The sequence below is a fragment of the Ranitomeya imitator genome, chromosome 4 (assembly GCF_032444005.1).
Source record: "Ranitomeya imitator isolate aRanImi1 chromosome 4, aRanImi1.pri, whole genome shotgun sequence".
Lineage (NCBI taxonomy): Eukaryota > Metazoa > Chordata > Amphibia > Anura > Dendrobatidae > Ranitomeya > Ranitomeya imitator.
In genome coordinates this window covers 12,851,017-12,995,195 of record NC_091285.1, presented here as the reverse complement: position 1 = coordinate 12,995,195, position 144,179 = coordinate 12,851,017, and the positions used below count along the sequence as shown (strand labels likewise).

Sequence of the window (144,179 nt, the reverse complement as noted above, 5' to 3'; positions counted from 1 at the left end):
GGTCACATCGGCAGGCTGAGTGTTTGACGTCGCTTCTCTGTGCACTATGTGTCAGTATTATCTGCTAGCTATTGAAGCCATTCTACGCTTGGGTTGCGAGCATTTTTATTGGTATATTTACAGTGTCTTCAATACAATGTCGCCGGAGATTGCGGCATGCGCACGTGCTGACTCCGGTGCCATTTTTTGAAGTAATGAACTACAACGTCAACATAACAGTGTGCATGTGCCAGTCATAGGGATTATGGCGATGGCCGATACATGCTCATTACTATGTTGACGTTGTGGCACCACTTTTTATTAAAATGGTGCCGGAGTCAATATGTGTTTATCCCGCGATATCCGCCACCATTTCACCGACAGAAGAACATGAATAAAATGGCGCTGAAGTGCGGTATGGCACATTCTGACTCTGGCACCACACTGCATAGGCAGCTTCAGACATAAGGACGCATCCACCATTATATATAAGATTATTTCACTTGTCACCTGGAAATGATTTCAGGATTTTGATAGCTATTAAGATTGTTTGAAGGGACGCTGCACCTGCTATGTATTGTTCTCTGTTATCAGCCCTGGCAGATTGGGGATAGACTGAATGTAGTGCTCAATGGGATGAGTGACGGGAAGTGAAGAGACCTCCCTGACCCATTTGATCAGAGTTCTCCAGTTCTGGAACCATATGTGACTAATATCTTCTGCTCCTCTTATAAAGCTGTTAGAGGACCCTCCATTTACCATAGATAGTATGTCTTGCTGTGTTAGAAGGTGCCGTTCAGCACCAGGGCCCATGTTCAGCCTCGTCCATCTTCTTTTGCTTCCTCATATCTCTTATAATTGAAGATACAGTCTCAAGTATATAACAGGCGATCAGGCGTGTTGAGATATGGAATTACAGGAAAATAAAGCATTAAATTATAAAATAAAAATGAAACTCATTTGCAAATTTGTATGACTAGAAATATAATGGATCTACTTAATAGACTGCCACTTAGCGATTCTTTATTTCCCTTACACATAAGGAACAATACGGACGGTATCAGTGACGCAGGAAGGAATGAAGAATCGGAAAATTTATACATTTTCTGTGATTGTCTCCTCAATATCCTCTGGTGACTCTGCGGCATCAGATGCTGTCCTCTAACTTTCTAGCCTGGATCTCTAGATACAGCTGTACTTCATTGTTTCTTCACCTAGTGGCAGACATGTGGAATGCAGACACGTTGTTTTTATATGTACAGTGGCGTTAAGATGATAATAATAAACTAAATGGAGGCCGGGTGCTATCGCATCAGGAGGGCGGTAATGTCACGATGGGGGCTGGCTTTGCAGCATTGAGAATCTCTCTCCTCCATGTCCTCACCCACCTATCCACTCTCTTTCCCCATGTGCTGACTTCTCCCGTCTGTGCTCTCTGCTTTGACCTGTCTACCCCATGTGCTATCCCCCGTGTCTGCTGTCTCTCTCCTTCCCGTGCTGTGTTCTCCCCTCATGTGCTGTCTCGTTTCAGCTGTCTCCCCTTGTGCGCTTTCTCTCTCCCCCATCTGCTGTCTTCTCCTCTCATGTCATCTCTTCTTTGACCTGTGTACCCCATGTGCTCTTGTACACGGTCAGACACAGACAATTTTTAAAATGAACTTTTGTTCGTGGGAAAACCCCTTTAATGTGATCGGCTTCCTCTGCCTGTAGACACGTCGTGCATCTGCCGCCGGGATCAGCTGAATTATTCACTGCACCTGTGCGGAATTCATGCAGGCGCAGCAAATCAGACCGCCGCCATCTTTGTGCAGACAGATAGTGGCGGTCACATTAAGGCCATGTTCACACAGTGCGTTTTTTTCTGCGGAACCACAGCGTTTTTGCCGCTGCGGTTCCGCAGCTGTTTTCCATGCAGGGTACAGTACAATGTACCCTATGGAAAACAGGAACCACTGTGCACACGATCCTGAAATTCAGAAAAAAAGCCGCGCTGAATAGCTGCGGGAAAAAAGAAGTACCATGTCACTTCTTTTTACGGAGCCGCAGCGGTTCTGCACCCATTGACCTCCATTGTGAGGTCAAACCCGCAGTAAAACCCGCAGATCAAAAATATATCTGCGGGTTTTATTGCGGTTTGTGGTGCCGAACCGCTGCAGCAGGAAGTGCGGGGAAGCGGGCGGAAGTGCGTGGGTGGAGTGTGGCTGCCCCGATCCCACCCCCCCCATGCTCCGATGCCCCACCCCCCGTGCTCCGATGCCCCCCGTGCCCTAATCTCCCCCCCTTATACTTACCGGGACTCCCGGTGTCCGTCCGGCCGTCTTCTCCCTGGGCGCCGCCATCTTCCAAAATGGCGGGCGCATGCGCAGTGCGCCCGCCGAATCTGCCGGCCGGCAGATTCGTTCCAGGCACATTTTGATCACTGTGATAACCTCACAGTGATCAAAATAAAAAAAAGGTAAATGCCCCCCCCTTTATCACCCCCATAGGTTTTCACAATAATAAAATAAAGAATTTTTTTTTTTTTCCCCACTACAGTTAGAACTAGGGTTAGGGGGTAGGGTTAGGGTATTTTCAGCCATTTTAACCCTAAAAAAACCTCCTAGAAAACACACTGAAACTGCACTAAAAACCGCATCAAAAAGCACCAAAAAACACACCTGCGTTTTCTGCCAAGAGCTGCGGTTTTTAGTGCAGAAAAACAGCAGGGAAAAAAGGATGGTGTGAACATGGCCTAAAACTGAGCATGCGCTCCTCCTGTACAAAGATGGCGGCAGTCTGTGAATCATTCAGCTGATCCTGGCGGCGGAGTGTTCACGACGGTGTTCTGCTGGTGGTACCACGCAAGAGGTTGCATACAGCGTATACAGTGTGTGTGTGTGGTGCGTACGGCGTATACAGTGTGTGTGTGGTGCATACGACGTATACAGTGTGTGTGTGGTGCGTACGGCATATACATTGTGTGTGTGGTGCATACGACGTATACAGTGTGTGGTGCATACGTCGTATACAGTGTGTGTGTGTGGTGCATACGGCGTATACAGTGTGTGTGTGGTGCATACGGCGTATACAGTGTGTGTGTGGTGCGTACAGCATATACATTGTGTGTGTGGTGCGTACGGCGTATACAGTGTGTGGTGCGTACAGCATATACATTGTGTGTGTGGTGCGTACGGCGTATACAGTGTGTGGTGCGTAAGGCATATACATTGTGTGTGTGGTGTGTACGGCATATACAATGTGTGTGTGTGTGTGGTGCATACGGCATATACATTATGTGTGTGGTGCGTACAGCATATACATTGTGTGTGTGGTGTGTGCAGCATATACATTGTGTGTGTGGTGTGTGCAGCATATACATTGTGTGTGTGGTGTGTGCAGCATATACATTGTGTGTGTGGTGTGTGCAGCATATACATTGTGTGTGTGGTGTGTGCAGCATATACATTGTGTGTGTGGTGTGTGCAGCATATACATTGTGTGTGTGGTGCATACGGCATATACAGTGTGTGTGTGTGTGGTGCTTACAGCATATACATTGTGTGTGTGGTGCTTACGGCGTATACAGTGTGTGTGTGTGTGGTGCGTATGGCATATACACTGTGTGGTGCGTACGGCATATATATTGTGTGTGGTACATACGGCATATACAGTGTGTGTGTGGTGCGTACAGCATATACAGTGTGTGTGTGTGGTGCGTACAGCATATACAGTGTGTGTGTGTGGTGCGACAGTGTTGCGCTGGTGGTACCGCACAAGAGGCTGGTACTACCAGCAGTTTCCATATTGAGACACCCATCACTTGGGTGTCCCAATATGGAGGTCGGTGAACTTCCGCAGCTTGGAATGCTGGGATCCGGACACATCTGGACAGAACAGGATGTGAAGACATTACAAGGTAAGCATGAAAAGATTTTTGGCCACGTTCACACATTCAGTATTTGGTCGCAGCAGAGGAACAATCGGAGGAAAAGTATAATAGAAACACGTCACCACATTTGCATTTCTCACCTATTCCTGGTTTTGTCTTACAAATACTGATGTAAAATCTTACCAAATCCTGAATGTGTGAATGTGACCTTATTGTAATTCATGATTTCGGTTTGATTGTGCCTATGTAAGGCTTCTTTCCCACTTCCTGGTGATTTCTGTACTTGGAAAACCAGTACTGGTGAGATCCGTGATCCACGTCCCATCCATACGCATGTGTGTGCCATCCAGTATCAGTTTGCTGTCCGTGTGACACGTACCGGCACCTGGGAAAAGCAGTAGAGTTCTCGCTGTTCCCAGGTGCCGGGTGCTGAAGGCAGCTCTCATCATTGTCTCCTGGTCTCTGAGATCAGCGCTATCAGGTGACAATGATGGGAGTTGTATTCAGCACCCAACCCATTGCTTACATTGTGTGTAAAATTAAGCATTAAATAAAAAAAAATGTTGTGGGCTCCTGTGTAATTTTCACAACTAACAGAGAGAAGGCATATGGAGAAATATACGACACTCCTGTGTAGTGGTTCCAACCCGGAAATAGTCTAGTTAAATACTTGCCAATTCTTGGGTTGCAGTGAACGAAAAGGTTTGTTTGTTTATTTGGTAGCTTTAGAATTAACGTTTCAGTCCTATACTTGGACCTTCATCAGAACTGTACAAGACATATGAAAATATGATATGTTGGAACGCCCGATATAGTAAACAATCATCAATAGAAAATAACATCCGTAAAGAGCGATTACCGTAGTACATTGTGAAACCGATATTTACAAATAAAGACCAAAAAGTCAATCATACACATAGCGTTAGATTAGTGTGATACCAGAAGGATACGGGAAGATCGAGTTTGTGATCTGTGCCGAGTTTCCAGTCTCTGCCACTACGTGGTGATCTGTCCCATGAAACAGATAGTAGCACAAGATCATGGAAGGGATTCTCAATCTGGACTGTGAACGCTAATATCCACACTATGTATCTGGGGTGGGTGAGAGCCAGAATAAGGCTCCTGGGAAAAGTGAGTATATTAGTGAGAATGAGGTAATAGTTGATCTAAATGAGAGGAAACAAAAGGGTTAAAGAGACTTGGTCAACCACGATGTAACTAGTGTTTCAGTAGGAAAACAGGCACTGAGTCAAAGATAAGCCAGGAGGTAAAAAGAGGTTAATAAAGGCGACCTGATTACCACTGAAGAACTTTAATTATAAAGTTACCAAAGAAATAAACCTTTTCGTTCACTGCACCCTTTTGAGTGCCAAACATTTAGCAGAGAGAAAGCCCACGGCTTGGGGATGTTGTTAATAATCTGGGAAAGGGAACAATATCCCAAAAAGTTTCCACGAGGCTATTAATAACAGCTCACAGCTGTTTGCTTAGCAATTACTGTTTAGTGTACAGAAGACCCCAGATTTTAAAAAATGACATACGGTCCTCCTATAGATTCAAACCAGCAAAGGCTAAACAGACAGCTGTTGGTTGACATTAATAGCCTGGGAAGAGGCAAGAGATATTGTTTCACCCCACAGGCTACCAACATCAGAGCTCAGCCAACCTAGAAATGGTGCATCAATAAGATGCACCAAATCTGGCTCTTAGCCTTTCTCTTCCCACCCTCATGCAGTGGCAAGTGGGGTAATAGGGTTGGGGTTGATGTCAGCTTTGTATTGTCAGCTGACATTAAGCCCAGGGGTTAGTAATGGAGAGCCATCTAGAAGACGTCCCCATTACTAACCCCATAGTAAGTTTTGAAATAAACACACAGCAAGAATAAAATTATTTGATAGATATACTCCCCAACCCACTTTTTCCCATTTATTACTATGTAAATGAAAATAATAAAAAAAACAAAAAACACATTCCTCATCTGTCCGACGAGAAGATAATCAATTTGCCTCACCTATGCTACATCTGGAGGTCTTGATGAAAGGTGGCATAATGCGAACGTTCACCCTGACATCCAGGAAATGCTGAGCTTGGGACGCAGCTTCAGTGACAAGCGGTAACGTCATAGAGTTTACCGCCGATCACTGCCAGCTGTTCCAACGCTCAGTTCACTGTGAGCCAGCTGATGAACTGCGGTGACCTCAATGAGATCTCTGCTAGCATTGTGAGAAAAATCTCACTAATCAATTACTAATTTGCCAGATGACACCAGTAACAATAATCTCTGTGCACTTGGTATAATCCTACTCTCTCATCCGTCCTCTAGTGCAAAATGAGTCAAGAGAAAATGTACACTTGTGTTGGCTACAAGATCTATGGACTATACAGCTTCTACGTAATCCCAAATTAGAGGCAAACAAAGAATAAAATTATCATGTAATGTTTTATTTGGTAGCAGAAGTAACCTTCATTATTAGCATCTTTGTTCATCTTTTTTGGGCAATTTTTTTTTACTTTTTTTTAATATCTATTAAGAAAGTAAAAAAACATTAGTGAAAATGCTAAGATAACGCTAAAAAAGACAATCGTGTATCTTCTGTGCATTATTTCAGCATTCCAGTTGACTTTTATTGTAAAGAATGGAACACCTTCCTAGCTGAAAACACCTTAAGAATGGACTCGTCACTTCTTTTATATGCTTGACATTTTTTAAAACCTTAGGTCTCTGTGCCCACAATGAGCTTTTGATGAGTTTTTGAAGTTGCTCTTCATCTATTAGATATATTAAGTTACTTATGTTTTTTCATTGGGTTTTTTAGTGCACTTTTTTACATTTGTTTTTAGCACATTTTTGATTATGCGTATTTTATGTGTTTTTGGTATATGTCATGTTCTAAATAAAACAGTGCGCCGCCCGTGTGCCCACTGGGTACCACACGCACCGTGCCGGAGACAGCGCTAAAGTTTAGCGCTGTCCCCGGCATCGTGCTGAAGCCCCATTCATATGTTCCCTGCAGCAGTGTTTGCTGTAGAGAAGATAAGAATATTAGTGTGTAAAATGCAGATCCAGGTCCCTTTGGGAGGTGGAGCCGCATATTCATGATTGTAATCGGCGGCCCCACGTGACCGTATACAGGAGAAGCTGCGGCCAGGAGAGGACGCTGCGGCGAGGGATCCGGAAGCTAGGTGAGTATTTTAATTACAGTGGGGAGGGGGCAAACAGGGGGTGGGAGGTTGTTTGGGACCTGGATCTGCATTTTACACACTAATATTCTTATCTTCTCTACAGCAAACGCTGCTGGAGAGAAGATATGAATCGCGGCTTCAGCACTAGTGGGGGGGACAGCGCTTAATGTAGCGCTGTCTCCTGCACGGCACACGGACTGCACACGGACCACATCCGTGTGCAGTACGTGTTTTACACGGACCCATTGACTTTAATGGGTCCGTGTAATCCGTGCGCTCCCACGAACACTGACATGTCTCCGTGTTTGGCACACGGAGACACGGTCCGCAAAAAATCAATGACATCTGAACAGATGCATTGATTTTTATGTGTCTACGTGTGTCAGTGGCTCCGGTACGTGAGGAAACTGTCACCTCACGTACCGGAGCCACTGACGTGTGAAACCAGCCTTAGCAAGCCTTTCACGTCGCTTTGCTGTATCATGTGAGGCATTACAAGTTCATGACAAAGGTCTTTTAAAAATAGGCGTCTCCTGTCCTTCCTCCACGCATGGAATTCTGGATGAGTTTCTGTATAAATGCTGAATGAATTTAGGGCTGCTACATCAAGCATATTTGAAAAAAGTACTACAGGCCATCGTTTTGTTTGCCTCTTGCATGAATATTCTCCCACCATCTCATCCATTTTGTCTACACCTCCTTTTGTTTTATTGTAATGCAGGATGATTTCTGGTTTTAATTTTCTGTCATTGCTGTCAATACTGCAATTGTGATGCATGGTACTGAGTAAAATCACTGATTTCTCTTTCTTCGCTTTGTAAGATACTAAAGTCGCTTTGTTATTGAATCCAAAGACACTCTCATAAAGTGCTCGCTGACGATTGTGATTCAGTTCTTCTGGAATTTCTCGTCAGCTCGGCTTGATAGTACCAACAAGTGTAATAGCTTTTTGAAGCAGAAAATTGCCTAGTTCAACATTGGTGAAATAATTGTCCATGGTAATGTTTCTACCTGAATTGAATATTGGAACAGCAAGAGTTTTGACAATTTCAGACCCCAGATCCTTCTGTACTCGTGCACCAACCTCTTTGCCACAGTAGATTACACCATTTATGCCATAATAATTTGCAGAATCACACATCCAGAAGATTTTGATTCCATATTTGGCAGACTTGCTGGGCATGTATTGTATGAACTTGCAGCGTCATTACTGTGTTCAGAAGGACTTGAGATGATGTCATGGCCTTATCTCTCCCTCCAAAAATCACATAACCTCCTCATATGGCATTATCCACACCCTGGCCCCTCCACCAGCATTACTGAGTACAAATAAAGTAACTTGAGACACAAACACTACTGAGAACATGATAAAAAATACATGGGGGCCTAAAAGGCCCCCAATCCGTACAGATGTGGTTTTCACCATTAAAGCATTGTTACACCGAAATGCCTATGAAAAAAATTATATGAACAACTGGATATTACCAACAACGACATACTTGAGGATTAAATGGAGTTTCAAAATTCTAACTTAAGTAATTTTGCAGAAATTAGCAAAAAAGTAAGCATGGGGGCCTAAAAGGCCCCCAATACGCATGCTAGGGTTAAACCAGTTTTTGTTCACGGTGTTTGTGAGGTTGTGTGGTGTTAGCCACAGGTTGGTGGCATTTTAAGAAAGAATTCCTACATGGTCAGAAATCTTGAAAGTTTCTAAGGAGCCTTAGGCCTCATTCACACATCCGTGATTTTTCATGGTACGCAAAAGCAGATTCATTTTCTATCTGATAAATCACGGATAGAACACTTACATGAACATCTGAATAAGGCCAAATAATCTATGGATGTTGTTTTGTAAATGTTTTGGAAAAAAAAAATAGTTATCTCTTATCTGCATTTGTGAAATTATTGTCAAAATGCACCACAAAGAAAGAAATCCTTCATAAAGGTCCACCCAGTATCTGTATGAGCCACCAGTCATATATTCTGCTCCCTGGGTAGATTTCTTCTATGAAAATAGTTTCTCAGCTGTTTCCCAATATCCTTATAGAACCCTTAGATACAGCTAATAGAGCATGAAGGGGCTCGGAGAAGGTGGCAGTGAAGGTGTGTAAGTGTCTGATGGGGTCACACAGCTCATAAAAGGACAACTGCCCGGCCTCATAATCCAGACATATCCTGAACCGATCACTGGAGATCTGGTGAGGTAACCGGATCACTTTACTGTCATGTCTCACTGAATACTGATTATTATTCCCCTGCCCTCCATATAAACCCCAGGACTTTTTATTATACCCAATATATGACTGATCTCCTCTCCTGTCCATTGTGGGATAACATATCGCCACCCTCCAACTAGGTGATCCCCTGGTCTCCACATCCCAGTAATGTCGTCCTGAGGTAAATCTCCTCCCGCTCATCACCTTATTAATCTGGAATCTCTCTGCTGTTTCTGGACGATTCTGCGTTATTTCTGTCCAGGTCGCAGTTTTCAGGTCGTCTGATATAAGGAGATTATTAGCGGCCGTGTTTACATCCAGTAATATGTCTGCAGAATCCTCCACATGAAAGATCACATTTGTATCAGTTATCATAGCAGATAATGTCTGTGATATGTGTGAAATGAGCTCCGCACCCCAATCACCTCCATCATGTCCTCCTGTGGCCTCATCACCTCCATCATGTCCCTCTGTTTCCTCATTACCTCCATTATGTCCACGTGTGTCCTCATCACCTCCTTCCTCCCCCTCAGGATCACACAAGTCACCGGTGTCTGGTTCCTGTAAGACAGTCAGTGGATCCGTCATGTTACACAGCTCCTCAATGTGCCTCATCTTCCTGGACAGCTCGTCCTTTTTTATTTCCAGTTTCTGGATCACATCAGACAGTGATAGTAACATCTTCTCTTCCGACCTGAAGATGTCACTCAGGACCTTCTTCTCCATCTCATCCAGTTGTCTCCTGATATCTGTACACAGGGCAGTGACTCTCTCGGCTTCTCCAGCTGCTTTTTCTTGAGCTTTTCTCTTGCTCTCCTCCAGACTCCGGACTCTTTCCTCAGTTTTCTTTCTCTTTGTGAGCAGTTGTTGCAGAACATTTCTCAGTTTCTCCTTTTTCTTTCCAAAGGCCTCCTCCAGCATCTCCACCCGGTGTCCCCGATGTTCTCCGGCCAAACTGCAGGACACACAGATACAAGCAGCGTCCTCAGTGCAGTAATATTCCAGGATCTTCTTATGGACAGAACATTTCCTTATCTCCAGAGAAGTGCTGGGATCAGATAAGACATGTTCTGATGATTTGCTGTGAATTTTCAGGTGATTATCACACAGAGAAGCTTCACACATCAGACAGGACCTAACAGCAGGTACCGGAGAGTGAATGCAGTAAGTGCAGCAGATCCCGGTGATCTCCCCCTGATGTCTCTGAGTAGACAGGAAATTCTCCACTACATTACACAGAGTTATGTTCTTCTGTAGTGGAGGCCGCTTGTGAAATGTTGCTCTACATTCAGGACAGGAATATTCTCCATACCCGCCATCTGTATCCGGCAAACGATCAATACAGACCCGGCAGAAGTTGTGTCCACATCTCAGGGTTACAGGATCTGTATAAATGTCCTTACAGATGGAGCAGGTTAGCTCGTCTCGGAGATCAGCAGACGCCATGGCTTCCGGATTTACAACAAATTAATCTTCAAATGTATGTTATAGGCCACCTTGTTCCAGCAAATATGACATTGCACATCCTGTGGGAAGAGCTATTATTAACCTTATAATCTGATTGATGGGAACAGATGTCTTATCTACAGTTACAGGAAACAAAGTTGATTTCTTCATGTTTAAAAAAACACTATAGTGCTATGTTCACATGTATATGTTTTTGCTGTGTATTTTTTAATGCAAATTTTCAGCTGCGTATCACAGTACCAGCAAAGTCTATGAGATTTCAGAAATCTCATGCACACTGTTTGTTTTTGTTTGTTTTTTTTCCTCAACATTTTGTGCTTTGCTTGGTTTTTGCAAAAAGCAGCATGTCTTTTTTTCAGCATTTTTTCAGCATTTTTCACCCATTGAAAGTAATGGGTGGTGAAAGAACGCTAAAAAAAACCTCTGAAAATATGCAGTTATCAGGTTGTGGAATAGACTATGATTTTTTGGGGGGCGGGGCACAAAACTTTATCAGCATGCACAAGAGATAAAAGTAGCATAATAAAAAACAACAAAAATGCACAACAAAAAACAAGGAAAACCTGCTTTTTTCCGCAGCTTCTTTACTGCCAAGAAAGCAGATTTTGCTGCAGTAAAAAAAAAACGCCACGTTTGAATGTAGCCTTAGCCTGCAGACATGAGGTTAATCTGCAGTCAATAGCATTCTGAAACTATACTACATGTTCTGTCTTCATACACATTGATACGGTGTGTGATCCAACATACAGCATAAACCACTTCTGTCTCCCAAATAAGCAGACTGTTCTCTGTAGTCTAACTTGTTTATTGGTAACAGGTATTGAAATGCAGTAAAACTATAAGGATACAAATGACATATATAAGTATTGGGCAAATAATAACACGACTGCAACTAACAGGGAAAGCATACAGGATGATGCAACTTCTACATATAACTACATACAGCAGGTAACTGATAATCACATTTCCTGTGTACTAGCTGCTATACAGTTAATCACACTCTGTACAACACTACATTGCAAGAACAGGGATAATGAGCTTACCGGATAAACTTAACCAGAATGGCAAGTAAGTGAGGTAGTTCCAACACAACAGAAGAACACGTGTGTCCAGGGAGATACACAGAGAGAAAATGGTAGAGGCTAAATCCAAGTCGGCTAAGGTACCTCTGCTGACGTCGTGCTCATGTGACCGGAAGGGGCGGCGCTTCTTCCTCCATAGAGCAGACATGAGGAAGCTGTGGATGTCATGGCGGATTTCGTGCAGGATTTAGATTTTGAGTGTTTTGTGCAGGATTTGCCTCTTCCTCCATAGAGCAAAGCAGACAGGAGGAAGCTGTGGAAGTCATGGCGGGATTTCAAGGATTTTGTGCAAGATTTGGAGTGTTTTGGGTCGTTCTCCATAGTCACAGATCAGATAAGTGGGAGTCTGCCTGGGGAGAAAGGAGTGATGTTGCATGGGGCCGCATGTGCATGCTGGATGGGGGTCTGCCTAGGGAGAAAGGGGTGATGTTGCTTGCATGGGGCTGCATGTGCATGGGGCTGCATGTGCATGCTGGACGGGGGTCTGCCTGGAGAGAACGGGGTGATGCTTGCATGGGGCTGCATGTGCATGCTGGACGGGGGTCTGCCGGGGGAGAAAGCGGTGATGCTTGCATGGGGCTGCATGTGCATGGGGCTGCATGTGCATGCTGGACGGGGGTCTGCCTGGAGAGAAGGGGGTGATGCTTGCATGGGGCTGCATGTGCATGCTGGAGGGGGCTTGCATGGGGCTGCACGTGCATGCTGGAGGGGGCTTGCATGGGGCTGCATGTGCATGCTGGAGGGGGTCTGCCTGGGGAGAAGGGGTGATGTTTGCATGGGGCTGCATGTGCATGCAGGACGGGGGGTCTGCCTGGGGAGAAAGGGGTGATGCTTGCATGGGACTGCATGTGCATGCTGGACGGGGGGTCTGCCTGGGGAGAAGGGAGTAATGTTGCTTGCATGGGGCTGCATGTGTATAGTGGAGGGGGGTCTGCCTGGAGAGAAGGGGGTGATGCTTTCATGGGGCTGCATGTGCATGCTGGAGGGGGGTCTGCCTGGGGAGAAGGGGTGGTGATGTTTGCATGGGGCTGCATGTGCATGCTGGAGGGGGGCTGCATGTGCATGCTGGAGGGGGTCTACCTGGGGAGAAGGGGGTGATGTTTGCATGGGGCTGCATGTGCATGCTGGAAGGGGGGGTCTGCCGGGGGAGATGGTGTTTGCATGGGACTGTGTGCTGGTGGTCTGCCTGGGGAAGCTGGTGATGCTTGCATGGCACTGCGTGCTGGTGGTCTGCCTGGAGAAGGGGGTACGTTGCTTGCGTGGGACTGCGTGCTGGGGGTCTGCCTGGGGAAAGGGGTGATGCTTGTGTGGGACTGCACGCTGGAGGGGCCTGCCTGGGGACGGGGGTGATGCTTGCATGGGACTGCACGCTGGAGGGGCCTGCCTGGGGAAGGGGGTGACGTTGCTTGCCTGGGACTGCATGCTGGAGGGGCCTGCCTGGGGAAGGGAGACTGCATGCTGGGGGTCTCTGTTGGAAGGGGGTCATGTTCCTTGTGAGTGGGGCTGGGTGTCTGTTGGGAAGGGGGGCAGCGTGCTGGGGGTCTCTGGGGAAGAGAGGCTGTGTGCTGGAGTCTCTGTTGGGAAGGGGGTCATGTTGCATGCGTGGGGGATCTGTGTGCAGGGGGGTCTACCTGCTGAGTAGGGCTGATGTTATTTGCATGGGTCTGCATGGTGTGGGGGGCTGTTGTCACGTACTGTGCAGGTCAGTGTGTGATGTCACTTGCGGTGGGGGGGGTGAGTAGGGAAGTATAGTGCTACGTGTGAGGGGGCGAACAGGGGAGGGGATGAATGATGATGGAGATCTGAGGGATTGATATTACTTAACATGAGAATCTCTGCCTGATGGTGAGTCGGTCCTGTTGTGTTTTTTTTTTTAACATAAAACTTTCTCATTAATATTATTGGGCGCACATGATGTCAGGTTGATGACTGACCTATGACCTCTGGGAGCAAAACTGCGTGATAATGTCTCCAGATCCCGGGCTTTATTCTCTCCTCGCACGCTATTCTGTTCAGTATTAGCCTGGTGGCCACTGGTGTCAGCCACTACTTGAGTTTTCTGCATGATTTTTTCTGTTTTATTCTAGGTATTGTGGCTTTTCCCCATCCTGTGTCCCCCAGAGCAGTGACCTCCCTGCAGATGTCATTTCATCACTGGACTTCTCTTCACCAAGTGGAATGCTTGTGCCCCCACAATCCATGCGAGGACCCAAAGTAATGGCACTGTGGGTGTCTGATAATGTCAGATAGATGAGTATATTTCCTAAAAAAAAAAAAACAAGAAAGCAAAGGGTCCCTCTGCCTCCCCGGCCCCGTCGGGTCCCTCTGCCTCCCCAAAATTCAAGTTGAGCTGCGCCCACCAGCATCAGGGGCTTATCTACAGCATTCTGTAATGCATTCTGTAATGCTGTTGCTGTAGATAAGCCCCCGATGTATCCTAAAAGATGAGAAAAAGAGGTTATAATATACTCACGCAGGCAGTGCGATCTGATGGGCGTCGCGGTCCGGGGCCTCACATCTTGTTAGGACGACGTTCTCTTCTTGTCTTCACGCTGCGGTGCGCAGGTGCCGGGAAAGGTCAGAGAGGCCTGGGGCCTGCGCACTGCAGTACTTTGTGCTGGAGCCGCAGTGAGAAGACAAGAAGAGGACGTCATCTGATGAAGATGGGAGGTGCTGGACCGGACCGCGATGCCCATTGGACAGGACCGGGACTGTCCCTGGGTGAGTATAATCTAACCTCTTTTTCTCATTTGTTTAGGATACATCGGGGGCTTATCTACAGCATTACAGAATGCTGTAGATAAGCCCCTGATGCTGGTGGGCTTAGCTCGCCCTTGACTTTGGGGGTGACAGGTTCCCTTTAAGCACCACAATACAATTTTGCAGCTAAAGCACCGGGGACTTTGGTACAAAATGTGTTTTGCTTTTTTATCATTAATCTGTCATGTTTAATTTATTGTTTTGATTTCTAAAACACAACTTATTCATTTGTATTTATGCATATATTTATATATCTCTTTTATTTCTAACTATTTGACTTGTAATAAAATTGTTTGACAGCTATGAGTTGAATTTTCATTTCTATAATTCTTAAGCGCGGGGTGACATTAGTGGAGAGTAAGGAGTTGGATCTGTATCAGGCTGAGTTTACACATTGTAGGTTATTGGGGAAACTATCTGTAGGGACGTCCTCACCAGTAGACCGGACCCGCACTTGGGTGTTTTTTTTTAAATCCATAATTGTTTTTTCTGTAAAAGACATAAGCTGCTTTTCTCTGAGGGTGCTGCTGCCACCACTGATGGGACAGGCTGTGACATATTTTCCAGAGGAATAATGTATCTCTGGAGTGTTAGGCAATATTTACATACATTTTTATTTTTTTTTGTACTAATGGTTTACAAAACTCTGACGACCTGTGACACAGCTGGAATGAATGTGTCGCATTTATTTGTCTTGCTCCATCAATTAAGGAATGTTTCCCTCAGACCTCCTGGAGACTTCACAACCCTGGATCAGACCTAAATCACAGGACAATAAAACCTCACCCTCCTCATCTATGATGGCTGAGAGCGCCTCTAGTTCCTTCCACTGGGTCCACTGCTGAAAGCAGAGTTTTCACCTGAGAACCGTGGGCATCTTTCTACCACCTCACCCCTTTGCAAATCGGCCAAGCAGTATGAGCCCAAAGTCATGAAGCAGTCTCTTCTGATTTTTTTTATTTTTTTTTTTAACATTTTCTTAACCTGAGCACCACCTGCATCTGAGTTCTAAGTACGAGCAGCAGTAGAGTAGACACCTTAAAAAAAAACATGACAGATGTGAGCTTTCCTCCTGCTTCCTCTTCTGCTGCGGTCTTGACCTCTTCATCCAGCTCACGAACAACAGCCTACCCGCAAAGACAGGATGTGACCACACCACCACCAGCAGCAGTGTCACCAAGCATCTCCACCCTGTCCCATGGAAGTGTTCATCTCTCCATCACCCAAACCCCATAGAGAAAGAGGAAATACCCCACTACCCGCCCACAGGCCCTGGTCCTGAATAACAGCAGTTACCAATTCCTGGCCTTTGAAACACTGCCATTCCAGCTGATGGAGAAAAACCATTTTAAATAAATGATGGTGGTGGCTGTTGCTAAGTACGTGGTTCCCATCCACCACTAATGTTTCAAGTTGACCATCCCTGCCCAGCACACACATGTTGCAACCAAAATCAGGTGTGCACTGTGCAACGCCATCAGTGGCAAGGTCCAGATAACTACCGATACGTGGACCAGTAAGTATTGGCAGGGACGTTACATCTCCCTATCTGCACACTGGGTAAATGTGGCAGCTGGGACAGAGGATGAAGGCGTTCTAGCGCATGTTCTACATCTATTGTTGGACATTGCTCTGCCCATGTGGCCTACTCCGCTTACTCCATCACCTAGTCAAATGGCGCGCCTTCCCTTCCGAGCCCTGCCGTGTGCCCAAACAGTGGTTTACCCCCACATATAAAGTATCGGCGTACTCGGGAGAAATTGCCCAACAAATTTTAGGATCCATTTTATCCTATTGCCCATGTGAAAATGAAAAAATTGAGGCAAAAAGAAATTTTTTGTGAAAAAAAAGTACTTTTACAGATCAATTTGTGAAGCACCTGAGGGTTTAAAGTGCTCACTAGGCATCTAGATAAGTTCCTTGGGGTGTCTAGTTTCCAAAATGGGGTCACTTGTGGGGGAGCGCCAATGTTTAGGCACACAGGGGCTCTCCAAACGCGACATGGTGTCCGCTAACGATGGAAATAATTTTTCATTCAAAAAGTCAAATGGCGCTCCTTCCCTTCCGAGCCTTACCATGTGCCCAAACAGTGGTTTACCCCCACATGTGAGGTATCGGTGTACTCAGGAGAAATTGCCCAACAAATATTAGGATCCATTTTATCCTGTTGCCCATGTGAAAATGAAAAAAATGAGGCTAAAAGAATTGTTTTGTGAAAAAAAGGACTTTTTCATTTTTACGGATCAATTTGTGAAGCACCTGGGGTTCAAAGTGCTCACTATGCATCTAGATAAGTTCCTTGGGGTGTCTAGTTTCCAAAATGGGGTCACTTGTGGGGGAGCTCCAATTTTTAGGCACACGGGGGCTCTCCAAACGTGACATGGTGTCCTCTAAAGAGTGGAGCCAATTTTTCATTCAAAAAGTCAAATGGCGCTCCTTCCTTTCCAAGCGCTGCCGTGCGCCTAAACAGTGGTTTACCCCCACATATGAGGTATCAGCGTACTCAGGACAAATTGGACAACAACTTTCGTGGTTCAGTTTCTCCTTTTACCATTGTGAAATCAAAAACATTGTTGCTAAAAGATAATTTTTGTGACTAAAAAGTTAAATGTTCATTTTTTCCTTCCATGTTGCTTCTGCTGCTGTGAAGCACCTGAAGGGTTAATAAACTTCTTTAATGTGGTTTTGAGCACCTTGAGGGGTGCAGTTTTTAGAATGGTGTCACTTTTGGGTATTTTCAGCCATATAGACCCCGTAAACTGACTTCAAATGTGAGGTGGTCCCTAAAAAAAATGGTTTTGTAAATTTCGTTGTAAAAATGAGAAATCGCTGGTCAAATTTTAACCCTTATAACTTCCTAGCAAAAAAAAATGTTGTTTCCAAAATTGTGCTGATGTAAAGTATACATGTGGGAAATGTTATTTATTAACTATTTTGTGTCACATAACTCTCTGGTTTAACAGAATAAAAATTCAAAATGTGAAAATTGCGAAATTTTCAAAATTTTCGCCAAATTTCCGTTTTTATCACAAATAAACGCATAATTTATTGACCTAAATTTACCACTAACATGAAGCCCAATATGTCACGAAAAAACAATCTCAGAACCGCTAGGATCCGTTGAAGCGTTCCTGAGTTATTACCTCATAAAGGGACACTGGTCAGAATTGCAAAAAACGGCAAGGTCTTTAAGGTCAAAATAGGCTGGGTCATGAAGGGGTTAAATAAAAAAAAAATGTGAGCTCCTGTGTAATTTTCACAACTAACAGAGAGAAATCATATGGAGAAATATACGGCACTCCTATTCTGTGTAGTGGTTCCAACCCGGAAATAGTGTAGATAAATACTTGCCAATACTTGGGTTGCAGTGAACGAAAAGGATTGTTTATTTGGTAGCTTTATAATTAACGTTTCAATCCCTTACTTGGACCTTCATCAGAACTTTACAAGACATGAAAATATGATATGTTGGAACGCCCCATATAGTAAACAATCATCAATAGAAGATAACATCCGTAAACAGCGATTACGGTAGTACATTGTGAAACAGATATTTACAAATAAAGACCAAAAAGTCAATCATACTAATATTATAGCGTTAGATTAGTGTGATACCAGAAGGTTACGGGAAGATCTAGTTTGTGATCTGTGCCTAGTTTCCAGTCTCTGCCACTACGTGGTGATCTGTCCCATGAAACAGATAGTAGTACAAGATCATGGAAGGGATTCTCAATCTGGACTGTGAACGCTAATATCCACACTATGTATCTGGGGTGGGTGAGAGTCAGAATAAGGCTCCTGGGAAAAGTGAATATATTAGTGAGAATGAGGTAATGGTGGATCTAAATGAGAGGAAACAAAAGGGTTAGGGTATGTTCACATTTGCGTTGTGTGTTGCGTCGGCGACGCAACGCACAACGCATGCAAAAACGCATGGTTTTGTCACGCATGCGTCCATTTTTGGCTTGCTTTTGGACGCATAAAAAATGCAACTTGCTGTGTCCTCTGCGCCCTGACGCTTGCGCCAAAAATAACGCATGCGTCACCAAACGCAAGACAATGCATGTCCATGCGCCCCCATGTTAAATATAGGGGCGCATGACGCATGCGTCGCCGCGGCTGTGCCCGACGCAACGCAAATGTGAACGTAGCCTTAAAGAGACTTGGTCAGCCACGATGTAACTAGTGTTTCAGTAGGAAAACAGGCACTGAGTCAAAGATAAGCCAGGCAAAAAGAGGTCAATAAAGGCGACCTGATTACCACTGGAGAACTTTAATTATAAAGTTACCAAAGAAATAAACCTTTTCGTTCACTGCACCCTTTTGAGTGCCAAGCATTTAGCAGAGAGAAAGCCCACGGCTTGGGGATGTTGTTAATAATCTGGGAAAGGGAACAATATCCCAAAAAGTTTCCACAAGGCTATTAATAACAGCTCACAGCTGTTTGCTTAGCAATTACTGTGTAGTGTACAGAGGACCCCAGATTTTAAAAAATAACATACGGTCCCCCTATAGATTGAAACCAGCAAAGGCTAAACAGACAGCTGTGGGTTGATATTAATAGCCTGGGAAGAGGCCAGAGATATTGTTTCCCCCCGCAGGCTACCAACATTAGACCTCAGCCAACCTAGAAATGGTGCATCAATAAGATGCACCAAATCTGGCTCGTAGTCTTTCTCTTCCCACCCTGATGCAGTGGCAAGTGGGGTAATAGGGTTGGGATTGATGTCAGCTTTGTATTGTCAGCTGACATTAAGCCCAGGGGTTAGTAATGGAGAGGCATCTAGAAGACGTCCCCATTACTAACCCCATAGTAAGTTTTGAAATAAATACACAGCAAAAATAAAAATTATTTGATAGATATACTCCCCAACCCACTTTTTCCCATTTATTACTATATAAATGAAAATAATTTAAAAAAAAAAACATATTCCTTATCAGTCCGACGAGAAGATAATCAATTTGCCTCACCTATGCTACATCTGGAGGTCTTGATGAAAGGTGGCATAATGCGAACGTTCACCCTGACATCCAGGAAATGCTGAGCTTGGGACGCAGCTTCAGTGACAAGCGGTAACGTCATAGAGTTTAGCGCCGGTCACTGCCAGCTGTTCCCAAGTTCAGTTCACTGTGAGCCAGCTGATGAACTGCAACCTCAATGAGATCACTGCTAGGATTGTGAGAAAAATCTCACTAATCAATTACTAATTTGCCAGATGACACCAGTAACAATAATCTCTGTGCACTTGGTATAATCCTACTCTCTCATCAGTCCTCTAGTGCAAAATGAGTCCAGAGAAAATGTACACCTGTATTTGCTACAAGATCTATGGACTATAACGCTTCTACGTAATCCTGAATTAGGGGCAAACAAAGAATAAAATTATCATGTAATGTTTTATTTGGTAGCAGAAGTAACCTTCATTATTAGCATATTTGTTCATCTTTTTTGGGCAATTTTTTTAACTTTTTATTAATATCTACTAAGCAATGAATAAAACATTAGTGAAAATGCTAACATAACACTCAAAAAGACAATCATGTAACTTCTGTGCATTATTTCAGCATTCCAGTTGACTTTTATTGTAAAGAATTGGACACCGTCCTAGCGGAAAACACCTGAAGAATGGACTCGTCACTTCTTTTATATGCTTGACATTTTTTAAAACCTTAGGTCTCTGTGCCCACAATGAGCTTTTGATGAGTTTTTGACGTTGCTCTGCATCTATTAGATAAATTAAGTTACTTATGTTTTTTCATTGGGTTTTTAGTGCACTTTTTTACATGTTTTAAGCACATTTTTGAGTATGAGTATTTTATCTGTTTTTGGTATATGTCATGTTCTAAATAAAACTACTTTGTCTTTGGTATTTCCTGGTCTTTGGCTTTTATAAAATGTTATTGATACAGTCATGTGCGGATTACCTGCGTTTTTAGTGCTTTTCCACCGCAGAAATGTGCTAAAAACGCACGTGCCTTTTTACCTGCAGATTTATTGAATCTAATGCAAGTCTATGGGGAAAATCTGCACATAAATAGATAGATAAGAAATGATGACATTTTTGGAGGTGTACATCTAGATGATAATTATGTGCTGGAAACTTTGGGTACGGAGGTCTATGTAGTGATATCATATTATTACATATATAAAAATATAGACCGGTATTATGCCAAATCTATATACTCGTATATTGCCGCCTTATGCCATTTTACATGTTCTCTATTTTTAAATACGGTTTGGGGGGTCAGGATTTCCCTAGCTATAGGTGTGACCTGTGTCTAGACATTAGGGGATCCTTTAGTCACTCACCTGGGTAGAGGGACTAAATAGGTTCTGCAGGGCGCATCTAGGGACCCTAGGGATAGCCATCGTTGAACGGGGGTGCCACGACGCTCCCCCTAGGGTGCCAACCCCCACAGCCAGGCACCACAACAGGCAAAAAGTATCCCTTAAACCAGTTTTTGTTCACGGTGTTTGTGTGGTGTTAGCCACAGGTTGGTGGCATTTTAAGAAAGAATTCCTAAATGGTCAGAAATCTTGAACGTTTCTAAGCAGCCTAAGGCCTCATTCACGCATCCGTGATTTTTCATGGTACGCAAAAGCAGATTCATTTTCTATCTGATAAATCACGGATAGAACACTTACATGAACATCTGAATAAGGCCAAATAATCTATGGATGTTGTTTTGTAAACGTTTTGAAAAAAAAATAGTTATCTCTTATCTGCATTTGTGAAATGAATGTCAAAATGCACCACAAAGAAAGAAATCCTCCATAAGGGTCCACCCAGTATCTGTATGATCCACCAGTCATATATTCTGCTCTCTTGGATTGATTTCTTCTATGAAAATAGTTTCTCAGCTGTTTCCCAATATCCTTATAGAACCATTAGATACATATGAAGGGGCTCGGAGAAGGCGGCAGTGAAGGTGTGTAAGTGTCTGATGGGGTCACACAGCTCATAAAAGGACAACTGCCCGGCCTCATAATCCAGATGTATCCTGACTCCATCACTGGAGATCTGATGAGGTAACAGGATCACTTTACTGTCATGTCTCACTGAACACTGATTATTATACTGCCTCCCTCCAAATAAACCCCAGGACTTGTTATTATACCCAATGTATGACTGATCTCCCCTGTCCATTGTGGGATAACACATCACCACCCTCCAACTAGGTGATCCCCTGATCTCCACATCCCAGTAATGTCGTCCTGAGGTAAATCCTCTCCCGCTCATCACCTGATTATACTGGAATCTCTCTGCTGTTTCTGGACGATTCTGCGTTATTTCTGTCCAGGTCGCAGTTTTCAGGTCGTCTGATATAAGGAGATTATTAGCAGCCGTGTTTACATCCAGTAATATGTCTGCAGGATCCTGAACAGAGAAGATCATGTTTATATCTCTTATCATAGCAGATAATGTGTGTGATATGTGTGAGATCAGCTCCGCACCCCGATCACCTCCATCATGTCCTCTTGTGTCCTCATCACCTCCATCATGTACCTCTATGACCTCATCACCTCCATCATGTCCTCCTGTGTCCTCATCACCTCCATCATGTCCTCCTGTGTCCTCATCACCTCCATCATGTCCTCCTGTGTCCTCATCACCTCCCTCCTCAGGATCACACAAGTCACCGGTGTCTGGTTCCTGTAAGACAGTCAGTGGATCCGTCATGTTACACAGCTCCTCAATGTGTCTCATCTTCCTGGACAACTCGTCCTTCTTTATTTCCAGCTGATGGATCCGAGCAGACAGGGACAGTGACATCTTCTCTGCCTGCCTTTTGATATCACTCAGGACCTTCTTCTCCAGGTCGTCCACCCATCTCCTGATATCTGTACACAGGGCAATGACTCTCTCGGCTTCTCCAGCTGCTTTTTCTTGAGCTTTTCTCCAGTGCTCCTCCAGACTGTGAAATCTTTCCTCGGTCTTTTTCTTCCTTGTGATCAATTTTTGCAGAACATTTCTCAGTTTCTCCTTTTTCTTTCCAGAGGCCTCATCCAGCATCTCCACCCGATGTCCCCGATGTTCTCCGGCCAAACTGCAGGACACACAGATACAAGCCTCGTCCTCAGTGCAGTAATATTCCAGGATCTTCTTATGGACAGAACATTTCCTGGTCTCCAGAGAAGTGCTGGGATCAGTGAGGACGTGTTCTGGTCCATTGCTGTGAACCCTCAGGTGATTATCACACAGAGAAGCCTCACACAGGAGACAGGATTTAACAGCAGGTACTGGAGGGTCCACACAGTAAGTGCAGCAGATCCCGGTGATCTCCTCATGATGTGGCTGAGTAGACAGGACATTCTCCACCACATTACACAGAGTTATGTTCCTCTGTAGTGGAGGCCTCCTGTGAAATGTTGCTCTACATTCAGGACAGGAATATTCTCCATACCCGCCATCTGTATCCGGCACACGATCAATACAGACCCGGCAGAAGTTGTGTCCACATATCAGGGTTACGGGATCTCTATAAATGTCCATACAGATAGAGCATGTTAGCTCGTCTCGGAGATTAGCAGACGCCATGGCTTCTGGATTTACCACAAATGAATCTTCCAAGTGTATGTTCCAGCAAATATGACATTGCACATCCTGTGGGAAGAGCTATTATTAACTTTATAATCTGATTGATGGGAACAGATGTCTTATCTACAGTTACAGGAAACAAAGTTGATTTCTTCATGTTTAAAGGGAACCTGTCATGTTAAAAAAAAACACTATAGTGCTATGTTCACATGTATACGTTTTTGCTGTGTATTTTTTAATGCAAATTTTCAGCTGCGTTTCACAGTACCAGCAAAGTCTATGAGATTTCAGAAATCTCATGCACACTGTTTATTTGTTGGGTTTTTTTGTCCTCAATATTTTGTGCTTTGCTTGGTTTTTGCAAAATGCAGCATGTCTTTTTTTCAGCATTTTTTCAGCATTTTTCACCCATTGAAAGTAATGGGTGGTGAAAGAACGCTGAAAAAACTCTGAAAAATGCAGGTATCAGGTTTTGGAATAGAATATGATTTTTGGGGGGTCACAAAACTTTATCAGCTTGCACAAGAAATAAAAGTAGCATAATAAAAAACAACAAAAATGCGCAACAAAAAACAAGCAAAACCTGCTTTTTTCCGCAGCTTCTTTACTGCCAAGAAAGCAGATCTTGCTGCAGAAAAAACGCCACGTGTGTATGTAGCCTTAGCCTGCAGATATGAGATTAATCTGCAGTCAATAGCATTCTTAGGGTATGTGCACACGTATAAAAATCCGCTGCGGTTTTTACTGCAGATTTATCGCGGTTTTTAATGCGGATTCTACTGCGGTTTTCCATCTGCAGTTTTCTATTGGAGCAGATGGAAAACCGCTGCGGATTCTGCACAAAGAAGTGACATGCTGCGGAAAATAATCCGCTGCATTTCCGCGCGTTTTTTTCCGCAGCATGTGCACATCGTTTTCTATTTCCCATAGGTTTACATTGTACTGTAAACTTATGGGAAACTGCTGCGGATCCGCAGGTGCGGAAACGCTGCGGATCCGCAGCAAAATCCGCAACGTGTGCACAGAGCCTGAAGCTGCCTAGTGCCAGCACTCAGTGCCCAGGAGGAAGTTAACTTTATACCCGCCTGGCAGCATTTGGCATTCAGCCATAAGGGTGGGCCAGCGAGGGTTAAGTCACTGTTCAGTGCATAGCGATCACTCCCGCGGCTGTAACTGTGCTCCCCGCACTGACTGACAGCCCACTCTTAGGCTATGTGCACACATTCAGGATTTCTTGCAGAAAATTCCTGAGAAAAACCTGAAATTTTCTGCAATAAATCTCCATGCGTTTTTGCCGCGTTTCTGACGCGTTTTTGATGCGTTTTTTCCGGACATCTCCCAATGCATTTTATAGTAGGAAATCCGCAAAAAAAAACAGCAAAATTAATGAACATGCTGCGTTTTTTACCGCGATGCGTTTTTTTCGCGCACAAAACATGCAGAATTCATTCAAAATGATGGGATGCATATTGTATGCTTTTTTTTGCGGTTTTATAGTGTTTTTATAGCGAAAAAATGCGAAAAATCAGCAATGTGTGCACACAGCCTAATACCCTAGCCGCCCTGACTAAAAAGGCAGAACAAAATGCTGCAGTGCGCAGGCTTCAGAAAGAGTCAAAGAACCCCAACACATACAGGTCCTTCTCAAAAAATTAGCATATAGTGTTAAATTTCATTATTTACCATAATGTAATGATTACAATTAAACTTTCATATATTATAGATTCATTATCCACCAACTGAAAATTGTCAGGTCTTTTATTGTTTTAATACTGATGATTTTGGCATATAACTCCTGATAACCCAAAAAACCTGTCTCAATAAATTAGCATATCAAGAAAAGGTTCTCTAAACGACCTATTACCCTAATCTTCTGAATCAACTAATTATCTCTAAACACATGCAAAAGATACCTGAGGCTTTTATAAACTCCCTGCCGGGTTCATTACTCAAAACCCCCATCATGGGTAAGACTAGCGACCTGACAGATGTCAAGAAGGCCATCATTGACACCCTCAAGCAAGAGGGTAAGACCCAGAAAGAAATTTCTCAACAAATAGGCTGTTCCCAGAGTGCTGTATCAAGGCACCTCAATGGTAAGTCTGTTGGAAGGAAACAATGTGGCAGAAAACGCTGTACAACCAGAAGAGGAGACCGGACCCTGAGGAAGATTGTGGAGAAGGACCGATTCCAGACCTTGGGGAACCTGAGGAAGCAGTGGACTGAGTCTGGTGTGGAAACATCCAGAGCCACCGTGCACAGGCGTGTGCAGGAAATGGGCTACAGGTGCCGCATTCCCCAGGTAAAGCCACTTTTGAACCATAAACAGCGGCAGAAGCGCCTGACCTGGGCTACAGAGAAGCAGCACTGGACTGTTGCTAAGTGGTCCCAAGTACTTTTTTCTGATGAAAGCAAATTTTGCATGTCATTCAGAAATCAAGATGCCAGAGTCTGGAGGAAGACTGGGGAGAAGGAAATGCCAAAATGCCTGAAGTCCAGTGTCAAGTACCCACAGTCAGTGATGGTGTGGGGTGCCATGTCAGCTGCTGGTGTTGGTCCACTGTGTTTCATCAAGGGCAGGGTCAATGCTTTATGGTGATGAAGATTTCATTTTTTCAGCACGACCTGGCACCTGCTCACAGTGCCAAAACCACTGGTAAATGGTTTACTGACCATGGTATTACTGTGCTCAATTGGCCTGCCAACTCTCCTGACCTGAACCCCATAGAGAATCTGTGGGATATTGTGAAGAGAAAGTTGAGAGACGCAAGACCCAACACTCTGGATGAGCTTAAGGCCGCTATTGAAGCATCCTGGGCCTCCATAACATCTCAGCAGTGTCACAGGCTGATTGCCTCCATGCCACGCCGCATTGAAGCAGTCATTTCTGCCAAAGGATTCCCGACCAAGTATTGAGTGCATAACTGAACATTATTATTTGATGGTTTTTTTGTTTGTTATTAAAAAACACTTTTATTTGATTGGATGGGTGAAATATGCTAATTTATTGAGACAGGTTTTTTGGGTTATCAGGAGTTGTATGCCAAAATCATCAGTATTAAAACAATAAAAGACCTGACAAATTTCAGTTGGTGGATAATGAATCTATAATATATGAAAGTTTAATTGTAATCATTACATTATGGTAAATAATGAAATTTAACACTATATGCTAATTTTTTGAGAAGGACCTGTACATACTGCTGTACTTTAATCTGCCTTAGAGCAGATAAGTAGGCCTGCGCAGGAGCGCAATGCCGAGGAGACTGTGTGGATGACTTAGGGACGCGTCATCCACAAGAAGGAGGACGGCATCGAAAGAAGAAAGGAGGCACCAGATAAAGAAGAGCAACATCTCTCATTCCGGACCGCCCCATAGGTGAGTATAACAAGAGCTCTTTATGTTGTCTTGTAGGTCGGATCGGGGCTTATTTACAGCATTATAGAATGCAGGTATCGGTCAATCCTGGTGACAGGTTCGCTTTATTAGTGTTAGAAAGTTGCCCTGTTGCCGTACTGAAAGTGCTGCTTCTAGGAGAAAATTAACTTTATTCTTCCTGGGAGCTGCTGACTTTCAGTCATACAGGTGTGCAGCTACAGTCACTGTTCACATCTGTGCAGATGCTTGAAGAAACAGCCGCATTCAAGATATGGGTTTTCAAATGCATAATATAGATGAAATTTATGGAAATCACCACAGTAGTACTAAAGTGTCGAGGTAACATTTCGATCTCGTGATGGGTCTGTTGGGGGTCGAGTTCCCGCCTCTGCACAGGGGGAATCTCGGGCCATCTCCCATTCTTCTCCTGCCGCAGTGGAGCCTGTTCAGCGGAGACGTCGGTCCCAGTGTCTCGCTCAGTCTGACTCTGTGCAAAGGGTTACTGCTGCTTTTCCAGCTTCTGCCATTGAAGCCAGTGTTGGGCAGCGGCGAGCAGATGCTTTTGGGACTAAGTCCTGCTTTTCCCCTTCTGAGCATGCCCAGGGTAAGATCTCTAATTGGAGATCGAGGGTCACATGCTTAGATACTGCAGCAAAACCCATTGGTTCTCCAGGAAGGTCCTGTAGTTCCTCAGGCTCTGTGGCAGCCTCTCATTGGTCCTTCTAGGAAGGTACTGTACGTGCTGCAGCTATATAAGGTTCGCATGGCTGCACTGCCATGCGCTAGTATCAATGCATGACATGAAATTTGCGCCAGTGTGGTCACGCTTGTGTATATTCAGGGACCCGGCTGAAATAAGCCACTAGAATACCGGCACCTCTGGTGAGGAGATTGTGTGTTTAGTTTCAGGGCCCCGACTGAAATAAGCCACTAGAATACCGGCTCCTCCGGTGAGGAGATTGTATGTTTGCCTCCTGGACTGCATGACCACAAGCTGCTATCTGCTCAGCAGTTACTGTATATTCCTGTGGAGTTTAACAGGACACAGTCCTTTCTTTATAGCGACTCTGTGAAGCAACAGAGTTCGCTTCTACCGCCATATTGTGCATCTCTATATTTACTCGGTGTGTTCCGCCAGCCCTAACAGGGTCTTTATCAAACCTCACTTTTAGGTAGAAGTAAATAGGAGAGGAAGACACCGCGAAGAGAGTTGTAGAGGCTCCTAGAAAGAGCTATAGGTATAGAGTACAGGGGTCTGGTAAGGCACAGGGAGCGAATGCGATCCCAGTGAGAGCTGCGGGTACGGAGTGTGGGGATGCCTGTGGTGGTGCCTTACCGGACCCCTGTACTCTATACCTATAGCTCTTTCTAGGAGCCTCTACAACTCCCTTCGCGGTGTCTTTCTCTCCCATTTACTTCTACCTTAAAGTGAGGTTTGATAAAGACTAGTGATGAGCGAATATACTCGTTACTCGAGATTTCTTGAGCATGCTCGGGGGTCCTCCAAGAATTTTTTAGTGCTCGGTGATTTCGTTTTTCTCCTTCGCCTCATTGGGGGACACAGGACTGTGGGTGTATGCTTCTGCCGCCAGGAGGCTGACACTAAGTAAACTTAAAAAAAAAAAGTTAGCTCCTCCTCCGTCGTATACACCCTGACACTGGCTACCGGAGAATCCAGTTTATGCTTAGTGTCTCAAGGAGGCACACCTCTGAGTCCTGTTCCTTTGGACTCCATTTTCAATACTATGAATTGAAGGGGCGACGGATCCTTTTGAGGGTCCGATCTCCCCAAACCATTAACGGGCAAGCACGTGTGATCCCATATCCACGTATCCTTTCCCGCTACGTGGGATTCTTCCCCGGACTTGGCCCTGACCACCCTAAGGTATTTAGACCCTGGGCTGTACAGGTGCCTTTAGATGTCCATGTTTCCCTTCTGATTCCTACACCCCTGCTCTGCTGCGGTGATAGATAGGGTGGTGGACGGTCCCTCTCCTTATCCTGGGCAGATAATGGAGATAGGGTTCCTGCACTGTCTTTTTTGCTTCCCCCCTCGCTGGATGCTCTCTGGGGGGGCTCCGGACAGGGAGCTCTATCTATAGGTTTTTGTTTTTACCTGACGCTGCTGGCATCTTGCGTCGGCAGGGGCTCTGCAGTGTTGCGGTACTTCAGGGTCCGTCGCCTGCGCCGTGTTCTGTGGTTGGGCTGTCGGCGCTGCGGTGCCGCCGACGCCATTTTCCTTTTTCGGCGGCCGGTTTTGCGGCGCTGTGGGGCGGCGCCACGGCGCTGTATGCGGGCGGCGCTGCGATGCGGCTGGTGCTGCGTTGCGGCTGGCGCCGCGGCGCTATGCTGTGGCCGGCGCCGCGGTCGTTTCCAGATGCGGCCAGGTCTCCAGCAAGCATGGGGACAACTTCCGGGCCGCTCAGGGCCCTGGCTTCCGCCCAGCAGGCCGCGCAGTTAGGCTCCTCCCCTTCCGGCGCGTCCACTTCCAGTTCCGCCTTTCCTCTCTCGGGGAAAAAATTGAGGTCCCGGCTTCAGGCCTACTATAGGCCGCAGCGCAGTATGGCGGTCCCGCCCCCTGAAATCGGCTGAGGATAAAAGCAGCATCTTTTTGCTCCGCAGCGTGCGTCCGGATCCGTCGCTACAATCGTGGGGACACAGAACTGGGGTAAGTGCTTCTCCCCCCAGTCTTGGTCAGAGTCTTTAACAAAGGCTTTTCAAGAAAGTGATTTGTCAGCAGAATTGGCAGAAATGTCATCTCAGATAGCACTGGCTGGTAGTTATCTGATTAATGCATCCTCAGATGCTGCAGATTGTGCCTCTGCAGCTGCGGCTAATGCTATTGCTATTAGAAGGGCTCTCTGGTTAAGAACCTGGCGTGCTGACTCTACCTCTAAAAAATCGCTTACAACTCTACCGTATCAGGGAGGTCGCTTGTTCGTTGAAAAACTGGATTAGCTGATTTCGGATTCCACAAGAGGGAAGAGTAAGTTTCTTCCTCAGTAGAGGATTAGACAGCCTTTTCGCCGCCAATTTCAAGCTTGTTTCAGACCCTTTCGCAATGCTAGATGGGCCCCAGCGTCAAGTTCTGCTGCGCAGGGTCGACCCAATCAGGACCGTGACGTTCGGATCCCTTATTCGGCCAACTAGGGGGGAAGAATGCGTTCCCAGTCAACTAGATCCAGAGGATCTAGGACTCAAAGGTTTTCGGCCAAGTGACTGGAGGCCTCCTCGGAGTACCTCCAACAGAGTAGGCGGACGTCTACTTTTGTTTCGCCAGGTCTGGCTTCAAGTAATCCATGACCGGTGGGTGGGAGAGCTCGTATCTTCAGGTTACAAGATAGAGCTGGTCCGTCTACCTCCTCCCCGGTTCTTCCCATCCCGTCTTCCCAGGTCCGAGTCCCTCCGACAAGACCTGTACAATTCCATAGAGTCCCTTCGTCTCAGCGGAGTAATTTCTCCTGTTCCAAGGGAGGAAAGGTTTCAGGGCTTTTACTCCAATCTTTTTGTAGTACCCAAAAAGGACGGAACGGCAAGGCCTATCCTAGATCTAAAACTTTTAAACAGGTTTGTCCGCGTTCGTCACTTTCGGATGGAATCGCTCCGGTTAGTCATCGGCTCACTAGAAAAGGGAGAGTTCTTGGCTTCGATCGACATTCAGGACACCTATCTACATATTCCCATTTTTCCTCCTCATTAAAGTTTTCTCCGGTTTGCCTTAAACAATCTGCACTTCTAGTTCACGGCTTTACCCTTCGGGCGGCCTCCGCTCCCAGGGTGTTCACAAAAGTCATGGCAACTGTGGTGTCCATTCTGCACTCCCGGGGCATAGTTGTCTTGCCTTACCTAGACGATCTGCTGATCAAAGGTTCGACTTTTCAATCTTGCAGGGAGAATGTCGGCTTCACTCTAGACACCCTTTCTCGTCTAGGCTGGCTAATAAATTTAAGGAAGTCATCCCTTCAACCATCTCCGAGGATCTCATTTCTAGGCATGATCTTCGACACCTCTCATGCCCTATCAATCCCCCCCCAGGACAAGGTCCTTGCCCTTCAGCGGGAAGTGAGGAAGCTTCAGCAACCGCACTCTCACACGATCCGGTCCTGCATGAGGGTCTTAGGAAAGATGGTTGCAACTATAGAGGCAGTTCCATTTGCGCAGCTTCATCTTCATCCTCTCCAACAAGCAATCCTAGCAGTGTGGAACAGAAATCCACTCTCCCTCAACCGCAGATTTCGGTTGTCTCTCCAGGTCAGGCAGGCCCTCTCTTGGTGGCTAAACAGCTCATCACTTCTCATGGGGAAGCCCTTTCCCCCAACCAATTGGCTAGTGGTCACAACAGATGCCAGTCTCCTGGGTTGGGGAGCAGTATTCTTTCACCACACAGCACAGGGGTGCTGGTCTCCTCTGGAATCAGCCCTCCCCCTCAATCTCTTGGAGATTCGAGCAGTTCGGCTAGCCTTGCAACATTTCCACCATCTTCTGGTGGGTCGCCCTGTCCGAATTCAATCGGACAACGCCACAGCTGTGGCATACATAAATCACCAGGGGGGCACCCGCAGCAAGGCAGCCATGCAGGAAGTAAAACAGATACTGTTCTGGGCAGAGAGAAATCACTCTGTGATTTCGGCAGTCCACATTCTGGGCGAAGAAAACTGGGCGGCAGATTTCCTAAGCCGTCAGGGTCTATCTTCCGGAGAATGGTCTTTCCATCCCGAGGTATTTCTGCAGATATGCCATCGTTGGGGGACTCCGGACGTGGATCTAATGGCGTCCAGGGGCAATGCCAAGGTGCCCAGATTTGTCTCTCGGTACCGAGATCCACAGGCAATCACGGTAGATGCGCTAGTATTGTCCTGGAACCAATTTCGTTTCTCTTATCTGTTCCCGCCTCTGGCACTGCTCCCGAGGGTAATCAAGAAAATCAAGTCAGAGAGAGTACCTGCTATTCTGATCGCCCCGGATTGGCCACGACGGACCTGGTATGCAGACCTGGTACAGCTTCTCGTCGGGGTTCCATGGCGGCTCCCCGATCGGCCAGATCTTCTATCTCAAGGGCCGATCTACCACCAGAACTCAGGGGTCCTACGTTTGACGGCCTGGCCGTTGAATCTTGGGTTTTAACTCGGGCAGGGTTCTCCCAAGAGGTAGCAAATACCATGATCAGTGCGCGTAAGACTGTTTCGGCCAGAATCTACCATCACACTTGGAAAGTTTTCCTTTCTTGGTGTAGAGAGCGCGGACTGCCTCCTCTGCGTTTTTCTGTCCCAAACATTCTAGCCTTTCTTCAAGCAGGCCTGGATTCCGGGCTTGCGCCAAGTACTCTTAAAAGGCAGATCTCGGCCTTATCAGTCCTTTTTCAGTGCAGGATTGCTACTAATCATCAGGTCAAGACTTTTTTCCAGGGTGTCGCTCATAAGGTCCCTCCTTATAAAACTCCGTTGGAAGCTTGGGACCTTAATTTGGTCTTAAGGGCCTTGCAGGAGGCTCCCTTTGAGCCTCTTCAGGATATTTCCTTAACCCTCCTGTCTTGGAAGGTCATATTTTTAGTGGCCATAACCTCCATAAGGCGGGTATCAGAGCTGGCAGCTCTCTCCTGTCGTACCCCCTTTTTGCGTTTTCATCAGGACAAGGTAGTGCTCAGACCAGCACCCTCTTTTTTGCCGAAGGTGGTTTCCTTATTCCACATTAATGAGGATATTGTTCTACCCTCTTTTTGTCCGGCGCCTACGCACCGTGTAGAAAAAGCTCTCCATACGTTGGATCTGGTGAGAGCACTGAGGAGGTACATTGCCCGAACGGCTTCGTTTCGCCAGACAGATGCTCTGTTTGTCCTTCCGGAAGGTCGCAGGAAGGGTTGTGCGGCCTCAAAATCCACCCTGGCCAGGTGGACACGGGCGACCATCCAGGAGGCCTATCGCACCAAGGGCATGATGGTTCCGGCTGGAATCAAGGCTCATTCCACTAGAGCAGTGGGGGCTTCCTGGGCCATTCGGCACCAGGCCTCAGCAGAACAGGTTTGCAAGGCTGCGACCTGGTCTAGTTTGCATACTTTTGTCAAACATTATAATGTCCGCTCCCAGATCTCTGCAGATGCAAGTCTGGATAGAAGGATTCTTCAAGTGGCGGTGGCGCACTTATAGAGAATCATTATCCGGATAATTATTACTGGTGAGTTAAATTCCCTCCCAGGGACTGCTTTAGGACATCCCACAGTCCTGTGTCCCCCAATGAGGTGAAGGAGAAATAGGGATTTTTGTGTTACTCACCGTAAAATCCTTTTCTCCGAGACGCTCATTGGGGGACAGCTCCCTCCCTGGTAGCCTGTTGGCTGCTTTGGCTGTATCTGATTTTGTTAGTCAGTAGGATCTTTTCTAGACATAAGTTTTCTGTATTTATGCTGTTATATCATTTCTTGTTTGTTTTTTTGTTCTCCTACTGCTTTTGCACCAAACTGGATTCTCCGGTAGCCAGTGTCATGGTGTATACGACGGAGGAGGAGCTAACTTTTTTTTTAAGTTTACTTAGTGTCAGCCTCCTGGCGGCAGAAGCATACACCCACAGTCCTGTGTCCCCCAATGAGCGTCTCGGAGAAAAGGATTTTATGGTAACACAAAAATACCTATTTCTTGCCGCAGCTGAATGATTTACATTTGTTAGCCAGCATAAGTACATGTGGGGGTTGCCGGGTCGCTAGGGAATCCCCACATGTACTTATGCTGGCTAACAGATGTAAATCATTCAGCTGCGGCAAGAAAAACTAAATCTGCGAGCACTAAAAAATACTCGGAAGGACCCCCGAGCGTGCTGAGAAATCTCGAGTAACAAGTATATTCGCTCATTTACTATATAATTGTCTATGGGTAACTTCCGTCTGTCCTTCTGCCTGTCTGTCTGGCTCGGATATTCATTGGTCGCGGCTTCTGTCTGTCATGGAAATGCAAGTCGCTGATTGATCTCGCCAGCTGCCTGTCATGGCTGCCGCGACCAATCAGCGACGGCCACAGTCCGATTAGTCCCTCCCTACTCCCTGCAGTCAGCGCCCGCTCCATACTCCCCTCCAGTCACCGCTCACACAGGGTTAATGCCAGCAGTATGATGCGCGGGTAACTCACTCCGTTACCGCCGCTATTAACCCTGTGTGACCAAGTTTTTACTATTGATGCTGCCTATGCAGCATCAATAGTAAAAATATCTAATGTTATAAATAATAATAATAATTAAAAAAACGTTTTTCTCACCCTTCGACGTGCGCCCTCTCCTCGCCAGTGCAAGCGGCAGGTTCCGGTGCCAAAGATGCTATGCGAGAAGGACCTGCCATGACATCACAGTCATGTGACCGTGACGTCATCACAGGTCCTACGCTCATACCAACCCTGGGACCGGAAGCAGCCGCGTGCACCGCACACAAGCGCCAGGGCCCCTCGGAAGGTGAGTATATGTTTATTTTTTATTTTAAGTCTTTTTTAACCTGTTACATTCGTGGCTGGGCAATATACTACATGGCTGGGCAATATACTATGTGACTGGGCAATATACTACGTGACTGGGCAATATACTACGTGGTTGGGCAATATACTACGCGAGCTGTGCAATATACTACATGGACATGCATAATCTAGAATACCTGATGAGTTAGAATCGGGCCACCATCTAGTCACTAATAAAGACCCATCATGGGGTCGAAACGTTACTTTAACATTTTAGTATTACTGTGGTGATTTCAATAAATTTCATCTATATTATGCATTTGAAAATCCATATCTTGAGTGCAGCTGTTTCTTCAAGCATATGATTCTACTGGATCCATTCCAGGTTCAGCCTGCACCTGCCCTAATTCTCAGAGTGCACGCCATTTTCCTACAATAATCACATCTGTGCAGAGGCGGCTGTCAAAGTGCTGGACGTGCTTGCAGCCTTCAATCACAGTGCTGTGAGTGGTGACTGTAACTGTAGCTGCATCGACACTCCTGTATGACTGAAAGTCGACGGCTCCCGAGATTAATACATTTATTTTCTCTATGTTGTTGTGCTTTCAGTACAGTGGCTGGGCAACTTTCTAACACTCTTAAGGGGAACGTGTCATCAAAATTTATTTTCAACAATTAAAGAAATGTAACTTAACTTATTCTTCATATTTTATACCAATAAAAAAAATAAGTTAAAAAGTTTTACATTATATCTTGAATGCTGCAGCCAGGATCATATTCCTCACCAACCATTACACCGATGCCTCTACCTTGTGAACCTCCCACTCCCGTTTCCAAAACTTCTCAAGTGCTGCGCCAATTCTTTGTAATGCACTATCCAGGATAATTCGATTAATCCCCACAGTTTTAAGCGTGCCTTAAAATCGCATTTCTTCAGACTGGCCTACCGCCTCAACTCATTTATTTATCTATCCCTGTGTTGCCCATTCAAAATTTTCACCTTAACCAGGTTCCTCGCATCATGTTCTTATACGCTTTATGCAGTTAATATCCCTCTGTGTCTGTAGTTTTACATATTCTGGCTGATAACCGGTTCATGCAGCATTATATGAACCTCCAATTTCTTACACTATGGCTGGTCCGAACAATGAAAGCAATTATTACATTTTCCACTTTTAAACACTAGAGGGAGCAGTTGCTGAAATTTTCCATGAAAACTTAGTGTAGTCCTAGCTCTCATTACGACTGCAGTAAAAGTGGGCTGGATCTGCTCACATGCATGCTTGCATTATCTCCTTTCCTTCCATTTTGGTTGTTTGTAAAAAAAATAACAGGATGAAAATTAGGATCACAATGCGGAGTATAAAGTATAAATAGCGTTTAAGGAGTATAAAGATCTCAATAGGAAATGTAAAAAAGAAATCAAGCTGCAAACATAAACAAAGAAACAAATCACCAGCAACATTAAAATAAATCCCCCAAAATTTTGGAAACTCATCAATCCCAAAAAGGAAAAAAAAATGGATAGTATAAAAAGATGCTTATAACAAGATAATTATAGAGGACAAAGAAAAGGCTGAGATATTAAACAGACACTTTTTATCTTTGCTCACCAGGGATCATTCAACAAGTCAAAAATCAAAGTTCACTGTGAAAAACCATACCTCCCAGTCCCGCCTGATGGCATTAATATGTTGAGGGAGGAGTCACACAGTACAGTCTGCTCCCTTTAACGAACGTGACGCTTCGCACCCCCTGGGGATACTTAATGTCACTTGGCACAATTTTTACACAGACACGCCTATCAACGCAAGCACAGCAGGGCACGGAGAGTAAAGGTACTGTTACACTAAACAACTTACCAACCATCACGACCAGCGATACGACCTGGCCGTGATCGTTGGTCGTTGTGTGGTCGCTGGGGAGCTGTCACACAGACAGCTCTCTCCAGCGACCAACGATCCGGGGAACGACTTCGGCATCATTGAAACTGTGTTCAACGATGCCGAAGTCCCTGGGTAACCAGGGTAAACATCGGGTTACTAAGTGCAGGGGCCGCGCTTAGTAACCCGATATTTATCCTGGTTACAATTGTAAAAGTAAAAAAAAACAAAAAAAACACTACAGTGCGGGAAGCTGACGGCGGGGGACGTGACAGACATCGGAATGTGAGTATGTAGTGTTTGTTTGTTTTTTTAACTTTTACAATGGTAACCAGGGTAAATATCGGGTTACTAAGCGCGGCCCTACTCCTAGTAACCCGATATTTACCCTGGTTACAAGTGAACACATCGCTGGATCGGCGTCACACACGCTGATCCAGCGATGACAGCGGGTGATCAGCGACCAAAAAAAGGTCCTGATCATTCCCCAGCGACCAACGATCTCCCAGCAGGGGCCTGATCATTGGTCGCTGTCACACATAACGAGATCGTTAGCAGGATCGTTGCTACGTCACAAAAAGCGTGACGTTGCAACGATATTGTTAACGATCTCGTTATGTGTGAAGGTACCTTAAGTGAGGATGGCCCACGCATCTCCTGTCGTGGTACAACAATCTCTCACATCCCTGAAAGGTTGAGAGACCCTTTCACTTACACCAGTGAAACAGAGCCTTGCCAGCTCTATAGGATCACCACCAGTTCTTCCTAAGATACAAGTCCAATCCATTAAGGGGATTATATCTGGCCAGAAACCAGCCCCGGTAGCGTGCGATGTTAAACTGAGAAACCAGACGTGTTTTGTGGATCGACATAAAAGAGCAGCCCAAGGTTAAGTTATATATTTAATCGCCTTAAGGGCACACTAGAGAAAACACTATATATAGAATAGATATACATGTACAATGGTCAGATATGCAAATACAGGTGGTATTACAACAAGTATACTCAGATGATACACAAGTCACCATCATGTTAGGCCTTGAATCTGGCAGCCACATGGGAGGTGTGGGGGTGCCAGCCTTTTCCAGTTTCTTCCAACACAATACATGGTGTGACCTCCCTTAGAGAATAACAAAGGGCCAAGCCTAAAGGTACCATCAGATTTAGTGACGCTGCAGCGATATAGACAACGATGCCGATCGCTGCAGCGTCGCTGTTTAGGTCGCTAGGAGACGTCAAACACCGGCAACGCAGAACGATGCAGGAGCGATCCAGTGACGTACTTATCGTTCTCGCTGATTGTTCGCTCCATGAAGAAACATTGCAGGCATCATTGCTTTTGCTGTCAAACAGGACGAATCACGCCGACCTGACGACCAAATAAAGTTCCAGACTTTCAGCAATGACCAGCGATGGCACAGCAGGATCCTGATCGCTGCTGTGTGTCAAACACAACGAGATCGCTATCCAGGACGCTGCAACGTCACGGATCGCTGTCGTTCTCGTTGGAAAGTTGCTCAGTGTGAGCAATATGAGCACTTAACCCCTTGTTTGTTCACCCCCTCACCCAGGATGGTCCTAATTTCCCTCCCTTTGGCTCTGGTAGTTGAAACTCCAAAACCTATAAAGGAATATAACTTCTCAATGGAAAGTCATGGAGGCGGTTTTGGTGCCATCAGATTTGTCCGGACCCCAGTTACAATTGGAGACCAAACACGGCTTTGCTTCCTGGCTACTACTAGCTGTCCTATGTAAGTCCCTACTCCGGGGTGTTAGAACAGTTTGATACCCCGGCAGGCGTTCGGCCCGTTCTCAAGTTCTCAAAAATGTAACTGGTATACAGCTAGAAAGTATGATATCTCCATCATTCCTTATGAAATTATGGCTCCCATTTGTCTGGAGGGGATTTGTTTGAAGCAGTTAAACAGCTTGGACTCCCAGCAGGGTTCGTTGTGGCTGGAAGGCCTTGGTACAAGCTAAGCTGCCTAGAGGTGTGAGTTTTTCTGCAGTGGGGAAAAAAGTATTTAGTCAGCCACCAATTGTGCAAGTTCTCCCACGATTGACCTCTGTCATTGCCAACAAAGGATATAACACAATATAACAAAATATTGAGATGAACTTTTGTTAAATGACCAAATACTTATTTTCCACCATAATTTGAAAAATAAAGACAAAATCAGACAAGGTGATTTTCTGGATTTGTTTTTTTCATTTTGACTCTTATAGTTGTGGTCGACCTATGATGTCAATTACAGGCCTCTCTCATATTTTTAAGTGGGTGAACTTGCACAATTGGTGGCTGACTATACTTATTTTCCCTACTGTGTATATATATATATATATATATATATATATATATATATATATATATATACTCATACACAAAATCATCTACCAGTACACAAAACTGTAAGTGAATAGCGATTATACCACAAAATCATTCAAAATTATTCCTATATTTTATCCTGTGAAACTACACATGACATCCTGAATTAGGTGCAAAGGATGAACAAAATCATCAAGTAATGTTTTATTTAATAATATAAGTAATTTACTCCAATAAAACCTTTATTAGATGATAATATTTATTGCAAATCACCATTTACATTATTATATGCATCATTTCATTAATTCATTAGGTTCACATTTATGCCTTCACCCAACATATATTTTGTGGCAGGGGCTATATCTTGCTAAAGTATAGCATTTTCCCACCACCAAAACTTTTACTGTAATTTTTAAGAACGCAAAAATGGCTCATGTGATCACAGCCTTAGGCTTCATTTAGAATTCAGTGACTTTCCAAAGTGTCATCAGTATTTTTTATCCAATTTTCATCAGTGGGTCGGATTTTACTATCAGAATTTTTCATCAGTGATTTTCACATATGACAACGCTTCTCCCATACATTGCAATGTTAAGACGCCATCCATGTGATGTCTACGATTTTCACATAGACTTGTCTTGATAATGTTAATCTGTGACTTGAATCATAAATTTATATGTCGCCATGATTTTTTGGACATGTGAACAGCTCCATAGACTGAAATGAGTACATGTTCTATTAGATTCTAGTTCATCGTAAAAAAAAATTCAGGAAAAAAAAAGCGTCTTTCTCCAGTTCAGTGTGTTTATGGTGATAAAAAAAATCCACTTTTTTTATCACTTACATGGTGAAATTTATTTTTGAAATTTGGGGGAAAAAATTTGACTGTCACTGTTTTCCGAGACCTCTAACATTTTCAATTTATAGTCGATGGAGCTATGTGACAGCTTGTTTTTTGCTTCCGGAGATGACTTTTTATCATCATTATTATTTTGTGGTAGATACAATGTTTTGATCGCCTCTTATTGCATTTTTCCTGTGACCGAAAAGATGCAATTTTGGTGCTTTTATTAAACAAAACGGGTTTATTAATTTTATATTTTGATAGATCGTACTTTTATGGATGTGGACATACCATATGTGTATTGTTTACATTTTTTATTTCTTCATTTTTAATAGGAAAAAAGAGACTTATGTTTTTTTTACTTTTTTAAAAATGTTTTTTAACATTCTCACTGTATTTTATGGTCGTCTTAAGGGACTTAAACCTGCAATTGTCTAATTGCTTGAACTATATACATATATACCACAGTATTGCTGCATATATCAAAAATCATGATCTCCTATGCACTCCAGCCATGGAGCTCAGTCATGACCGGCATGGAGGTCTTCAGCAGACCCTAGGCTGTCATAGCATTCAGCGCCACACGTTCCACACTCCTATCTCCATCAGAACAAACGACAAATGATACCAAGGCTACAATGATGATGTGGCGGCCATTGATCACAATATTGTAAATAGAAAAGTTTGGGGACTGATTGGGATCAGCAATGAAGAAACATTGATAAACCTAAGATAAAAACAAAATGAGCAAACAATCTGTAGTAAGTAAATAATACAGGGGACTTAGTTATCAATGTTTTGAACAAAAAACGTAAAAGCCATCGCACCGTAACAAGGTGAACCCAAATCAGACCAACTGTTCCGACTCAGGTCCACCTTGTCGAGGTGGGATGACTTTTACGCTATCTCTATTCATAATTGCCTGCAGCTTTTTAGTAGGGTTATATTGAGGTTATATGATAGTTGTGGTCACCAATCATTTTATTGTGACCATTTGTTTGACCAAAAGTCTCTTAAGAACCTTAACAAAATGATCTTAGGTTGTTTGGCTTTACTAAAAATTGGTAACAAAAAAAAATAGAGCCTAAGAAAACAATTTCTTCATGAGACTACTCTACTGGCTGAACACTCCACTAATCTTAGATTCTGCCCCCCTTGATGTCACCAGCCGCTGGGTAGATTTCTTCTAGGACGATGGTTTCTCACAGTTGCTCCCCAATATCTTTATAGAATCTCCACATACATATAACACAGCATGTAGAGGCTCGGAGAAGGCGGCAGTGAAGGTGTGTAAGTGTCTGATGGGGTCACACAGCTCATAAAAGGACAACTGCCCGGCCTCATAATCCAGACATATCCTGACCCGATCACTGGAGATCTTGTGAGGTAATGGGATCTTATTATTGTCATGTCTCACTTCACAATATTTAATATAGAGCAACCGCAATCCATACAAACCCCAGGACTTCTTATCATTTCCAATGAATGACAGAGGCCCCCTCCTGTCTATACTGCGATAACACATCCCTATACACCAATTATCTCTTGGGTCCATTGACAAGCTTATTCCTGACCAACTGATCTCCACATCCCAGTAATGTCGTCCTGAGGTAAATCTCCTCCCGCTCATCACCTGATTATACAGGAATCTCTCTGCTGTTTCTGGACGATTCTGTGTTATTCTTGTCCAGGTCGCAGTTTTCAGGTCGTCTGATATACGGAGATTATTAGCAGCCGTGTTTACATACAGGAATATGTCTGCAGGACCCTCCCCATAGATCCCTACCGAATTTCTAGGCATTACTTTGACCACACCACTTCTAATATTCACTATTGCATCGTCAATCCCATATTTTATACCTAATAAAGATAAATCTTGTATATAACTGGCCACAGATGGGGCCCTGGAGGCTTGTGGTCTCATTTCTTGTGGTTGTGTGGGTGCAATAGTTTGTAGATAAGTCACTATATCAGAGAAACCTGCAAGAAATGTCCCTGTAACTGCATCCACATTATGTGTCTTATCCACACCTCCATCATTTCCCCCCATGTCCTCATCACGTATATCATGCCTCCATGTGTCCTCATCACCTCCATCATGTCCTCCTGTGTCCTCGTCACCTCCATCATGTCCTCCTGTGTCCTCATCACCTCCATCATGTCCCCCTGTGTCCTCATCACCTCCATCATGTCCCCCTGTGTCCTCATCACCTCCATCATGTCCTCCTGTGTCCTCATCACCTCCATCATGTCCTCCTGTGTCCTCATCACCTTCCTCCTCAGGATCACACAAGTCACCGGTGTCTGGATGCTGTAAGACAGTGAGTGGATCCGTCATGTTACACAGCTCCTCAATGTGCCTCATCTTCCTGGACAGCTCGTCCTTCTTTATTTCCAGCTTCTGGATCACATCAGACAGTGACATTAATTCTTCCTCTTCCCGCCTGGAGAGGTCACTCAGAGCTTCTTCTCCAGGTCGTCCACCCGTCTCCTGAATTCTGTAAACAGGGCAGTGACTCTCTTGGCTTCTCCAGATGCTTTTTCTTGAGCTTTTCTCCTCTGCTCCTCCAGATGCTGGACTCTTTTCTTAGTTTTCTCTTTCTTTGTGATTATTTTCTGCAAAATAATTCTCAATTTCTTCTTTATTTTCCTTGAGGCCTCATCCAAAATCTCTACCTGATGGCCACGATGTTCTCCTGCTGTACAATAAACACAGATACAAGCAGCGTCCTCAGTGCAGTAATATTCCAGGATCTTCTTATGGACAGAACATTTCCTGGTCTCCAGAGAAGTGCTGGGCTCAGTGAGGACGTGTTCTGCTCCTTTACTGTGAACTCTCAGGTGTTGATCACACAGAGAAGCCTCACAGTGTAGACAGGATCTAACAGCAGGTACCGGAGAGTGAATACAGTAAGTGCAGCAGATCCCGGTGATCTCCTCCTGATGTGGATGAGTAGACCGGAAATTCTCCACTACATTACACAGAGTTATGTTCCTCATCAGTGTCGGCCGCTTTGGAAACTCTTCTCTACATTCAGGACAGGAATAATCTCCAGATCCGTCCTGTGTATTCAGGACCCGATCAATACAGACCCGGCAGAAGTTGTGTCCACATCTCAGGGTTACAGGATCTGTATACAGGGTCAGACAGATGGAACATTCCAGCTCTTCTCTCAGAATAGCAGACGCCATGGTTTCAGGATTTACAAGAAAGGAAACTGAAAATGTATGTTATAGGGCGTGTTCCCTGAAATATGACATTGCACAACCTGTCGCTGAAAGTATTAACTCCATAATCTGCAAGATGGGAACAGAACATATAGAAGTTTGTTTTAAATAGCAACTATATACTGTGGGGAAAATAAGTATTGGACACACTGTCGATTTTCCAAGTTTTCCCACGTATAAAGAATGGAGAGGTCTGCAATTTTTATCGTAGGCACACTTCACCTGTGAGACAGAAACTAAAAATAAGAATCAGAAAATCACATTGCATGATTTTTAACCAAATCCATTTGCATTTTATTACATGAAATAAGTATTTGATCACCAACCAACCAGCAAGAATTCTGCCTCTCACAGACCTATTAGCTTTTCTTTAAGAAGCCTCCTACTGTGCACTCATTACCTTTATTAATTGCACGTGGTTTAACTTGTTACCTGTATAAAAGACACCTGTCCACACACTCAATCACTCTACACCCTCTCCACCATGGCCGAGGCCAAAGAGCTGTCTGAGAACACAGGGGAAAAAATTGTAGACCTGCACAAGGCTGGGATGGGCTACAAGACACAAGGCAAGCAGCTTGGTGAGAAGGTAACAACTATTGGGCCAATGATTAGAAAATGGAAGAAACAAGATGACTGTCAATCTTCCTTGGTCTGGGATTCCATGCAAGATCTCACCTTGTAGGATAAGGAGGATTCTGAGAAAGATCAGGAATCAGCAAAGAACTACATAGGAGGACCTGGTCAGAGACCTGAAGAAAGTTGGGACCACAGTCTCAAACTTTACCATTAGTGACACACTACACCATCATGGATTAAAATCTTGCAGGGCATGCAAGGTCCCCCTGATCACACCAGCACTTATCCAGGCCCATTTGGATTTTGCAAATTACTATCGGGATATTCCAGAGGAGGCATCACGTAAGGTCATGTGGTCAGATGACTCCAAAATAGAACTTTTGGTATCAACTCCACTTGCCGTGTTTGGAGAAAGAAGACGGATGAGTACAACTGCAAGAACACTATCCCAACCATGAAGCATGGTGGGGGAAACATCAAACTTTGAGGGTCCTTTTCTCCAAATGGGACAGGACAACTGCACCATATTGAAAGGAGAATGGATGGGGTCATGTATTGTGAGATTTTAGCCAACTACCTCCTTCCCTCCTCAGTAAGAGCATTGAAGATGGGTCATAGCTGGTTCTTCCAGAATCACAATGACCCAAAACACACACCGAGGGCAACTACGAAGTGGCTCCGTAAGAAGCATCATAAGGTCCTCTAGTGACCTAGCCAGTCTCCAGACCTGAACCCAATAAAAAATCGTGGTGGGAGCTGAAACTCAATGTTGCCCAGCGACGGCCCCGAAACCTGAAAGATCTGGAGAAGATCTGTATGGAGGAGGGGGCCAATATCCCTGCTGCACTGTATGCAAACCTGGTCAAGAACTACAGGAAACATCTGACCTCTGTAACTGCAAACAAAGGTTTCTGGACCAAATATTAAGTTCTGTTTTTCTATTGTACAAATAATTAATTTGCATTTTATTGCATGAAATATGTAAAAATCATACACTGTGATTTTCTGGATTTTTCTTTTAAGATTCTGTCTCTCACAGTTTCTGTACATATACCCGAGTGACTCACATCAACCACAGTATCTGCATGTGGAGGGTGAAATAACATATGCAGACTTGACTCTGGTAGAAACAAAGAAGGTTGGGTTTTTTTTGGATGGGGCTTAAGGTTAGCATTTCAGGTAATGGTATTTAGCTTGGCAGTTGCAGTTTTTGTATGCAGCTCATCACTTTCACATAAGGGGGTTTTGGTTTTTAAAATGTTAATGATTTTCAGAAGTGCAAAATAAAAAACTGAGCTCTTTACTCACCCACATCGGGTCCAGTGCTGTCTCTGTGCTGCTGCCCTTGTCTTTATTGATCGGCTGGAGCAGTGACGTCACGTCAACAGTGCACACAACCTCTACACTCTGCTGCTCTGTGAATATAATTGGTATAGGCTTCCTAGTCCAGTGATTCACAGCAGTGGTCATGTGTCTTGTAGATGTGACACCAAAAACTTGAACAGTTGGGGAGAGGCAGCACTTTGAACCACGGAGGTCTCCACCCATGGTCAATTATGTAACACCGCTCAGCCTCAATATACAATTCCTCTCAGGAAACCTCAACTCCAGCCTAAAAAAGCCAAGAATTGGACTTAACAGACTAGTTCTGATACACAGAGTGCAAGCAGGGAACTGTTGAAGTGCGGTAATGTGTGACCTCCAGGCCCAGAGTTGTGAGTGAATACTGGGCAGATCATATTCACAAAGGTGACTCCCCACTTCTGCTGTCTTTACTTCATCCATAAAACCAGTGAGCCTGCAGCAATCTGCCAAACTGTGTCTTCAGACTCTATGACCCCTGAATAATATTTGCCCAATGTTGTACCGTCAGTGCCATGCCCAAGCAAGAGGAGGAGAAGAGACCGAGGTGCTCTGACATTGCGGTCACTTTGCAGCAATCATTTTTCAGCGATTTTCAAAACTTGAAGCATAAACATTGCGGTTTTCACCACTAACACAGCAAAACTGTTAACACTTATTTTAAAGCATTTGTCTAAATGTATATTTCTATATGACCAAAGAGTATTACATGGAGCTATTTTACAACCCGAATTTATTTGGAAGGGATCGAATAAAATGTTAAATAGTGGGGGGAATGATCTGGAATCAGTCCACGCAGCAGTTAGACTGAGCTCCCAGGCAAAAAGCTGAAAAGGTAACTTTAAAGTAGATGTTAGAAGAAAATAAGTGGCCGTTAAGGCTCTTAAACCCTCCGGGACCAAACGAATGACCCAAAGACCCATTAGATTCTCCGAATAAAGTTGCGGCCTATAGCAAGCTCCCGCAGCCTGAGGGTAAAGCCCAGCATATCCTGAAGGACCTGCAGGATAAGGAGTAAGCCTTAGCACCTGCCATGGTCCCACCAAGGACCGATTCCCAACGCTAACATCGACAGGCAAAGACTACCAGAGACTGGGAGATGAGTGAACTTCACAGCACCCTCCATCCGAGTCCCAGAGATCCAAGCAGTGGCAAGGAGAAAATACACTTAGATGCCTGAGCCCACCACTTCTGACACCCATGACCTCCGTGACCAGGGGAGATGAAAAATACAAGGTTCTGATGCATAGATTGTCTAAACCTGTTACCTTCAGGTCGGAGAATAGGGCCGCTCCCTCACAGAGCTTCTCTGAGCCGTTGGGACTCCTCTCGTACCATCACATGCTGCGACAGCAGAAGCGGGGATGAAGTCAAGATCAAGCAGGCAGAGGCCAACATCTCTACAGAAAACAGTGACAGGAACCCTAGACATTTCACTGTAAAAAGAAAAGAAGGTCATCAGCTCACCAATGGTAGTGAAATATCCATGGATTCAGGATAATATCTGACGCAAGGATCTTCAGGACCGGTATCCATGAGAAGACAAGGAAGTAGGAAAGGGGATGGTGAAATCCAGCACTGGAACCTTACACATTTTGGACAGTCATGTCCCTCACTCATAGGTCATACTCACGAGTAAGGACATCAGTGTCCGAAACACGTCAAGTGTTACATGCCCCATTTTGGCTTGTTTTATTCCTGTTTTTAATGTGATTAAAATGTATTTTAATGGCTCCTGTCCTGGATTCCCCTTTCCTACCTCCTGGACATTTCACCCCTGATTACCTAGAAGGTGCTCACTCCTCTAATATAGGACGTGAGATTAGCAAAACACCAAACAATACTGATGGGCTAGAAATGGAGTAGCAAACCCCCACAGAAACATAGTACTAAGGTCAAAACAGTAGACTCGGGGAAAAGATACTCTTAAAGTGGCAGCAGAGGAGAATTATGGCCAAGGTGAAGAAGATCCTGAATATTCATCCCTCTCCAACAGTCCAAACGAGCAAAGAATCAGGGAGGGATTTTGGTGACTCCCCTAATGAGAAACCATCCACAAGCTACTATACTTCAGATAGAGATCGATGAGATCCTTGGGACAATATAAGACCAGCTGAGAGAAACCAGTCACCAGCAGAATATATTATACAACTCCTTAAAGCGTTTAGCAATTCGATCCAAATAAATATAGAAAAAATAATGTTTTTCAGAGCTCAATAGAAAATATTAATACAAAACTGGAAGCATACAACAGAAAGCTAAAAAAAAAACATGGAAAAAGCCACAGAATCAACTAGAAAAGATCAGAAAGAACTGAAGATGGAAATGAAAAATCTAAAAGCAAAGATGGCTGATCTGGAAGATCGAAACAGAAGAAATAACAAAGATGAGAGGTATTCCTGGAGCATCACACAATCCCAAGCTCCATCCAGGATTCAAGAAAAATAACGATTCCAGACATTCAACACGTTGATGGGAAAGTAGATCGTAAGAGCGTAAATCGGTGAATTCTATCTCACCTGTAGCTGCAGAAGAGACTGCACCTAGTGGCAGAAATGTGGAATGCACAGACTGTTTTTATATGTACCATGTTCTGTTCAGTCGCCACAAGGCGCCAATAATAAATGTTTCTGTAATTCATGATTTCGATTGTGCTGGTGTATTTTAGACTGTCCGGTGTCTCTCTGGTTCACCAATTTATTTTCAGAAGAAAAAAAACCCATGCAGGTCAGCCGTAATCCAAAAATGGAATCCAGAAAAAATAAAAAAAACAACAGAAATAAAGATAAAACACTGTCTGTTGGTCTCCCACTTATTAGAAAACAAAAAGCTCCCACACAGGTCCGACATAGTCCATGGCGTTCCCACAATGATCTCCGGATCCGATGTCCAAAGGCTCTATAGGCTGTAGCCACTACGGGTCCTGCTGCGCTCCGCGAGACCTGTTGGCTCTGAATTGCAGTGATGTCAGTAAATACACCTCATCATACTGCTCATCAGCGTCGCCGAGCTCTCTGTATAATGGCCCCTTATAGCGACCCACAGTATAATGGCCCCATATAGCGCTCCACGCTATACTGGCCCCATATAGTGCACCATACAGTATAATTGCCCCATATAGCGCCCCCCACAGTATAATGGCCCCTTATAGCGCCCCACAGTATAATGGCCCCATATAGCGCCCCCCACAGTATAATGGCCCCTTATAGAGCCCCACAGTATAATGGCCCCTTATAGAGCCCCACAGTATAATGGCCCCTTAAAGAGCCCCACAGTATAATGGCCCCATATAGCGCCCCCCACAGTATAATGGCCCCTTATAGAGCCCCACAGTATAATGGCCCCTTATAGAGCCCCACAGTATAATAGCCCCTTATAGAGCCCCACAGTATAATGGCCCCATTTAGTGCACCATACAGTATAATGGCCCCATATAATGTGCCATACAGTATAATGACCCCATATATTGCTCCATACAGTATAATGGCACCTCATTGTGCTCCATACCGTATAATGGCCCCATATATTGCTTCATACAGTATAATGGCCCCATATAGTGCTCCATACAGTATAATGGCCCCATATATTGTCCCAGAGTATAATGGCCTCATGTAGAACTCCACAGTAGAATAGCTCCATATAGCGCTCCACAATATAATGGCCCCATATAATTCCCCACAGTATAATAGCCCCATATAGAGCTCCATACAATATAATGGCCCCATATACTGTTCTATACTGTATAATGGCCCCATATAGTGCTCCATACAGTATAATGATCCCATATATTGCTCCATATGGTATAATGGCCCCATATAGTACTCTATTCTGTATAATGGCCTATCATAGAGCTCTATACTGTATAGTGGCACCTTATAGTGCTCCACACAGTATAATGGCCCCATATAGAGCACTATATTGTATAATGGCTCATATAGTGCTCCATACAGTATAATGGCCCCATATAGTGCTTCATACAGTATAGTGGCCCCATATAGTGCTCAATATAGTATAATGGCCCAATATAGTGCTGGGGTATATGATCCCTCCATCCAGGGGTAAATGGCACCTCCATCTATACAATGCATAGAAGAAAAAAAACACTTATACTTACCTTCTCTGCGCTCCCACGCAGCGCTGTGTTCTGTTCAGTGTGATGATCTGCCTGCTGGGCCCTGAACAGGTCGGCGGTGAGCGCAGCCTGTACTGTAATACTAATTACAGGCTGCGATCGCCGTTTCCCGCTGCTGCCGCAGATGCTCACCCTGGACCTCTGCTCCCCGGCATCTTCTTCCCCAGGCAGCTCCTATCATCGCACTACTGCGTGTGATGATAGGGGACAAATAACAGCCCACAGCACATGCTGCGAGCTACAACAAAATGTCCGCAATTTCCGTCCACAGCTGTGACCTGGACAGTCCGGGGAGCGTGGCGAGATCACAGCTAAGAAGCAGCCTCAATGCAAGAGAAGCGGGCGCCGTCCGACTGCAAGCTCTTATGCCCAGGGGCTGCCGTAAGTGAGGTGTGTAATGATACGTGCCCACGATCAGCAGCGTTTTGAATGCAGCGTATTTTCGCTGTGTCCATAAACGCTGCAGTCAATCACATAGTTAAATCAGATTTACCGCATCCAATACATTCTATTGTGGAAATTTCTGTTGCAGAAACCGCTGCTATTCCGGATCGTGGGCACGTAGCCTAAGTCTCCTGCTTAGACACTTACACCCCCAACATATGAAAATGGCAGCCCCCAGTGTCTAAAGTAAAAAAATTATTAAAAAAATATTAAGTTGTTCATTTAAATTTTGTATGAATAATTATTGATTATATATTCAATAATTATATTAAAATCACCTTCCCTTTAATAATAATCTAAAATGTCCAACCACAAAATGCAGATTTTTATTTCCAATATATTCTCTCTCTTTCACGTGCAGTAAAATATAAGCCCAGAGCAGTTTACTGCAGTCCTTGGTTCTAACTTCCCATTTTGCCATAGAGATCCCTTAAATGGCTCAATAAAACCCTTTATACCCTGGTTCAGGCTGGATTCACTCAGTGTGATTGTTGCATAGTCGTATCATATCTGACCCCCTAGTTTTATCATTCTCCTCTCTGCTACATACTCTTAATATTTAATCATCCTTATCTGCTGTAGTAATTGATTTAGAGGGTCACATCTCTACATTCCCAGCGGAATGGATAGCAATACTTATTAAGGCCGGGTCACATTAGCATATAGCAAATGATGCAACATACTAATGAAACTCGGCTCAAACTCTGCTGCGAGAAGGAGGCGAGCGTCATGCTGCTGGGACTTTCTTTCAGGCCACGTGCATATGTTGAGTATTTGGTGAATTTTTGAACGCAGTATTTGTAGGCCAAAACCAGGAATGTATGAAAAATACAAAAGTGGTGACGTGTTTCTATTATACTTTTCCTCTTAGGCTACGATCACACTATCAGTATTTGGTCAGTATTTCACATCAGTATTTGTTAGCCAAAACCAGGAGTGGGTCAAAAATACAGACTTGGTGACGAGTTTCTATTATAGTTTTCCCCTATTTGTTCCACTCCTGGTTTTGGCTTACAAATACTGATGTAAAATACTGACCACATACTGCTAGTGTGACGGCAGCCTTATACCTGTCTAGAATGCAGTGGTTCAGCACATTTTTTATTGGGGAGATGGGAAACGCTGAGCACTCAGCAGTCCGTTAGAGAATGAATGGAGAGGCTGTGCGCACTGCTGTTCCATTCTAACTGGGAAAAATGTCCCCCCCCCTTGGGCATAAAAGTTCCCTAATCTGTCAGTCAGTACGGGTCCCATCAGTCAGAGCCTACCGTATTTTTCCGACTACAAGATGCACTTTTTCCCCAAAAAAATTGTGAGGAAAATGGGGGGTGCGTCTTATAGTTGGAATGCAGGCTTACCGGCAGTGTGGCGGCGGCAGAGGTGCGGGGATGATGAGGCGCGGTGAGCGGTATGGTGTGAGCAGGGTCCCTTCCACAGGTGAGGTGACGCTGCGGCCCAGTATCCAAGGAGAGCAGCAGAGCTGGGTGAGTCACGGCTTTCTTGGTGGCGGTGGCCATCTTCCTGAGACCGCGCGTGCTCAGACTGAGTTTTCTGCTTCCTGGGGCTTCAGGAAAATGGCCGCGGGAGGCCGCGCGTGCGCAGATTGAGATCGCGGCGGCCATTTTCCGGAAGCCAAGTTCTCAGATTGAGATCTCGGCTTCAGGAAAATGGCCACCGCGATCTCCATCTGCACACACGTGGCCTCCTGCGGTCATTTTCCTGAAGCCCTGGGAAGCAGAGTACTCAATCTGCGCACACGCGGCCTCAGGAAGATGGCCGCCGCCACCGAGAAACTGGTGATTAACACAGCTCTGCTGCTCACCTTGGATATCGGACCGCGGTGTCACCTCACCTGAGGAAGTGACCGCACATCTGCCGCCACCACAACACTGCCGCAACCACCCATGGACACCAGGCCATGGCGTCGCCCACCTAAGCAGGAAGGGACCCTGCTCAGGTCCACAATGTACCACCCACCGCGCCTCAGCATCACCGCACCTCTGCTGACACCATGCCTCCTGTGACCCTGCTCTGCCACTGCCTGCAAGATATCTTAAAATCGGACAATAAGACGGACCCCCATCTTATAAAAAATCTTGGGGTGCGTCTTATGGTACGGTGCGACTTATAGTCCGAAAAATACAGTAATCTTTAAGGAAAAGGAAGAGTATGGCCCCAATTCATGAAAGATTTTACACAGGAATTCTGATATAAAAAGGTTTGAAAAATCAATTTGCGGCTTTTGACATCTTCACCATATTTTCACCTAGCTCCAACAAAGTGAGTGGAACCGTGATGGGGTATGACGACTCCCCACTCAGCAAACTCATAACTAGCAGTGATGTTCATTATGCCACAGATCTTACTCCAGCCCCTTACTGGAGTGAAATTTATGACGAAGCACACCAGGCTATGCACCTCATAATGAATAACATACTTCATGCTCCACTCTGACCCCTCATCAAGACTGGCACGAAAAATTACAATCTTGTTGAATAGGGGCCTACATGATTAATGTCTATATAAACGGATTAAAATACTGTTCCCCCAATTAAAAAAAAGAAGTTGCACACTAACTGGAATTTTCAAAAATTTTATTATTTTCTTATGTCAGTAAGATACAGTATGTCATAAAACTCTGACAACTACGAACCATCTGTGGAGACTACCACCAATATCCATAATAAGCTGAGTTCACTCACCACAAAAATGGATGAAAGTTTTAGAAATTGCCTAAAATCTAAACAAAACATATCTACAGTTACCCTATTAATTTTGCCCTATGCTTGCAGAGCTGATCCCACCAATCCGAAGTCCTTACTGTTTCCAAATTGTATCTCACATGACTGCGACGACCATTAGCCTTGTAGACGGTTTGTAAAAAAGTTTAGGGGATTGGGGATGAGGGGCCTTGAGGGAATAGCACAGAATAATTTTCTTCTTGATATTTGTGAAGGACTGGATTAGGAAATCATCCACTTCAATGATGGGCAGTTGCAATAAGGCTAGGGTCACATTGCGTTAGGGCAGTCCGTTTAGCGCATAGCGCTACGGACTGCGCTAACGCAATGTCCCAAAAGGGATCGCGTTTCCCGATCCCGCTAGCGCAGATGCTCGATCTGCGCTAGCGAGGAACGGACCGCGAACGCTGCAAGCAGCGTTCGCGGTCCGTCACTCAAATTACGGCACATCGCTAGCGCACGCCCAATGTGGGCGTGCGCTAGCGATGCGTTCGCCATTAAAAGGCGGCGTTAACGGACTACGTTACACTGTGTTATGCCGCAGTGTAACGTAGTCCGTTAAACGTACCGCCATAACGCAGTGTGACCCTAGCCTTACGGAAACAACCCACAGGCAGGTGAGGTGCTAGTTCTGTAAAAAAAAACAGCTATGAATTTTATCCTACCCATGTGAACATACCTTAAAGCATTATAAGCCTTAATTACCCAGAATCTGTACTAATCCCAATGATTAGGGCTTTATGGTCGATTTCTCGGGCTGGGGCCGTACCGTGACTTTTAGTCAGGTGACAAATCGCAGTAAAATGAGCTCAGTATTTCCGTATTTTGCAAAACATTTGAGTGATTATTACAAGAATTTCTACATGGTCAGAAGTATAAACGCTTCAATAATCAATCATATATTCTGCTCCCGAAGAGGTCACCAGTCGCAGGTTAGATTTCTTCTATGGCGACGGCTCCTCATTTCTGCTCCCCAATATCTTTATATAACCATAACACACACATAACACAGCATGAAGGGGCTCGGAGAAGGCGGCAGTGAAGGTGTGTAAGTGTCTGATGGGGTCACACAGCTCATAAAAGGACAACTGCCCGGCCTCATAATCCAGACATATCCTGAACCGATCACTGGAGATCTGGTGAGGTAATGGGGTCACTTTACTGTCATGTATCACTGAATAATTATAATCATACAACTGCCGCCGTCCATATAAACCCCAGGACTTTTTATTATATCCAAGGTGTGACTGACATTCCCTCCTGTCTATACTGGGGTAACACATCCCCACACTCCACAATTCTGACTGTTTGATCTCCACATCCCAGTAATGTCGTCCTGAGGTAAATCCCCTCCTGCTCATCACCTGATGACAATCCTGGAATCTCTCTGCTGTTTTTGGACGATTCTGTGTTTTCCACGTCCAGGTCGCAATTCTCAGCTCATCTGATATCAGAATATTATTAGAAGCCGTGTTTACATCCAGTAATATGTCTGCAGGATCCTTCACAGAGAAGGTCACATTTACATATCTCATTATATCAGATAATGTGTGTGATATAAACTCTGCACTCCAATCACCTCCATCATGTCCTCCTGTGCCCTCATCACCTCCATCATGTCCTCCTGTGTCCTCATCACCTCCATCATGTCCTCCTGTGTCCTCATCACCTTCCTCCTCAGGATCACACAAGTCACCGATGTCTGGTTCCTGTAGGACAGTCAGTGGATCCGTCATGTTACACAGCTCCTCAATGTGTCTCATCTTCCTGGACAGCTCGTCCTTCTTTACTTCCAGCTTCTGGATCAAATTAGACAGTGCCCATGACACCTGCTTTTCCTTCCTGGAGATCTCACTTATGACCTTCTCCTCGAGGTTCTCCAGCCATTTCCTGATGCCTAGAAACAGGGCAGTGATCCTCTCAGCTTCTCCAGCTGCTTTTTCTTGAGCTTTGTTCCTGCGTTCCAGCAGACTTTTGACTCTTTCCTTGGTCTTTTTTCTGTTTGTGGTCATTTTCTGCAGAATATTTCTTAGTTTCTTTTTCTTCTTCTCAGAGGCCTCATCCAACATCTCCACCTCATGACCCCGATGTTTTCCAGCCAAACTGCAGGACACACAGATACAAACATCATCCTTAGTACAATAGTACCTCAAAACTTCTTTATGGACAGAACATTTCCTGGTCTGCAGGGAAGTGCTGGGATCGGTGAGGACGTGTTCTGGTCCTTTGTTGTGAATTCTCAGGTGTTTATCACACAGAGAAGCCTCACAGTGTAGACAGGATCTAACAGCAGGTACAGGAGAGTGAATGCAGTAAGTGCAGCAGATCCCGGTGATCTCCTCCTGATGTGGATGAGTAGACCGGAAACGTTCTGCAACATTCCGTAAAGTTATGATCCTCTTCACTGTTGGCCGCTTCTGAAACTCTTCTCTACATTCAGGACAGGAATAAACTCCAGACTTGTCCTGGGTATCCAGCACACGATCAATACAGACCCGGCAGAAGTTGTGTCCACATCTCAGCATTACAGGATCTGTATAAATGTTCAAGCAGATGGAGCAGAGCAGCTCTTCTCTTAGATCAGCAGAAGCCATTATTTCAGTAAGCACAAGAAGAAACTGAAACTAGGAGTGTGTTATAAAGGGCGGTCCATCACATGTCAGACTGCACAACCTACAGCCTAGAGCTATTAACCCTCTAATCTGCTTGATGGGTGCAGCCCGGTGCTCAAGGGATGGAGCACTTCTCTCTCTGTGCTTGCTGTTCTCGCCAAGACTTCTTACGCGCGCTGTGGCTCTTGCCACTTAGGCTTCTTTCACACTTCAGTTGTTTGGCATCAGTCACTTCCGACATAGTGAAGGATCCGTCACAATTGTTGAGAAAGCGGTTCTAACGGATCCATTTTTTTGACGGATCCGTTACTTGGGGGGTTGTCTGGGAAAAGTATCTACTTTTTGGAGCATGCGCAATTGAAAAGAGGATTCGGGCAACGGATCCGCCGAAATGACGGTCGTGACGGATCCGTCGCCCATAGGCGGCCATTCTATGAAATGGCGGACGCGACGGATCCGTCACGATCCGCCATTTCGGCGTTGACAAAAAACGTTTCAATGTCCGTCTATGTCCAGACAACGTCCGCCAAATTTCGACGGATCGCATGGCGGATGGAACGGACGACCATCCGTCACAATCCGTCGCTAATGCAAGTCTATGGGAAAATAGCGGATCCGTAAAAAAAATGACGGATCCGTTATTTGAGGAAAATGGCGGTTTTAGACTGACGCCAAACAACTGAAGTGTGAAAGAGGCCTTAGTCACACCCTCTATTTCTGAGTGCAAAGGTCTGTCCAGTCTCTTACTCCTTTTCTCGGACAACAGAGGAGACAGCCCTGACAGTTCCGGACCTGGCTTAGGACAGGTACCCACGGCCCGGATCTCCTCCTTACAATAATATGCACAGAAGTTGACACAAATGGGTTTAACTGGCTACTAAAGGTAACATCCTCACTGTGACCTGTTTGCTTGTAATCAGTGTGTGTGCATAAAAGCTGAGTGAGTTTCTGGGATCCAGACAGACTCTTGCATCTTTCATCCAGCCACTGATGTTTCTGGATTGTGAGTCATGGGGAAAGCAAAAAAATTGTCAATGGATCTTCTGGAAAAGGTAGTTGAACTGTATAAAACAGGAAAGGGATACAAAAAGATATCCAAGGAATTGATAATGCCGGTCAGCAGCGTTCAAACTGTGATTAACAAATGGAAAATCCGGGGCTCTGTAAAAACAAAACCACGGTCAGGTTTACTGACAAAAATGTCATCCACAACTGGCAGGAAAATTGTCCGAGATGCAAAGAAAACCCCACAAATAACATCAGATGGAATAAAGGACTCTCTGAAAACTAGCGGTGTGGCTGTTTCAAGATACACAATAAGGAGGCGCTTGAAGAAAAATGGGCTGTATGGTTGAGCCACCAGAAGAAAACTATTATTGCTCAAATGCCACAAAGTATATTGCCTACAATACAAAAAACAGCATAGAGACAAGCCTCAAAACTTATGGAACAAGGTAATTTGGAGTGATGAGACCAAAATGTAACTTTTTGGCCACAACCATAAATGTTACATTAGGAGAGAGGTCAACAAGGCCTATGATGAAAGGAACAACATTCCTACTGTAAAGCATGGAGGTGGATCGCTGATGTTTTGGGGATGTGCGAGGTGCAAAGACACGGGAAACGTGATCAAAGCTGTAGGAAAGATGAATGCAGCACGTTATCAGCAAATACTGGAGGCAAATTTGCACTCATTAGCCCAGAAGCTGCGCATGGGACGTACTTGGATGTTCCAACATGACAACGATCCAAAACACAAGGCCAAGTTGACCTGTCATTGGCAACAGCATATCAAAGTAAAGGTTCTGGAGTGGCCATCTAAATCTCCTGACCTCAATATCATTGAGCCACTCTGGGGAGATCTCAAGCACGCAGTTCATGCTAGACAGCACAGGAATTTACAGGAACTGGAGGCTTTTTGCCTAGAAGAGTGGGCAGCTTTACGATCTGAGAAAATAAAAAACCTCATCCAGAACTACCACAAAAGACTACAAGCTGCCATTGATGTTAGAGGGAGCAATACATGGTACTAAGAAATGGGGATTGTGAACTTTTGATCATTGTCATTTGGATGTTTTGGGTTGTCATTAGGATTTAAAACGAGAAAACACAGTAGTTTGAGAATAAATGACTTCACCCAACCCAACCCAACCCAAACGTTTTGGTGTTATTCATATTCTCTGAAAAAAAGGCCAAGAAAGCAAAAATTCTGCCGAGGTAGGTAAACTTTTGTGCACAACTGTATATAAGCATTTTCCTATATTATTTAGCAGCAGCTGCTGTTGGACTTGTGACAAGGTCATACCCTTGCATCCTCTCCTCCAAACTATCTATAAAAAAATGGCTGCACCTTCACAAATGTTCCCCTGTGAATGTGAGTCCAAATTTCGGAGATTCGTCTAGCAAGACCATAGTAAATTACACCAAAACTATGACTATATGGTTGTCCACTTAAACAGATGAACATAACCATATCTCCCAACTTTGAAAGACAGGAAAGAGGGACACATAATGTTATTCGCAGAGCATCCATCACACATACACAGTGTGATGCCCCCACAGTACATTCCTGCACACACAGAATAATATCCCCAAAGTACATACCCCAAATACAGTATGATATCCTCGCGGAACATTTCCCCACACAGTATAGTGCCCCAATGTTACATTTCCATTCACACAGTACATAACATCACAGCACATTCTCTCCACACACTGTATGTTGTCCCCATAGTACATTCCCCAACTCAATATGATGTCCTCACAGTACATTGCCTCACATACAGAATGGTGACCTCACAGTACATTCCCCTACATACAGTATGATGCCCCCACAGTACATTCTGTCACACACAGTATGATGTCCCCATAATGCATTCCCCCTCAGACAATATGAAGTCCGTTCAGTACATTCTTCCCACACTGTATGTTGTCTCCATAGTACACCCCCACACAGACAATATGATGACCCCACAGTTAATTCTCCCACATACAGTATGATGTCCCGACAGTACATTCCCTCTAAACACAGTATGATGTGTTCTCACAGCACATTCACCTCAGACAATATGAAGTCCCTTCAGTACATTCTTCTCACACTGTATGTTGTCTCCATAGTACACCATACCTCCCAACTTTTGAAGTTGGGAAAGAGGGACAAAGTTTGCGGCGCGCAACGCAAATTTTAGGCCACGCCTCTGACCACACCCATTCACTAGTCACACCCATATCCACGTCCCAACCACACCCATTTAGCACTGCTGATCACACTGTTCATAAAGAATAATTATAAACAAAAAAATATGGCCACACTGCTCCATACTGTATAATGGCCACACAGTGCTCCATACTGTATAATGGCCACACATGATGCTCCATACTGTATAATGGCCACACATGATGCTCAATACTGTATAATGGCCACACATGATGCTCCATACTGTATAATGGCCCCACATGATGCTCAATACTGTATAATGGCAGCACATGATGCTCCATACTGTATAATGGCCACACATGATGCTCCATACTGTATAATGGCCACACATGATGCTCCATACTGTATAATGGCCACACATGATGCTCCATACTGTATAATGACCGCACAGGATGCTCCATACTGTATAATGGCCCCACATGATGCTCAATACTGTATAATGGCAGCACATGATGCTCAATACTCTATAATGGCCCCACATGATGCTCAATACTGTATAATGGCCGCACATGATGCTCCATACTGTATAATGGCCCCACATGATGCTCAATACTGTATAATGGCAGCACATGATGCTCAATACTGTATAATGGCCCCACATGATGCTCAATACTGTATAATGGCCGCACATGATGCTCCATACTGTATAATGCCCACACATTGCTCCATACTGTATAACGACCCCACATGATGCTCCATACTGTATAATGGCCGCACATGATGCTCAATACTGTATAATGGCCCCACATGATGCTCAATACTGTATAATGGCCGCACATGATGCTCCATACTGTATAATGGCCCCACATGATGCTCAATACTGTATAATGGCAGCACATGATGCTCCATACTGTATAATGGCCACACATGATGCTCCATACTGTATAATGGCCACACATGATGCTCCATACTGTATAATGGCCACACATGATGCTCCATACTGTATAATGACCGCACAGGATGCTCCATACTGTATAATGACCGCACATGATGCTCCATACTGTATAATGGCCACACATGATGCTCAATACTGTATAATGGCAGCACATGATGCTCAATACTGTATAATGACCACACATGATGCTCCATACTGTATAATGGCCACACATGATGCTCAATACTGTATAATGACCGCACATGATGCTCAATACTGTATAATGGCCACACATGATGCTCCATACTGTATAATGGCCACACATGATGCTCAATACTGTATAATGACCACACATGATGCTCCATACTGTATAATGGCCACACATGATGCTCAATACTGTATATTGGCTTCACATGATGCTCCATACTGTATATTGGCTGCACATGATGCTCCATACTGTATAATGACCGCTCATAATGCTCCATACTGTATAATGGCCGCACATGATGCTCCATACTGTATAATGACCGCACAGGATGCTCCATACTGTATAATGACCGCACATGATGCTCCATACTGTATAATGGCCGCACATGATGCTCCATACTGTATAATGACCGCACAGGATGCTCCATACTGTATAATGACCGCACATGATGCTCCATACTGTATAATGGCCACACATGATGCTCCATACTGTATAATGGCCACACATGATGCTCCATACTGTATAATGGCCCCACATGATGCTCAATACTGTATATTGGCCGCACATGATACTTCGTATCGTATAATGGCCACGCATAGCTACTCCTACACTTTGCAGACACGGCTCCGCTCCGTACACACGGCTCCACTCCATACATCTCATACACACACGGCTCCGCTCCGTACACCTCGTACACATTCAGCTCCGCTCCGTACACCTCGTAAACATTCAGCTCCGCTCCATACACCTCATACACGGCTCCGCTCCATACACCTCATACACACACGGCTGCGCTCCATACATCTCATACACATGGCACTACTCCGTACACCTCATACACACACCGCTCCGCTCCATACACATTGCACATGCTGCTCCGCTCCGTATACCTTCTACACACACGGCTCCGCTGCGTACACATACGGCTCCTCTCCATACATCTCATACACACACGGCTCTGCTCTATACACATTGCACATGCTGCTCTGCTCCGTATACCTTGTACATGCATGACTCTGCTCCGCACACCTCGTACACACGTGGCTCTGCTCTGTACACCTCGTACACACATGGCTCCGCTCCGTACACCTCGTACACACGTGGCTCCGCTCCATACACCTTTCACACTCTGCTCTGATCCGCACACCTCTTACACACACGACTCCGCTCCATACACCTTTCACACGCTGCTCCGCTCCGTACACCTCGTACACACGCGGCTGTGCTCCGTACACCTCTTACACACGACTCCGCTCCGTACATCTTTCACATGCTGCTCCGCTCCGTACACCTCGTACACACGCGGCTGTGCTTCGTACACCTCGTACACATGCGGCTGTGCTCCGTACACGTCGTCCACACGCGCCTGTGCTCTGTACACCTCGTACACATGCGGCTGTGCTCCGTACACCTCGTACACACGGCTCCGTACACCTCTTACACACGACTCCGCTCCGTACACCTTTCACATGCTGCTCCGCTACGTACACCTCGTACACATGCGGCTGTGCTCCGTACACCTCGTACACACGGCTCCGTACACCTCTTACACACGACTCCGCTCCGTACACCTTTCACATGCTGCTCCGCTCCGTACACCTCATGCACACACGCGGCTGTGCTCTGTACACACGACTCTGCTCAGTACACCTCGTACACACGACTCTGCTCTGTACACCTTTCACATGTTGCTCTGCTCCGTACACCTCGTACACACGGCTGTGCTCTGTACACCTCGTACACACAACTCTGCTCAGTACACCTTTCACATGCTGCTCCGCACACCTCGTACACACGCGGCCGTGCTCCGTACACCTCATACACACGCGGCTGTGCTCCGTACACACGCGGCTGTGCTCCGTACACACGCGGCTGTGCTCCGTACACTTGCGGCTGTGCTCCGTACACCTCGTACACACGCGGCTGTGCTCCGTACACCTCGTACACACGCGGCTGTGCTCCGTACACCTCGTACACACGCGGCTGTGCTCCGTACACCTCGTACACACGCGGCTGTGCTCCGTACACCTCGTACACACGCGGCTGTGCTCCGTACACCTCGTACACACGACTCCGCTCCGTACACCTCATACACACGACTCCGCTCCGTACACCTCGTACACACGACTCCGCTCCGTACACCTCGTACACACGACTCCGCTCCATACACCTTGTACACACGACTCCACTCCGTACACCTCGTACACACGACTCCGCTCCGTTCACCTCGTACACACGACTCCGCTCCGTACACCTCGTACACACGACTCCGCTCCGTACACCTCGTACACACGACTCCGCTCCGTATACCTCGTACACACGCGGCTGTGCTCCGTACACCTCGTACTCACGACTCTGCTCCGTACACCTTTCACATGCTGCTCCGCTCCGTACACCTCGTACACACGCGGTTGTGCTCCGTACACCTCGCACACACGCGGCTGTGCTCCGTACACACGACTCCGCTCACCTTTCACATGCTGCTCTGCTCCGTACACCTTTCACGTGCTGCTCTGCTCCGTACACACGCGACTGTGCTCCGTACACCTCGTACACACGACTCCGCTCTGTACACCTCGTACACACGCGGCTGTACTCCGTACACCTCGTACACATGGCTCCGTACACCTCTTACACACGACTCTGCTCCGTACACCTTTCACAGTAGGAGGTGCACCGAGCGGAGCCACGTGTGTACGAGGTGTACCAAGCAGAGCCGCGTGCGTGTGTGAGGTGTACCAAGCGGAGCCGCGTGTGTGTATGAGGTGCACCGAGCGGAGCTGCGTGTGTGTGTATACACGAGGTGAACCGAGCGGAGCCGCGTGTGTGTACGAGGTGCACCGAGCAGAGCCGCGTGTGTGTGTCTGTGTACGAAGTGTACCGAGCGGAGCCTCAGCCGCGTGTGTGTACCGAGTGGAGCTGCAGCTTGTAATTAGCACATGATGATACAGTGACTGACTGTCATAGGGGCTTAGGCTTAGCACTTTTATGCCTGGGGAAAAAAAGCAGCCACATTGATGTGTTGTCACTATCTCCCAGGGAGCTGCAGCTGCTCCTCCTCCACAATGCACTGGACGGAGGAGTCATCTCTGTGACATCCACTACTCACTGATCTGCATCTGTCAGTCCACTCATGGTCTGCTGCTTACATTGCCGCCGGCACCCAGGCTGTGTCCGGATGTGTTATGTCCCCTCAGGTGTCCTCTCTCTCTGAACTGTGAGGCACACTGGAAGACTCAGGAACACACCGACGGGGAAGGGGCGTGGCCTAACAAAAGGGGGCGGTGACAGCAGCTTCTCCTGTTCTGTCTGCGGGACTCTCTGCATCCCGTGCAGGACAGCCGGGACAAGCATGAAATCCGGGGCAGTCCCGCACAATGAGGGACGGTTGGGAGGTATGAGTACACCCCCACACAGACAATATGATGACCCCACAGTTAATTCTCCCACATACAGTATGATGTCCCGACAGTACATTCCCTCTAAACACAGTACGATGTTCTCACAGCACATTCACCTCAGACAATATGATGTCCCCACAGTACATTATTTCTGCACACTGTATGATGTCCACATTGTCCATTCTCCATACACAGTATGATATCCCAACAGTACATTTTCTAACACACAGTTTCATGCCCCTCAGTATATTCCCCCCATAGTATGATGTCCCCAAAGTGCATTATGTTAATGTATTAAGTTCAAGTTTATATTTTCGACAAATACCTAACCAATGTTGTTTTGTGGGTTTGTTTTTACAAAAATAGAAAATATATACCGTATACGGTATGTTAATACTATTCTGAAGATTTCTCAGTAACTGATGATAAACCAATATGGTGGTGGATGCTGCAGCAATAAATATGGTAATTTCTTTAAGTATAAGAAACTGAATTTACTAACTCTTTTGGATTTTCTGTCTAATTCACTAATAGATGACCATTGTTACATTATAGGTGGAAATAATTATCAGCAAAATTCTCAGGAAGAAAAATCAGGTATAAAAGCTGATTACTAATTACTATAGGCTGTGTTCACATGTGAGGTTTATACTGTGTTTTCTTTTGTGAAGGTGAAATATTTTCCTATTTTTAAGACAACAAAAATTTCACATGTGAACACATTCTTACTGTAAGACACAAAAAAATGATGTTAGTTCTAAATTACAAATCAAGTAAAATATTCAAACACAAAATGAAAAATGATTATTAAAAAACTGTATCTTTAACATGCAGTAAGACGTCCTGTAGGTTTAATAAATAGATTGTTCAGTAGCGGGTAACTGACTGATGTGTGGGGTGGGTGGTCTTCTAAGGTAGCCTTCTGCAGCTCTCATTTCTGGCTAGTACATACCCCTAGTACATAGCCATACTAAAACCCCTGTAGATGTGACAAATCATGTTTAAGTTTTTTTTTTTTGGCTCCAGACTTCTAAATAAATAGTCATTTTCTTCACTTCTTTTTATGCAATCTCGCAGCAGCCGATGCAGCACTCAGTTCACAGTGATGCATCTCCAACTTCCAGGGTCCAGCATAAACAATAATGTGAAGATCAGAGGTTGTGGGTTGTAATAATCACATACGCAATGCAACTATTTTTTATTTTTTATGTCCATGGTCTTATAGCAACTCCGGGTAGATGGCCACAATGCAATACCCTCAGTCCACAAGATCCCAACCCGGGGCCAGTAGTTTCACTGCCCCCATACCAGATGAGAACCACTGTCTCCCAACTTTTAGTTGTCCCAGTTTTTGCATCTCCCTCTGGTATAGTCTGCAACATGGATACTACGACTGTAGCACATGTATCCAGCTCCAGCCAGCAACATTTCCTCTATTTCCTTGTCAGTTTCCTAAAAACCCCAATCTGCCTCCCCCAGGGATTGAGATGGCCTTCAAGAAACACCACCCCAAAGTTAACTGCCTTAGTGGATGTATTTTCCTGAGGCCGAGTCCATCACTTGGGATTTCATGTGCAACCCTCTGTGGTGATGGCTCCACTGGGTCTACTATCCCAATCCACACAATGGGACTAGTGACTTGTCCACTACTAGGACAACTCCTTCTTGATCTAAATGTTTGCCCCTCATAAAATAGAAAAGCTTATTCTCACCTCCACTGGCGCCATTCCAGTGGTGGTGGCACTTGCGGTCCCAGGGCTCTTGTGCGGTTGCATGACCGGCGCCCAATCAGTGCTGGTGTCACTGTCCCTGCCTTCAGACAAATTGAACATAAAGAGGAAGACCAGGCTGCAGCTAATCTCTGACTTCCTCTTCGATTCGTCCAAAGGCGGGGACAGTGACGCAAACGCTGATTGGGCGCCGAGCACCATGTGTCATGCAACCACACGAGAACCCCAGGACCGCAAGTGTCGACACGGCTGGAACGGCGCCAGCACGGCAGGTGAGTATAAGTTTTTTTTTATTTTTTCGGGGCCAAATATTTAGATCAAGAAAGGATTGTCACTGTAGTGGACAACACCCTTAAGCCACTATTCTCTTCTATAAGTAAGAACTACTAAGTTCTAAATGCATTGCAGGATGGCACCATACTCTATCATGTATTACAATTATGGCAAAATAAAGAAGTAGATTGTATGTAAGTGATGGAATGTGTTTGGAATATTCTCTGAATGAATTGTGTTCTTTCCAGCGAGGATCTGCAAAGGTAATTGTGCTTGTTTTTGTGTAACTTGTGAAAGGTAAAAGGAAGTTTATATAAAAATATGAAAATAATGCCCCGTTTGGTGCAGAAATAGTATTTTGATTTTGAAATAGGAATGAGAATGTGCAGAAATTAGAAAACCATTTATTGTAATGGAGCTGAGATGCAATTCCAGATACAACCTGTAGAGAGGTGTGGCACTGTTTCTTTTTTTTGTCACGTCCACTTTATTTTTATTTTATTTTTAGCTTCTGGATCACATCAGACAGTGACACCTTCTCTTCCCGCCTGGAAATCTCACTCAGGACCCTCTTCTCCAGGTCGTCCACCCGGCAGCGATCACGAGTACAACTCCTGTGCACACAAAATCTCCTGGACGTATCCATACATCCAAGGTCGGTAAGTGCCTAACGACTTGGACGTATGGATACGTCTGAGGTCATTAACAGGTTAAACAGTAGCAGTCGTAGCTCCATCTCAATACACTTGCACCTGTGTACTTTCAAAACAAGCGACAGATTGGTTGTATCTTACCCTTTCATCCCATATTGTGGGGCCACAGTTTCGTCTCGCTGTTCCCCTTTGTGGTCTATACAGGATGACGCTTATTAGGTCTCAGTCAGAAGAAATACCTCACGGCAAAACTGCTTTTATACCCACAGCAACCAATCAGAGTTCAGCTTTTATGTTACCTCAGCAATCATCAGACTCGGCTTATAGTTCACCACAGCAACCAATCAGCACTCAGTTTTCATTTTACCACAGTCAGCAACCAATCAGTGCTCAACTTTCACTTTACCTCAGCCGTGTAAGAGAAGTGTGAGGCCTGTTCCTTCCTTCCTTCCAGTCAGGGTTCTCTCTCACCATACCGGCCAATATTCACGGCAGAAGACCGGTGCCAGTAATAATTTTCTAATTATTGTCCTCCAATAATATTGTTTTGTTTTGTTATTCCCTAGCAGATATGGGACATTAAGGTGTTAACGTGTCAGTCACAACCAATTCATCAATCACCGTCCTCCATGATAGAAGAGAGGCAAAGAAGCAGGACCAATGGTGAGATCCCCGGTGATCCACTATGAAGCCATCCAGCTAGCTATCCTCCTTTCTGATGGCTGTCCCGACTGTTTATTTTAACCCCACAGCACAAATAGACGCACCTCTATGTCAGGAGCCGAGCCCGCACGAAAGCAGGAAATGTCGTCGGTGTAACACAGCCGACATCTGTAACAGCATTGACCAGAGCTGACTCCGATTCCTGCTGCTGGGCTACCAAGACAGCTGGGGGTCTGCTAAAGGCCCCTCATGTGTGCCTGGCAAAAATAAAAAAATGGAAACCTCTCAGGTATTGTCGCATCCGTAAAAGTCCAATCTATCAAAATATAAATGTAATTACCCATATGGCAAACGAAGGAAAGAGGGAAAAAAAGGCATAATGGCAATTTTTCAGTCACTGCTTACAAATTCAATAAAATGCTATCACAGCTGGTTATAAAAGGCAAAATGTTATCAATTAAAGCATCATCCTACCGCACACACAAGCCCTCATACATCTCCAATCATGGAAAACTAAAAGAGATTTAGGATATGGTGATACTATTTTTTTTTTTTAGTTTGAAAAATTAAGAATTTTCTAAGCCACTTAAAAAAATAGAATTAGAAAGAAAATTACTCTATGTAAAAGCTAATGTTAAAATCGCATTGCACACAGATGGCATACGCATGTTATAGGCATGCTAGGGGAGAAAAATTGCATAATACTTGCATGATACTTGTATGACGAACGAACGATTTTTCAGGAACAACATGGAACCGATGTTATTAACACGGATGGGTATGAGCCCTAAAGATGGTGCTGAAACTGTGCGTTTTGGGGCATTTTTCTCTATAGGCTTCTATGTTTAGCTTGAAAAAAAACTCCTGTAGAAGTAAATGAAATTGCATCTTTGAGTGTAGAATCAAAGCTTTTCTGTACTATTAAAAATGCATTAAAAAAGTCTTCAAACCGGCACCAAAAATGCATCGATAAGGGGGAATACAAACATATAAAAAAATGCATAAAAATGCAATAACCAGAGAAGATTGTTATTGCGTCATGCAGAAAACGTGCATATAAAAATCAGCGGAGAAAAATCAGCGTTTGCTCTACATGTGAACACAGTCTGTGTTACATTTTTAATAAACTTTTTATGGGCTTAATAGAGAAAAAAAATCAATCACACCATTTACCAATCACCCCAAAAAATACTTTCACTATGTTGTGCAGGTTTGTACGACTATATAGGGGCACCAAATATGTCTGTTATTTGCTGATTTGTTATGTTTATTTTCTTTTCTTTTTTAAGTGCATCAAAAATGACATTATTGTAAGTGTTTTTCATTATTTTTTAGTAATTTTATAGTACAAAAAAATTCAGTTGTATTTTCTCTCTAGAATACAGGGACATAGAATTGCATTGGTATATAGACATGTATCTCTATGTACCAGTAAACTCTATCTATAATTTCGGAGCATGCACTGCACATTCAAATAGAGAAAATTGTCTCATTCTTCTCAGTGTAGCCTGTGGCACATAACTTTCATTACTGACTCTAATGATATAACGTAGATTGGGGGCTTGAATCCCAGTGAGACCAGATTTCAAGAAAAGGAAATCATTTTTTATTTAATTGAATGTAAGTGTCAGAGCAGAGCGATGTAACTCTACCTCCTCACGATTTGGGCAGAATGTATTAGCTGACAGCTTCCCTTTAACCGCCATATTAACCTAATGTCTGCAGGTTAATAGCATTTTTTCACATTACAGGTTTTCTTTAAAGTCCCCTAGGGGGGGCGTAAAAAAATAAATAAATAAAACAAGATGTTTAAAAAAAAATGTTAACTATTAAAATCAGTCCCCCTATTTCCAGTTTTAAAAATAAAAAGTAATAACGTAATAAAGATAAACATAATTGGAATCACCATGTCCATATATGTCTGGTTTATCAAAATATGAAATTATTTAAAGCATACATGAAAAGCGACTATAATATAGAATTCAATACATTTAAAAACACTAAATGTAAGGTTTTTCAATCCCGCATTTCCCAAAAATGCTATAAAAAGTGATAAAAAAAGCGTATATGACCCAAATTTGCATTAATTAAATAATCATCTCTCACACAACTCAATGGATGAAATGTAACCGGTGTTGCTGGATGGCCAGGACCAGATGTTTGATAGTTCAAGGAGGGAGACCACCAGTTTAAAATAAACTTTTTACTGAACATTAACTTGAGGAGTGTTATATACAATAGGTAGGGGCATATATCTTCTCAAACATTTCCTTAACAATGCGTAACATTTTCCCCATATAAATTGAATCCCTTTTTCCCTTCTCTCTTTACTTATCCTCTATCTTCACTACTCCTCAATACTTCACCACAACCCAACTACAGTTCAACTATCAAGAGTCCTTTACTCAACCCGGGGTTCAGCATCTTCTTGTCCCGCTAGGGAACTACAGTGGCTTGTAAAGGTATTCACCCCCCTTGGCTTTTACCTACTTTATTACATTACAATCTGTGTATAAACATTTTTGTAATCTGATTTGTGAGTGATGCATCAGAGTTAAATAGCCTAAGTTGGTGAAGTGAGAAAAATATATTCATAAATTAAATTTATAGGATCAAATAACTAATAATTGGAATGTGCATATGTATTCGCCCTTTTTGCTATGAAACCCCCAAAAATTTCTGATGCAAGCAATTCCCTTCATAAGTCCCATGCTTAGTGACAGGACGTCCCTCTGTGTGCAATCTAAGTGTCACATGTCTGTCATTATATACACTTTACCTTTTCTGAAGGGCCATAGAGGCTGCAACATCATTAACAAGAGGCGCCACTAACCAAACACCACCATGATGATCAAGCAGATCTCCAAACAACACCATGAAGACCTAGGAGATCTCCAAACAACCCCATGAAGACCAAGGAGATCTCCAGACAACACCATGAAGACCAAGGAGATCTCCAAACAACACAATGAAGACCAAGGAGATCTCCAAACACCATGAAGCTCAAGGAGATCTCCAAACACCACCATAAAGACCAAGGAGATCTCCAAACACCACCATGAAGACCAAGGAGATCTTCAAACAACACAAAGACCAAAGAGATCTGCAAACAAGTCAGGGACAAAGTTTTTTAGAAGTACAAGTCAGGGTGGGTAGCATAAAATAGTTCCCAATCTCTGATGATCCCCTGAGCACCATCAAATCCATTATCATCAAATAGAAAGAACATGGTACCACAACAAACCTGCCAAGAAGGGATCGTCCACCAAAACAATCAGAGGGCATTAATCAGAGAGGCAGCCAGAGACCAAAGGTAACCCTAAAAGAATTGCAGAGATCCCAAGCAGAAACTGGAGTATCTTTCCACAAGACCACAAAATAAGTACATTCCATAGAGGTGACCTTTATGGAAGAGTGGGCAGAAAAAAAAACTTTCTTTACACACAAAAATTGGAAGGATTGTCTGGAGTTTGCCAAAAAATGTGGGAGACCCCCCCATATGTCTGGAGGAAGGTGCTGTGGTCAAATGAGACCAAAATTAAAGTTTTTGGCCATCAAGATAAACGCTATGTCTGGAGCCAAACCAATACAGCTCGTCACTTATAGAAAACCATCCCCACAGTGAAACATTCTGGTGGCTCCATCATGGAGTGGGGATGTTTTTAAGTAGCAGGGATAGGGACAATGGTCCGAGTCGAAGGGAAGATGGATGGTGCAAAACACAGGGATATTATTGAACAAAACTAGTTTCAGTCTCAGTGATTCAAGACTGGTTTTGAGGTTCACCTTCCAACAAGACAATGACCCAAAGCATACTGCTAAAGCAACACTCGAGGGGTGTAAGGGGAAACGTGTGAATGTTTTGGAGTGGCCGAGTTAAAGTCCAGACCTTAATCCAGTTGAGACTCTGTGGTCAGACTTGAAGATTGCTGTACACTGGAAAAATCCATCTAACTTTAAAGGGAAACTGTCACCTGAATTTGGCGGGACCAGTTTTGGGTCCTCCGTACTACACGCCTGTGCAAGGTAATCTTGCCTTGTGCAGGCGTGTACTACGGAGGACAGAGAATGAACTTCAATCCAATATTTCGGCCAGCATGCAGCCAGCGGGTAAGGAAAGAGTGAATCAAACACCTGAAAACTCCGCCCATATGACCCAAAACTGGTCCCGCCAAATTCAGGTGACAGGTTCCCTTTAAAGAGCTGGAACAGTTTTGCCTTGAGTTATGGGCAAACATCCCACTGGCCAGATATGGAAAGCTCAGAGAGACTTATCCAAAGCGGCTTGCAGCTGTAATTGCCACAAAAGAAGGCTCCACAAAGTACTAACTTTAGGGGGGTGAATAGTTATGTACGCTGAAGATTTCAGATATTTTGTCCCACTTGTTGCTTGCTACACAATAAAAAGAAAACCAAATGTTGACAGTTGTCGGCATGTTCTTTACATTAACTAATGCAAGTGCTCAGAAAAAAACAATTACATTTCAGGTTGTGAGGTCGCAAAACACAAAAAATGGCAAGAGGGTGAATACTTTTGCAAGCCGCTGTATATTGCCAGTAAGGCTGGTACTTATCTTCTCTGGCCCTGACGCACTGGAACTCCCGCATGGAGCATGCAGCAAAAACAATTCACATATATACACCCCCAAGGAATCAGATCCTTCATGAGGCTCCTCACACTGGCTGAACGCTCCACCAATCATATATTGTGCTCAATGTGATGTCACTAGTTGCTGGGTAGATTTCTTCAATAATGATGTTTACTCACAGCTGCTCCTCCTGATATCTTTATAGAACCATCACATACCCATAACAGAGCATGTAGAGGCTCGGTGAAGGCGGCAGTGAAGGTGTGTAAGTGTCTGATGGGGTCACACAGCTCATAAAAGGACAACTGCCCGGCCTCATAATCCAGACATATCCTGAACCGATCACTGGAGATCTGGTGAGGTAACTGGATCACTTTACTGTCATGTCTCACTGAATACTGATTACTATAATTCATCTCCCCTTTACATAAACTCCAGGACTTGTTATTATATCCAATGAATGATTGACGCCCACTCTTGTCTATACTGGGGTAACACATCCCCACCCTCCACAACTCTGATCTACTGATCTCCACATCCCAGTAATGTCGTCCTGAGGTAAATCTCCTCCTGCTCATCACCTGAGGATATTCCTGGAATCTCTCTGCTGTTTCTCGACGTTTCAGTCTTTTTTCTGTCCAGGTCGCAGTTTTCAGGTCGTCTGATATAAGGAGATTATGAGCAGCCGTGTTTACATCCAGTAATATGTCTGCAGGACCCTCCCCATAGATCCCTCCCTTTACCTTCTCACAATCACCCCAAGTCCTGACTATTACATCATCACCCCCATATTTTATACCTGAAAAAGATACATTTTTTATATGACTGGTCACAGATTGGGCACTGAGAGGTTGTTGCCTCATTTCTTTTGTTTTTTGGGGTGAGATGGTTTGTAGATATGTTATTATATCAGAGAAACCTGCATCTAACATCCCTGTAATCACATCCACATCATATGTCTTATCATCTCCCTCCTCCTCAGGATCACACAAGTCCCCGGTGTCTGGTTCCTGTAAGACAGTCAGTGGATCAGTCATGTTACACAGCTCCTCAATGTGCCTCATCTTCCTGGACAGCTCGTCCATCTTTATTTCCAGCTTCTGGATCCCATCAGACAGTGACAGTGACACTTGCTTTTCCCGCATGGAGATCTCACTCAGGACCTTCTTCTCCAGGTCGTCCACCCGTTTTCTGATGTCTGTACACAGGGCAGTGACTCTCTCGGCTTCTCCAGCTGCTTTTTCTTGAGCTTTTCTCCTGCGTTCCTCCAGACTCCGGACTCTTTCCTCAGTCTTCTCTCTCTTTTTAATCAGTTTCTGGAGAACATTTCTCAGTCTAGCTTTCTTCTTCTCAGAGGCCTCATCCAGCATCTCCACCCGGTGTCCCCGATGTTCTCCCACCAAACTGCAGGACACACAGATACAAGTATTGTCCTTAGTGCAGTAATATTCCAGGATCTTCTTATGGACAGAACATTTCCTGGTCTCCAGAGAAGTGCTGGGATCAGTGAGGACGTGTTCTGGTCCTTTACTGTGAACTCTCAGGTGTTTATCACACAGAGAAGCCTCACAGTGTAGACAGGATCTGACAGCAGGTGCAGGAAAGTCCACACAGTAAGTGCAGCAGATCCCGGTGATCTCCTCCTGATGTGGATGAGTAGACCGGAAACGTTCTGCTACATTACACAGAGTTATGTTCCTCTTCAGGGCCGGCCGCTTGTTAAACTCTTCTCTACATTCAGGACAGGAATAATCTCCAGACTCGTCCTGTGTATTCAGGACCCGATCAATACAGACCCGGCAGAAGTTGTGTCCACATCTCAGGGTTACAGGATCTGTATACAGGGTCAGACAGATGGAACATTCCAGCTCTTCTCTCAGATCAGCGGACGCCATAGCTACGTTTCGTGACTGTTATAGGGCGTGTTTCAGGAAATATGACATTGCGCAACTTGTGTCTGAGAGTCTATTAACCATATAATGTGCTAACTGGGAACAGAAAAATAGATAACAGGGAAGGAGTTGATTTCTCCATGTTTATACTCTGCCCTCTTATTAGAGTGTAAGCTCCTGTGATCAGATCATCATGTCCTCACTCTTCTGTTGCTCTTTTGTATTGTAGGTAAAGGGAATCTGTCTCCCCTGGGGACGCTTTTAAGCTATTACTATGGGCATAAATGTGATAGAATTGTAAAAGTAGTCCTGCCTGTATTGTTCACAGCTGCTGTCCTGTTGCTGAGAACTAAACTTTTAATATTTTATGTTAATTAGTTCATCCAGGAACCAGGGCGTGCGGTGCCTGGAAGAAAACTCTTCCTCCGGTGATCTGTTGCGTATCACCCTCCTCCCATGTGCGTCACAGTGCCATATAATGTGCATTTGTGGTGCTGGAATCCCGCGCCTGCTTCCTGCATTTGAGCGATTTTGCGTGCCTTTTCCGGCATTTTATGGGCAGTGTCTTTACTGTTCTTCTGCGCATGCGCCGGCGAGTCACTTCTACTTCATTAACAATAACTCACCAACGTCTGTGCAGAACAATGACGCCAATGCCCATAGCCGGGCAGAAAACATATTCGCGCGGGATTCCGGCTCCACAACTGCACATCACATGGCACAGGCTATTTATTGTGATAGGTGCTGTGCCAACCTGTGGAAGAGGAGAAAGTCACAGTGTTGCTGTGTATTGGTACTCTCTGAAGGGGAAGGATTCAGAATATAGGCACCATTTTCAGCATCATGTTGTGGTCTGAACATATGCCAATGAAGTGCCCACATACCCTGACCATATAAGCACTGGAATGGGGGTAAGGGTTCTTCGGTTTCTGCAGAGGCCAAGGGGGACTTGGATAGTGCCCTTCTCCTGATAGAGAAGAGCTGCCATGGGCCAGGTGCTTGTGACGAGCATCGGGCAGGGAGCGGCGGTCAAAGATTGCAGGCAGAGGGCTATCAAGTCGATGAGAGTAAGCAGAGAAATGGGTGAGCTGTTTCTTTTTCTCGGGGTGATGAAACGTTGGCCTACAGGAAGAACTGGCTGACAGCCTAGCCGAGAGAGACCGATCCCCGAAGTCATACTACATGAAAGTATAAGACTCTGCGCCACCTGGTAGCCCACTAAGGACTGTAATGTCTGTAACAGAGCACTGCTTACATAAAACTGCAGCAAATATAAATAGCTAAACAGGTCTGTCACTTTATGAATTTTTTTTAATCTCGGCGTTACCAAGCCATGGCGACTTGATGGATGAATGCTCTATAGTAAGATCAATCTGGTGCAAGCCTGGATAGGTCCAGCAGGGTCTTCTCCTCTGTTATCTTGATAGTATCAAGCCAGCTGGTTGCTGGTCTTCCTCTTTGACTTGTTCCTTCTATTTTTCCGACCATGATGTTCTTCTCCGGTGACTGCTTTCTTCGTATGTAGTGCCCTCAGTAAGCAAGTCGTAGCTTGGTGATCCTTGCTTCCAGTGACATGTCTGGCTTGATTTGTTCCAAAATTGATTTGTTTGTTCTTCTTGCCACCCATGGAATTGATAATGTCTTTCTCCAGCACATTTCGAAGGCGTACATTATTCTTTGTTGTTTCTTTATCATTCACTTTTAGCATCCATATGTCTGTGTAGCTGCATATGACCCTTCATGAGGAGTTCCCTGAAAGTTGCTGAATAAGGTCTGTCAGATTGGAGAAGAGGTCATCTTTCATTAAATAAAAAATTCCTGGGTGAGCCGGTGGTGAAATCTTAGCTGCCGAGATCATAAAGGAACACTAATCACTGAAAATGCACAAAAAAATATTCTAATACTTCCTAAAATCATAGATTAGAGTTGGATGGAACTTCTAGGATCATCGTGTCCTACCGCCTGCTCAGTGCAGGACTCGCTAAACCATCTCAGACAGATGTCTGTCCAGCCTCTGTTTGAAGATTTCCATTGAAGGAGAACTCACCACCTCTCGTGGCCGCCTGTTCAACTTTTCGATTACCCTCACTATCAAAAAGCTTTTTCTAATAACTGATCTGTATCTTCTCCCTTTCGGTTTCATTCGATTTCTTCTCGTGTTTCATTGTGCAAGTGAGAATAATGATGATCCCTCTACACTGTGACATCACTTCAGATATTTGTAGACAGCTATTAAGTCTCCTCTTAGCCTTCTTTTTTGCAAGCTGAACATTCCCAGATCCTTTAATGATTTCTAGTAGGACATACTTTTCAGTCCGCTCACCATTCTGGTCGCTCTTCTCTGAACTTGCTCCAGTTTTTCGATGTCTTTTGTAAAAACTGGTGCCAAGAACTGGACACAGTATTCCCGACGAAGTCTGACCAAGGAGGAGTAGAGGGTGATAATCATCTCACGTGACCCAGACTCTATGCTTCACTTAATACATTAATCTTCTTTTACTTCATCTGATTTTGAACATATTATAACTGAAGCTGAGAAATGGGCGTCTCAAGAGATCGGCCTTTTCTTCTGTTCCCGTCATAACTGTCCTGTGTGTGGCTGCAAGACAACTACCTGCAGCAGGAGCCTCCCCCCGCTGCTGTTCACCGCATTTAAAGATTGAGCTGTTTCACCAAAGAGCACAGTTCTTAAGAGGAAACTAAAACTTCTGTACACTTCTTGACTTCACTTATTTCTTCACTTAAGAAAGTGGTAGTCAGTTTGCCCCTTGGAGATGGCAGGCTGGAGTAAGATGCTGCCCAATGAGGTACCACAATGTGAGAGAAGGGATCGGTGTCAATGTGGCTCTAGACTCTTCCAGAAAGTCTCCCATTTATTAAAAACAAAACTTTCTAAACTTTCCAGGAGTTGGCAAGCAGGGTTTATCTACACAGTCAAGTATTTCAAATCTCTCGAAAATTGGCTGGAGCGGGTAATGAGTTCATATTAATTGGATCATCAAAATTACTAGGATGGAAAAGAGGATTAAAAACTATGATAAGCAATAAATATACTGAAGAATGGTTGCTTTAAATGAGTTCTGTGTGCTTCAACTAGGGGGCGCTCATTACTAAGAAGACTAAAAAATAAAACACCAGTAACGTACTGCATGGGATCAAAGTACTGGGACTCCTTCTTACACCTTCCATCCTTTTCTGACCTCCCATTGTAAATCCATTATTATGAAGTCGGTGAAGATATAACAACTTCCACTCTTCAGGGAAGGACTTCTACAACATTTTAGTGGCATTAGTGGAAATGTTTACCCCTTTATCCAGAAGAGCATTTGTAGGGTCAGATACTGATATTGGGGGGAGGCCGAGCTCACAATCTCCATTTTACATTGCAGTTTGTACTGCGGAAAAATAACAAATATTTCACTTCTTTCATTGGGACGAAGAGTGGAATATACAATAAACTTGGCATTAGTCATAAAAGCTTCAAAAATTGTGTAAAAAAAAACAACAAAAAAAGACATTAACCTTATAAAAAAATTGAGTGTGGAGAAAACTGGATTTACATGGGGAAAACAACATTGGCGCTCGGTACATCTGATCTATAATACCCATACCAAGAAGATGCCAGAACGACAAAGTGTCAGTATCAGAGCTTACTAGGTTATATGCACACGTTCAGGATTTTTTGAATTTTTTTCGTGTTTTTTTGCTAAAAAAAATGCTAAAAAAAGCTTACATTAAGCATCCTAATATTAAGATGCATTCCACAATTTTTGTGGACATATTGCTTTTTTTTCCGCAAAAAAAACCCATCGCGGAAAAAAAACGCAGCATGTTCATTAATTTTGCGGAAAATCTCTGGATTTGCCACTATATAATATAGCAGTGGAACGCTCCAGAAAAATCCGCGTAAAAAACGTGAAAAAAACGCAAAAAAAAGTAATAAAAACGCAAGCGGATTTATTGCAGAAAAAGTCCGGTTTTATTCAGGAAAATTTTGTAATTTTAAAATTTCATTATACTTGCATGATACTTGTATGACGAACGACCGACTTTTCAGGAACAACATGGAACCGATGTTATTAACGCTGATGGGTATGAGCCCTAAAGATGGTGCATTTTACTCTATAGGCTTCTATGTTTAGCTTGAGAAAACACCTGTAAAAGAAAATGCAATTGCATCTTTGAGTGTAGAATCAAAGCTTTTCTGTACTATTAAAAATGCATTAAAAAAAAATCTTAACACCTGCACCAAAAATACACAAATAAGGGAGATAACAAACATATAAAAAATGCATCAAAAATGCAATAACCAGAGAAGATTGTTATTGCGTCATGCAGAAAACGTGCATATAAAAAGCAGCGGAGAAAAATCAGCGTTTGCTCTACATGTGAACACAGTCTGTGTTACATTTTTAATAATTTTTTATGGGTTTAATAGAGAGAAAAAAATCAATCACACCATTTACCAATCACCTCAAAAAATATTTTCACTATGTTGTGCAGGTTTGTATGACTATATAGGAACACCAAATATGTCTGTTATTTGCTGATTTGTTGTTTATTTTCTTTTTTTTTTTTTAAAGTGCATCAAAAATGACATTATTGTAAGTGTTTTTCATTATTTTTTAGTAATTTTATAGTAAAAAAAAATTCAGTTGTATTTTCTCTCTAGAATACAGGGACATAGAATTGCATTGGTATATAGACATGTATCTTTATGTACCAGTAAACTCTATAATTTCGGAGCATGCACTGCACATTCAAATAGAGAAAATGCTCTCATTCTTCTCAGTGTAGCCTGTGGCACATAACTTTCATTACTGACTCTAATGATATAACGTAGATTGGGGGCTTGAATCCCAGTGAGACCAGATTTCAAGAAAGGAAAATCATTTTTTATTTAATTGAATGTAAGAGTAAGAGCAGAGTGATGTAACTCTACGTCCCCACGATTTGGGCAGAATGTATTAGCTGACAGCTTCCCTTTAACCGCCATATTAACCTAATATCTGCAGGTTAATAGCATTTTTTCACTTTACAGGGGCGTAAAAAAATAAATACATAAAACGAGATGTTTAAAAAAAATGTTAACTATTAAAATCACTCCCCCTATTTCCAGTTTTAAAAATAAAAAGTAATAAAGTAATAAAGATAAACATAATTGTAATCACCATGTCCATAAATGTCCGGTTTATCAAAATATGAAATTATTTAAAGCATACATGAAAAGCGACTATAATATGAAATTCAATACATTTAAAAACACTAAATGTAAGGTTTTTCAATCCCGCATTTCCCAAAAATGCTATAAAAAGTGATAAAAAAAAGCGTATATGACCCAAATTTGCATTAATAAAATCATCATCTCTCACACAACTCAATGGACGAAATGTAACCGGTGTTGCTGGATGGCCAGGACCAGATGTTTGATAGTTCAAGGAGGGAGACCACCAGTTTAAAATAAACTTTTTACTGAACCTTAACTTGAGGAGTGTTACATACAATAGACAGCGGGCACATATCTTCCCAAACATTTCCTTGACAATGCGTAACATTTTCCCCATACAAATTTAATCCCTTTTTCCCTTCTCTCTTTACTTATCCTCTATCTTCACTACTCCTCAATACTTTACCACAACCCAACTACAGTTCAACTATCAAGAGTCCTTTACTCAACCAGCGGTTCTGAATCTTCTTTCCCCTCTAGGGAACTACAGTGTCTTGTAAAGTTATTCACCCCCTTGGCTTTTACCTATTTTATTACATTACAATCTGTGTATAAATATTTTTGTAATCTGATTTGTGTGTGATGCATCAGAGCTAAATAGCCTAAGTTGGTGAAGTGAGAAAAATATATTCATAAATAAAATTTATGGGATGAAATAACTAATAATTGGCATGTGCATATGTATTCACCCTTTTTGCTATGAAACCCTTAAAAATTTCTGGTGCAAGCAATTTCCTTCATAAGTCCCATGCTTAGTGACAGGCTGTCCCTCTGTGTGCAATCTAAGGGTCACATGTCTGTCAGTATATACACTTTACCTTTTCTGAAAGGCCACAGAGGCTGCAACATCATTAACAATAAGCACCACTAACCAAACACCACCATGAAGATCAAGCAGATCTCCAAACAACACCATGAAGACCAAGGAGATATCCAAACCACCCCATGAAGACCAAGGAGATCTCCAAACACCATGAACACAAAGAGAACTCCAAACAACACCATGAAGACCAATGAGATATCCAAATAACACAATGAAGACCAAGGAGATCTTCAAACAACACCATAACGACCAAGGAGATCTCCAAACACTACCATGAAGACCAAGGAAATCTCCAAACACCATAAAGACCATGGAGATCAAACAACACCATAAAGACCAAGGAGATCTCCAAACACCACCATGAAGACCAAGGAGATCTGCAAATACCATCATGAAGACCAAGAAGATCTGCAAATACCATCATGAAGACCAAGAAGATCTGCAAATACCATCATGAAGACCAAGAAGATCTCCAAACAGCACAATGAAGACCAAGGAGATCTACATACAAGTCAGGGACAAACTTTTTTAGAATTACAAGTCAGGGTGGGTAACATAAAAAATTTCCAAATCTCTGATTATCCTGAGCACCATAAAATCCATTATAATCTAATGGAAAGAACATGATACCACAACAAACCTGCCAAGATGGGATCTCCCACCAAAACAATCAGAGGGCATTAATCAGAGAGGCAGCCAGAGACCAAAGGTAACCCTAAAAGAGTTGCAGAATTCCCAAGCAGAAACTGGAGTATCTTTCCACATGACCACAAAATACGTACATTCCATAGAGGTGGCCTTTACGGAAGAGTGGGAGAAAGAAAAACTTTATTTACCCACAAAAATTGGAAGGCTTGTTTGGAGTTTCCCAAAAAATGTGGGAGACTCCCCATATGTCTGGAGAAAGGTGCTGTGGTCAGATGAGACCAAAATTGAAGTTTTTGGCCAACAAGGTAAACACTATGTCTGGAGCCAAACCAACTCATCACCCCAAGAAAACCACCCCCACAGTGAAACATGCTGGTGGCTCCATCATGCAGTGGGGATGTTTTTAAGCAGCAGGGATAGGGACAATGGTCCGAGTCGAAGGGAAGATGGATGGTGCAAAATACAGGGATATTATTGAACAAAACCTGATTCAGTCTCAGTGATTCAAGACTGGTTTTGAGGTTCACCTTCCAACAAGACAATGACCAAAAGCATACTGCTAAAGCAACACTCGAGGCGTTTAAGGGGGAACGTGTGAATGTTTTGGAGAGGCCGAGTCACAGCCCAGACCTTAATCCAATTGAGAATCTGTGGTGAGACTTGAAGATTGCTGTTCACCAGAGGAAGCCATCTGAGTAATGGGCAAAAATCCCAGTTGAAAGATGTGGAAAGCTCATAGAGACTTATCCAAAGCGGCTTGCAGCTGTAATTGCCACAAAAGAAGGCTCCACAAAGACCTGACTTTAGGGGGGTGAATAGTTATGCACGCTGAACTTTTCAGATTTTTTTTGTCCTATTTGTTGTTTGCTCCACAATAAAAAGAAAGTCAAATGTTGACAGTTGTCGCCATGTTCTTTACATGAACTGATGGAAATCCTCAGAAAAAAACAATTACATTTCAGGTTGTGAGGGAGCAAAACACAAAAAATGCCAAGAGGCTGAATACTTTTGCAAGCAGCTGTATATTACCACAATTGCTGGTACTTCTAGTCTCACATAAATACACCCCCAAGGAATCAGATCCTTCATGAGGCTCCTCACACTGGCTGAACGCTCCACCAATCATATATTGGGCTCAGTGTGATGTCAGTAGTCACAGGTCAGATTTCTTCAATAATGGTGTTTCCTCACAGCTGCTCCTCCCAGATATTTTTATACAACCATCAAATACACATAACACAGCATGTAGGGGCTCGGAGAAGGCGGCAGTGAAGGTGTGGATGTGTCTGATGGGGTCACACAGCTCATAAAAGGACAACTGCCCGGCCTCATAATCCAGACATATCCTGAACCGATCACTGGAGATCTCGTGAGGTAACGGGATCACTTTACTGTCATGTCTCACTGAATACTGATTATTATTATACCACACTCCTCCATATAAACCCCAGGACTTGTTGTTATCTCCAATGTGTGACTGACGCCCCCTCCGGTCTATACTGGGGTAACACATCCCCACACTCCACCATCCTGGCCTACTGCCCTCCACATCCCAGTAATGTCGTCCTGAGGTAAATCCCCTTCTGCTCATCACATGATTACAGGTATACAGGAATCTCTCTGCAGTTTCTGGACGATTCTGCCATATTTCGGTCCAGGTCGCAGTTTTCAGGTCGTCTGATATAAGGAGACTATTACCAGCCGTGTTTACATCCAGTATTATGTCTGCAGGACCCTCCCCATAGATCCCTCCCTTTCCTGAATCCATTACCTTCTCACCATCTCCCCAAGTCCTGACTATTACATCATCACCCCCATATTTTATACCTGAAGAAGATAAATTTTTTATGTGAGTGGTCACAGTTTGGGCACTGAGACATTGCGACCTCATTTCTTTTGTTTTTTGGGCTGAGATGGTTTGTAGATGTTATTATATCAGAGAAACCTGCATCTAACATCCCTGTAATCACATCCACATCATATATCTTTTCTTGTCCTCCTGTGTCCTCATCACCTCCATCATGTCCTCCTGTGTCCTCATCACCTCCATCATGTCCTCCTGTGTCCTCATCACCTCCATCCTCCTCAGGATCACACAAGTCCCCGGTGTCTGGTTCCTGTAGGACAGTCAGTGGATCCGTCATGTTACACAGCTCCTCAATGTGCCTCATCTTCCTGGACAGCTCGTCCTTCTTTATTTCCAGCTTCTGGATCCCATCAGACAGTGACACCTGCTTTTCCCGCATGGAGATCTCACCCAGGACCTTCTTCTCCAGGTCGTCCACCCGTCTCCTGATGTCTATAAACAGGGCAGTGACTCTTTTGTCTTCTCCAGATGATATTTTTTTAAAGGGAACCTGTCACCCCGAAAATCGGGGGTGAGGTAATCCCACCGGCATCAGGGGCTTATCTGCAGCATTCTATAATGCTGTAGATAAGCCCCCGATGTTACCTGAAAAAGGAGAAAAAGACGTTAGATTATACTCACCCATGGGCGGTCCCGCTGCTGGTCAGGTCGAACGGGCGTCTCCGGTCCGCTGCGGCGCCTCCCATCTTCTTTCCATGACGTCCTCTTCTGATCTTCAGCCACGGCTCCGGCGCAGGCGTACTTTGCTCTGCCCTGTTGAGGGCAGAGGATAGTACAGCAGTGCGCAGGCGCCGGAAAGGTCAGAGGCCCGGCGCCTGCGCACTGCAGTACTTTGTCTGCCCTCAACAGGGCAGAGCAAAGTACGCCTGCGCCGGAGCCGTGGCTGAAGATCAGAAGAGGACGTCTTGGAAAGAAGATGGGAGGCGCCGCAGCGGACCGGAGACGCCCAGCTGACCTGACCAGCAGCGGGACCGCCCCTGGGTGAGTATAATCTAACGTCTTTTTCAGGTAACATCGGGGGCTTATCTACAGCATTACAGAATGCTGTAGATAAGCCCCTGATGCCGGTGGGATTACCTCACCCCCGATTTTCGGGGTGACAGGTTCCCTTTAACTTTTCTCCCCTGCTCCTTCAGGCTCTTTACTCTTTCCTCAGTCTTCTTTCTCTTTGTGATCAGTTTCTGCAGAACATTTCTCAGTTTCTCCTTCTTCTTCTCAGAGGCCTCCTCCATCATCTCCACCCGATGTCCCCGATGTTCTCCGGCCAAACTGCAGGACACGCAGATACAAGCAGCGTCCTCAGTGCAGTAATATTCCAGGATCTTCTTATGGACAGAACATTTCCTGGTCTCCAGAGAAGTGCTGGGATCAGTGAGGACGTGTTCTGGTCCTTTACTGTGAACTCTCAGGTGTTTATCACACAGGGAAGCCTCACAGTGTAGACAGGATCTAACAGCAGGTACCGGAGAGTGAATACAGTAAGTGCAGTAGATCCTGGTGGCCTCCTCCTGATGTGGATGAGTAGACCTGAAACGTTCTGCTACATTACTCAGAGTTATGTTCCTCTTCAGTGTCGGCCGCTTGTTAAACTCTTCTCTACATTCAGGACAGGAATAATCTCCAGACTCGTCCCGTGTCAGCACACGATCAATACAGACCCAGCAGAAGTTGTGTCCACATCTCAGGGTTATAGGATCTGTATACAGGGTCAGACAGATGGAACATTCCAGCTCTTCTCTGAGATCAGCGGACGCCATAGCTTCATTTCATGAATGTTATAGGGCGTGTTTCTGGAAATATGACATTGCGCAACTTGTGTCTGAGAGTCTATTAACCATATAATGTACTAACTGGGAATAGAAAAATAGATAACAGGGAAGGAGTTGATTTCTCCATGTTTATACTCTGCCGTCTTATTAGAGTGTAAGCTCCTGTCATCAGATCGTCATGTCCTCACTCTTCTGTTGCTCATTTGTATTGTAGGTAAAGGGAATCTGTCTCCCCTGAGAACGCTTTTAAGCTATTACTATGGGCATACAGGTGATAGAATTGTTAAAATAGTCCTACCTGTATTATTATTATATATTATTATAACGCCATTTATTCCATGGCGCTTTACATGTGAGGAGGGGTATACATAATAAAAACAAGTACAATAATCTTGAACAATACAAGTCATAACTGGTACAGGAGGAGTGAGGACCCTGCCCGCGAGGGCTCACAATCTACAAGGGATGGGTGAGGATACAGTAGGTGAGGATAGAGCTGCTCATGCAGCGGTTTGGTCGATCAGTCATTACTGCAGGTTGTAGGCTTGTCGGAAGAGGTGGGTCTTCAGGTTCTTTTTGAAGGTTTCGATGGTAGGCGAGAGTCTGATGTGTTGTGGTAGAGGGTTCCAGAGTAGGGGTGATACACGAGAGAAATCTTGTATGTGATTGTGGGAAGAGGAGATAAGAGGGGAGTAGAGAAGGAGATCTTGTGAGGATCGGAGGGTGCGTGCAGGAAAGTACCGGGAGACGAGGTCACAGATGTATGGAGGAGACAGGTTGTCGAAGGCTTTGTACGTCATGGTTAGGGTTTTGTACTGGAGTCTCTGGGTAATGGGGAGCAAGTGAAGGGATTGACAGAGGGGAGAGGCCAGGGAATAGCGGGGGGACAGGTGGATTTGTCGGGCAGCAGAGTTTAGAATAGATTGGAGGGGTGCGAGAGTGTTAGAGGGGAGGCCACAGAGCAGGAGGTTGCAGTAGTCAAGGCAAGAGATGATGAGGGCATGGACTAGGGTTTTGCAGATTCTTGGTTTAGGAATTACCTGTATTGTTCATAGCTGCTGTCTTGTTGCTGACAAATAGATTATTAATATTTTATGTTAATTAGTTCATCCAGGATCCGGGGAGTGCGGTGCCTGTAAGAACACTCTTCCTCCAGTGATCTGTTGCGTACCATCCTCCTCCCATGTGTGTTAGTGCCATATAATGTGCATTTGTGGTGCTGGAATCCCGCGCCTGCTTTCTGCATTTGAGCGATTATGCGTGCCTTTTCCGCCATGTTATGGCCAATGTCTTTACTGTTCTTCTGCGCAGGCGCCGGGGAGTCACTTCTACTTCATTCAACAGTAACTCACCAGCGCCTGCGCGGAAGATCAATGAAGCCAATGCCCATAGCAGGGCAGAAAAGGTATGCATAACTGCACGAATGCAAAGCTCAGGTCCGCCAATGCCTATTTCAGCTGGATGTGTGTCCAAGGACGCACATTCAGCTGAAATGTATTGCGGCGAAGAGACTTACCGTCTCCCTCCACTGCAATACACACTGCTGGCAGCGGACATCGGCGTGCCTGTCACATGCACCACCCATGACGGACACGCCAAAGTCAGCTGCCAGCCTCTATGCCGGCTACTATGCTGGCTATATAAGAGGATGCTGCACATCATGGAAGTGGAGGAAAGTGAGAAGCATCATTTATTCTAAGAGCGGCAGAATGAAGGACATCATTACTGGAATGGGCCAGAATGATGGACATAATTACAGCAAGGGGCCTAGGATAACAGACATTATACAGGGATGAGGCCCAGGATGGAAGACAATTATTATAGGAAGGTGCCCTGGATGGGGGTCATTATACCAGGAAAATACTTAGTATGGGAGACATTATTACAAAGGAGCAAAGGATAGGGGTCTTTACACCAGGAAACGGCTTAGGATTGGGCACATTATTACAGGAAGGGCCAGATGATGGGGAATATTAAACCAGGAAGCGACCTAAGATGGGGGAGATTATCAGAGCATTGTGCCCAGGTTGGGGGACATTATTACTAGGAGGGGTCAGAACGAGGGACATAATTACAGGAAGAAACCCAGGATGGAAGACAATATACCAGTAATAGGTCAAGGATGGGGGATATTATATCAGGAAAAGACTTAAAGTGGGGGATATTATTACAGGAAGGGGCCCAGGATTGGGATGATTATACCAGGAAAAGGCTTAGGATCGGGGACTTTATAAACAGAAGGAACCAATGATGGAGGACATTATTCCAGGAAGGGACTAAGGATGGAGGAGATTATTGCAGAATGGGGCAAGGACAGGGGACATTATTACAGCAAGGGGCCCAACATTATACCAGGAAGAGACCCAGGATGGGAGACATTATTACAGGAACGGGTCCAGGATCGGAGACAATATACTAGGAAGATGCTTAGGATGGGGGACATTATTACAGGAAAAGGTCCTGGATGGGGGACCTCATTAAAGAGAGAGGCCCAGAATGGGGGACATTATAGCAGGAAAGTTCCAGTACTCTCTCCCATTTCAATACACAACATGGCTTCATAGAAGTGTTGTGTAGGTACACAACTCATGTCAGAGGGGAAGGGGAGCCGATTTTGATTGATTGGTGCTATGTATGTCTTTTAGCTTTGGTCCGTAAAAATGAAAAATTAGTTTTTCTTTTTTCATGTAGTTTTGACTTCAAAACTAAACCCCTCGATTTGTTATACAATTTCTTCTCTTTTTAGAGCTCCATGCCATACCCTGGCTCCACCTCACACTCGATAATCATTAAAATAGGTGTCAAAAAGAAACAAAAACAAAATTTTTCTTTTAAAATATAGTGGGAGGAAAAACAGAAAAAATAGCCAGTTTGCAAGTCTAAGGCAGAATTTTTAAACTCTGTCTTGTGAGACATTGATGTGGATGGTGCTATGCATTTAGCCTAGACTAATGAATTTGCATATTACATTTCCCGGAGGAGCATTGCACGGCGAATAAACCTCCTTGACACGTCAAAGCTGTAAGTCACTCTCCACAAGGAGAAACGTTGCCCCTTAGACCCCAGTCCAGAGCCTCTCACCTAGCCTAATCAGTTCTCATGCATCGCACTGACGAGGGCCAACAGCCCGAAACACCGTGTCTGCGAATTGAGATACTGATTTGGCTTTTATCCTAAGTCATATTGCACGACTCGTTAAAGGGTCGATTGTGACTTGTAGGATCGCTACTTCCAATAGGTGGCGCTATAGACTTAAAGTCCTCTTTTTCTCTGAAGAGCCAATTTGCATATAGGATAGAAAAGAGGATTAAAAACTATAATAAGCAATAAATATACTGAACAATGGTTGCTATAATGCACCTATATTAGTTCTGTGTTTTCACTAGGGGACGCTCATTACTAAGAAGACTAAAAAAATTAACACCAGTAACTTACCGCATCCGGATAAAAGTACTGGGACTACTTCTTACACCTTCCGTCCTTTTCTGACCTCCCATTGTAAATCCATTATTAGGATATAACAACTTCCACTCTTCAGGGAAGGACTTCTACAAGATTTTAGTGGCATTAGTGGAAATGTTTACCCCTTTATCCAGAAGAGCATTTGTAAGGTCAGATACTGATATTGGGGGGAGGCCGAGCTCACAATCTCCATTTTACATTGCGGTTTGTACTGCGGAAAAATAACAAATATTTCACTTCTTTCATTGGTACGAATAGTGGAACATACAATAAACGTGGCAATAGAGTCAACAAAGGCTTCAAAAATTGTGTAAAAAAAATACAACAAAAAAATACATTAACCTTATAAAAAAAATTGAGTGTGGAGAAAACTGGATTTACATGGGGAAAAACAACATTGGCGCTCGGTACATCTGATCTATAATAGTTCTCAATATAACCCATCCCAAGAAGGTGCCAGAACGATAAGGTGTCGATATCAGAGCTTAAAAGTTGGAGAAAATGATGATGTGGCCACCGGGGCATCCCTTTACTGAGAACATGCATTATTAGCAAACATATGGTTGGAGATTTGCTCAAGTGTCATGTCCTCTTTCTTTCCCAGAGCCATTTGTGGATGACTGGGTCAATTTTTCCAGGGAAAACTTTTCCACTAGAAGACTTTTGTGTAATTCCTTGTAGACTCCTGCCCTTACTTTTCTATTGATCATAGACAACCCATATAACAGGCCAATGAGACACATTTACGACAGGGCACCGTACGACACTGTACAACAAACCTGCAGAACAAGATTATGAGGCCTGACCACATCTTGTTGATGGATCCAATGTATTAACAGCCACTAATCCACATTCCCCAGAGTTGTAGTAGATTCTGGTATTATAAATGTAGACAAAGTAAAGTCAAGGATCATCATCGGAAAATCTGGCAGGATACGACTGGCCAGAGGATGAGACGGCGACTTAGTAAAAAAACAAAACGAAGGATCAGAATCAGGAGTTGTTCGAAAAGCGCCAGACACACACAATCCAAGGGTTAATAAGGCAAAGATAGTCAAACCAGGACAGGCAATAACCCTCAATCAATGTTGCTCAGGTGCCCGTTGCCTTAGCACGCTACTGAACAGCCTATGAGAAGAGGCGCAGCCCATAGTCTATAGGTATCTATCTATGTGTCACCCATACAGGCACAATTTTTCAGTAATTGAGACTACATGGATTGTACCACAACAGTTCTCTCTATGGAGGGACAAAAACGACTATCGCAGTTCCTGATGATACTCAGACAGCTCCTATGGCAAACTTATAATGAAAGAGATCATATCAAGGCTTTCCTGGCAGCTTATTTAGATTATGGGGGGCTCCAAACCAGACTCAAAAAATTTATTTTGATTCCTAAAATTAATCAAACCACAAGTGGAGAACCCTAAAGTCATTTAGACACCTACTGATTCAGACCATAAACCAAATGCTAAAATTAATCGTACCCCAGACCAGACCCTCAAAAGTAATCACACACCAGAAAAGAACCCTTTAAACACTTCTGCCTAGAGCGAAACTACCATCAGGGTCTGGTACACCACAAGTCCAGAAGATGATTGTCGAAAGGTAAGTGTCTGAATTAATGTTAGGAATTTATTTCAAGGGGTCTGGTTCTAGGAATGGAATTAAACTTAGGTGTCTGGTCTGGGTTCTGAATTCATTTAGGTGAGGTGTCTTTAGGTTTACAGTCTAGGGTATGATTCGTTTTAGTCTCTGAATTAATTTTATAGATGTAATCTGGGGTTTAAACTAATTTTAGGGTCTGAATTTTAGGTGTCAAATCTGATTTTTAGGGCTATGGTCTGAATAATTTTAGGGGTCTTATCTGGGGTCTGAATTAGTTTTAGACGTCAGATTCAAGGTCTGAATTAATGTTTTAGAAGCCTGATTTAATCTTAAGGGTCTGGTATGGCATCTAAATCAATTTTAGAGGTGTGTTTTAAATTCAGGGGTTTAATAATCTGGGATCTTGTCTATGGCATGAATTACATTTTTGGGGGCTTGTCAAGGTCTGATTTTTTTTTTTTCATCAAGGGTCTGATCTGGGCTTATAATGAGTTTAGGAATCTGATCTTGGATGTTAATTTGCTTAGGGGGGGTCTTAATTAATTTTGGAGTTTAGTCTGAATGGACTTGGATCTCGATTAATTATAAGGGTCTTGTGTCCAAATTAACTTATGGGTTAGGTCTGTTTTTCCCACGAGCTATATATATATATATAAATCTTAACATAAAAGTTCTACAAAGGTTGCAAAATTTTATGAAGACATTGTTCCTGTTGGTTTTTATTTCTGACCTTTTCCTGCCGGTGGACCCAAACTCCAAATTAATGGGAGTCCCCCTGGTACAACGAAATATTGAAGAAGCTACTGATATTAACAAGAAAGAGACTTCTGGAAACCTTGGACTTCAACACCAGATAAGCACAGAATTTATTGTGTCCATTCCATGAATTATTAACCACACATGTGGCATCAGATGTTCACAGGAAGCCATAAATGATAGTAAATATCCCCCCGTCGAGGGCTCTGATCCCTTATCAAACATGGCGAAAATTTTTTTTAAGTAAAACAACATTTTATTTGGTAGATAACTGGTGCAAATATTCATGTTTCTACTCCAAAACGGCTTGATTGCCATCACAAATGACAGTACATTCAATAACTCTTCACCGACGACCACATTTTCACATAAATTAAATAAAATAGAAACCGAAGAGAAGTTTACAAGAAAAAAAATGACACCAAAAATGACATGTCTGAAATTGGTAACACAATTTTGGTCTCATCCTTGTTTTATTTTTCTCCATGGTAGCTGAAATTTTGTTTAGTCCGATCCTAAATTCTATATCTATATATATCTATATCTAGAAGTCTATTATTTCTTAACATCAGAAAGGAGTACGACTACACAGGTTTTGTTTGTAGTCTGTTACCATGGAGACACAAAGGGATTTTTATATTTTTTTTAATTAAAGATATTGGCAAAGTTACTTATTTTTAAAAAATTCTCGATTAAATTAAATAAAAGTGGACACAACATTTAAGCGCCTATTTTTAAAAGTTAACATATCCCAAAAATGCAAATGTTCATTGATATAAACTGTACAGGGCTGTAGACATAATGTCCGGACACAAGTCATCAGCTGGACAGTATGAGAGTTTACGATGACCAATGTCAAAAGTTTCAGAAAGGTGGCATCGGGAAGTCAAAGGATCGAGAAGAACATAGCGATTGGGAGGTATATTCTGGTCTGGGTATGATTTTTTTTGTGTTCATATGGCCTAACGCCTGAAAACTAAGGACTCTGGTCTAAGAGTTGATAATTTTGGAGTCTGATTTGGGGTGTGATCATTATGTGGGCTGGATTGAGGTCTGACAATACAGGTGTATGATCATTTAGTGAGTTGATATATTTAGGGGGCTGTTCAGAAGTCTAAGAAGTGGAGGTTTTGAGTCTGATATTTTAGGAACATGGTGTTTTGGGGCAGCAGAATTTAGGACGCTTGTGGTCTTAACATTTGTGGCGTACTAATTTATAGGCAAAGGGTCCTTAAATTTATGTGTTTGGTGTCTGATAATATAAGGTCTAGGATCTGTAATTTTGGGGGTTTGGTCTAGGGTGTGATGATGTAGGTTGTCTGGCATATGAAAATTTAGGGTTTGGGTCCATGGTCTGATAATTTAGTGATTTGGTGTCTGAAGAATTTAAGGTTCTGGGGTCCTAAAATTGATAGGTCTAGGACCTTATAATTTATGGACCTGGTGCCCTAATATGTATGCGTTTGGTGGCTTATAGAGGGGACTGGTTTGCGGATTGATATTTTAGGAGACTGGTCTAGAGTGTACTAATTTTAAGGGTTTGAGGTCTGATAATTTATTGGTTTGGTGTCATTAGAATTTAGGGGTCTGATAATTCAGGTGTCGAGTTCTTATTCTTCATGCTCATGCGAAGAGGTATTTTCACTTTTCAATACCCCTGATGCTGCCCCACCATCTTTGTTTTAGGTTCACAAGTAAAAACTGCTGTACATTTTTTTTCACCACCATTAAGGAAAAATTAGTAAACAAAAAAGTTTTCGGTTGCCACAATGCGTGAACACAGCGCTAGCGTCCTGCATTATGATCATTCATTAGTGCACCAATTTACATATATATCGGGCTTTGTTAGCCATTTAAAGACAGGCTGGAATTTACTTACTTTTGATTTCCCTGGCGTTACATAAATGTTCGGGGTTAAAAAAGAAAAAAATCCGGCCTGTTTCCACACAGTGTGAATTAATCCGTACTATATTTTACGTTTCGACGATGACCCTATTCTAAATATTAGCGAGATAGCTATGATATTGCTTCTACCACAGGATCTCTACAAGTCACTACATGAGGACCTCCATGACTAAAGCTGAGTACGTGACTCGCATGCATATGCCCGAGGCCAATCCACACCAACGAGTAGGAAGTTACAAGATGGAAGGAATCCACTATACATGAAGGTTTAGGTGCAAAAATTGGTCTAGCCATGTACTGACCACATCTGCTTCCTTATGTCACGTATGTGGGCGAACCTTCAGGGCCCAGATTGGCCTCATCAGCCACCTCCGGACCCATAACTACTAGATCTCTTCTAACCCTGAAGCCTTGATCATCTTCGACTACGAAGGACGAACATCAGATTTATATAAACTGTCCCGTTTTTTTTCCCAAGTGCGGAAAACCACTTAAAACAGTGCTGGAAAACTACAACGAGGCATCATGTAATTCCTTTTTTATTCCTCCAGGAAATTTATGACTAAGAGACAAGTGGGTGTTACCATCTCGCTTGAAAAAGGGGCTAAACAATCTGACGGCCAGCCCTGGTTGGACGGTGTAGGGACATACTCCCAAATTGTGAGGAGTATTCCGTGAGGAATATCATGAATTAAATAATGTAGAAATCTAAGGAAGGATGCACCAGAATTTTTATTTCTGGAGGAAAACAAGTATTTCAGTTCTTTCTTGTGAAGTTCTAAAATAGGGACTTTTCTTAAGAGTTAACACTTATTTGGTACTTCGCTTCGGCATCTGATACAAACAGACTATTCATATTGTAGACCAGCAATAGGTGGGGAGTAAATGGAAATAAGGATCACTTGAGCTATATTATATTATATTATTGAAACGTGGCTTGGACGAGGTTTTAACAGCGTTTTGATGGCCGCAAACTATTCTGTGAAGACGTTTTTGGAAAGCTATCAGAAGCCATAAAGGCTATGGACACCTTTGCACAGATTATTTTATTGATCATTTGCATCTTCAACCAAAAAATTGACAACTTTATAAATGTCCTAATATTCTTCTGTTGTACTGTCTGAGTAACTCCTTCACCTAGATGGTTATCCTGCTGCTTCCTACATAGATGACAGCACGCTGCTCTTGATTGTTACACCTCTCTGTGCTTTCCTTCTTTCAGTGTTATAGATTTGACCAACGTGGGTCAAACGTGCCAATTTCAATAGAACAACCGAGGACCAATCAGGCAGTTGGACTTTTAACATATCTGATTCTTATGTTCTCACAGAAAATAAGCCTTCACTAGATTTACCTGGCAGGCCCATACAGAACACATGCACACTTGGCCAAGTTGAGGGAGCAGAACGCAAAGCTGTCAACCAAAGCGTTTGGCACATAGATATCTAATGTGTATGGCCAGGCAAAGACTCTTACCATTTTTCTGCTGTAGAGGTTGCCTAACTTCTTCCAATAGCTGGCTATTCTGCTGCTTCCAAAAGGGCACACTGCTATTGACAGTGGCAACGCTCTCTGTTTCCCTTCTCGCAGCGTTAAACTATTCATAAATATAAGATTAATGTGGGTTGAACACACCAATTTTGACAAGACGACAAAACAAGGACATCTCCGTTTTTCTCCAAGACATAAGAAATTCGAACTGCTCGATTCTTTTTTCAAGGAAGATAACCTGAAATCAAAGGTGTTTGGTAGCACCTTATTTCCCTCTCTCTATACAGAACACATGCACCCTTGGCCACATCGAGGTAGGGTGGGAGAAGGATGCTAATCTCTCAACCAAACAAGTTTCGGCAGACGGGTATCTAATGTGCCTGGCCTGCCAAAGACTAATGCTGTAGAAGTTGTGTATCTTCTTCAACTAGCTGGTTATCCTGCTGTTTCCTAGACAGCACAGTGCTTGCTCTCACCTGTAGAAACTCTCGGCAGCACCTTATTTTCCTCTCTCATGCAGACTGCCGAATAACATTGAGGAAAGGAGATACAGCTCTAAATCAAACATGTGTATGGCAAGCCTGAAAGATAGAGGTAGGCGGAAAGAGGGTGAGGAGGTTGAGGAGAAGTGAAAAAAAAAGCATCCAAGTGCTCAGAGAGGGCAGCTCACAGAGCCTGTACTGTATCAAATAGAGAGAAAAGCACACAATGCAGACTTTGCAGGGGAAAATCAGTCCAGGAATGAAGCTGTGCTGATACATGAGAGCTGCTGAAGACAGACCTCACATGCAGCATGTAATACTTTGAAGGACACAACCAAAGGAGAAAAGTCCAAAACAAGGAACAAGAGGTAAACTGAATATTAAACGGTATTGGAATCTCTGAAAGAATGAAGAGTCTAAAACTAAGTGCAACTGACGTTTAACCACTAACTTATGCTCAAACTATTTCTTCTGTGTCAAGGGTGTCCATGGCCTTTAACAGTACACAACGTATACTATAATACAGTACAATTTGATAACGCAGTTGCTATGGCCGAACACATCCTAATCAGTAGACTACATACAAAAAAACAACAATTCAAGTGAGAATTGTATGCAATGTGTTTCGAAAAGTAAGCCATAGCCAAGACACCTCGTATACAAGACACAGACGACAACTTCGAGCATTTAGTATGGAGCTGGCGTTCACATTCACAATCGCCACGAAAATGATGACATTTCTAGAACTCACAGGCCGAGGATGTGACATCCTAATGGATATTTATCCCGCACTTAAATACATTCTGAACAGTGTTCACAGTTTTTCTGTTCTCGAAAGAGAAAATTTTACTCTTCTTCGATAACAGCAGTAAAAGAAAGATGCATAAGTTATACCATAGACCTGTACCATCTGCCTCGGTACAGAAATGCCCTTTTAAGCAGCATATATATATATATACACAAATGCTAACATTTCCCCATCTGGAGGGGCCGCTAACAGTACAAGGACATGCGGCTCCTGCGCATTGCTTCGCTTATTAAGTAGGCCGGGCTTAATTCTGGCTCCTCCGTCATAATTACTATGTTCTGCCATTCACATGTCAGGTTCGATTGTTTTATCGCATCCACTACACAAAGAGCATAGAGGCAATCATCAAAGGTGGCCGCCATGGTCAACGGCCTGCCGTCCCATGTTCTCCTGTCTTCCTGGTCTTCGAACGCCTGCCGCACCGCCTGTACCATTTTGATAGTCCCTCTAAGGTACGGGGAAGGGATGTCGCTAAAAGCCTTTTCAGGCAAGAGGGAATTACTGACGGGTGTGGAGTCTTTTAAGAGCAATTCTCGTTCGGAAGAACTGTTATTTTGTCCGTACAGATCCGTCCCCATGACAATCAGTCTACCGGAGGATCCGACCACTGTTACGTGTTGTTTGAACTCTCCGGGTACGTTAAAGTTGAGGGTCACCGTACAGCACACTCCACCTTCGAGGACCATCTGAAATGTACAGAAGTCGTCACTGGTTATCTGCCGGATTCCTTTTATGTGGTCTGTCTGCTTGACGAAGGTTTTTAGAAGTCCGTGGACCTTCACTGCTTTCTGGTTCGTTAGGAAAGTCAAGAGGTCGATGATGTAGCTGCCCACAGAATGCAGCCCACCACCGCCCATCAGGTCGTCACAGCTCCAGTTGTATTTCTTGCCCAGTAGACTTCCACCATGGACTTGGACCTCGCACACTTGAAGTTCCCCCACATATCCTTCTTGTATCAGCTGCTTCATCTTCACAAAAGCGGGAAGAAACCTCAAGACATTTCCCATGATGCTCATGAGCTTGGGATAATAGTGAGCCGCCGACATCATACGAAACGCGTCGAGAGGTGTTGCTGTTCTATCGCAGATAACGTTCTTACCGATGCCTGAAGGAGAAGAAGACGACAAGAATTAGATATCTATACAACTACAGAAAAAATAGTGTTTCTTAAGTTTCTAGCAAATAAAAACTCAATACCGATACCAGAAAGAGAAAACTAATAGGTGCAAATTGAGAATATCTTCTATTTCAAGATGTCCGTCCATCATTGGTTTCAAATCCAACCCCTTAGTTTAGTCAGAGATACCCAACTGATAGATTGTTGTCCAAATCCAGACCGGTGGTCCAGATGAACACACCCCGAAGACCTGCCACCATACATGCTGTGGAAAAGGACATTGCTACCTCCAGATTATTTAGTCGAATAACAGACCAGGTCTTGACGATACCCAGAGCCAGGACGTTCTGTATAGATCTACTTTTAGGTCTGAAATTCTATATACATTTTAGGGGTCTGAGATATTTTTAGGAGTGTATTCTGGGGTATGAGGTGGTGTGGAGTCTGAATTATTATTAAGGGTTTGGTGTAGAATCTGTCTAATTTTAGGGGTCTGGTCAGGGTTCTGGTTCATTTTAGAGGACTAGTTTAGGGCCTGAATTTATTTTAATGGTCTATTAGAGAAAGTAACAGTGAAGGAGACTGTACTTAGAAAGTGGGAGTATGAAAAAGAGGAATACAGCCAGTGTTCTGGGAGGGCAAATCACACAGGCTGATCTCCATCATAGTGTAAGTAGGGAGGAGGTCACACATGGCAGACTATTCAAGATGAGGGACGAGTAAATTACACACACTTCTGTATTGATGCCTTTCAACTGATCTGGAGTCTGATTAACCTTAGGGCTTTGGTTTAGGGTCTCATTAATTTTAAGGGTCTGGTCTGCATTCTGACAATTTTAGGGGTCTTTTTTAGGGCTTGATTAATTTTAGGGATTATATAGAAATAGCAACTGGGAGAGGAAAGAAGACTGTACTTAGCAGGTAAAAGCGTAGAAAATAGGGAAAGCATCTAAATACTCAGGGAGGGCAGATCACACAGCCTCATCAGATAGTGTAGATAGGGAAGAAAGCACAAATAGAAGACTCTTCAGAGGGCGAAGAAAGAAGTGACTCACACCTTAGCATCAGTGTCTTTCACATGATCTTGTTGATGATTAATATTGTTTGGTCAAGGGTATGATTAATATAAGTAGTTTAGTCTGGGTTATTATTCATTTTAGAATTGAAGTTTGTGACCTGATTATTTTAGGGGTCTGTTACAGATAATATCAGGGAAGAGGAAGACGACTGTACTAGGCAAATGAGAGAGTGTGGAACAGGGGAAAGCATCCAAGTATTCAGTGAGGGCAGAAAAGAAAGGCTAATCTGCATTATAGTGTAGATAGGGAGGAGATCACACATGGTACACTCTTCAAGGGGATTGAAAGGGAAATCATACACTACACATCAGTACCTTTTAGCTGGTCTAGTGTCATATAAATATTAACGATCTGGTCTAGTGTCTGATTTAATTTAGTGGTCTGGGTTTTGATTGATTTTAGAGGTCTGACTACTTAAAGGAGTCTAGTTTAAGGGCTGATTAACTTTAGGGGACTGGTCTGGTGTCTGATTATTTTCAAGGTTCTGGTTTGTAGTCTACATAATTTTAAAGGTCTGGTTTGGAGTCTGATAAGCTTTATAGTGTGGGGATATGAGGCAACTTTAGTGGTCTGGTGTGTGGAATAATTTCAGCAATGTGGTGTGATTGATGATGGATTTTAGGAGTCTGGTCTGAATGACGTCTAATGTTGGGGCCGGGTCTGATTTTTGTTTTTACTAGCAATGAATAGTAAATAATACTACAAGGTTTGCGAAACATTGACAAATATATGCCATCTTTACTGACGGAGCTCTATCCTTACCGCAGACCCCCCCAAAAAGTCTCCTTACTAAAAATTAGTTGAGTACCTCTACTACGTTGTATGACACTATATTTTAGGAAACGATTAGAGACACAAATTTTTCACAATTGGTCTCTACAACACACGCCCAGAGGCTTCTGGAAATTAAATACATACAGGAATTTGCTTCAGAAATGTGAAATAACGTCTGACAATGCGGAGTTCTTGCCAAAAATACACTGAGTCAATGACTTGGACACCACGAATAATACTCAGACATATTTTTTTTTGTGCAAAAGTCTAATACAGTCATTAAAGGTTATTATTGTCTTAGTGGTCATTCATTAAAAATCCACCAAACTATTTTTAGTAGATTCATAAAAATGTACCAGGCATTACACTGTGACTACTCATATAGTCCCAGTTCCAACCCGAAATCCTGGCGGTCAGATGTGAGGATTACTTCACTACTTATTTACCTAACATACCAAAAATACATCGGCACCCATTAATCAAAACCGTCTATTTTCTGTCTTGATGAGGGATCGTGCTGGAGTCTTTAAAATTGTAGGCACAGTATTCCAGATGAGGCCTGACCAAGGAGGAGTAGAGGGGGAGAATTACTTCACGTGATCCAGACTCTATGCCTCTCTTAAAGGGAACCTGTCACCCCGTTTTTGAAAGATGAGATATAAATAGTGTGAAATAGGGGCAGAGCTGGGCTTTACATTAGTGTCCTTTTGGTGCCTTTATTCCCCCGGGATGCTGCTGAAATACCTTTGTGAAGTGTCCGTTTTGTCCTGTCAGTCAAGTTGGTCAGGTCGAATGGGCGTTGTAAAATAGCGGTTCCTCCCCCTGATTCTCGGCTTGTCTTTCGTAAACGCGATCTGTGAATAGCACAGATCGCGCTTTTTCTTAGCGCCTGCGCAGTGAATTTGCCTCCGGCGCCTGCGCATTATGTTTTGCCCATCTGTGGGCAAAGCATAATTGACATCATTGCGCATGCGCGGGCCTTCACTTTAGCCGGGGTGCCCCGGAAGTTGTCATATCGGCAAAGTGTTATTCTGGATGCCGTATCTCATCCCACACTGCGAGCGTAAGGCAGGCGAGCGATCTTGGCACAAAACTTACGCTCGCAGTGTGGGATGAGATACGGCATCCAGAATAACACTTTGCCGATATGACAACTTCCGGGGCACCCCGGCTAAAGTGAAGGCCCGCGCATGCGCAATGATGTCAATTATGCTTTGCCCACAGATGGGCAAAACATAATGCGCAGGCGCCGGAGGCAAATTCACTGCGCAAGCGCTAAACATAACGCCAACGGCGGAACTAAACTTCGCAGGGAATCGCATGAGGTGGGGGAGGAACCGCTATTTTACAACGCCCATTCGACCTGACCAACTTGACTGACAGGACAAAACGGACACTTCACAAAGGTATTTCAGCAGCATCCCGGGGGAATAAAGGCACCAAAAGGACACTAATGTAAAGCCCAGCTCTGCCCCTATTTCACACTATTTATATCTCATCTTTCAAAAACGGGGTGACAGGTTCCCTTTAATACATCCTAGAAGTGTTTGCCTTTTTTGCTGCTGCATCACACTGTTGATTCATGTGCAGTCTGTGATCTATTTGTATACCCAAGTCTCTTTCACATGTGTTGTTGCTTAGTTTTGTTCCTCCCATTCTATAGATGTAATTTTCATCAGAACCTCCTGATTCATTAAGAGGCAAACACGAAAGTGGCATGAAAACGCCAACAATTGTAATTTTTTTGAGCATTTTCTAACCTAGTTACACCATAATTCTGGCATAATTGCTTTGAGGAATCATGGCTACAATTAGATTTGGAACAAAAGACACAGGTCCACCTTGTCAAACCTATAATTCTAACTCGATGATCCAGAAGAAGGCCAACCTCTCGAGTCATAAGAGAATTGCCCCATATTAGGGGAAAAAAATCCTAATAATCGCTGAGCAAATCCCAGAACAACGTTCCATCTGTAAAAATGTAGCACTCATAACCTTTTATATATTTTATTTTCAAGAAGGCATCAAGACTACTCCAGAAGATGATGAATGAAATCAACCATTGTGTGGTAGAAAGTCCCATTCATTTCACTGCTCTTACAGTAAAGAATCCCTGTCTGCGATGATGGTGAAACCCTTCAGCTAGATGTTGAACATTCTCTATTATCATTGCTGCAGTCTAAGGTATAAAAAAATCATTATGTACATCAAGGCTTTAGGTTTGGAGTAGGCAGATTTCAGGGGCTCTTCTAGAAAACTGAAAAATGTTTGCGAGGGTTGCTTTTTTTGGATGACATTCTATCTGTTGTCCTTAGCCGATACATATCATAAAATCACCTCCATCCCTAGTCCTGTTTCGAGGCTCTTTATTAGGTTAGACATTGACTTACAGGGTAGCTACCTATATATTGAGCCCCAGTTTTATATGGGGTCATATCAGTTACAGACACTCCTTGAGATCAGCACAGGCAAAATATTAATGGATACTTGAAAAATACACCGCTGCTCGGGGACCTCCCGGAAAACTCCGCCGGCCGTACTAAATTCTTCCTCAATCAGTTAGTACAATCTTTCAGCTAAGATGATGAATGAGAATCCAAGAGAATTTCAGAACCATTAGCTCCAAACTGAATATTGATGCTCGCTGAATATTTTATATGATGGCCTCTATTCCCGTGATCACTCTATTAATGGAGTTGTGGGCGCAGAACCGGAGTCTTGGCGTATTATTAGGCTGAATGCACTTTTTTTGTACAAATACACCAAATAAATACAAGGCGATTCCCATGTCCAGTGGGAAGAACCACTGACGTACCAGTTTATCGGTCACTAGTCCGAGGATCCTGGGGCATGTTTTAAGGGGTATTGTGAAAATGGACATTTAAGGCATGCCCGCAAGGATTAATGTCTTATAGACGCAAGTGTCATCTCTGGGACCAGCAGCTAAGTTAACAACAGGATCCCATGATCTGCAAAGTGAGGTGGCCATCGAGGCTGAATTTGATGAATAGGAGATTGGATAATTCTAATAGACTGAGCGGTGTGTATGTGCATCCATCTCCATGTTGAATATGGAGGATATATGGATGTCATGCAAACATATCTCACATGTGTCTCTATTTTTTAATTCTTCTTTGACCCAGGGAATAGATTTTAATAAAAAACAAAACATACTATTAACTGGATATTAGTCCCCAACATGTACTTCCGAGAGAGGGTAGAATGTGGCACCAATTCACCATTCCCCCTTTTAGGCCACCTCCCTTAATGCCTGTGTATGCCACAGTGAAGGATTTGGTGTATACACAGGAGAATTGCCAGTTTTTCCATGGTTTTGGAAGCACTCCTCTATTTTGCCAAGACATTCTGAGAGACTTGGCAAGCATGATGTATATTATTTTACCAATATATATCATTTTTTTCAGCAAAATGTCGGCTAAAACCAAATGGGGCTGCTTGAACACTGGTGGTACTCAATTGTATAAGGATCCAACAGTGTATGAAAGTCACCATAATGCAAGCATGAACAGTTTACATTATATCCTCCTCCTCTAGCAGATTACTCCTTTAGTAGCCGATGTATCTTCCTCACCTAAAACCTAATGGCCTAGCGATTTGGTTTCAAAATTGTGCAGCCTATGGACATCACGATGAGTGGAGTCTTTAATACATGCAGCATGACACAGATCATGCAATCAATCACCCTTACAAGTAGCTTTATTTTCTGCCTCTTCTTACAAATTAACCTTTTACAAGCAGCTGTGTCCTCCTGAAGCCAAATCAACCCTTTACAAGCAGCTATGTCCTCTAGCTGCTTAACCCTTTACAGGCAGCTGTATTCTCCACCACTAGCTGGGCTGAATAACACACAGAAAAATCTAATGAGATGGCTGATACTTAACAACTTTCTGTATAAATTAAACTTCAAGGTCCTGTCTAAAGGCAAAAGTATATTTAGTTTGATTTTTCTACTGCTGATGCATTCATTTGCCTAGTCTGAGAACACTCTTTAATCGGCTTATGAGAAAAATAGGTAAATTGGTTCTCCCATTGTGTTCTATGCAAAATCCGGAAATTGACCAACCTTGATGATGACATTTGTCACTTTTGACTGGGCAAGTGGCCAACTTTACTGTCACAATTTTCCTCTTGTAGGACTCACTAAGCAGACACAAAGAGTAACTAAACCTATTTTGGTGGTTGTAATATTAATATTTTTTGTAACATCCTTTTTTCTTTAGGCACCCTGTATAATAATGTGTAGTATTATAAAACTGCATATATAGTATGTGGTTAAAATGCTCATGAAACTCTTAGTATTTTTTTTTTTTAAAGTTTGATTGTTTTATGTTAGTTTTAGAAATTTTTAGGAATAAATGTATTTGCGACACTTTCCCCTACATTATTTTTTTCTTTTTACAATCAATTTTATTAACTTTTATAACAAGAAGCTCATTTTGTAGAGTGACTTTCCTGACTTTTCTGCGCTTTTCCGGCCTTGATTACTTTCAGGAAGTTGCTTTGTCCTCGACTTAACAAACCATTTCCACTTTTTTCTGCCGGCCACTTTACGGTTTAGTAAGGGAGAAATACTTTCTCCTGCCTGAAGCTCATCCTCCTCCCCAGATGAAAGAAATCTCCTTACTTCTGGCAGAATTTTTTTTTATAGCTGGCGAACCAACGCTCATCTTTCCTCCGTACTGATGACCTTCCAGCTCTGATGAGTCTTCATGAACGCGGAGGGTCAAGCCGCTGCCCAACTTATATAGTAGCGGCTTATTTCTGGGAAGAAAAGCGTAGAGCGATGGAATTTAAGCTGCCTCATCCTTCTTTTGTCCCAATATCATCTGTCATGGAAGAGTCTGGAGGTCTCATGAACATTTGATGGTTGTCTGATCCTAAGGGTTTAGCCAATTTAAAGGATTATTACCACGACTAAAAATTATCACCAAAGACTTATCTGGTAGCGGTTTATCTGCCTGGGGAAGAAAAGGTTCAAGCGATTGAATTCAAGCTGCCTGATCCTTCTTTGTCCCAATATCACCTGTCGGTGAAGAGACGAGAGGTCCCATAAACATTTGACGGTTGTGAGATCCTGACGAAAACTAAGGGTTCAGCCAATTTAAAAGGATTATTACTATCCCTAAAAATTATCACCAAAGACTTATCTGGTAGCGGTTTATCTGCCTGGGGAAGAAAAGGTTCAAGCGATTGAATTCAAGCTGCCTGATCCTTGTTTGTCCCAATATCACCTGTCGGTGAAGAGACGGGAGGTCCCATAAACATTTGACGAAAACTAAGGGTTCAAACAATTTAAGCAATTATTGCAATCTCTAAAAATTATCCCTAATGACCTACCTGGTAGCAGCTCATCTACCTGTGTAACAAATGGATCGGGTAAATTCAAACTGCCTGATCCCTAAAAGTTATCACCTGTCTAAAGAATAAAGTAAAGATGGTTGTTCCACCACCAAGTCCTCCACCAACCTTCGGAATGGAGCTTTGAAATTACCCATCAGAATGGAGTGCTGGTTGCACATTTGCACCATTGCTTCGCTCATTCTCTATGGGACTAGTGGAGATAACGCTCTGTCTATTCTAATGGGGGATTTTAGAGCACAGTTCTAAGGATCTATGGGTTTTTTTAAAGAAAAAGAAACTCTCCGAATCCATGACAAAATTCCTCAAAAACTCTAAGACTCTCTAAGGTTCTGTACACTCACCCTTAGAGAAGTGTTATGACCTGGTGGTTAGGAGTACCCGACCTGATAGTTAAACTCATACAGGACGAGCTCTGGGATGTGGGAGCTCTGCTGACCGCAAGCCCTAATCCTATCGCACACACTAAAAATCGCCGTGGAGCGCTCCTGACGCTCCCTAGGCGCCTCGTCACAGCCTAAGAACTATCTAGCCCTAGAGATAGAAAATAAAGCCTACCTTGCCTCAGAGAAATTCCCCAAAGGAATAGGCAGCCCCCCACATATAATGACTGTGAGTAAAGATGAAAGTCACAAACGCAGAAATGAAATAGGTTTCAGCAAAGGGAGGCCAGACTTACTAAATAGACAGAGGATAGGAAAGGAATCTTTGCGGTCAGCACAAAATCCTACAAAAGACCACGCAGAGTGTGCAAAAGGGTCCTCCGCACCGACTCACGGTGCAGGGGGTGCCACTCTGCATCCCAGAGCTTCCAGCTAGCAAGACAAAATCAAGATAACCAGCTGGACAAAGAAACAATGAGCAAAAATAACAATAAGGAACTTAGCTTCTGCAGGAGAAGACAGGTCACCAGGCAGATCCAGGAGCGAACTGAACCAATGCTAAAACATTGACAGCTGGCATAGAGTAACGATCGAGTGGAGTTAAATAGAGAAGCCAACCAAAGGATAAACCCCGTCACCTGTGTAAGGAACCTCAGAAGCAGCAGCTTCACTCATAGCCACCAGAGGGAGCCCATAGACAGAACTCGCCGAAGTACCATTCATGACCACAGGCGGGAGTTCGACAACAGAATTCACAACAGAGAAGCAAACTGCTACCTGTGCCCTGCTGATACCCAACAATTACACGCAAATCTTTCTCAATTCGTAACCCAAGTACAAGGTTAATCAGAAGCAGCGCCCCCCACTGCACAATTCCGGTAACTATTCATGGAGTCTTTACCATTTAGCTGGGAGGATGTGTGTCTTAATCCTGACATACAAATTATACTGACAGGAAGGTTTTTTTTATGTAGGACTCGCCTTTCCAGAAATTCCTGTTGCGCACCGCTCAGGGGGACACACACCCTGCGGTGTAGGCCGAGCAGAATGTATATCAAGATGCAAACATTTATACATCGATTAACAAACAGATGTTCGACGTCTACCTTAAAGGGGAACTGTAAAATGACACCCTACATTCCGAAATCGAGAAATGATGCCACCTTTTAAAATGCAATCAGGCCCCATTTTAGTTCAGGACAGAATTTATGGGATTAGATCACAAAGTCCCACTGCTGTGACCTCCAGAAATCAGCTTTAATCTTTGCGGAAACCTGACAGTAGAGGTGTTCCGTTTTCCTGCACTGCCCCCACAGGAGAAATTAGGTATTACATTTTTTCCATTTATATCTATGGGATGCTGTCACGGGGTTTACCGCGGAGCACTGTCACGTTACATGTCAAAAACCTTGGCAGTGAGGTAAGGATGCATTATTTTGATTTAGAAAACGCTGTATATCTGTTATCGCATGAACAAAGTTATTTAAGTTAAAGGGGTTGTACAGTGATAACTTATAGTTGGGGGTCTGACCGCTGGGACCCACACAAGGGCACTTTTCCCTGTCAGAATGGAGCAGCAGTGTGTTAGCTAGCTCAACCACTGCTCCATTCATTTCATATAGGGCTGCACCAGCAATTTGACCCCCACCGCACACTAACTTATCAACTTTTTCGTTGACAAGTGATAACTTATGTTCATTGCGCAAGCAATTTAATCATGGGTACATTCTCTACGAGATGTTTGTGGTCAACACAGAACAATATTCTTGTGTTTACCCGACGTTCTTCTGATCAGTTTTACACACACATTAGATAGATACGTGGTACCTGGTACTAGAGTCACCGCTCTTCACAGCTGCAGAGCTAGTAAGGTTGGACTTAGGCCAAGGTCAGGACTTTCCTTTATAGCATAAGTGTACATTTACACAGAGAAACACGTGAAGATTAAAGCTCCGAACAGCCAGGAGATTACTACCACCTACCTAACACTATCTAGCTCGCCATCTCTGACCCACTGAGCAGTGAACTCCACCAGACCTCCAAAAGAGTCCTCCATTATCTGGCCCCGGCTCATCTATCGATCTCCTGAATGCCAAATATCTGAATTCGGCAAGTAAAAACTTTGATCATACACAACTGATTATGGAAAATAGTGGACATCTTCTGGGACCAGGTTTGGCACAGTTCCACTTCTTTATATAAACCTTCTAAACATGAAACCCAAGTATTTAGGCCTTAGATGTACCATGAATGACTAAGTACAAAGCACATTATTAGTAGTTGTCACCCGGCTGTACGAATGCCATACTTGGAATATTTCTCATCGATACCGTCGTCATTTTTCCCGTCAATTATAAGGAATGTAAACCAGGGTAATGAAACAATCCTACAAGTTCCTTCATTTCTATGAGCTGTCACGCTGGATCTATGGGCCTGCGCTGCAGATCTACAAAGCGGGAGGTCGACAGCTCGTAATGAATATTAATGTCAGTTCCTGTCTTGTAGAGAGTGTGAGCATCGATGACGCAAGTCCTGATGTCTCGGCTCGGAAGGCTTCTCTTCTTATTCTTCGTCATCGCATCTTCGAAGGCTCAAATATCTAGTCCTGTTTGAGCTGCCACCTCTCCAGATAGTAGGGAACTGGGATAGATGCGGGCTCCACTACGGGACAATCACTTTTTTAGCAAAAATCTTCAATGTCCCTAATCAGGTTTCTGGCTCTTTTTCTTTACACCTTTCCTTTAGCATCCTTTCATGAGGACTGGTGCCCAGATCTTTGCATTTTCCATACATGACCACATCTATGGTTTGTAAGGTGGAAATGTTTCATCAATATCCTGCAAGTCAACGCACGACATAACAATATTCCACTGGCCTTAGAAGCAGCTGATCGACTTGAGAAAAACAGAAGGAAACAGGCTAGAACCTGTCTCATATTCAACGACCGTCAATTTACACCGTAAATGTGTAACTGTCAACAAGTTGCTGCTGGATCAAGGTTTGTCTGACTAAATGTGACCCCTCAGAAAAAGTTGTGAAACTTCAAGAGCAAATTACAGTGAGTGCAGAGGAACCAAATTCTCCCTGGCTTCAGTGTTGACCTCTCCAAGACAAAATATCTGATAACAGGAGTTTACTTTTTTTCTTGATGGCCTTCAGGGTGGTCTCAAGTCATGGCAACCTGATGGATGAACGATCTGTAAGAAGATCGATCTTGTGGAAGCCTAGATAGGTCCACCAGGGTCTTCTCCACCGTTATCTTGATAGTATCAAGCCATCAGGTTGCTGGTCTTCCTCTTTGCCTTGTTCCTTCTATTCCTCTGACCACGATGTCTTTCTCCACTGACTGCTCTTTTCGTATGATCGAAAGTAGACAAGTCATAGCTTGGTGATCCTTGGTTTAAGTGGCATGTCTGGCTTGATTTGTTCCAAAATTAATTTGTTTGTTCTTCTCGCCATCCATAGTATTGTTACCATCCTTCTCTAATACCACATTTCGAAGACATTCGAAGAGCGTTTAATAGATTACTGCAACTTTCTAAAATTTCAGAAAATCTTTTTTTAGGGAAAGTATGAAAGGCTTCAAGAAAAAAAAGACTACCTCCCAGAAGTCAGAGATTTAAGAATTCTTGTGTCTCGGTATGTTGGGGAAGCCGAAACTGAGATTTTAAGAGGGGAGGATTAAGGCCACAAATTTACGTTAACACAAACACCTTCTCCTCGGCAATTATTGTAAAAAAAAATAAAATCAATTACTGATAAAATAACGATTTTGGAGGGTCTACCATGCCTCTGTTGCTCCACCTGGAAAAGTATGAATATATAAATTGTGCTCACAGTCGTACATAGCAAATTATTTGCGGAGATGGAGATCGTATACATTCTATACATTAATCTATTGGTGAAATTGACTCGTGTCGTAATAGGGAGGAAGCACTTGAAGTATTAGTAAAGTTTCACATGTAGATGCCTGCCTGATGCAATGTTCGACACTCCCTGTCGGGTTTCTGTGGTCATGATGCTATTATAAAAGAGGAAAGTAAGCAGATGATTGTACTAATATAGGGTCTTGTTATTCTAAGCTAAAAAAAATGCCGTCCTGGACCGCAGTAATGAATGTTGCATCCTTCCTTCCTGTCTTAACCGTCTAAGTAAGACATACAGATGATATGAAAAGCGAAACACATGTGGAGATAGAAAAAAAATGCAAATTATACAGTAAAGATACCGGTATATTAGCAAAGAGGGATTTTACCTGTGCTGTATTATTATATATAATGGAAAATTTATAAAGAAATAATAATAAAAAAAAATACTCTAAAATCCTTAGCTTTGTAACACCTAGTATTTGGATTTTAGTAGCAAAGTCTCATCTACTTGTAGGGTACTGTAGCCCGCTACAGATTTTGCCTATGCAAAGCCACTAGTGAAATACGCAGCAACCTTGGTTTTACACATAATGCTTTTCAGAAAAAAGGGTTTTTTTTCCGGCCTTAGAGTGACTGCAGACTTGTATCCTATGTGGCTGCAGACTTGTGAATCCTCACTGCGCGCACGATGAGCGTTGTGAAGATTCTCCAGTGCTGGGAGCGGAGGGCGCGTGACAGCACATATGTGATTTGCATACATTCGAACATGTGCAGACTAGACTTGCACAGGCCGGACAAGTCTAGTTGGAATGTGCAAATTGCTCCTGGCGCCTTCACTGGAAAATTGTTGCAGCGTGCTCTATGAGGATTCACACGTCTGTAGTCACATAGAGGGACTACAGATTTGTACCCTAAGGATAGACGACCTCTTTAAAGCCCCCTCATACACTTTACATATCTGATGGATGATCGTTCGGCAGGCAGCTATCTTACCTGACTCATCCACTTGCTCGCTCGTCCAAGCTCTTCTAGGTTCTCTATGAGAAAGCCGCTGCCAAACACATGTGGCAGTGGCTTTTATATTAGAGAACAAAAGGATTGGCAGTCTGAAATGGGACATGAGGGATCTTTACCTCCCCCGACATCATCTGTCTGGAGAGAGTCAAAGCTACCTTAGGGTACCGTCACACAGTGACATTTTGATCGCTACGACGGCACGATACGTGACGCTCCAGCGTCGTAATAATATCGCTCCAGCGTCGTAGACTGCAGTCACACTTTGCAATGTACAACGCTGGAGCGATAATTTCATGACGTATGTGCGATGTAGAAGCCGTTGGTTACTATGCGCACATCGTATACAATATCGTGCACACCTTTGTTACACCATGCGATCATGCCGCCACAGCGGGACACTAGACGACGAAAGAAAGTTTCAAACGATCTGCTACGACGTACGATTCTCAGCAGGGTCCCTGATCGCAGGAGCGTGTCAGACACAGCGAGATCGCTGGAACGTCACGGATATATCGCTCGAACGTCACAAATCGTGCCGTCGTAGCGATCAAAATGCCACTGTGTGACGGTACCCTTACATTCGATTCGTCTAATGTGTATGGGGCCTTAAAGATAAATCATGAACTGAGAATCCCAGAAACCCCTATGACTGAACAGAAAAACAACGGTGACGCAAAAAAACGTGCTTGGATTGGAATACCTGCCTCATACCAAGTGGCCTAGCGGACAGACCAAGATCTCCGAGTCAAGCACAATCCATGTTTCATGGACGTGTGAAACCGGCCTTACAGGTAAGTTTTTTACTAGACAGACCGTCCTTTCTGGTGCTTCATACTCTATTACTAGATTTCCTGCTAACCTGTAGTCTGTTTGCCAGAAAACATAAAAAACTAGAAATCTTATGGACTTTGCCTGTTGCATGTTTTACAAGAAAAGCAGCTGTCAACCTTAGGCCTTGTTCAGACGTCTGTTTTTCGCCTACGTGTTTTATCCATGTTTTTACCAGATAAAACAAGCACCCATTATAATTTATGGCGCTGTTGACATGTCCGTATTTTTGGGGGACAGTGTGACTCAAGTGTGTCTGTTTTTGATCCGCGTTATGGTCAGATTGTTGTAACTGGCACCAGCTGCACGCTCCATTTAATTCCTTGCAGAAAGTGACATTATACTATAGCTACCAACATTTACGTTAAAGGGGTTTTCCAACTTTGTTTTTAAAATGCCTTTCAGCGTTTTAAAACTTAACACCTAGCCCCCAAAATACCTTTTATGATCTTATTGCTAGCTGGACGATCCTAATTGCACTTACGCTCGCCTGCTTCTTTACGTGTCACACTACGGGGCGGTTTTCTGCCAACATCTCTCAGCTGGCATAGTGACCATATCTGAACATCACACCTCCCTACTCCTCTATTATCTCACCCACTTTGTAAGGCAAGTGCTATCTTGATATCCTAATTCTGACCTTCATCAGGCTGAATGCACACGCAAGGGGCAAAAACACGCTGAACGTGCGCGGAGGAATTAAGGCCCCCATACACGAGACTAAAGTCAACTGAACCCATTGATATTGACAGGCTGGGTGATGGTTTAAGGTCTATGTTGCCAATGGAGATGCTGACCGCGTACGTCCAATTTCAGACTGCCGATCTGTGAGAAAAGCCACAGGCCAACATGTCAGCCGGCAGCCTACTCAGACGTCACAGGAGCTCTTGGCCGAGCAAGCGCTTCCATGTTTAGGAGTGTCGGCGGAACGATCTACCAAATACCCAACTTATGAGGATCTCAGGAGCCTCCATAGGTGGCTTACTTACAAGTCCTGGTGGTTTACAAGTCTCCAACGGCAGCCATATTGTTATTATGGATACACCACGGTTTAACTGTTAGGAAGCACCATGATATAACCAATGAATGATATCTAACGCTACATGTGGGCTATATAGAATATCTATTACATTAAAGTGGAGAAAATCCTAATTTTCAGATACTCAATTAACTGAAACTTCTCTCTTCCTTTCTATTAACCCTTTCACGACATGCGCCGTACTATTACTGCGCATGCCGTGTCACCCCCTTTGATGTGGGCTCCGGCGGTGAGCCCACATCAAAGTCGCGACATGTCAGCTGTTTTGTACAGCTGACATGTGCGCTCAATAGCGGCGGGTGAAATCGCTATTCACCCGCCGCTATTAACCTGTTAAATGCTGCTGTCAAACGCAGACAGCGGCATTTAACCGGCGCTTCCGGACGGAAATGATGTCATCGCCGACCCCCGTCACATGATCGGGGGTCGGCGATGCATCAGGAAGGTAACCATAGAGGTCCTTGAGACCTCTATGGTTACTGATGCCGGCCTGCTGTGAGCGCCCCCTGTGGTCGGGCTCACAGCACACCTGCATTTCAGCTACATAGCAGCGATCTGATTATCCCTGCTATGTAGCAGAGCCGATCAGGCTATGCTAGATTCTAGCCTCCCATGGAGGCTATTGAAGCATGGCACAAGTAAAAAAAAAATGTTTTTAAAAATATGAAAAAAATATAAAAAATATAAAAGTTTAAATCACCCCCCTTTCGCCCCATCCTAAATAAAACAATTAAAAAAAACAAAAACCTACATGTATTTGGTATCGCTGCGTTCAGAATCGCCCGATTTATCAATAAAAAAAAGCATTAACCTGATTGCTAAACAGCGTAGCGAGAAAAAAATCCTAAACGCCAGAATTACGCTTTTTTGGTCGCCGCAACATTGCATTAAAATGCAATAACAGGTGATCAAAAGAACGTATCTGCACCGAAATGGTATCATTAAAAACGTCAGCTCGGCACGCAAAAAATAAGTCCTCACCCGACCCCAGATCACGAAAAATGGAGACGCTACGGGTATCGGAAAATGGCACTTTTTTTTTTTTAAGTAAAGTTTTGAATTTTTTTTCACCACTTGGATAAAAAATAACCTAGACATGTTAGATGTCTATGAACTCGTAATGACTTAGAGAATTACAATGGCAGGTTAGTATTAGCATTTAATGAACCTAGCAAAAAAGCCAAACAAAAAACAAGTGTGGGATTGCACTTTTTTTGCAATTTCACCGCACTTGGAATTTTTTTCCCGTTTTCTAGTAAAAGACATGGTAAAACCAATGGTGTTGTTCAAAAGTACAACTCGTCCCGCAAAAATTAAGCCCTCACATGACCATATTGACGGAAAAATAAAAAAGTTATGGCTCTGGGAAGGAGGGAAGTGAAAAACGAAAACGCAAAAAGGGCCGCGACTTGAAAGGGTTAAAAATACAAATTTCCAAAATGGCTCATACAATCAAGTATTTTGTCCATTTTTGGAAAGCACAAATTGAAATATAAAAAATAACGTGAGAAGTAATGCTGCCGAGGCCTGAAACTGAGCAACTAGGCCTCATTTATCAAAACAATGTTGTGTTACCCCTAGCAACCAATCACAGCGCAGCTTTCATTTCACCAGAGCACTTTTACAAACCAAAGTTGAGCTCTCATTGGTTGCTAGGGGGCCACAAAGACAGACGACTGTTACACAGTTTTGATAAATGGCGTCCATTATTAGAGCGGTTTTATCACCTCATTAAACATAATTATGTCCTTATGTCAATAACTAAAACTACCGTTTGGGATGTAAATGTGACGGTTCTGGTGGTGGGGAGTGACCTGGTGTCACATACATTTATAGTTTTACCTATGGTTATGTTTACACTGTCCAAGAACCTATGGACGGGTTAGGGACCAAAAATGGCGAGACATGATAGTAAACAACGCAAATAAACCCCCCCCCCCAAAAAAAATTAAAACATATCTAAAACGAGCGTCCAGTCCGTATCGTGAAGGAATAATGGAGCGGCGGAGCACAACTCATAAGCGGTTCCCAGGGATTTACTGGCACAAAATGACTATACTATTGTGTTCACCGGTGTAAATATCTGAACAATTGGTCAGGAAGTGGGTGGAGGAAGGCGGTGAGTGTGCCGTTTCCTCCATGTGTAATGCTGACTAACGGAGAAGGAAAATGCAGCCCCGAATCCTGATGTCTTAGAATAAGGCGCTGAATATAATCTATAGGACCCTCAGACGTGTGGGCAAAAGGGATATCGGGACCCTAGGTGGCATTTTTACATGTGATTTTCCATAAGTTATGATACAATCATGTAGTGCCATATTAATACTGTCATACTATTTGTGTTTGCAATCATTTTCAGGAAGAAAATGAGTATTATCTCCACCGAAACTGCCCTTACTAAGGTCACCAATGGCGTATTAACGGCCATGAGCAAGCGACACTACTCTCTCCTCCTCCTCCTGGACCTGTCCTCTGCCTTTGACACACTGGACCATTCCCTGGTGCTGCGGACCCTCTCATCCCTTGGCATCGCAGACTTGGCCCTATCCTGGATCTCGTCATACCTAACAGACCAAACATTCAGCGTCTCCCACTCACACACCACCTCCTCACCTCGCCCCCTATCTGTCGGAGTCCCACAAGGTTCAGTTCTAGGACCCCTGCTCTTCTCCATTTACACCTTTGGCCTGGGACAGCTCATAGAATCTCACGGTTTTCAGTATCATCTCTATACTGATGACACACAGATCTACATCTCTGGACCAGATATCACCTCCCTACTAACCAGAATCCCTCAATGTCTGTCCACTATTTCATCCTTCTTCTCCGCTACATTTCTGAAACTTAACATGGACAAAACAGAATTCATCATCTTTCCCCCATCTCACGTGACCCCCCCAAGGAACCTATCCATTACAGTAAATGGCTGCCCACTCTCCCCAGTCCCACAATGTCGCTGCCTCGGGGTAATCCTTGATGCTGATCTTTTCTGCAAACCACATATCCAAGCCCTTTCCACTTCCTGCCGAGTTCAACTCAAAAATATTTCACAAATCCGTTCATTCCTCAACCAAGAATCTGCAAAAACCCTAGTCCATGCCCTCATCATCTCCCGCCTCGACTACTGTAACCTCCTGCTCTGTGGCCTCCCCTCTAACACTCTCGCACCCCTCCAATCTATTCTAAACTCTGCTGCCCGACTAATCCACCTGTCCCCCCGCTATTCCCCGGCCTCTCCCCTCTGTCAATCCCTTCACTGGCTCCCCATTGCCCAGAGACTCCAGTACAAAACCCTAACCGTGACATACAAAACCATCCACAACCTGTGTCCTCCATACATCTGTGACCTCGTCTCCCGGTACTTACCTACCCGCAACCTCTGATCCTCACAAGATCTCCTTCTCTGCTCCCCTCTTATCTCCTCTTCCCACAATCGTATACAAGATTTCTCTCGCGTATCCCCCCTACTCTGGAACTCTCTACCTCTAAATAATACTACCACACCGTATCCAAAATATAGTGGTCCAATACAGTGCCAAACTATCACCGACAACGATCACGCAATACTTTTTGCCGAACTATAAGTTGTAATACCACCGTATAGTGCCTTATTAATACTGTCATACTATGCATAAATGAAAAGCGCTTTATATTGGCTACATACTACCACACCGTACACAAAATACAGTGGTCCAATACCGTGCCCAACTATCGGCCACAACGATCGCACATTACTTTTTGCCAGTCCATAAGATGTAATACCACCGTATAGTGCCTTATTAATACCATCATACTATGCATAAAAAAGCGCTTTATAGTGGCTAAATAATACTACCACACCGTACCCAAAATATAGTGGTCCAATACAGTGCCAAACTATCACCCACAACAATCACACAATACTTTTTGCCAACCAGAAGTTGTAATACCAACGTATAGTGCCTTATTAATACCGTCATACTATGCATAAAAAAGCGCTTTATAGTGGCTAAATAATACTACCAGACCGTACCCAAAATATAGTGGTCCAATACAGTGCCAAACTATCACCCACAACAATCACACAATACTTTTTGCCAACCAAAAGTTGTAATACCAACGTATAGTGCCTTATTAATACCGTCATACTATGCATAAAAAAGCGCTTTATAGTGGCTAAATAATACTACCACACCGTACCCAAAATATAGTGGTCCAATACAGTGCCAAACTATCACCCACAACGATCACTGTTGTGAATTCTGTGATCAAGCTCCCTCCTGTGGTCACGAGTGGTACTGCGGCTTTTGAGTTTCCTTCCTCAGGTGATGAGGTTAAGTCGTTAGGTGCTGCTCTATTTAACTCCACCTAGTGCTTTGATCCTGGCCTCCAGTCAATGTTCTAGTATTGGTCTTGCTTCCTCCTGGATCGTTCCTGTGGCCTGTCTGCTCAGCATAAGCTAAGTTCTGCTTGTGTTACTTTTGTTGCTTTATTTTCTGTCCAGCTTGCTTTTTTGGTTTTGCTTGCTTGCTGGAAGCTCTGAGACGCAGAGGGAGCACCTCCGTACCGTTAGTCGGTGCGGAGGGTCTTTTTGCCCCTCTGCGTGGTTGTTTGTAGGTTTTTGTGTTGACCGCAAAGCTATCTTTCCTATCCTCGGTCTATTCAGTAAGTCGGGCCTCACTTTGCTAAATCTATTTCATCTCTGTGTTTGTATTTTCATCTTAACTCACAGTCATTATATGTGGGGGGCTGCCTTTTCCTTTGGGGAATTTCTCTGAGGCAAGGTAGGCTTATTTTTCTATCTTCAGGGCTAGCTAGTTTCTCAGGCTGTGCCGAGTTGCATAGGGAGAGTTAGGCGCAATCCACGGCTACCTCTAGTGTGGTTTGATAGGTTTAGGGATTGCGGTCAGCAGAGTTCCCACGTCTCAGAGCTCGTCCTATGTTTTGTGGTTTTTGTCAGGTCACTTGTGTGCTCTGAACTTCAAGGTCCACTGTGGTTCTGAATTACCTATTCATAACAGATCACACAATACTTTTTGCCAACCAAAAGTTGTAATACCACCGTATAGTGCCTTATTGTAATACTGTCATACTATGCGTAAATAAAAAGCGCTTTATATTAGCTACATACTACCACACTGTACACAAAATACAGTGGTCCAATACCGTGCCTAACTATCGGCAACAATGATCACATTACTTTTTGCCAGTCCATAAGATGTAATGCCACCGTATAGTGCCTTATTAATACCGTCATACTATGCATAAAAAAAACGCTTTATAGTGGCTAAATAATACTACTGCACCGTACCCAAAATATAGTGGTCCAATACAGTGCCAAACTATCACCCACAACGATCACACATTACTTTTTGTCAGTCCATAAGACGTAATACCTACAATACTAGTTGAATAGTACCTTATTAATACCGTCATATAATGCATAAATAAGAATCGCATTATAGTGGCTAAATACTACTACCACACCGTACCCAACATATAGTGGTCCAATACCGTGGCAAACTATCGGCCACAACGATCACACATTACTTTTTGTCAGTCCATAAGACGTAATACCTACAATACTAGTTGAATAGTACCTTATTAATACCGTCATATAATGCATAAATAAAAATCGCATTATAGTGGCTAAATACTACTACCACACCGTACCCAACATATAGTGGTCCAATACCGTGGCAAACTATCGGCCACAACGATCACACATTACTTTTTGCCAACCTTGACTGGTTACAATGGCACCCGAGACAAGAGACTTTCTTCTTCAGCCAAGATGTGGCCACACACATGATATTAATGAGCCGCTGATATCGCTGGGACCACCTGACGATTCTCATGGGGGTGTCCTAATATTTTCAGACTCCCTGTCCAATGATCATTCAACAGATGTTAGGTAAAAGAAGGATGGGGCTGTTGGATTTCAACATGCCCAATCCGTTGGTCTCAGGGGAGATAAGCCGCCACCAGAGATGATGCTCAACAGTTAAACGGTTTGTAAGCTCTGCACGTGTTTTACTGTCTAGCAGCGGTGGTCGGTCTCCAAGGCAACGAGCTGGAAACAAAAGAAAAGTGTTACTATCTCAAGAACGGTTGAAAATTTTAATAAGCGGTAAATTACAAAATTGTTTGTATTTACAAGTTCTATCTGATGATACCCATTTGTGAAGATGGGGGGAAAAAAAACCTTAAAGGGGCAGGAAACAATGACGCATGAGCTCTTCTAATTGGGTTGAATGGGTGGAGACTTAGTACATGGTGACATAATATAATCCTAAAGGTTTCCTATATTAGATTGGTGGGGGTCTGACACCCGGTACCCCCCACAGACCATCTTCAACAACGGTCAGATATAAACAGTGTTCATAACACCATGTAGTGGCCGCTCAGGGTATTGCAGCTCCTATTCTTATACGGATAGGATCAATATAAAAACACACCGCCATTGTATGTCCGGTATAATCACGTATTAGTTCCACTAATAGGTGGAGGAGCTCAGGGGCTCGTTTACAGGGATCGATAACACAGTGAACGGCGCCCAACATAGATTTTTCCATCTTTTCGCTGACAGTAATCACCAGACTCCGGATCCACCGAGGAAAAGTAAATGAAGCGTTTTACATCATTGGTTAATTTTTAATGTAAGTATGAAAGATAGTCTGAAGTATATCATCTAAATACTACCTATATCTCAAAACCGTGACGATTCCCAAAGCCTCGGAATATTATAAAAAAAAATTAAAGAGAACGTGTCAGGAAATATTTTGCTATGTAATCTGAGAGCAGCACGAGTTCCCGATTCCGGAGATGTATCACTTATTAGGCTGTGTGTTGCTATTTTAATAAAATCAGGAGATTATCATTGCCGGACTAGGTGTCTCGTGCCTTCTAGTCAACTGCTTTGTGTAACCCCGCCCCCATCACGGAATGTTCACAGAAAGCTGCCAATCAGGGGTGTGGGCGGGGTTACACACAGCTCAGCATTCCGAGCACTGCTAGATGCATGCGCAAAATTTTTTAATGCAACCCAATTGCACATTTTTTTTCTAAAGTTCGATTTCTTAAAGGGGTTGTCCAGAACGAGGAGAGACCAAATATCAGATGGGCGCAGGCACCCGCTGCCAACATGATCAGCTTTTTGCTGGTCCCTCAGTCTACAGAGCCCCACAACACCGTATACTGGGTAGTGGCCATTCCCAGGTCCTGCAGTTCAGCTCCCATTAAAGTGAATGGCACCTGAGCTGCAGTACCAGAAAATGGCCACTAAACAAAGTGTGGCGCTGTGCTGTTCCACTTTGTACACTGTCGCTGGGTCTGTGTTGCACCCCCAACAATCTGACCTACCCTAAGGAGAATCCCTTTAAGCCTCTACAAATGGAGGCCACAAATCCTTGACCCTTATTGAGTAGGGGGTAAAGATTTATTGGGGGCCCTTCACCTGTTGGAGGGGTCTGGTGATAGGCGGCACTGGGGTAGGAGAACTGGGAAGTGATCTAAGAATTACAACCCTAACCACAAAAAAAAAGTCACATGCAAAAGTAAACACACCCCGAAGAAGGACGGAATGCGGAAAAGCTGGAATTACCGGTGATGGAAGATCTGAGACAAACCGGATAACTGCGTGTAAGAGCCACGAGGCCGGGTGACCCGGGGTCCGCCACTTCTAGGACAGGAGAAGGGGCGCGCGTCATCCACAGGACTTTGATATTTTAATAACCCTTTAATTGCCAGTATACAAAAAAAAAGAAAAAAATACGTCAGGTCTGCGCAACACTCGGCCACATGTGGTCCGCCGATAGATGGTTCCCCCCCACCACAGAGGAGCGCAGAGGAGGCAAGGACAGGTCGGAAAAAGGCACTGCCCTTCCCGCGGTGTCGGCATTCGATCCCCCGGGGGTCTACTGGAGTTGTTGTGACATGTGACCCCGGCGCCCAATCAGCACTGGTTTCACTGTCCCCGCCTCCTGTCGAATTGAGCAGGAAGAGGAAGTCGGAGATCAGCTGCAGTCCAGGCTTCCTCTTCATGTTCGATTTGTCCGAGGGCGGAGACTGTGACGCCAGCGCTCATTGGGTGCCGACGTCACCTGTCACAACAGCACCCGCAAGAGCCGACACCGCGGGAACGGCACCGACACGGGAGGGGAGTACAAGCTTTATTATTTTATCGGGGCTAAACATTTAGATAAAGGGGTTGTCCTAGTAGTGAACAACACCTTTAAGGAGAGAAGCTGTGTGCGGGGGGGATTTCAGAGAGAAGCAGTGTGGGGGAATATTACAGAGAGGAGCTGTGTGGGGGGAATATTACGGTGAGGATATGTGTGTGGGGGGATATTTCAGAGAGGAGTTGCATGGTGGGACATTATGGAGAGGGGCAGTGTTGAAGGAATATTTATAGAGGGGCAGTGTGAGTGAGACATTATGTAGAGGGGCAGTGTGGGTGAGACATTATGGAGAGGGGCAGTGTGGGTGAGACATTATGGAGAGGAGCAGTGTGGGTGAGACATTATGGAGAGGGGCAGTGTGGGTGAGACATTATGGAGAGGGGCAGTGTGGGTGAGACATTATGGAGAGGGGCAGTGTGGGTGAGACATTATGGAGAGGAGCAGTGTGGGTGAGACATTATGGAGAGGGGCAGTGTGGGTGAGACATTTTGGAGAGGGGCAGTGTTGGGGGAATATTTATAGAGAGGGGCAGTGTTGGGGGAATATTTATAGAGAGGGGCAGTGTAGATGAGACATTATGGAGAGGGGCAGTGTGGGGGAATATTATGGAGAGGAACAATGTGGAGGGAATATTATGGAGAGGGGCAGTGTGGAAGGACATTACGGAGAGGGGCAGTGTGGGGGATTATGGAGAGGGGCAGTGTGGGTGAATATTATGGAGAGGGGCAATGTGGGAGGATATTACGGAGAGGGGCAGTGTGGGGGAATATCATGGAGAGGGGCAGTGGGGAGGATATTATGGAAAGGGGCAGCGTGGGAGAGACATTATGGAGAGGGGCAGTGTGGGGGAATATTATGGAGAGGGGCAGTGTGGGGGGATATTATGGAGAGGGGCAGTGGGGAGGATATTATGGAAAAGAGTAGTGTGGGAGGGATATTTTGTGCAGGGAGCACAGTAAGGGGCAATTATTTATTCAGGGGCACAGCATGGGAGATATCTTTATTTATGGGGCAATATAATGATACTTTTATTTTTAAGTGCACCATGTTGGGAAGCACTGCTGAAGATGGAGAAAAGGGAAGCCTGCACATACGAACATTGGGCATGAAATCTCATCATGTTGCCTGTACTACGTGGAGACACAAGAGATGGGAATGATCAGAGAAGATGTCACCTATAAGGTTCCTGGATGCAAATGTTTATTGGTGATACTGCTGATGTTTCATCAGTACTGTGGTTCCTGTGTGGTTCACAGTCTTTTGATGGCTGGTAACAACTTCTTGTATCTCCTTACCATTATTAAGGACATACTGGGAGATGAAGGTTTACGTGAAACAAGTGTATATGGGGCTGAGCTGAAACTCCAAGTGATCACTGTACTAAGCTTGGTGATATATTCCTGTACTGATGGTGGTTCTGGCACTTCTTTCATGCACTGACGGTGGATCTGGCATTGCTTTCATGCACTGACAGTGGTTCTGGTGCTTCTTTCATGTACTGACAGTGGTTCTGGCACTTCTTTCATGTACTGACGGTGGATCTGGCATTGCTTTCATGCACTGACAGTGGTTCTGGTGCTTCTTTCATGTACTGACAGTGGTTCTGGCACTTTCACGCACTGACAGTGGTTCTGGCGCTTCTTTCACGCACTGACAGTGGTTGTGGTGCTTCTTTCATGCACTGACAGTGGTTCTGGCGCTTCTTTCATGCACTGACAGTGGTTCTGGCGCTTCTTTCATGTACTAACGGTGGATTTGGCATTGCTTTCATGCACTGACAGTGGTTCTGGTGCTTATTTCATGTACTGACATTGGTTCTGGCACTTCTTTCACGCACTGACAGTGGTTCTGGCGCTTCTTTCATGCACTGACAGTGGTTCTGGCGCTTCTTTCATGTACTAACGGTGGATCTGGCATTGCTTTCATACACTGACAGTGGTTCTGGTGCTTCTTTCATGTACTGACAGTGGTTCTGGCACTTCTTTCATGTACTGACGGTGGATCTGGCATTGCTTTCATGCACTGACAGTGGTTCTGGTGCTTCTTTTATGCACTGACAGTGGTTCTGGTGCTTCTTTCATGTACTGACAGTGGTTCTGGCACTTCTTTCATGTACTGATGGTGGTTCTGATGTTTCTTTCATGTACTGACAGTGGATCTGATCATGTAGTAATCCATACCATGTTTCATGTGAAAACTTAAAAATCCTCAAAATGTAGTTTTGAGATTATGAGGAGGATTTAATTTAGTTTCTGTTCCAAAAACTCAGTGTAAATTCTGGTGCTTTCACATTGATTTTTGGGGGGCAGAAACTCTCAAAATCCTTCTCAAATACTCAAAACTTGCTTCTGCAGATGTATTCATGTAAATACCACTTTAAATATTTTGTGGCCCTTCGGATTGGTTCAGTATGACAATGTGGCCCTTGGACCACAAAATGTTGTGTACCCCTGAAATACGCCATCGAGCCTGGAAAGAGACCGCGAGCAGCTACAGGACCGATGGCGGAGATTCTGCGCCCAGACCGGGCCACGGATGTGACAGACAGTAAGTGAAAATTACGTTTTGAAGTAAATAATATAAAAGTTTCGAAACTTGAGCAAAATCTGATCCTAAACAAACAAGGAATCGTCCCATGTAATAATAATCCAGTGATTCTTCTACATAAAGTGCCACATTTAGTCTAGCGACACATCCGGCACGAGCGACTTCTGACTTTGTTCCTCATTTATGACCACTGAATTAGCATTCGTGCTTCCGGTGAAACCAAAACCCAACGGCGGCCTCTAAATAGCCGCCAAAGTGGTGCTGAAATTAAAGAAAAGCTCATCTGCAAGAGGTGTTCAGTAAGAATTTGGTTCTACAGGTGATCTGTCTCCATGGTAACAGACTACAAACAACCCCAGTGTAGTCTGACCCGGCAGTCATACGTCCGATCTGTTCCCCGTCATTACAAATATACAATTAGTAGAGAGGGAAAAATGATCCGTCTGCAGGATCTGACTACACGGAATGAGTTTGTAGTCTGTTACTATGGAGACGCATCTCTCTGTCTACGACTCGTACAAACAAAACTTGGGAATAGTTATTTAGATCTGTCACAAAATCTCTTAGTTTCACATCGTAGATTTAGACGAACATTTTAAAAATGGTTCCAAGAAGGACGCGGCCCCCAGTAATGACGCGGCCCCCAGTAATGACTCGGCCCCCAGTAATGACGCGGCCCCCAGTAATGACGCGGCCCCCAGTAATGACGCGGCCCCCAGTAATGACTCGGCCCCCAGTAATGACTCGGCCCCCAGTAATGACGCGGCCCCCAGTAATGACGCGGCCCCCAGTAATGACGCGGCCCCCAGTAATGACTCGGCCCCCAGTAATGACTCGGCCCCCAGTAATGACGCGGCCCCCAGTAATGACTCGGCCCCCAGTAATGACGCGGCCCCCAGTAATGACTCGGCCCCCAGTAATGACGCGGCCCCCAGTAATGACTCGGCCCCCAGTAATGACGCGGCCCCCAGTAATGACTCGGCCCCCAGTAATGACTCGGCCCCCAGTAATGACTCGGCCCCCAGTAATGACGCGGCCCCCAGTAATGACTCGGCCCCCAGTAATGACGCGGCACCCAGTAATGACTCGGCCCCCAGTAATGACGCGGCCCCCAGTAATGACTCGGCCCCCAGTAATGACGCGGCCCCCAGTAATGACTCGGCCCCCAGTAATGACGCGGCCCCCAGTAATGACTCGGCCCCCAGTAATGACGCGGCCCCCAGTAATGACTCGGCCCCCAGTAATGACTCGGCCCCCAGTAATGACTCGGCCCCCAGTAATGACGCGGCCCCCAGTAATGACTCGGCCCCCAGTAATGACGCGGCCCCCAGTAATGACTCGGCCCCCAGTAATGACGCGGCCCCCAGTAATGACGCGGCCCCCAGTAATGACGCGGCCCCCAGTAATGACGCGGCCCCCAGTAATGACGCGGCCCCCAGTAATGACGCGGCCCCCAGTAATGACGCGACCCCCAGTAATGACGCGACCCCCAGTAATGATGCGACCCCCAGTAATGACGCGGCCCCCAATAATCACGCAGCCCCCAGTAATGACGCGGCCCCCAATAATGACGCATTACTGACGATGGTGACGTGTTACTGCCCCCGGAATCAGGGAAGGTTCAGACCTCCGGACTCAGAAATACAGTCACACATCCGAAGATTTCTGAAATTATTCCATTCATCTATAAGGGCCTCACCGAAAACTAATAGATAATAGATAGATAATAGATAGATGATAGATAGATAATAGATAATAGATAGATAGATAGATAGATAGATAATAGATAATAGATAGATGATAGATAATAGATAGATAATAGATAGATGATAGATAGATAATAGATAGATGATAGATAATAGATAGATAATAGATAGATGATAGATAGATAATAGATAATAGATAGATAATAGATAGATAATAGATAGATGATAGATAATAGATAGATGATAGATAGATGATAGATAATAGATAGATGATAGATAATAGATAGATGATAGATAATAGATAGATAATAGATAGATGATAGATAATAGATAGATAGATAATAGATAGATAATAGATAGATGATAGATAATAGATAGATAGATAATAGATAGATAATAGATAGATGATAGATAATAGATAGATAGATAATAGATAGATAATAGATAGATGATAGATAATAGATAGATAATAGATGATAGATAGATAATAGATAGATAATAGATAGATGATAGATAATAGATAGATAGATAATAGATAGATAATAGATAGATAATAGATAGATAATAGATAGATAATAGATAGATGATAGATAATAGATAGATAGATAATAGATAGATAATAGATAGATGATAGATAATAGATAGATAGATAATAGATAGATAATAGATAGATGATAGATAATAGATAGATAATAGATGATAGATAGATAATAGATAGATAATAGATAGATGATAGATAATAGATAGATAGATAATAGATAGATAATAGATAGATAATAGATAGATAATAGATAGATAATAGATAGATGATAGATAATAGATAGATAATAGATAGATAATAGATAGATAATAGATAGATGATAGATAATAGATAGATAGATAATAGATAGATAATAGATAGATAATAGATAGATAATAGATAGATAATAGATAGATGATAGATAATAGATAGATAATAGATAGATAATAGATAGATAATAGATAGATGATAGATAATAGATAGATAATAGATAGATAATAGATAGATAATAGATAGATGATAGATAATAGATAGATAAATAGATGATAATAGATATAGATGATGGCAGCACATTGGGGTCTTCTCCTCAGCAGCCCCCCCCCCCCCCCTCCCCGCACTCACCGAGGGTCTTCACGGCCACCTGCCTGGTGAGGGGGGGCGGCAGGTTGATGCAGACCAGGTCCACGTCTTGGTGCAGCAGGAGGTCGTCCATGCGGCTGGTGTAGTAGGGGACGCTCATCTCCTTCGCCAGCTCCTCCGCCTCCTCCGGGGTCCGGCCCCACAGAGCCGTCACCGAGAAGCCCTCGTCCTTCAGCAGCGGGATGATGACCCTGGAGGTGAGGCTGGTGCCGAACACCCCGACCCCGGGCAGCATGGCGACCCCCGCCGGCAGCGCTGCTACTGGGCGCCCCCCTCAGCTCCGCGGCGGCTGCAGGGGCCGAGCTCGCGCCTCCAGCTCATCCTGCGGGGGCCACAGGGGAGGAGAGGGGGCACAGGCTGCGGGGAGAGGGGGCAGGCTGCGGGCACAGGGGGCAGGCTGCGGGGAGAGGGGGCAGGCTGCGGGCACAGGGGGCAGGCTGCGGGGAGAGGGGGCAGGCTGCGGGCACAGGGGGCAGGCTGCGGGCACAGGGGGCAGGCTGCGGGGAGAGGGGGCAGGCTGCGGGCACAGGCTGCGGGCAGAGGGGGCAGGCTGCGGGCAGAGGGGGCACAGGCTGCGGGCAGAGGGGGCAGGCTGCGGACGGTGCCACTGCAGAGCCGGCAGGGTTAGTCGCCTCCTGCCATGGTCACAGGTTCCCCTCCTCATTGCTGTGGGTGGAGGCAGCTGCTGTCACCTAATGTCTGGCTGTTCCTGCAACGCCCCCTCCCGGGCTTCACCCGCCATTGTTAACCCCTTTCTTGCTGCAGGATGTCTGCAATGGTCCAGGAAAGGAATGCTGCAGAGATAATCCCGGTGTCTGCCAGCGATAGAGGCCTCATCTACTGCCCGCACACTGCACACGAACACTGGACACTGCACACACACTGGACACTGCACACACACTGGACACTGCACACACACTGGACACTGCACACACTGGACACACTGGACACTGTACACACACTGCACACACTGGACACTGTACACACACTGGACACTGCACACACTGGACACTGCACACACACTGGACACACTGGACACTGCACACACACTGGACACTGCACACACACTGCACACACACTGGACACTGCACACACACTGGACACTGCACACACACTGCACACACACTGGACACTGCACACACACTGGACACTGCACACACACTGTACACACACTGGACACTGCACACACACTGTACACACACTGGACACTGCACACACACTGCACACACACTGGACACTGCACACACACTGGACACTGCACACACACTGTACACACACTGGACACTGCACACACACTGTACACACACTGGACACTGCACCCACGCTGCCTGCTTTACCTTCATCTCTTTTTTTATCAAATGGATTTATATGTAATTCACAGCCGAACCTTCATCATGCAGTTTGCACCATAAAAATATCTTATTTTTGGGATACTACAGATATGAGATAGATAATAGATAATCAATAGATTGATAAAAGATAATAAATAATAATAATTTTATTTCTATAGCGCCGCCATATACCGCAACACTTTACATTTTAGGTAGAGAGATAGATAATACATAGATCTATAGATAATAGATAGATCATAGATCGATAATAGATAGATTGATAATAGATAGATAATAAAGAGATGATAGACAATACATAGATAATAGATAGATCATAGATTGATAATAGATGATAGACAATACATAGATTGATAATAGATAGATGATAGATAATAGATGATAGATTGTAGATGATAGATAGATGATACATAGATAATAGATTAAAAAACTGTGAAAATAAAAAGTTATCATTGTGTATAGATATATAGATGTGCGCACTCCTTCCTTCACCCTTTTCTTCAGGGTCATTTTCCATTTTTGCTTTTTCATTTTTCTTCCCTTTTTCCTACAGCCATTGCTTTTCTTTATGTATCACGCCGTGTTATCTGCGGGGCGAGTTTTACTTTTCTTTTAATTGATACCGTTCATTTTATCATATAATGTAGTGAAAAACTGGGGGGGGGGGGAATCCCAAGTGCGGTGAAATGCCCCCCCACACACACACACACACCCTGCCCCCTCGGCACATTTCTGCCATTGACGTTTTGTCGGTTTTGTTTTTACGCTCTCACTGTACGGTAATAATAACCCGGTAACGTTATTCTCCAGCCCGGTGTGGTTACGGTAATAACAATACTTATGTGTGTGTTTTTTTTGATAATGGCTAAAAAATTCCGAACCTGAATGAGGTTTCTGTCGCCTTTTTCTGAGACTCGTAACTTTTTTACTCTTCTATGGATGGAGCCGTGTCGGCCATTTATCGCGTGGCGAGATGACGGTTTTTATCCCGTTGTGGGGTAGACATAATGTTTTGATTGGTGTATGTGCATTTTTGAGTCAGAATCGGCGACCAAAAAATGGCAATTCTGTCGGTACGACTGGAACACCCATTTTTCGCCATCCAAAAAGTGGTCAGACATCCAACTCTGTCGCCGGTCGGTTTGCGCTCGTTATGCTTCAAGTACTGGGAGGGTTTCAAGAATCGATCATTCGGACTTTCGTTGGGTCCAAGTACAATTTCCGTTCATGTCGGCCGCACATCCACTTTACGAGACCACCAGGGGTGTAACTACAACAGGTGCAGGGGTTGCAATTGCATCGGGGCTCTGGAGACTAGGGGGCCCTAAAAGTCCCTTTGGCCTATAGAAAATGGCTATTGCTATTAAAGATTTAAAATATTTGGGGGCCCCGTTGGATCTTTTGCATCGGAGCCCATGAGTTTCAAGTTAATCCACTGGAGACCACCCATGATTTTTGGGATCTTTGGATCAGGATCAATGGTTTTAGTATCAGAATTGCGCCTCATCTACATCCAAAGACACAGGCGGGCCTGTAAACAAGCGCTGGAGAGGAGTAAGCGGACCCCCGCCTCCATGTATTGTGAAGACCAATGGACGTGCAAATAGGAGATCTGGTTACTCGGTATGTGGGGAGAGGCAATCCCCACGATGCAGATAGCAGCCATTATTTTCTCCATCTCTATATAGACGACATAACCAGAGATCATGTTTAATGGCGGAGATAAGCGTCTGGCAGCTACTTATCTCCTACACAGATTCTATCATGTAAACTATGAGGACCCCCCAGTGAATCTACGAAGGAATTAAAAGCCTAAAATCAGCCCACTGAATGACAATGGAGCGAAAACAGGAAATACAGGATTTAATGCCGCCCTTTTTGTTTTCAGAAAGACAAGTTGTGCATGTTTCACATCGGACTCTCATGGATCATTCGCTGAAGGCATATATATATATATATATATATATATATATAAAAGACCCCAACGAATTGTGTGTAGTTAGGCTCCATTTATCAGAAATGTAAAGTAGGCCTTGTTGTCCATAGCAACCAATCAGAGCGCAGCTTTCATTCCTCACAGTGCTGTGGAAGAATGAAAGCTGAGCTCTGATTGGTTGCTAAGGGCAGTGAGGCCTGTTTTTTCTCGAAGACTGATTTCTACCACTTCTTCTTCCTCCCGATTGATCCGTCTGTGCGGCCAAAGCGCTGCGGACCTATGGGCAGACCAATCAGACAGCTGGTGAGAGGCGACAGTGTTTTTTTTTTTTACTGGAAATATACTTTGGTTTTAATGCCGCCCTTTTGGTTTTCAGAAAGACAGGTTGTGCGTGTTTCGCGTTGGACTGTGATGGATCATGTCCCTCTTAGGTGTACGTAGAATATGTCTGTACAGGGCTGCAGAATAAAAAAATTAAAAAAGACCCAAAAGAATTGCGTGTAGTTAGGCTCCATTTATGAGAATGGCAAAGCAGGCCTCGTTTCCCATAGCAACCAATCAGAGCGCAGCTTTCATTCCTAACAGTGCTGTGGAAGAATGAAAGCTGAGCTCTGATTGGTTGCTAAGGGCAACGAGGCCTGTTTCTTCTTAATGACCGATTTCTACCCCTTCTTCTTCCTTCTGATTGATCTGAATGTGCCGAACCCGGGCGCTGCAGACATATGTACGAACTGGAGAGAAGAGACAGTGACAGAGACATGTATATTATATATATATCAATCCCCACCATTGTGTCTGTAGGTCTCTATTCAGCACAACAATGTGCCTAGATAACAAAAGCCCCAAAATGGACGAGACACCCGTGAATTTATGGAATCAGTCCTGGCAAATTACCCAGAACCCTCCTGTATAATGGCGGTCTTATGCTCCCCTGATCGCTGCTATTGAGGGGCCCTAACGGGGCCACAGCGAAGGAATATGGCTGATCCCCTTACATTTCTGATGTTAGATCATGTCTGTGACTGAGGCCTCGTACAGGCGTCCATTTTTCACAATAATGTAAAAAAATGGGCACTCGGATCAAAAAACGGATGAAAATCGCATCCATAGAGTCTGTTTTTTTTATCACGTACAAGAAAACAATGATTAATTTTAGTCATTATTGGATCCGATTGCTGCCGCCATCATCTATTCTTGAGAAAGGATTTTTTTTTTTGTGTGCGCTGATGGATTGCCACGGCAACAAGGAGTCTGATGAAGACCCCCTTAGGCGCCCAGCCACGAAAACTACATGCAAAAAAAAAAACCTCAAGCCCCCAAACAGCTCCATCGACAGAAATGTAAAACATTACAGGTCTCAGAAAATGGCGACAAAAACTAAAAAAAACTTTTATTTTATGTAAAAAGTTCCGAATTGTTTTTTTTTTTTTAAGTCAATAAAACCTATTCAAGTTTAGTATCGGTGTCATCGTACTGACCCCGAGAATTATATTATGGGGTCATTTTTACCATACAACGATCACTGCTAAAAAAAAAAACCCCTATACATTTATTTTTTAACCGTTTCATCTCAGTCGGGATTTTTTTTTTCCCCTTTTTCATTTTTCACTATATGGTAAAGTAACTGGTGTCATTGGAAAGCACAACTCGACTCGAAAAAAAAAAGCTTGTGTGGCCATGGGGAAGGAAAATGAAAAAAATAAGAGGAAAAAAATAATAAAAATCACCTGGAAGGGGTTAAAACTTTCGATACAAAGAATCAAGTGCGACACCTGGTGGTTAATGGGGGAACTGCACAGTTTGTCTAAACCTTCCCCAGTGTACTTGCCCCATGTGCAGCACTGCACACTGCTGTATTTAGTTTTTGATTTTCAGGGGATCTGTTTTTATTTAATGTCAGTCCCAGGAGAGACACAGAGAGAGAAGGCTCATGGAATTACACAGGTTCATTGTCACTACAGCCCCAGTGTTCGTTGTGAGTGTTGTCAATAAAGTTCATACAAAAAAAAGGATGAATAGAAAAAAATTGCGTCGAGCGTAAAAGTCACGCCCATAAGCAACGGACCAATAGGAGAGCACGTCGTGTTGTGGGCGTAGCCAGTTTCGCTTTTGCCAGCGTCTAAGATGGCGGATCGCCTGACACAGCTGCAGGACGCGCTGAACTCGGTGAGTGACTCCCGGTGCCGGTGTCCGTGTGAGCTGTATATCCGAGGGGGGCGGGATATAGTGAGAATGATTATATGTGTTATTCTCTGGTGACTGCATGATGGTGCGCGGCCAACAGGTATTATCTGTGTGTAATCATGTGTGCTCCAGATCTGCACTCACTATTCTGCTGGTGCAGTCACTGTGTACATACATTACATTACTGATCCTGAGTTACATCCTGTATTATCCTCCAGAGCTGCACTCACTATTCTGCTGGTGCAGTCACTGTGTACATACATTACATTACTGATCCTGAGTTACATCCTGTATTATACTCCAGAGCTGCACTCACTATTCTGCTGGTGCAGTCACTGTGTACATACATTACATTACTGATCCTGAGTTACATCCTGTATTATACCCCAGAGCTGCACTCACTATTCTGCTGGTTCAGTCACTGTGTACATACATTACATTACTGATCCTGAGTTACATCCTGTATTATCCTCCAGAGCTGCACTCACTATTCTGCTGGTGCAGTCACTGTGTACGTACATTACATTACTGATCCTGAGTTACATCCTGTATTATACCCCAGAGCTGCACTCACTATTCTGCTGGTTCAGTCACTGTGTACATACATTACATTACTGATCCTGAGTTACATCCTGTATTATCCTCCAGAGCTGCACTCACTATTCTGCTGGTGCAGTCACTGTGTACATACATTACATTACTGATCCTGAGTTACATCCTGTATTATCCTCCAGAGCTGCACTCACTATTCTGCTGGTGCAGTCACTGTGTACATACATTACATTACTGATCCTGAGTTACATCCTGTATTATCCTCCAGAGCTGCACTCACTATTCTGCTGGTGCAGTCACTGTGTACATACATTACATTACTGATCCTGAGTTACATCCTGTATTATCCTCCAGAGCTGCACTCACTATTCTGCTGGTGCAGTCACTGTGTACATACATTACATTACTGATCCTGAGTTACATCCTGTATTATACTCCAGAGCTGCGCTCACTATTCTGCTGGTGCAGTCACTGTGTACATACATTACTGATCCTGAGTTACATCCTGTATTATACCCCAGAGCTGCACTCACTATTCTGCTGGTGCAGTCACTGTGTACATACATTACTGATCCTGATTACCTCCTGTATTATACCCCAGAGCTGCACTCACTATTCTGCTGGTGCAGTCACTGTGTACATACATTACTGATCACCTCCTGTATTATACTCCAGAGCTGCACTCACTATTCTGCTGGTGCAGTCACTGTGTACATACATTACATTACTGATCCTGATTACCTCCTGTATTATACTCCAGAGCTGCGCTCACTATTCTGCTGGTGCAGTCACTGTGTACATACATTACATTACTGATCCTGATTACATCCTGTATTATACCCCAGAGCTGCACTCACTATTCTGCTGGTGCAGTCACTGTGTACATACATTACATTACTGATCCTGAGTTACATCCTGTATTATACCCCAGAGCTGCACTCACTATTCTGCTGGTGCAGTCACTGTGTACATACATTACATTACTGATCCTGAGTTACATCCTGTATTATACTCCAGAGCTGCACTCACTATTCTGCTGGTGCAGTCACTGTGTACATACATTACATTACTGATCCTGATTACCTCCTGTATTATACTCCAGAGCTGCGCTCACTATTCTGCTGGTGCAGTCACTGTGTACATACATTACATTACTGATCCTGAGTTACATCCTGTATTATACCCCAGAGCTGCACTCACTATTCTGCTGGTGCAGTCACTGTGTACATACATTACATTACTGATCCCGAGTTACATCCTGTATTATACTCCAGAGCTGCACTCACTATTCTGCTGGTGCAGTCACTGTGTACATACATTACATTACTGATCCTGAGTTACATCCTGTATTATCCTCCAGAGCTGCACTCACTATTCTGCTGGTGCAGTCACTGTGTACATACATTACATTACTGATCCTGATTACCTCCTGTATTATACCCCAGAGCTGCACTCACTATTCTGCTGGTGCAGTCACTGTGTACATACATTACATTACTGATCCCGAGTTACATCCTGTATTATACTCCAGAGCTGCACTCACTATTCTGCTGGTGCAGTCACTGTGTACATACATTACATTACTGATCCTGAGTTACATCCTGTATTATACTCCAGAGCTGCACTCACTATTCTGCTGGTGCAGTCACTGTGTACATACATTACATTACTGATCCTGATTACCTCCTGTATTATACCCCAGAGCTGCACTCACTATTCTGCTGGTGCAGTCACTGTGTACATACATTACATTACTGATCCCGAGTTACATCCTGTATTATACTCCAGAGCTGCACTCACTATTCTGCTGGTGCAGTCACTGTGTACATACATTACATTACTGATCCTGAGTTACATCCTGTATTATACTCCAGAGCTGCACTCACTATTCTGCTGGTGCAGTCACTGTGTACATACATTACTGATCCTGAGTTACCTCCTGTATTATACCCCAGAGCTGCACTCACTATTCTGCTGGTGCAGTCACTGTGTACATACATTACATTACTGATCCTGAGTTACATCCTGTATTATACTCCAGAGCTGCACTCACTATTCTGCTGGTGCAGTCACCGTGTACATACATTACATTACTGATCCTGAGTTACATCCTGTATTATACCCCAGAGCTGCACTCACTATTCTGCTGGTGAAGTCACTGTGTACATACATTACTGATCCTGAGTTACATCCTGTATTATACTCCAGAGCTGCACTCACTATTCTGCTGGTGCAGTCACTGTGTACATACATTACACTACTGACCCTGAGTTACATCCTGTATTATACCCCAGAGCTGCACTCACTATTCTGCTGCAGTCACTGTGTACATACATTACATTACTGATCCTGAGTTACATCCTGCATTATACCCCAGAGCTGCACTCACTATTCTGCTGGTGCAGTCACTGTGTACATACATTACATTACATTACTGATCCTGAGTTACATCCTGTATTATACCCCAGAGCTGCACTCACTATTCTGCTGGTGCAGTCACTGTGTACATACATTACATTACTGATCCTGAGTTACATCCTGTATTATACTCCAGAGCTGCACTCACTATTCTGCTGGTGCAGTTACTGTGTACATACATTACTGATCCTGAGTTACCTCCTGTATTATACCCCAGAGCTGCACTCACTATTCTGCTGGTGCAGTCACTGTGTACATACATTACATTACTGATCCTGAGTTACATCCTGTATTATACTCCAGAGCTGCACTCACTATTCTGCTGGTGCAGTCACCGTGTACATACATTACATTACTGATCCTGAGTTACATCCTGTATTATACCCTAGAGCTGCACTCACTATTCTGCTGGTGCAGTCACTGTGTACATACATTACATTACTGATCCTGAGTTACATCCTGTATTATACCCCAGAGCTGCGCTCACTATTCTGCTGGTGCAGTCACTGTGTACATACATTACATTACTGATCCTGAGTTACATCCTGTATTATACTCCAGAGCTGCATTCACTATTCTGCTGGTGCAGTCACTGTGTACATACATTACATTACATTACTGATCCTGAGTTACATCCTGCATTATACCCCAGAGCTGCACTCACTATTCTGCTGGTGCAGTCACTGTGTACATACATTACATTACATTACTGATCCTGAGTTACATCCTGTATTATACCCCAGAGCTGCACTCACTATTCTGCTGGTGCAGTCACTGTGTACATACATTACATTACTGATCCTGAGTTACATCTGTATTATACCCCAGAGCTGCACTCACTATTCTGCTGGTGCAGTCACTGTGTACATACATTACATTACTGATCCTGAGTTACATCCTGTATTATACCCCAGAGCTGCACTCACTATTCTGCTGCAGTCACTGTGTACATACATTACATTACTGATCCTGAGTTACATCCTGTATTATACTCCAGAGCTGCACTCACTATTCTGCTGCAGTCACTGTGTACATACATTACATTACTGATCCTGAGTTACATCCTGTATTATACCCCAGAGCTGCACTCACTATTCTGCTGGTGCAGTCACTGTGTACATTACATTACTGATCCTGAGTTACATCCTGTATTATACCCCAGAGCTGCACTCACTATTCTGCTGGTGCAGTCACTGTGTACATACATTACATTACTGATCCTGAGTTACATCCTGTATTATACTCCAGAGCTGCATTCACTATTCTGCTGGTGCAGTCACTGTGTACATTACATTACTGATCCTGAGTTACATCCTGTATTATACCCCAGAGCTGCACTCACTATTCTGCTGGTGCAGTCACTGTGTACATACATTACATTACTGATCCTGAGTTACATCCTGTATTATACCCCAGAGCTGCACTCACTATTCTGCTGGTGCAGTCACTGTGTACATACATTACTGACCCTGTTATACCCCAGAGCTGCGCTCACTCTTCTACTGTGTTTTGCAGCTTGCGGACCAGTTCTGTAACGCCATCGGGGTGCTGCAGCAGTGCGCTCCTCCCGCCTCGTTCAGTAACATCCAGACGTCTGTGAATAAGGAGCAGCCCTCCAGCCCCACAGAAGGTGAGTGTCGCCCGTCCTCCTCCCCCCGGCAGACATGTTGCATCCTCCTCTCGGTGTCTCCTCTCTTGCAGAATACGCTCAGCTCTTTGCCGCCCTCATCGCTCGCACTGCGAAAGATATCGACGTTCTGATCGAGTCTTTGCCCAGCGAGGAGTCTACAGCGGCCCTACAGGTGAGACGCGCTGCGGCCCTACAGGTGAGACACGCTGCGGCCCCTACAGGTGAGACGCGCTGCGGCCCTACGGGTGAGACACGCTGCGGCCCTACGGGTGAGACGCGCGGCGGCCCTACGGGTGAGACGCGCTGCGGCCCTACGGGTGAGACGCGCGGCGGCCCTACGGGTGAGACGCGCGGCGGCCCCTACGGGTGAGACGCGCTGCGGCCCCTACGGGTGAGACGCGCTGCGGCCCCTACGGGTGAGACGCGCTGCGGCCCCTACGGGTGAGACGCGCTGCGGCCCCTACGGGTGAGACGCGCTGCGGCCCCTACGGGTGAGACGCGCTGCGGCCCCTACGGGTGAGACGCGCTGCGGCCCCTACGGGTGAGACGCGCTGCGGCCCCTACGGGTGAGACGCGCGGCGGCCCCTACGGGTGAGACGCGCGGCGGCCCCTACGGGTGAGACGCGCGGCGGCCCCTACGGGTGAGACGCGCGGCGGCCCCTACGGGTGAGACGCGCGGCGGCCCCTACGGGTGAGACGCGCGGCGGCCCCTACGGGTGAGACGCGCGGCGGCCCCTACGGGTGAGACGCGCGGCGGCCCCTACGGGTGAGACGCGCGGCGGCCCCTACGGGTGAGACGCGCGGCGGCCCCTACGGGTGAGACGCGCGGCGGCCCCTACGGGTGAGACGCGCGGCGGCCCCTACGGGTGAGACGCGCGGCGGCCCCTACGGGTGAGACGCGCGGCGGCCCCTACGGGTGAGACGCGCGGCGGCCCCTACGGGTGAGACGCGCGGCGGCCCCTACGGGTGAGACGCGCGGCGGCCCCTACGGGTGAGACGCGCGGCGGCCCCTACGGGTGAGACGCGCGGCGGCCCCTACGGGTGAGACGCGCGGCGGCCCCTACGGGTGAGACGCGCGGCGGCCCCTACGGGTGAGACGCGCGGCGGCCCCTACGGGTGAGACGCGCGGCGGCCCCGGCGGGGGGTCCGGGAGATCGGGGCAATGCGCTGCATTCTCAGGATGTTCTGTCGCTTTTCCTTTAGGCCGCCAGCCTGTACCAGCTGGAGGAGGAGAACCACGCGGCGGCCGCGCGCCTGGAGGAGGTGGTGTTCCGAGGGGACATGCTGCTGGAGAAGATCCAGACGGCGCTGGCCGACATCGCTCAGTCCCAGCTGAAGACGAGGAGCAGCATCCACATGCAGCCGCTGTCTGAGAGCTAGCAGCAGGGGGCGCTCTCCCGCCTCAGGACTGAGATACTGAACTATCTGCCGCGTGACGTCACTGTGTGCGATAGAGGCCGACCCCCCCCCCCCCAGCCGATCGCTAAAACTAAGCAACGCTGCCGTCCATCCAGACCGATGGCGTCTGAGGAGAGCCCGCGCCTTCATGTTAGCCATCGCGGGGGTCTCTGCCCCTCGTGCTTAGAACATTTCTACCTTTTCATGTCCCCAGGTCTTAGCACTGAAGGGTGGTGCCTTCTTCTGACCACTTTATGGGAGGAGACCCCCTTAAGCTGCTGCCCAGGACGGCACAAAACAGGCCTCGTCTGTCAATGGAAAGTCTTATCTGGCGCCGTCCTTCCCATTCCTGACCAGTAGGTGGCCCCGGTGTCACTGATAAATGAGGCCCTGGAGGTCGGAGTGGATCTTCTGCAGCGGATTCCGGGATCATCCGCCGATGTTTGTAACCGGATTTTTTTTTTTTCCATAATAAAAATTCATTGGATGAAAAATATTAGATTTATTTATTTTTGGTTTATATTTACAAAAATGTTCAATCCCTTTAAAGAAAAAAAAAAAAAATCAACAGATAAGTCCTCCTACAGAGGGGGGAGGCTCCTGCTGCAGGCACAGGATACCGACCACTGCTGAGCCACCAGTTGTAGTTCCTTGATCTAGAATCTTGGGAGCAGGCGAGGAGGAGGGGGCTGGAGCTGCAGTTTATTTTATTTTTGCACTCTTAGGGTTTTTTTTGGATGGTACATTCTGTCCATAATATCACATGACCGTATGATGTCATCGATGATTGTCACGTGACATCATGTCGGTGATCTCCAGCCTCAGCGGATGGTTACGGCTGTCAGTCACTTCCTCTCTTGGCTGCGCTCAGTCTGTCACTGCGTTACAGTGTGTAATAACTGTGGGGGCCATTGTACTGTGTTTTGGGGGGGCATCCTACTGTGTATAGGGGAGCTGTGGGGCATCACAGTCATAGAATCCTAGAATGTTAGATTTGGAAGGGACCCCCGTGGTCATCGTGTCCAACCCACTGCACCATGTCTGACAGATGTGTGTCCAGCCTCAGTTTAAAGGCTTCCATTGAAGGAGAACTCACCACCTCTCGTGGCCGCCTGCTCCACTCATTGATCACTGTCAAAATATCTAATCTGCGTCTCCTCCCGTTCAGTTTCATCCCATTACTTCTCGTGTTTACAGGGAGCTGCGGGCCCAGCACACTGTGTACAGGGGAGCTAGAAATGGGGGGACTCGGGATAGTGTTAAATGTGAAGTGGGCACTTAAGAATCATTATTGTTATAGGGGCAATTAGAGTAATGTGACAGTCAAAGGGGCACATGGGGCGTTATTTTTCTAGGGGCTATAAGTGGGCACATGCACGGGGTATTTAGTAATTTATTTTCAGTAACAAAGTAGGGGTGGCACCTGGGTATTATACAGGAGGGGGGAGGTGGAGCGATGGCACTGGGGTATTATACGGGAGGGGGAGCTGGAGCGATGGCACTGGAGTATTATACGGGAGGGGGAGCGATGGCACCGGGGTATTATACGGGAGGGGGAGCGATGGCACCGGGGTATTATACGGGAGGGGGAGCGATGGCACCTGGGTATTATACGGGGGGAGTAGCGATGGCACCTGGGGTATTATACGGGAGGGGGAGGTGGAGCGATGGCACCTGGGTATTATACAGGAGGGGGAGGTGGAGCGATGGCACCTGGGTATTATACGGGAGGGGGAGGTGGAGCGATGACACCTGGGTATTATACAGGAGGGGGAGGTGGAGCGATGGCACCTGGGTATTATACGGGAGGGGGAGGTGGAGCGATGGCACCTGGGTATTATACGGGAGGGGGAGCGATGGCACCTGGGTATTATACGGGAGGGGGAGCGATGGCACCTGGGTATTATACGGGAGGGGGAGCGATGGCACCTGGGTATTATACGGGGGGAGTAGCGATGGCACCTGGGGTATTATACGGGAGGGGGAGGTGGAGCGATGGCACCTGGGTATTATACGGGAGGGGGAGGTGGAGCGATGGCACCTGGGTATTATACGGGAGGGGGAGCGATGGCACCTGGGTATTATACGGGAGGGGGAGCGATGGCACCTGGGTATTATACGGGAGGGGGAGCGATGGCACCTGGGTATTATACGGGGGGAGTAGCGATGGCACCTGGGGTATTATACGGGAGGAGTAGCGATGGCACCTGGGGTATTATACGGGAGGAGTAGCGATGGCACCTGGGGTATTATGTGGGAGGTGGAGCGATGGCACCTGGGGTATTATGTGGGAGGTGGAGCGATGGCACCTGGGGTATTATACGGGAGGAGTAGAGATGGCACCTGGGGTATTATACGGGAGTAGCGATGGCACCTGGGGTATTATGCAGGAGGGTGGTAGGTGGAGCGATGGCACCTGGGTATTATACGGGAGGCGGAGTGATGGCACCTGAGGTATTATACGGGAGGCGGAGTGATGGCACCTGGGGTATTATACGGGAGGTGGAGCGATGGCACTGGGGTATTATACGGGAGGGTGGGAGGTGGAGCGATGGCACCTGGGTATTATACGGGAGAGCGGGAGGTGGAGCGATGGCACTGGGGTATTATACAGGAGGGTGGGAGGTGAAGCGATGGTTCCTGGCTATTATACGGGGGTGAGTAGCGATGACACCTGGGGTATTATACGGGAGGGTGGGAGGTGGAGCGATGGCACCTGGGTATTATACGGGAGGGTGGGAGGTGGAGCGATGGCACCTGGGTATTATACGGGAGGGTGGGAGGTGGAGCGATGGCACCTGGGGTATTATGCGGGAGGGTGGGAGGTGGAGTGATGGCACCTGGGTATTATACATAAGGGTGGGAGGTGGAGCGATGGCACCTGGGGTATTATACGGGAGGGTGGGAGGTGGAGCGATGGCACCTGGGGTATTATACGGGAGGGTGGGAGGTGGAGCGATGGCACCTGGGGTATTATACGGGAGGGTGGGAGGTGGAGCGATGGCACCTGGGTATTATGCGGGAGGGTGGGAGGTGGAGCGATGGCACCTGGGGTATTATACGGGAGGGTGGGAGGTGGAGCGATGGCACCTGGGTATTATACGGGAGGGTGGGAGGTGGAGCGATGGCACCTGGGGTATTATGTGGGAGGTGGAGCGATGGCACCTGGGGTATTATACAGGAGGGTGGGAGGTGGAGCGATGGCACCTGGGTATTATACGGGGGGAGTAGCGATAGCACCTGGGGTACTATACAGGAGGGTGGGAGGTGGAGCGATGGCACCTGGGTATTATACGGGAGAGCGGGAGGTGGAGCGATGGTTCCTGGGTATTATACGGGGGTGAGTAGCGATGGCACCTGGGGTATTATACGGGAGGGTGGGAGGTGAAGCGATGGTTCCTGGGTATTATACGGGGGTGAGTAGCGATGGCACCTGGGGTATTATACGGGAGGGTGGGAGGTGGAGCGATGGCACCTGGGTATTATACGGGAGGGTGGGAGGTGGAGCGATGGCACCTGGGTATTATACGGGAGGGTGGGAGGTGGAGCGATGGCACCTGGGGTATTATGTGGGAGGTGGAGTGATGGCACCTGGGTATTATACAGAAGGGTGGGAGGTGGAGCGATGGCACCTGGGGTATTATACGGGAGGGTGGGAGGTGGAGCGATGACACCTGGGGTATTATACAGGAGGGTGGGAGGTGGAGCGATGGCACCTGGGTATTATACGGGAGAGCGGGAGGTGGAGCGATGGTTCCTGGGTATTATACGGGGGTGAGTAGCGATGGCACCTGGGGTATTATACGGGAGGGTGGGAGGTGGAGCGATGGCACCTGGGTATTATACGGGAGGGTGGGAGGTGGAGCGATGGCACCTGGGGTATTATGCGGGAGGGGGAGCGATGGCACTGGGGTATTATGCGGGAGGGTGGGAGGTGGAGCGATGGCACCTGGGTATTATACGGGAGGCGGAGCAATGGCACCTGGGTATTATACGGGAGGGGGAGCGATGGCACTGGGGTATTATACGGGAGGGTGGGAGGTGGAGCGATGGCACTGGGGTATTATACGGGGGGAGTAGCGATGGCACCTGGGGTATTATACGGGAGGGGGAGCGATGGCACTGGGGTATTATACGGGAAGGTGGGAGGTGGAGCGATGGCACTGGGGTATTATACGGGGGGAGTAGCGATGGCACCTGGGGTATTATACGGGAGGGGGAGCGATGGCACTGGGGTATTATACGGGAGGGTGGGAGGTGGAGCGATGGCACTGGGGTATTATACGGGGGGAGTAGCGATGGCACCTGGGGTATTATACGGGAGGGGGAGCGATGGCACTGGGGTATTATACGGGAGGGTGGGAGGTGGAGCGATGGCACTGGGGTATTATACGGGGGGAGTAGCGATGGCACTGGGGTATTATACGGGAGGGTGGGAGAAGTGGTGGCATCTTGGTTTCAGCTTTTTTGGCTGTAATTGCTGCACCATCAGGGTCAAGTCTCCGTTCCCCAACCCCCTCGGTGTAGAGACCCTCAGTATACAGACCCCCGGTGTACAGACCCCCGGTGTACAGCCCGTTGCACGGTTACAATAAGTGTTCTCATCTTGTGGGTTTTCCTACAGGGGCCGCTCTGTGTCCCACCACAATCCTCTCCCCTCCCTGTCTGGATCATTTAACAGCCATTTATTAGCCTGGAGGAAAAGACGTCATGATCCTCAAAGGCTCCTTTAAGAAGGTGTGAGGGGGGGGCACATGGCGGATTTCTAGCAGGGGCTTCATAAGAACATGAAGGGGTCTGTCCAGGAACACTGGTGTCATTGTGGAGTAACATGGCGGGCGGGATCCGAGGGGGAGGTCGCCCTGCCGAAATATCCCGCTGTCTTCTGCCTCAGATAATAGTTGACATTTTTGAAAAAAATTGTTAATTAAAGGGATTGTGTGGGACCAAAACGGCGCCTCACGTGTCCACAGGCAATGTCTGGTATTTCACCCCTGTCCTATTGACTTGTAACCAAGCTCGGCTGCAGTGTCAGCCACAACCTACCGGCAGGTGGGGGCGCTGTGTTTTTATTTATAGATAACCCCTTTAAATGATCATTTTATATATATATATATATATATATATATATATATATATATATATACACACACACACACAATTTCCCTGCCTGCGGTGTGAGAGCGGCCGGGCGAGCTATAATTACCCCATATACACAGACGTCACATAATCGGAAAGGAATTCAGTCCGTCGTGGATGTTGGGGTGGAGCGCTGCTGCTGCCGCTGGATTTTTTTTTTCATCTGCATTAAAAGCATAAAATCCTTTCCTGTCGTCCTAATTGCATGATTCGCAGAGGAACACACCCTGGAAATCCACAACTTGTGTTTGACTTGTGCTGTTACTGCGCCTTTAAGAGCTTCCACCCAGCTTTCTACGGACACTGTATTGGTGTAATAAGTTTAGTGTTATTATTTAGGTTTGGTATCGCACGATTAGAGTGTTGCCTATCAGCATTGTGTGGGCCTTGTATGGCGGGATTATTTGGATGCTTTATGACCATTTTACGGTATTATTTATTAAGAGTAAGCATCCTATTTCCATTCCTGTCACTCTCCCACATCTACCGCCTTCTGTGGAAACATTGAGAATTAAAAAAAAATTTCTTACAAATAACTTCCCGTTTTGTGTATACAGCTCCTATGTGTCTCTATAGGTACAGACTACAAACAATGGCCTTGTAATCAGATTCTGAAGTCAGACGAAGGGGGATAACACACGACTTCAGGACCAGACTACACGGAGGTAGATTGTAGTCTGTAACCATGGATACGCATGGAAGCCCCTTATTTTTTTTTTTTAAACCAGGAAGCCGAGAAAAGGGGATTAAAGCGCGACTGCATCGGGGTTGTTTGTAGTCTGTCACCATGGAGACACATATGCGGCTGTTCCGTTTCGTTATCTTAGGAGGCGGATAAAAAAGGATAACACATGACTGCAGGATCTGACTACACTGACGTTGTTTGTAGTCTGTAACCATGGAGACACTTTTCAAAATTGCTTCTTTCGAACAGCTGGTGACAACTTTCCCCAATTCCTAGAGTGGGTCAGGTGACGCAGCAGGAGCAGCCATCTTAGCTTGGCGCCAAAGTCCCGTGATGCCTCCTTTTTCCCTCGGAGACGTCAGAGGAGTCAGAAGCGTCCACTAGTTTATCACTGAGCGGTTCTGACCACGACATCTGATGCGGTAACCTCAGCGCAGACAGGAAGAGGCGGCAACGGAGCCGCCATGATTACCAGTCCAAACGCCGCTGCAGGCCTAGTCCTGTCCTGGTCCTTGTCTGTGAAGTTGTTGGAAAAAATCCAGTTAGCTATTTTATTGCTGTCAAAGCAGGGTGACAACTACTGTGGTCGCCATTTATTTATTTATTTTTTTCCTATTTTTTTTTCTATTTTTTCATATTCTATTTTTTGTGTTATTGTCTTTATATTCTATTTTTTATTCTTTTTTATTTTATTTGTATTGTCTTTTTTATTCTGTTTTATTTATTTTCTGTTTTTTATTTACTTTTTTCGTTGTCTAGGTTTTCTAATAATTTTGGGAACACTTGTCTGAAAGATTCTATTTTTTTCTATTCTAATATTTTTTTAAATTTTATTCTGTTTTTTTTAATCTTATTTTATTTTTTATTTTATTCTGTATTTTTTATTCTGTTTTTTATATTCTATTTTTTATTTTATTTTATTCTTTTATTCTGTTTTATTTATTTTGTTTTTTATTTTAGTTCAGTTTTTATATTCTGTTTGTTTTTTATTTTATTCTGTTTTTTTATTCTGTTTTTTATATTCTATTTTTTTTTTCTTCTTTTATTCTGTTTTATTTGTTTTGTTTTTTTATTTTAGCTCAGTTTTTATATTCTGTTTGTTTTTTATTTTATTCTGTTTTTTTATTCTGTTTTTTTTAATCTTTTTTTTATGGGTTTTATGTTTTGTTTTTTTTTATTCTGTTTCTTTTATTTTATTTTTTTCTTTTGGGAAAACTTGTCTGAAGGATTCGCCGTCCTGCCGTAACCGAGATAGGCACATTAGTCAGTAATGATTATTTTCTCGGCGCTCGTTAGTCAGGTGCGGTTACTTCACGCCATGATGACTCCTCGGCTCTCGCACACGGTTTATGTGATGAGCCACGCTTAATTATTATTGTCTCTGAAATGTGACACATTGATAATGAAGCTGGAGCGTGCGGGGCGCCAGGAATCCTGATGATGGGGTTGTCTGTGATTTTGGGGAGGGTGGTGTGCCCAGCAGGGCGGCGCTGTGTTTACACACTACGTGGGGGTGGCAGCATGGACAGCTCTGGGCGGTCTCATGTCTGACAGTGTAATGTAGTGAAGTTTAATATGTTTTTTTATTGCTGAGTGCTGAGAACAAGGCCGAGCCCTGTACACACAGCGCAGAAAGCCTCACTAGGCCTCATTTATCAAATCTGTCCTGGTTACTCCCTAGCAACCAATCACAGCGCAGATTTCATTTTTCAAACAAGTATTCTGAAATGGAAGCTGCTCTGTGATTGGTTGCTAGTTGCTAGTTTTGATAAATCTGCCTCCAGAAAGCTGGGTGACAACAATATGGCCGCCGTTACCTCGCAGACCAGATGTTTTTCACCCCATAATGGAGGCGGGTGTGAAATAACTGATCTGTGAGGCAACGGCGGCCATGTTAGAATACTGATCAAATACTGAATGTGTGAACGTGGCCTCACAGGGATCCTGACTGGCACTAGGCGCTGAGAACCAGACAAACTGGTCTGAAGGGGTTAATGGGCGCCACTTGCGTCTTAAGCTCTTAAAAATGTGACGAGACCGATGTGGAGGCAGTTATGGATAAAAGTATGTGACCGAGCGAGAAAGTGTCTGCCCTGCGGGGGGCGCTAGGGGCAAAATGACCCAAATATCTGCATATAAGAAGAATGCAACCTCAAGCCTGGAAGGCATGACTGCGCCGGGAACCGGGGGCGACTGGAGAGCGAGCCGTCACATGATGGCCGACCAAATACATATCCATCTAGTATCTATTATCTCATGTCAATCTGTGCACAGACCCCAGACCAGCCCCCTAAATATATACAGACCCCAGACCAGCCCCCTAAATATATACAGACCCCAGATCAGATCTCCATGTATACAGACCCCAGATCAGATCTCATGTATACAGACCTCAGACCAGCCCCCTAAATATATACAGACCCCAGACCAAATCCCCATGTATACAGACCCCAGATCAGACCTCCATGTATACAGACCCCAGACTAGACCCTTAAATACAGTATATACAGACCCCAGACCAAATCTCCATGTATACAGACCCCAGACCAGCCCCCTAAATATATACAGACCCCAGACCAAATCCCCATGTATACAGACCCCAGATCAGACCTCCATGTATACAGACCCCAGACCAGCCCCCTAAATATATACAGACCCCAGACCAAATCCCCATGTATACAGACCCCAGATCAGACCTCCATGTATACAGACCCCAGACTAGACCCTTAAATACAGTATATACAGACCCCAGACCAAATCTCCATGTATACAGACCCCAGACTAGCCCCCTAAATATATACAGACCCCAGACCAAATCCCCATGTATACAGACCCCAGATCAGACCTCCATGTATACAGACCCCAGACCAGCCCCCTAAATATATACAGACCCCAGACCAAATCCCCATGTATACAGACCCCAGATCAGACCTCCATGTATACAGACCCCAGACTAGCCCCCTTAATATATACAGATCCCAGACCAAATCTCCATGTATACAGACCCCAGATCAGACCTCCATGTATACAGACTCCAGGCCAGACCCCTCTTGTATAGATTCCAGACCCTCTTGTATACAGACTCCACACCAGACCGCTCCTGTATACAGACTCCAAAACAGACCCATCCTGTATGCAAACAGACCAGACCCCTCCTGTATACAAAGCCCAGACAGACCAAACCCCTCCTGTATACAGACCCCAGACCAGGGCCACATGTATACAGACCCCATATCAGACCCCTCCTGTATATAGACCCCAGACCCTTATATTACAGAGCTCAGACCAGATGCCTCCTGTATACAGACTCCAGACCAGACGCCTCCTATATGCAAATCCCAGACCAGACCCCTCCTATATACAAATCCCAGACCAGACACCTCCTCTATACAACCCCAGACCAGACCCCTCCTGTATACAAACCCTAGATAACACATGGCAGTGTATTAGACTCCAGGCACCTCACAGTAAAAAAAAGACCTCAGACCCCTCTTTTATACAGACCCCAGACCAGACTCATTATATATAAACTTCCCTTTTATAAAGACCGCACACCAGATCCATCTGTACACAGACCACAGTCCAGGGCACCTCCTGCATACAGACAAAAGACGCTTTGAATACAGACCTCTCTTGTACGTAGACCCTAGAACAAACCCCCTCTGTGTACAACCCCAGACCAGACTCCCTATATACAGCCTTCCCCCGTATAAAGATTGAAGACCAAATACACCTGTATTCAGACCAGACCCTTTCTGTATACAGATCCCAGACCAGACCCCTCTTGAATTCAGACTCCATACCAGACCGCTCCTTATATACAAACCCCACACTAGACTGCTACTTGTATACAAACTCCAAACCAGACCCCTCCTGTATACAAACCCCAGACCAGACGCCTCCTGTATACAAACCCCAGACCAGACGCCTCCTGTATATAGACTCCAGACCAGGCCCCATATATACAGACCCTAGACCAAACCCCCCATATACCGACTCCAAACCAGACCCCTCCTGTATACAAACCCCAGACCAGACGCCTCCTGTATACAAACCCCAGACCAGACGCCTCCTGTATATAGACTCCAGACCAGGCCCCATATATACAGACCCTAGACCAAACCGCCCATATACCGACTCCAAACCAGACCCCTCCTGTATACAAACCCCAGACCAGACGCCTCCTGTATACAAACCCCAGACCAGACGCCTCCTGTATATAGACTCCAGACCAGGCCCCATATATACAGACCCTAGACCAAACCCCCCATATACCGACTCCAAACCAGACCCCTCCTGTATACAAACCCCAGACCAGACACACCTCCTGTATATAGACCCCATAAATGCAGACCCCTCGTATACTGACACCAGACCTCTCCTGTATACAGACCCCAGACCAGAAACCATATATACAGACCACAGATCAGACCACTCCTTGTATACAAATCCCAGACCAGGTCGCTCCTTGTATACAAACCCCAGATCAGACTCCATGTATACAGACCCTAGATGAGACCCCTCCTGTATGCTAACCCCAGACCAGACCCCGCTGTAAACAGACCCCATATATACAGACCCCAGACCAGACCCCTCGTGAACACAGACTCCTGACCAGACACCTCCTGTATACCAACCTCCAGACCAGACCCCTCCTGTATTCAGACCCGACCGTTCCTTGTATACAGACTCCAGACTGGATGCTTCCTGTATACAGACCTCAGACCAGTCCCCTCCTGTATACAGACAAGACCAGACCGATCCTTGTAGATAAACCCCGGACCAGACCGCCCCTTGTATACAAACCCAAGGCCACTCCTGTATAAAGACCTCAGACCAGTGCACTCATTGTATACAGATTCCAGACCAGACCCCTGCTTTATACAGACCCCAGACCAGACCCCTACTGTATAAAGACATCAGACTAGACTGCTCCTTGTAGATAAACCCCAGACCGCTCCTTATATACAGACCGCGGACCATACATACAGATAAGTTCTTTTCCTGCACTTTTCCCCAGTCCGTACAATGTCTGCACCTGCACCAGGGGAGGATGGAAGTGCAGACGAGTATGTGGGTGAGAGGTGACGGCTCCGCAGGGTGGTGTCTCCCTTCTACCTGGCATCTCCTGCACATTGTGTATGACATGGCGGTTCCGGATCCCCTCATCATTCTTCAGATTTACCCCTCTATAGTAACACTGGCGAAACCATTCCCAAATCTCTCACTTCTAATCTGAGAGACAGTGACTGCACGCTAAGGCCTGAAGCCTGAGGCTGCACTACTGAGGCCTGCAACTCCTCGGTGCTGCAGCGTTGTCATGGAGACTTTGGCTTCAAATTCTGACATCAGTGATACAGATAAACACACGGTCTCCATGACAACACTGCAGTAGTGCAGACTAAGGCTTCAGGCCTATGACTCCAAATGA

The 144,179-nt window shown here is 44.7% G+C and overlaps 6 protein-coding genes, 1 long non-coding RNA gene and 2 pseudogenes across 9 annotated transcripts; 1 reads left to right on the top strand and 8 right to left on the bottom strand.

Moving 5' to 3' along the window:
* Positions 1-6,268: 6,268 nt before the first annotated feature.
* On the bottom strand, positions 6,269-12,478 carry LOC138675090 (E3 ubiquitin/ISG15 ligase TRIM25-like). The gene is made up of 2 exons (XM_069763071.1): positions 11,757-12,478; positions 6,269-10,772 (listed from the first exon to the last, which is right to left on the bottom strand). Exon 2 carries the CDS (start codon positions 10,690-10,692, stop codon positions 9,052-9,054), a length of 1,641 nt encoding a protein of 546 aa, XP_069619172.1. The 5' UTR covers positions 10,693-10,772; positions 11,757-12,478; the 3' UTR covers positions 6,269-9,051.
* Positions 12,479-19,726: 7,248 nt separating this feature from the next.
* On the bottom strand, positions 19,727-23,179 carry LOC138675089 (E3 ubiquitin/ISG15 ligase TRIM25-like). The gene has a single exon (XM_069763068.1). The coding sequence runs from the start codon at positions 23,093-23,095 to the stop codon at positions 21,434-21,436; it is 1,662 nt and encodes a 553-aa protein (XP_069619169.1). The 5' UTR covers positions 23,096-23,179; the 3' UTR covers positions 19,727-21,433.
* Positions 23,180-38,311: 15,132 nt separating this feature from the next.
* On the bottom strand, positions 38,312-42,149 carry LOC138675087 (E3 ubiquitin/ISG15 ligase TRIM25-like; annotated as a pseudogene).
* A 9,130-nt stretch (positions 42,150-51,279) lies between these two features.
* LOC138675088 (E3 ubiquitin-protein ligase TRIM39-like) lies at positions 51,280-54,056 on the bottom strand. Its single transcript, XM_069763067.1, has one exon. The coding sequence runs from the start codon at positions 54,035-54,037 to the stop codon at positions 52,388-52,390; it is 1,650 nt and encodes a 549-aa protein (XP_069619168.1). The 5' UTR covers positions 54,038-54,056; the 3' UTR covers positions 51,280-52,387.
* A 15,435-nt stretch (positions 54,057-69,491) lies between these two features.
* On the bottom strand, positions 69,492-71,643 carry LOC138675098 (E3 ubiquitin/ISG15 ligase TRIM25-like). The gene has a single exon (XM_069763080.1). It carries the CDS (start codon positions 71,556-71,558, stop codon positions 69,822-69,824), a length of 1,737 nt encoding a protein of 578 aa, XP_069619181.1. The 5' UTR covers positions 71,559-71,643; the 3' UTR covers positions 69,492-69,821.
* Positions 71,644-75,537: 3,894 nt separating this feature from the next.
* On the bottom strand, positions 75,538-86,260 carry LOC138675105 (uncharacterized). Its single transcript, XR_011320641.1, has 3 exons — positions 86,131-86,260; positions 85,325-85,562; positions 75,538-75,710 (listed from the first exon to the last, which is right to left on the bottom strand). It is a non-coding gene; the product is annotated as an uncharacterized lncRNA (long non-coding RNA).
* LOC138675103 (E3 ubiquitin-protein ligase TRIM39-like) lies at positions 75,732-81,895 on the bottom strand (annotated as a pseudogene).
* A 1,541-nt stretch (positions 86,261-87,801) lies between the features above and the next one.
* Positions 87,802-122,104, bottom strand: LOC138675100 (glucose-fructose oxidoreductase domain-containing protein 1). The gene is made up of 2 exons (XM_069763081.1): positions 121,440-122,104; positions 87,802-93,506 (listed from the first exon to the last, which is right to left on the bottom strand). Exons 1-2 carry the CDS (start codon positions 121,690-121,692, stop codon positions 92,587-92,589), a joined length of 1,173 nt encoding a protein of 390 aa, XP_069619182.1. The 5' UTR covers positions 121,693-122,104; the 3' UTR covers positions 87,802-92,586.
* MED21 (mediator complex subunit 21) lies at positions 121,625-133,418 on the top strand. Of its 3 annotated transcripts, none has more exons than XM_069763086.1 (4): positions 121,625-121,654; positions 131,412-131,526; positions 131,598-131,722; positions 132,730-133,418. In XM_069763086.1, the coding sequence occupies exons 1-4, from the start codon at positions 121,640-121,642 to the stop codon at positions 132,904-132,906; spliced, it is 432 nt and encodes a 143-aa protein (XP_069619187.1). In that variant the 5' UTR covers positions 121,625-121,639; the 3' UTR covers positions 132,907-133,418. The 3 variants fall into 3 exon arrangements, with proteins under 3 accessions (XP_069619187.1, XP_069619186.1, XP_069619184.1); XM_069763085.1 differs by lacking the exon at positions 121,625-121,654 and adding an exon at positions 126,838-126,908 and having other exon boundaries at positions 131,598-131,698; XM_069763083.1 differs by lacking the exon at positions 121,625-121,654 and adding an exon at positions 126,838-126,908.
* The last annotated feature ends 10,761 nt before the right edge of the window (positions 133,419-144,179 follow it).

What these genes read in the sequence shown, in the direction of transcription:
- LOC138675100 (XM_069763081.1), bottom strand. Translation starts at nt 121,692, where the DNA reads ATGCTGCCCGGGGTCGGGGTGTTCGGCACCAGCCTCACCTCCAGGGTC. An exon ending in GGTGGCCGTGAAGACCCTCG is followed by an intron (nt 93,507 to 121,439) that starts GTGAGTGCGGGG and finishes CTTCTCCTTCAG; the next exon opens with GCATCGGTAAGAACGTTATC.
- LOC138675098 (XM_069763080.1), bottom strand. Translation starts at nt 71,558, where the DNA reads ATGGCGTCCGCTGATCTGAGAGAAGAGCTGGAATGTTCCATCTGTCTG.
- MED21 (XM_069763083.1), top strand. Translation starts at nt 126,867, where the DNA reads ATGGCGGATCGCCTGACACAGCTGCAGGACGCGCTGAACTCG. An exon ending in TGCAGGACGCGCTGAACTCG is followed by an intron (nt 126,909 to 131,411) that starts GTGAGTGACTCC and finishes TGTGTTTTGCAG; the next exon opens with CTTGCGGACCAGTTCTGTAA. An exon ending in GCCCTCCAGCCCCACAGAAG is followed by an intron (nt 131,527 to 131,597) that starts GTGAGTGTCGCC and finishes CCTCTCTTGCAG; the next exon opens with AATACGCTCAGCTCTTTGCC.
- LOC138675088 (XM_069763067.1), bottom strand. Translation starts at nt 54,037, where the DNA reads ATGGCTTCTGCTGATCTAAGAGAAGAGCTGCTCTGCTCCATCTGCTTG.
- LOC138675089 (XM_069763068.1), bottom strand. Translation starts at nt 23,095, where the DNA reads ATGGCGTCTGCTAATCTCCGAGACGAGCTAACATGCTCTATCTGTATG.
- LOC138675090 (XM_069763071.1), bottom strand. Translation starts at nt 10,692, where the DNA reads ATGGCGTCTGCTGATCTCCGAGACGAGCTAACCTGCTCCATCTGTAAG.